The sequence below is a fragment of the Accipiter gentilis genome, chromosome 2 (assembly GCF_929443795.1).
Source record: "Accipiter gentilis chromosome 2, bAccGen1.1, whole genome shotgun sequence".
NCBI classification, from domain to species: domain Eukaryota; kingdom Metazoa; phylum Chordata; class Aves; order Accipitriformes; family Accipitridae; genus Astur; species Astur gentilis.
Window position 1 is genome coordinate 7192228 of NC_064881.1, and position 121573 is coordinate 7313800.

General features: G+C 42.3%; 1 protein-coding gene across 3 annotated transcripts; it reads right to left on the bottom strand.

The window, feature by feature from the left end:
* Nucleotides 1-10721: 10721 nt before the first annotated feature.
* GAREM1 (GRB2 associated regulator of MAPK1 subtype 1) lies at nucleotides 10722-115558 on the bottom strand. 3 transcript variants are annotated; one of them, XM_049825873.1, is made up of 6 exons: nucleotides 115148-115558; nucleotides 91181-91321; nucleotides 36577-36707; nucleotides 25631-26809; nucleotides 20161-20327; nucleotides 10722-16843 (listed from the first exon to the last, which is right to left on the bottom strand). In XM_049825873.1, the coding sequence occupies exons 1-6, from the start codon at nucleotides 115266-115268 to the stop codon at nucleotides 15934-15936; spliced, it is 2649 nt and encodes an 882-aa protein (XP_049681830.1). In that variant the 5' UTR covers nucleotides 115269-115558; the 3' UTR covers nucleotides 10722-15933. The 3 variants fall into 3 exon arrangements, with proteins under 3 accessions (XP_049681830.1, XP_049681822.1, XP_049681840.1); XM_049825865.1 differs by having other exon boundaries at nucleotides 10722-16846; XM_049825883.1 differs by lacking the exons at nucleotides 91181-91321; nucleotides 115148-115558 and adding an exon at nucleotides 49024-49134 and having other exon boundaries at nucleotides 10722-16846.
* Nucleotides 115559-121573: the final 6015 nt, after the last annotated feature.

Sequence of the window (121573 nt, forward strand, 5' to 3'; positions counted from 1 at the left end):
GGAAAAGTTTATATTACTATATTATTATTACATACCTAATACCCCTCCAGACATTACTGCAACACAGGTAGGTACTAAAGACATCCTCAGAAGTCCTACTGTTTCAATAAATCAGATAGAAATGCTCAAACTATGCTTTCGTTATTAAGAGTTGCTGCTTCAGAATCCTCCCAGAATAAATCTTTCTCTTTTTTAATTTAAGATCTCCTTCCAAATTTCAAAGGAGTATGCCTATCTTCAACCTAGCTTTGTGTTTTATCAAGGGACCAATTTTTGGTTTATTAAAGCTTTAATAGGTAGTCCTTCGGATTGCGAAGCACAGCGGCTCCATCAGCATGTCATTGAGTGCCATTATACAACTGCTTTGAATTTTTGTGGCTCCGCATGTGCTATAGTTGGACACACAGCAAGGTAATTCAGGTGCTGGGCAAGTGCTTTTGACAAGGGGTTGTTGGATAACAGATGCCATCTGCAGTGACATGGTTAAAATGCCATGGTAGTGCAGTGCCGATGAAGTGTTGTTTCAGTGCTGCCAGTAAGTTAAGTGTGCAAGTTGCTCTCTTCAGGAGAGAACAGACATACTCTAATGGAAAGATTTGAAAAGGATTATTGTTTTAGGTTGATCTATTTTTAAAGCAAGTTATCAAATATTTGATTGAAGCTTTGTAGAGAAATAAAGAGATTGATTTATGTAAGGAAGCTTGACACCTCTGCCAGGAGCTGTTATGTAGCAGCTTAGCATTGTCAGGCTAATGTAACTTAATTATGGGTACTGAAAACAAAGCATTTAGAAATGAAGTCACAACTGAACAGCCACTGTGCCTACAAGTGACAGAAGTAGAATAGTTCCATCAACTTGAGCGATAAACTGAAGCCCATTCGTGAAATCAGTGGGTGTCTCGCCCGAATGAGCAGTGCAGGATTAGACTCGATTGCGCATCATGCCGGCGCTAGTTAGAAACATAGAACAGATGTCAAGTAAATAGGGAAGTGTGGGACAAAACAGAAATAATTGTAAAAATGTGCCCAAGGATAAAATAAATTGATCCTAAGACACTAACAAACATTCTTGTATAAGACGAAATGAGTCTTTGTACTGGGTTGGCTTTTATTTTCTCGCTAATATTGCATAACAGAACTACACTGGCATGATGAGGAGGGGGGATAATAAAATAACTTATCAATGCACTATTAACTCTACATGCTCTTACCTAATAATAAGATATTGATGTCTCCTTTAATGCGTGTCCCATTGTTGAGAACTTTCTCATTACCCCGCAGTAGCATACACAAAATGGCTTTTTTAATATACTCGTGGCCATGAACGTTTGGTGCTAAAGACTTGCTTAAATGGTCAAAGATACCCTATTTAAGAAACAGCAAATACTTACATTGCACATTACCAACATTAGAATGGAATCTCATTATCCATTAGCCACTATTAGTGCAATTTATAACTTACTTTAGTTTGAGCTTTGCAGAATTTCTTGATCTTTGCCACATCATCAGCTGAGAATGTGGGTGCTATTTCTTTGCTCATCAGTTTGATATTATTAGCCAGCATTATTGTCCCGGGTATTTTGCTCCAGATGCAGAGAAATGTTATGAGATTAACTGTTGAATAGATGAACTATTAAATACAGACTGGACCACTGTTTTCACAACACAAAATGAATCAAATTCAAAGAAATTATTGGATTTATCCATTTTATTATGGCTTAGCAAGTGAAAGCCACAGTAAAAGAGGATTCAGTGAAGTTCCAACATCAGAATTCAAAAGAACTAGCAATACATCATACAGCTTTATAGCGCTGGGGATTTCATTTCTTCCTTACCCTGCAATACGAACGGGTGGGATATCTGCACGGTGTGGAGCAGTACGGTGTGACATCCTATCAAAGAACGTGCTCTGGCGTTAGGGCTACCCTCGAAGGAAAGAGAGAGGACAACTCATTTGTTGCTTTGTTTTCAATAGGCTTGTCAGACACGCGGGCTTCTTCTAAAGACCGATCAGACAAGCCTTGCAAACCTGTTGCAAGAGGGTGAGAAAAAACAATCATCTCAGAAACCTACAGTTTAAAGCAGAAAGCAGGGAAACACCACCTTAACTTCTACTTTATGAACCTATCAATCTTCTGTAAGTTTACAGGCTTTGTAGGGAAGCGCTGGTGAGACAGCTGATGCTTCAGAAGGGCCATCAGAAAATGCTTCGGGGAGGGGAGAGCGCAACTGATAGAAACCATCTAGAGCAAGAAGTGAACGCAGCCCAAGATCGGCGTGTGAGCAACACAAGCACCCCAGGGCACGGTTGTGTCCCCCAGGCAAGAGGACTTGAACGGAAACTAAATCGAAAACTAATCCAATCCCAGCTCGGACTGCCTCTGGAAGCTCCTAAGGAGCCCCTCTGCGTTGCTGAGCCCGTCTCCGCCACGGCGGTCAGGCAGAGCTCTCCCGGCGGCCCAGCCCGTCGCTGCCCAGGCGAGCGCTGAGCTGCCGACCCACGGCTGCCGCCCGCGCAGAGGGGTCGTGGAGGAGCAGGGAGACAGCTCGAGGCGTTCAGCTGCCCCTGGGGAGGGTCCGGGGCGGGCAGCGGGAGGAAATTTGGCAAAGAAGGGACAGAGAGAGGCGGAAACGGTTGTTCCCAGCACCCCAGGCGGCACGGCAGGCGTCCCCCGGGAAGCAGCGGGGGCAGCAGCCTCAGGCGAGGCCTGTTTCTGGCTCTGAACAAATGGGGCGATCCTCAGGGAAAAGCGACCGCCTTCTCTTTAATCGGCACAGAAGAAAATGACAATAGAATTCATGGCACTTGAAGCCATGCTGGCAAGAATTTTTTAACTGTTCAGTAAAACGCCAGTCCCTCCTATTCGACACCAAGTCCATCTCAAGCCAGTCCTGACAGGCACCCACCCTCCTTTGCTGCCATGCCCACCTGCAGGGCCAGCTGGCAGCGACCTGGGGGGGCTGTCTCCTTGATGGAAGGAGATTTTTAGGACCGCCGCACGTTCCTCCTGCGCACTATCCAAAATAAATTAATTTTTCTGTAAATACCTTCCACCTGGTGTGTGTAATACTGTAAGCAGGACTGTTTGCTCTTGGGATTTGCGGTGTTTGGCTATTTCCCCACCGCGGAGAAGGATGGATGGTAAGTCCAGCAGCTACGGTCACACAACGGTACGGCGAGGATGCGATGGCCCATACTTTGCCTGTATTACTGTTCCGGTGCCTGCGTTACCCTGAGCTGCAGCTAACGCCTTGCGGTAAATGAGGACACGGGGATCTGAAGAGACGTCCGCCCGGAGACGCCCGGCTCTGCGCTGCGGGGCGGCCGGCTCCCCACCACAGCCACGTGCCCGGGACCAGCCCAGGCAGCGGGCACCCAGCGAGACCAGTGCCACCGGCAGAGCAGGGGGAAAATGCTGTATTAATACTTGCCATTAATACTTACCGATAAAGAAAACCCAACCACCGGTGCGTATTGCCTTTTATACAGCTGAGAGACAAAACACAGACCAAGTCACAACAAAGCTTAAACCCAAAATAATTACATTTTGTCACAACTCCTTCCTCACAGCCCAAGCTACCAAGGAAGCGAGCCGCCAGCACCCGGGGAGAGACACGATTTGCTCCACAGCTCCCTTCAATCCCAGTGCGAAAATTTCTAAATGTTTGAAACAGGGAGCAACTAAATCTTTTAATGCTCTCTGAAAAGCAATCAGCTCACCAAAAGCATCATTCAGCAGCCTCCAATATAAAATAATTAAACCATGAAAAGCTGCTGCAGTAATCTTACTTTAAAATCCTAAATTCCTTTACATTTTGAGGATCTGATGGCATTGACTCCAGTCAGACACACAGAGGCAGGGCAGAGACCGCGGGAGCTTCTCACAGCTCAGCTGAACACACCTCTTCCACTCCTTGAGCAGAGGCAGCTTAACTTTATGAAGATTTGTTGTTGCAGCAAAACTATCCAGGAGATACAGCTAAATCCAAATTCATTTCATTTCCAGCCAAATTATATTTTGACGCAGGTCGCTAGAAGCTAATCTTTCATCTCTGTTTTTCATACATGAAAATGAAAATAAAGAATTTCAGATTAAGCAGCATTTATCATACTAAACAGAATTAAATCAAATGGAAAATTGCATAAAGAAACTCAGTTAAAACAATCAAATTAAAAAGCCCTTTACCTGTGTGAATGTAATCTTCAATTTTCTGAGAAGAGAAGAAAACCTTATTATTAAGCAAACTTAAAAGGGAGCCTGGATTACCCTTTTCCCATCTCCCTGCACTTGAACTGTCAGTCTGTCTTCATGAACAGATTTTGCTTCCTGTCTGTCAGGCAAGTTCACTTGCTTGTTCTCACATGCCAGAAAAACTCATGTTTTCAGGATTGCAGAAGCACTTCAGCTGTACAGTAAGCAGCAGACAAGTAGCAGATGATTTTTTATTCATGCATTTTTTGTTAGTTACATGCATATAATACACAGACACACAGGTGCATACACACACCTGCATTCAGTCATGTAACATAGCTTTAGCAAAAACCTGAGCTAACCAGAGACTAGCCTGCTTTTAATAACCTTTTATTGATGCTCTGACTTTTAAAGAGCTCCCATCTGAAATAGTTTACATTAAGTATTAAAAATGAAGTAGCAAAGCCTTCTGGAAGACACCTATTTAAAATTATCTCACAAATATTTCAGCATGATTGAAGGAATTATAGTCCTTTTTCCCCCCAAATTCCAAGTCTTCCATTACATCAATTGCATTTATGAGCTTGGCTTACAGCAAAATCAAGAGCAATAAGCAGTGACTGTCATGGAGAACAGCTCTCTGGGAAGAATTTTTCTGATATATAACACAGGCAGAAGAGGCTCAATAATGCCTTGGGTCAAATTTTGCTGATGAACATTATCTTAGTTTCCTGGCTGAAATCCTCTCTGGCTTCTAAAAATCCTATTTCATTTCAAGGTAAATTTTGTCTGAGAAATAAATACAGAAACCCATGCAGTAAGGTTGGTTTCGCACAGAACTTAAGAAACGCTGAGGTCTGGGGTCCAAGACAACGTTTACTTTGTTCTTTGGTATTTGGGCACATGTCCTTTAAATCCCCATGGATGGGTGGGTTCAAACTTCAGACCTTGAGAATTGGGAGAGTTTTTTTCTTTTACCTAGTCAGAAACAAGCATCCCCTAATTCAAGGTGCTCCACAGGTTACTGCATGAATCTCAAGCTCTCTGAGTACCAATGGAAAATTCTAACACCTCTGAAAAACATGCAAGAACAAAAATACCAGAGGCGGAGTCATGTCTGGTTTACAAACACAACATGCTGATATTGTTTTAGTGGTGGCGCTGGGGTCTTTAAATGCACCTGTTCCTAAAATCTTGATTTTCGCTCTAGCACTTCCGAGTAAAATCCAACACAATTTGCAGGTAAAAATTTGCATTTTAGCATGAAACTTTGAAACTCATTAGTGAAGACAGTGACTTTTAAATACAAAACACCACTTCTGTCTCTGAAAGCCCCCAAGATGTAAATCATTGGAGACGGGGAAAGCAGTCCCAAGAAATATCCTGATGTAACCTGTTCCCATTCCTTTGCCATGCTCTTTGCAAGGGAGATGATACCAGGCTGCAACCTCAGGCTGAGTGGCTGTGGCTCAGCTTACACTTGCTTTTTTTCCTGTATGTTGGTCCTTTGTGTTTGGAGATGAAAGGCGCAGTGCGACAGAGAGGCCTCTCCTCTCTCCTTTTGGAACTTCCTTCTCATCTCTAGTTTTCCACAGTTCAAACGTAAGACTTTTTGAAAAAGATTTCAAAGCTGCATTTTGTATATGGAAATTCATGGCTCCAGGCAGGTTCATGATCAGCCCTGAAATTTCAAGCTTAAGACTAAGAACCTGCAGCCTAAATAGAACTCCTCTTGCTCGTGCTTTGCCCTTCTCTGTTTTTTCTGTTTAAAGCCATCAATAGGAATAAGATGATGCCAATTTTCATGGATCATCTATATAGTTTTACTTCAGGTAGATATTTCAATTTTCTTGTAAAAACACTGGGTTAAGGAAATAGGAACACAAGCCATTTGGATAAGCTACAAAAATCGAATTCCAGCTGCTAGCTATCAAATATAAGTGACGTTATACGTGCTTAGGAAACTGAACTCTGTACACCTAGATGGTAGCTGAAGGTATCTCAGTAATCCCCAGAGCGGGGAAATATCCAAACCAATTTCAGGGCGGTTGGAGCAGAAATATCATGCCGTACCTTGGGCTTGGGGATGGGTTCATTTCACATGTGAAGAACTGGGGAAAAATAACAAAAGACACTCCACCAGCTGAAAGCGTTGTGGTCCTCAAAACAGTTCTCACTGCTCAACAGCAGTAGGGTATTTTATAAACATTAGCTACGTGCTTATATATGTAGATAACACCCTACCTGATTCCTTCAAGGTTTGCAGGCATGGTGGAAGCCAAGACCAAGTTTATCTGCAATGGAAGCTCAGAGGTTGAAGCTCACGGAGCAAGAGCGGTGCAGAGAGCAGGAGCAGGAGCAGGGCAGGGCAAGGATGGGCTGTTTTTCCTGGACACAGCAGCAGGACTCTGTGTGGGACCAGGGGCAGCCACCCACCCCCTGCAACTGCCCTGTCACCCATGGCAAGAGGCACCCAGTCAGTCCCTGGAGGCCAAAAGGTAGCAGAGGAGGGGGACACAATGAAAGGATACGCTGGGTTGGGTTTGTAGGTCAAGATGGGAAACCTGGGTTTGTACTGCTTGTTGCTTTTTTCATTAGTGCGCTTTTTATCCTTGGCCTGCCACACTCCTGCCAGAGGCTGTTTCCAAGTCCTAGTTTTTAGCATTGCACAAGCAGCTCAGATTGAATTCTATAAAGCAAAAAATGAACACTGGCGACCCTGTGAAATGGCACTTTATTTTTTCAGTAAATCAGCCGTAGCAGAGAAGAATCAAAGAAACAATGTGTGCCCTTAGATTTTTTTTTTTTTTTTTTTTTAAAGTCATGAAGGACAGGTTATTGGAAAGCTTACTAGACAGGTAAAGAGAAAACTGTTCAAATATCACAGCCTTTCATTACAGGAAGCAGAATAGAAAAATGTTTGAGAAATCAATAGTAAGGCAAGAGTAACCGCAGACCTATGTGGGACAGATAGAGACAGAGGGCTGTGCCTACCTCTGCTGCAGTTTCACTGATTTGTTAGTAAAAGGAGACATTTCAGGGCCATGAAAATGGATGGAGGTCTGGAACACCTCTCCTACGAAGAAAGGCTGAGATAGTTGGGGTTGTTCAGCCTGGAGAAGAGAAGGCTCCGGGGAGATTGTAATGCAACTTTTCTATATATAAAGGGGGTTTATAGTAAAGTCAGAGTGAGACTTTTTACCAAGGCCTGTAGTGACAAGGCAAGGGCCAGCAGTTTGAACCTGAAAGAGGGTAAGTTTTAGATTGGACATAAGGAAGAAATTTTTACCATGAGGGTGGTGGGACACTGGAACAGGTTGCCCAGAGAGGTTGTGGATGGCCCATCCCCAGATACGTTCAAGGTCAGGTTGGACAGGGCTTTGAGCAACCTGGTCTCGTGAAAGATGGACCTGCTCATTGGCAGGCAGGTTGGACTAGGTGATCTTTAAAGGTCCCTTCCAACCCAAACCATTCTATCATTCTATGAAATACTAATCCAGGGTGATTTTCCAGTCTTTCTGAGGGATAAAAATACCCGTGTTCTTCAGGAAGAAACTGGAGGGCTGGTTACCAGGATGGCCTATACTTCATTTGTCAGGAGCAGAGGCTATCTAGGACTAGTATTCCTATCTAGGAAACTATTTAGGATAGTTTCTAGCTGTCATACATTTCTCCCACTTGCAAGCTGCAGTTAAATAAATAAGATTAGCCAAGATATATGCAGTTCTTCAGGGCTCTGCCAGACCTGGTCTTACATTGTTGATCCATTAGAGAGTTTCCTCCTGCTTTCTGTTTGCACTAATCCACTGGAAACCCAGCCCTGGAGACCTGCCTCACTGACCCCCATATTCATTAAGAATAATTGTTGATACTGTATAATGGAATAGCAGCAGCGCAATTAAAACAGCCCCTTGTCGTGGCAGAGCTTTTATGGGATTGGCAGAGAGTCCTAATGAGATCCCTGAGCCCATTTATCAACCTCCACAACCCCTACAGCTGGTTTCATCTTTCGCCAGCTGTGTGCCAGTCTGACACTGTGTGGCATGTGTAAGTACTACAGCAGCCATTGCCACACAAAACAAGAGGACACGTCCCTCCGCTTCGTTGCCAGCTCCTTAGACTTGGCATCTTAAATGTTTCCTCCTTCCCCTCCGTTTTTTTTTCTTCTCCTTTTATTCTTCTTCCTCCTACTCCCAACTCCCTGTGAGGAATGGTTTTCATTTAATCCAAGCATGTTTGGCACCAGATTCCTTTTGTCCCGCCCAGAAGTCAAGGGCATTTTGAGGTCTCATTGAGCAATAAATAAAGTTTTAGGTCATATTTCTATGCTCACATTGTGGCGGCCTGGTTACCCATCTTGAGCTTTCCACCTTTGGAATCTGATGGCGAGAACGGGGAGAAGACACGTCCTTCTCAAAGCCCCTCTTTTACGTCAGTTCTTCGTTGTGCCGAGTGAAAATGAATAGCAATGCTTTATCCTGGGAAAGGAGAAACGCTGGATCGAGGCAACTGAATAAAAATATAAATACTGTCAACTTTCAACAAAAAATTGATCTTCACCGGGTATGACAGCCACAGACAAGAGAAGGGAAAAAACCCAACCCCTATATACAGAATATGATTAATCTTGAGTCTTTGAGCAACCACCAGAGCTGCCATTCCCACAGCCGCCCATGGGGCAGAGGCAGTAGTTAGCAAGGGGTGCCAAGGGAACCCCTAAAAATCATGCTGCCATGGGAGCAAGGCTGCTAGGGAGATGATCCAGCAGCACCGAGGGCCTGGGCAAAATCACCTGGGGCAACCGCCCAAGCAGCCCAGATTTTCTGTTCACTCTACAATGGCAAATCCCATCATCTGCTGATGGCACGGAGCAAAAGGAAAACAGGAGAGCTTCAGCCAGGTTTGCAGCGTTTGGTCACCCCGTGCACAGGGGAAAGTGGCTGCGTATGACGTGTGTACCTGGTGACATAAAGCATGTTTATAGCTGGGCAACAGAGCGTGGTGTAGAGTGCCCCAAGCTAGCGACGACCCGAGCTCGCACAGTCTACTGCAACGAAGGACTTCGGTGATTAGTCACCGGCGTCACGAGACAGCACGTCAGGCTCCCTCAATATCCTGAAACCCCTAGCAACCTGACTCAAGGACAGGAGCCCCAGCGAGAGGGAGAACAGGGTACACGCAGACTTAACAGATCTAGTGGAGCTCTAATTAGCGAAGTATCATACCAAGAGGAGTGGCACATCCATGAACCTTAAGCTCGCACTTCCTGAAGAGAAGAGAGCTGCATCTTCAGGTCCTTCCCCTGCCTGTATTTCTCTTTCTTTTTTATAGGTAGCCATGGTGACTGGAGTCAGACAGGAGATTTATGTCAGGCTTGATGACTACTATAATACACATAAACAGAAAATACCTGCCTTAGAGCAGCACTTTCCTGATAGGGACATGGCCACATTTTGACCAGATGCTTTCCCACAGTCCCTTTTGCCCAGCCTGGAGCCAACCAACTGGAACATTCAAAAAATTAAATATTTTCCTTTCCCCCCTCTTTGGAGAGGGGAGCAGAGATGTGCCCCAGACAGCCCTGCTCATGGTAAATGAGATTTTTGTCTTGAGAAAGCAGTTCTGCTTCTCTCTGTCATGTCCCGTCCTGTCCCGTCCTCCCCCTCACCCCCCAGCCGTGCACATCCTGCCTCCAGACACGCTTCTCCCTTCTCCTGGATGTGAGGGTTGGAGGAAAGCAAACCCCATCTGTCTCAAATGCAATGGCGACCACTGTGGCAGATTCTGCCCTGCTTTACTTCTCATGAACATGTATTAATGAGTCCCTCCAAAAACCCTCCACAACTACTGTTGTGCTGGAGTAAACTTTCTTTTGGCCTAGTGTCAGTGAACGAAGCTTCAGCCCAAGGGGAGTTTGGCACAACAGCACCTTATCTGCATGACATGCAGATGGCTGTAGACATGACATTTCCCCCTGTTGCCAACATCACAGGAAACGTGAACTGGCAACCTAGAGCACAACGTTGTTTTTCTCCCCACCCAATAAATGCTTCAGAGACTTTTTGCAAAGCAGAAATACTCGCACATGGTCCTACGCTTAAAAGCGTATCTGAATTATAATTGAATACATTTCTCTAAAACAAAGATAACAGGCTGAGGCCTTGGGAAAATAATGTTTTAGGTGAATGTCTGCTGGAGACAGGAAAGCTGTCTGGCAACAAATTCTTTGGGGAACACACTGCTCGATACTCTTGCTGAAGGGGATCAAGTGAAATTAGAAGACGGGGAAAAGTAATGTGTCTTGAGAGGTTAAATGCAAAAGCCTGATTGCTCCTCTCAATTATCCCAATCTTACTTTGTGAATTTACTATTTGAGAAGCGCTTATTTCTGAATTATACTGAGATGAGCAAGAGGGTAAGTCAGTGAAATTACTAAATGAAAACCAACCGTTTTATATAACACACGCCACCCAACCGATTTAGTACATCATATTCTGTACACATTGAAAATATCATGAAAATAGTGTCTTTAATATACAGTTTATATACTTACAATATGCAGTTTAAATTTGTTCATATACATTACAGGGATATTTATTTGCACCTGGTTTAAATAATAATCTGCCTTCAGCCTTTTACACAAAAGCCCCAAACAGCACAGAATTCCACAAAAACCATGCTTCGTTATAACGGAAATGTACTAAGCCAAAGTTTCAGGGCTTTCGCTTTTTTTTCCCAAGTGTTATTTTTTGACCTATCCAAAGTGAATCTAAAGAGCTAAGAACTAACAGATATTTTTAATATAATTCAGAAGACTGTCCAAGTCAAGAGAATCACTCTGCAGATTTTCACGCTGAAAATTTGGTTATCACGCACAGAAATGGTAAAGTCTGAACAACTCCTGGAGTACTAGGAGTTTAAGACATAACAAGTAAAGAGTCATTTATTGCTAGGTCTTAACAAGGGGCCTGCATTTCCCTACTGCCCTGCCGTCCCTAACACCACGAATGAAAAGGACGATCCCTCACTTTGATTAAGATTTCATTCCTACCTTCTAGCTTGCACACAGGAACGCTGCCATTTCAGAGCATCAAAAAGGGGAGCCCAGGAGAGCTGGGCTAAGCCCTAGTCCTTTCACACAGGGCTGGTGTTCGGCTTTTAAGTAGCATGGTGTACCCCCTGCCTGGCCCGCAGGCAGGACTTTGCTGACCTCCGTTGCAGGTAGGCACCCCGCTGGGCAGCACACAAGTAGCTGGTGCCAGCACACTTTATTTAGTGGGGAGACAATCAAGGAGTTGATTCAGGAAAACATAGGAGAAAACATTTCAAGTATTTATATTTGAAACACAGTGGGTTTTTAGACAGCATTGCTACTTACTCTGTTTCTCTTGAAGCTGTTGTTGCGGAATAAAGTCCATTAAAGTGGCAAATGAAACTGCTGTATTGGAAAAAACCCTGTGCAATACACAGTTACTTCAAACTCTTGCTTCTAGCTGCAAAGAACACTTCAAAATACATTTTCCTTTTAATTTTGGATGGACCAAATGTTTTCTGTCTCTAAGCTTCTAGCTGTAGGCAACTTTTACACTATGGCAAGAATAAGAATGCAGATGTGCACTTTGAGTTGATTTCAATACAGCTTTGGTTAGCCAGCCAGGCAGCAATACGAAGAATCTTAATCCTAGGCACAATGAGCCTTTAAAGTAAACCAGCATTTTCCCTCAAGTTTCCTCCCCACCCTGCCCCCGGCCAATTCTGTGCCCACCTCCAGAAAAGCCCCCATGCCAAAATTCACCTTTCACTCCTGAAGGCAGCCTCAGTCCTTGTGCCACCATGCAACTGTTGCATAGAAAGGATGCGTTTCCTGGTGCAGGACAACAAGACAGCTCCATACAGAATGACATACCAGATTTTTTGCTACCAAATGCCCCGGACAAACAAAAAACCCAAGGATAACACACAACTTCAGACACTGATAACTAAATAAGCACCAGAGGCCTTACATCTATTTAATCTGAGGAAAGAAATCCAAGGTTAGGAGTGGCCTATTTTAGTAGACTGCCTCCAAAAAGTACGAGATTTTAGGCCTGACACGTGTTGTCTGAACTCAATGGGTACATCTCTGCTAGTAGACAAAATGGGCCAGAGCCTTCTCTCAGGCCCCAAGGACAACCAACACAGCTCGCATCAACACGGTTGAACTCCATTAACCCCCAAAACCAGGCTGATCTCCCCCATTGCTAACCTCCGAGCTGTGCTTGGGAGTTGTGTGGGATCACCCATTGCACAGGCTGGTTGGGTTGCACCAAACCAGGCAAGAGCCCACATCAACTGTTCAGCAGCACGCGACTCCCACGAGAGAGCACCCGTGCCTCGGCGCTGCTCAGTTTGCTAGTATGGTTTGCAAGTCCTAGCAAACACTGAGTGCCATCTCCTCCTAGTCTCATCAGCCGGTAAAAAGTCCGTATCACAGGGATGTTCCCCAGAGCTTTCGCACACTTCCTAACCACAGTGGGAACGTTAAAGCAAACCTCCATCTCAAAGTACCATCAGCAGTGCAGCATTTTGTAACCTTTTACAGATTTAAGTCTCCAGGTCTTACACCCCATCCTTCTAAAGAGTCTGTGTGGTTCTCTGCTAAGGCCTGAAGCTCTCCTCTGCTCCTGCCCCATTTCAAAGGTGCCACCATCCCTTTATTGCCAGAGACTTCCCGCGAGACCAACGCATTCACATCGGTCTGCCCCGTTCAGACTACCTTTCTATAGCGCCAAGGACAGTCCTGACCCCCTAACACCACAGCAGCGAAGCTCAAGAGGAAAGCAAGTAAATTAGATCCCATGGGCATCAGCGCTGCCATAGCTTGGCTACCTACACAGCGGTGGAGAGGCCAAGCCACCACACTCCAGCTGCCTGGTTTCCTCAACGCTCTCCTGATTTTACCAGAGCAGACGCTTCAGTCCAGCCTGGGCATCACAGCAGGGAGCTCAATGCTGCAGTCATATAATTCACACAACACAAAGGTTAGGAACACCTAAATCACTAAAAAGGGCTTGGAAAATTAAGGTGATGGGCAGCTAAGGGCAAAAGAAAAGGTCAAATGCTAACATATTATGCATAAAAATAAGTAGGTAGTGCCAGGCCAGAACAAAACAACTGGAAGGACATCAATAGCAAGTTTGCAGTTAGAGGTTTCAGCTGTACTTTTGCACACAGGCTGTGCTTCTGAAATCATTGCACATTTCTCGGCCTTCCAACAGGCCAGCTGTATTTTGGTCTATGCATATGTGATGTTAATGCAGCACACTCACGAATGCAAATTCCACCAGGCTGCTTGCAAGAAAAACCATTCCAAGCAGGTAAGCAGAGATAACAGAACAGGTCTCCTTCCTTAGCTGAAGAACACTATTTTCTCAGGGATGTTAATATCCTGGAGGCATTAGCAATATTTAATGCTAATATTACCAAGAGTGCAATCTCCTCTCTTTTTGAGAGAGAGAGAGAGAGAGAGAGATTTTACCTTTTTTTACCTGGAATTAACAAGCCAAGCAAAACAAAGAGAAGTATCTGACATTTAAAACTTGTCCCTTTCCAATTTGAACACTCATTTGACATAGTGAGGGTTAAAATGCAATTGATTTCAACTTGCACGTGCCTATGAACACACATACATATCTGAACAGGACTTGAATTTGATTTAGTCTTACTTGCAGCTAAAATATTTTAGGACGCTAATTAAAAAGCATCCGGAGGAAGCTATTGATCTGTTGCTAAAAGTTGATACATTAAGAAAAAGAGTAGGATTATGAAGTCTTGGGGTTTTTTCTATTGGGATATTTTTTGGCTCCCTGCTTTCTAGTACCCACATCAATTGGGCTTTGCTCTCTGGTTGGGAACTGGTGGTTTGCATTATTGCAAGACAAATGATGCATCTTGGCTTTGGCATGGAGACATGACATGAAATTTGCCCAGGCAACAGAACACTCTATTTGCAAATAAATTGTTTTAAATGAGTCAATATGGTTGAGAAAACAGGCAAAATCAGCTTCCCATTTTGTATTTTCTCTTGATGCTCCCACTACGTGCCCTACAACAGAGAAAGAGACATTTTTTGTACTTCAAAAAGGTAAGAAAGGCAGGTGATGGTGTCACCCTGGCCAGGGCTCTGCTCAGCAGCAGGCGAAGGTGAAGCTGCTCCAGCATCCCTGGCTCTGACTACCTGAGGATCGTGGGCACGCACACTTGCTGAGGATGGACACCGCAGACTGCTTCTTGAGGACCTCCACAAATCCTTGCATTCAGTACTACAAAGGTAGGGGATCCTGGGGTTATTTAGACCCATTTCGGAGAGCTCTGCCAACTACAAGAAATCAGCAACAGACTAGCAAAAGTTAATCGTATTTCTAGCCTTCTGAGCAGTTAAATTCGAAAGGTCTCCAGGGGCAGACGAATGCCCCCTTCCCATCTCTGTGCTCCCTTTTGACCGCTACTTCCGTGCGACATCTATTGCAGCGACTTTTGCAGCTGGGCAACTGAATTAACACATCTTATGATGCTACAGTCCCTCGCACTTTGACACCCACATCCTCCTAGCCCACTGCAAACAAGACAGGTGAACTTAAAACATCACAAGCATTTCCCGTGGCGTGGCCCAAACCCTCACTCGGCCCCTTCTTACCAGCGTGCCATGTGCTGTTTCTGTTCCCTCCCTCGCTAATGCTTTATTTCAAAGGCATCCTACAGGAGTACTATCGCCTTCCCACACAGATCCGACCGCAGGAATAGGATAGCACATCGAGCGCGTTTTCAGATGATCGTAACAGCAGCAGAGGAAACATAAAGGGCTGCCTTTCGCCAGAGCAAGGCTATTGCGAGGGCTGTGCTAGCAGGCTACTGCGGCAGGCAGGATCTGCTGAGAGGAGTCTGTGCACTGAGCTGCCTTTCCCATGAGAAAGCTGCATGACCAGAAGTCATGCTCCTTACTCCAGCCATCTGACTACAAAAGCAACTTTTTAAATCTACAGGTCACAAACTTTTAATTGGTCAGGGCAGAGTGGCTCAGTAGGAAGATCCCCCTTCTCCCTCCCCTCTGGGCAGTGAGCTAAGCAAGACTCTTGTTTTAAAAACATTTAACTCTTTTTGCTCAAAGTAACATGGAAAATGTATCCACACTACAGGTAGTCAGGAAGATACTGTTAATGAAAATATGCTGCAAGAATAGTGTATTAGTGGCACTTCACAGCAATTCTTAACATTTTCAGATGTAATGTCAAAACAATGGTTTTGTATATCCGAACATGCTTTTTGTTAACAGAAATGGAAGAAGGTCGCAGCATGTTGCCAAATATTATTTGAACAGAAATAATCCTGTAAGAAATACATTTTTTTGCAGTTAACACAAAACTGTAAACTGGATCGGTGTGTGTCTTTCAGCATCAAATTGTTCAGTAATAAATACGACTAAGTCTTAAGAGACTACGGAGTAAAAGTTCCCTTAGTGTCCAGTTTTTAGCAGCTGTTGAACGTTCAGGGATGCACAAGGCACGCCTCTGCAGATTCTCTGTTTTATTATTGACATACAAAAAAAAAAATCCGTTCACCACTCAAAAATGTTTATCTGCATAGGAAGAATTTTTCTACTACTATTTACAGGAAGGGCTTTTAGTGCAAAAAACAGGAAGTGATGTATTAGCTGAAGTGCATTGAGCACATCTCATACAGTTTCACTAAGAACTAGTTGGCATCACATCTTGGGCCGCCAGCCATTAATGAACTGTAGTATTTTCTTAACCTGCAATTTGCTTAGCTTAAAGTCTTCTGACAGGATTTCTTCCGTAAGCTGAACCAGTAAATTGCCATCAATCTTCTCCGTAACAAAAAAAGATATGACATCTTCTGACAGACCAATAAACCTCAGCGATTTAGATACTTCCTCTATGGAAAGTCCAGAAAGGTCTGTGGGTGGCTGCCAGGGAGAGCCATCCCCACAAGATCTTGGTGCTAACTGGAGGTGGAGGGGAGATGAGAAGGGATAAGACAAAGAGAACGTATCCTGCATGCCCTTTTTAACGAGATACTGATCTTCCAAGAGGTCTGGAGAACCAGTTTTCGACTCCTCCTCAGCACCATCTATTTTCAGTGGCAAGGGACACATGTCTGTAACTGTTTTCTCTTCACTTGACTTCGGTGCCCGAGGAGGTAAGGCAGGACACGAATGGCTCTGCTTCGCGTTGCTGACTCCCAGAGTTTTCTCATCAGTGCAGTCTAGAGAGTAACTTGCCGACTTTGGACAGCTAGAGATGGTGTTTGTGAACTCTGCTGGGGTCAGCGGGGAGCACCCCACTGGGAGCTCACACCCATCGAAGTCAAAAGTCAAAGGTGCTGGACAGTTTCTCTTTGGCGTACCTGGAGTCTTCTGTCTGGGGTAACTGTAGCTCCTGCTTGGATCGAGCAGGAAATCACTCCTATTCAGGCTTTCAGCAGTTCCTGAAAAATGGTTTGGCCAAGATAACCTTGAAGGCAGAGCTTCAGTTGAGGTGCTTCCCAAAGGCATCGTGCTCTCAGGCTCTTTGGATTCAGTTTTCATCATGTTACAAGGGTAGCAGGAAACAGGTGTGCTCTCAGTTGGGTTGGTGTTGTCGCTCTCTGTGACACTGCTTAAGGAACAAAGCAGAAAGGATGTCGTTAGAACAAAAAAATTTGGCATCTGAATAAATTCATAAATCATTTGACAGAGTCAGAGGGTAGCTGTCACAAGGAAAGAATCTTCTTTCCTCCGGCAGAACTTTTCAGATTTGAATTAACAACACATTTGAATAATGCATTGACAATTCTTTTACTCCTTCTGCAAGCCTGACAAGATGCTGATATACCCAAAAGCCTCACATCTTGGCTTTTCAAGCTTGTAAAAAAGTAGATGTCTCAATTCAGTTCTGTGTCATCTCCCAAATACTCAGTTCTTCCACTGTCGAATTCCTGAGGGACACCACCTTGGAAAAGGAACAGCCTCACATATACTAGAAGATGTTCTAATCCTGTATTTTATATTTATATAACACAGATGTGACATGGTATGCAAAAGCTCATAATGGGGGCAGGTCACCACTGCATCCAAGCTTGACTGACATAAGAGATGACCAAAAGCCCTTTCGGAGCCAACATTTTCAGTTGTTACGGCACTTGCATGTGCACAGGATCTTTCCCCACAGGTCACTGCACCAAAAAATGCATCAGTGCACAGTACAATAACACAGAATAAGTGCACCAAAAAATGCATCAGTGCACAGTACAATAACACAGAATAAGTTACTGCTTACTGCCAAAGGAAGAGTTTTACCTGGAAGGGTAAGCAGACCTAGCTGTACGTCTTGAAGTATGAGGCTTAAGCTTACCCCACAGTAACTTGTTTGTGTGTCCATTTCCTTAAAAAGCTATGATGAGAAACACTTCTTTTCAAAGGCACCTAAAGAAAGTTACCTTGACCTACTTCCAGGTGGTAAACTAAGCTCAGCCTGTCCAAGGGAACCGGTGGTTTATATCCAAATGTTCCCGAGAGACAGAGATGCCAACAAAACCATGCAATCTATTATCAAAAGCAAATGTTGCCACTTTTATGCCACTTTCTAAAAGAAAGTTTGAAAGATTGGGTTGATCTTTGGAATTCTGGCCAATTAAGCCAGAACACCGGAAAACCAATTAGCAGGTTTATAAAATCCTTACTTAACACAACTGACGGAAATAAACAGTTGAAAAAATTGTTTTAATTACTCACCTCTCTCTCCTGGAAACTAACTACTCAAGAAAGAAACTCGGTGGTCATTCTGTGACTGCTCAGTGAAAACTGCTTGAAGAAGGCAGCAGCTTTCAAAAAACCAGCATAGTTTTGAATGGGTTGACATAAAATTCATTCCCTGTGCGCTTACAGTGAGTCAGAGAGGAAGCCAACCTGGACTTGCCCAGCTCAAACACAAAGCGCAGATGCATAAAAGCAGCTCTAATCTATATCACTGGAAAATTAGTTACAAAACTCAGCCCCAACGGATGCAGTTTCCCTCTGTCTAACCATCTCTTGGTCTCCACTCCATGCCCTCCAAACTTTTCTTTTTTTCCTGTTTGTGTCACTAATACAAGTCTGCCAGTTAAGCAGTTGGATGTTTACAATAGCAGAGATGTTTTTTTTTTTCTCCCCCTCACCACAGATACACTGTCAACTGGTCATTTCTGGCTGCTTAAAGACCAACTGGCATAAAGAACACAATGCAAAGCATTTTTCACAAACCAGGCCATCAGGCTGCTCAATTCAGAGAAGACAGTCACTGAGGCACTGTAAACAACTAACTGTACAGAGGAATTAAATGGATTGATCCTGTTTCTGTTCTCTAATTCAATATTAGAAATGGGAACATTTAATGATTTAAAAGATTAAGGGAACTACTGAAAACTGATAAAGTAACATTTTTAAAGTGCTTCATATTCGTCCTCCACCAAAATTAACTCACTGAGACTCAGTGCCAAAGGATGCAAGAGAAACCATACAGCTGAAGTCAGGCATCAGGCACTTTTATAGGCAGATAAGGACAAAACATATTGGTTTTGTTTATGTTTAAAATATTGGCTGCAACCCTTCATGATCCAGAAAATAAGATCATTGATAAAAATGGCAAGACCTGAAAAGCAACTTCACAAGCAATCTGGTTACTCCACATGTTGCCAATCCTCTAGCAGCTTCCTCTGCGGCACTAGGTCAATTCTACCAAAATGGAGATATATGGTCTGGACCCAAGATGGAGATGAATTTCATGCAAATATCATGAAGTTCAAGTTAAATAATACCACTTGCATTCCTGAGAAACTTCACTTCTCACTGTTTTCTTGGTTTCTTGGGAGGCAGATGTATTCTTGGCTACAAAGAGACAAAGCAGCATTTGGTGGGCCCTAAATGCTGGGAGGTCTTGTGCTCAGCCTCCTGTGGAGTAGACCTTGACAGAACTACCCAACAGGCTTTCATAAAAACAAATGAGCAGCCTTGATCCAGAATGATCATTGCCAGATACACTACACTAAGCTGCAAATGTGCAGTATAGCTTAGAAAGGCAATTCCAGCATAAGGTACTATACCCATTGCATCTAGGCTGAAACAATTTCAGTGGTGTTTCAGATCAATTTGTAATATCCAGACAGGTAGTATCTTGTCATTGAAAAGATACCAAAAACAATGGCAACAAGACATTCAAGGCAAAAAGGAGGGGAGACTTCAAAAGGTGTATGCACTTTCTAAAGCCAAAGGAAGAACACCACATTGCTAATAAAAGGTATGCAGCCACATAATTCAAAATTTCCTGTCAAGTTTTGACTAGCCTGAGTGAATTTTCCAGTTTGTAGGTTAGGTTTGTGCTGAAGTGGGTTTGATCTGGAAGCTGTCTGGCCCCCTTCTGCTACACCTCACTTTGCACTAAGTGGTGTCTGCTGGCCTCTCTGTTCTCCATCATGCCCACCCTGTAGGTTCCCATATAGTTGGCACAACACATTTCTGGATTACCAGGCCCCTTTTGTGCCCCCACTTATCAGAGCTGGCTGCACTGCATGCATGTAGCACTGAAATCCCACCTGAACACTAGCTTTGAGATGTTCTGGTTTGAAGATTTAAGCCTTTCAAGAATTATACAGAACTGTATGGGATTTTTCCGTTTAGACAGCTGGTGCCACCTTACAGTGAGACTACCTATAGCAATATGTGCACGTATTTAATATAAGTTGCTACGTCCTATCTAGTAAAACATAGTTTCTGCTGGATCTTTGCTTCCTCTTGAATCTTTAAAAATACCTTAACAGGTTAGCCCATTTCACAAAAAGTCAGCAACTCTGACACAGCACCATGCCTTTATAAACAAGTGCCTTGAAAAAAGAATACTGCTAAATTTAACTTTCTCAAAAAGTGCTAGCACAGGGCTCTCACAGCTCAAACACATACATGTTGTGCAGTCCTGAAGAGTAGTAGGACAGAGTAGGACTAGGAGAGCGGGTCTGCTGTCGTGCAGGTTTGACTGTACGAGGAGGGATGGAAGGGCTGGTGGACGATGGCTTTGAGCTCCGTGGTGGGACAGGGGGAGCATTCAGGAGCCTGCATTCCTCTTTTACCTGCACAAAAGAAGAACATCTAAGTAAGCAGTGAGAAAAGCTGGGCAACAGCACTCTCAACCAGATGAAACACATCTGGTTCTGCCTTATTCTATGCAAGGAAATAATTAAAAAGGGAGGAGAAGAGAAAAATGATGCTAAGTATATACATTTGCAACAGTATGTGGCTGTCACAAAGAAGTCCAAAAGAATGCCTTGCTACCAGTAGAGCTACTAGCAATCTTTTTTAGGGTGCTTTTCAGTAGTTTGATATCTACTCATTCAGAGAGTAGCAGTAACGAAACGATGTAAAAGAACCTTCCAGTAACATATAAAGTCAGACAGGCTGTTCCAGATATTTTACATTTTGTGAGGAGCAATAAATTAGGCTTAAACTTCATTAGTGTTGTTTATTTAGATGTAATAAACCAAGCTTACGTAATGAAAAGATCTCAACAGACTTTGATGTTTCCTGACTTACTTCACCAGTGATACTCAGTCATGCATCTCTAAGATAATTCCCAGCCTTCCTCCTCCAGGAATAGTACATGTATCTCATATTTACCAGATGCTGGGATTCAAACCTGGAGCTTCAGTCCTTCTGTAGCTGCCAAAGCAGCCCATGATAAGAATAACTACAAAACTTACAAGTTGAAAGGTGTGGGCAGAAGAGCCTGTTCAAATAACACACCCAGCCAATAGGTCTACTTTTTGCAGCCAACCAACTTTGCAGCTTAAAACACATGACTGTAGCACTGCTCATCTGAAATTAAGTTTGGTCTGCCTAGGTAGAAGCAAAATATCAGGATCCATCGCCACAGAAAAAATGATGGAATTAAGACCTTAATCTCATTAGTACATATTTGGGCGAGCAATTTCATTTAGTAGGGCTAGAGGTGAGCAAAGGTACTGAGAATTAGGCTGCCAGGCAGGATTTTTAAGGACTAAGCACCTTCCCCTGGGCAGGATGAGACCTCTATGTTCTTCTTGTCTGAAACAGTCTTAGATGCACCAGAAAAAGGAAATTCTCTTTGTGTTTGAAATTTATAGTTTATTTTTAAATTCAACACCACTGCAGAACTAGAAGTTATCTTAGCAGTTCTGCAACACATAATTAGCAATTAAAGTGATTTAATTTATTTAAAAACAAAATAAATGTGGAACCTTTTGCAATCCACTTCAGTACTTTCAAAATGCAACAATCCATTTAGTACTTTTGTGAAATGGAAAATTGGGGACTAGGACATTGTAGTACATTTTTTCCCTAATTCAAAACAAGTCAAAATTACAGGAAGTGCCCAACAGCATAAAACACTGAAATAAATCTTGCTCTAAGGGTTCTTACTTGCTCTTTCAAGAAAAAAAAAAAAAGAATCAATTTTATTCATGTTTGTTATTGAACTCGGGCATAAAACTCTTCAACCATTTTAGTGCTGTGCCCCAAGGATGCCTAAGGACTTCACTTCCCCCCCACCCCCTCCAAGTCAGACTAGGCAAAGTTAATACTGCATGCTATTGAATACATACCCATGGGGTTAGAGAGACCATTCAGGGGAGCTCTTGGAGCACAGCAGATGGTCAAGGGGTTAAAGGGATTCTTTCCTGGGAAGACTGCCGGCATTCAAAGGTGCTGGCATAACAAACTATGCCAAACTCCCTTGCTGACCTAGATTGCACATCAGAACAAGGCCGTAAATAATACCGGTTTGCAGTCCCATTTGGTCCCTGTCACAAGACCGGGATTACAGCTGCCAGACACAGCCCTCAGGAAACCCAGCAGAGGAATAAAAAGGAGGATTTTTGCAGGTTAAATTGACAAGAGCAAGGGGAAACTTCAGAGGAGAGCTACCCCTCACTAGGTCCAAGCAAAGAGCAATGAAATAAATGCAGAAGAGGAGGGGAACAGGCACGGCACGACATGACGATCACCTCGATGGCTGCTGCTATTACTAGGAAATACTCTTTTGCCCAGAAGCACTAGATGCTGTGCAGCTGCCACATATACATAAAGTGCACTTGCACTGCATGTCCTGGGACTTTTATTTGTCACCATCTGAGCCCTCCTATGCTCTAACACCCTTTCCCATGACCCGGGGATGGTGACCCCTTTCTGATGGCGTGAGCTGGATTTTAAGACATCTGTCCCTTCTCCTTGGTGCCAGCCCAAGCCCCGCCAGCACCCCCTGGGCCCTGGGGTGTCGCTCCTGAATCTGGGGGTCGCGGTGACCACTTCCGAGGCCGCCTGGATAAAACCCACCCCGTCGCCGGCATGACCGCCAGCGTAACACAAAGCCGTTCAACACTCCTTGCCGATGGGAGCCTGAACTTCCAGCACACTCCATCGGGGATGTGCTTTAAATCAATCAGGAAAACAGCCTCTGATTTTATGCAAATTAGTGTTTGGGGACTGAAGCAATTTCTAATTTACAGGCCTTAATTCAGAGATAATTTTTTTCCCCTCTCCTTCTGCCTTCATGCTACTTTGATTTTCTGAAAGGTATTTAGAAAATACACATGATATATCAGAATGCTTCATCCTGCCGGAGAGAAGAAAACCAGAACAGCTTCTGAAATACCCAAATGTCCTTTTCTCTCCTGCAAACAGCTCCTGTACACGCATTTTAAATTCAGTGCATGAAAAAAATACAATTGCCAGCCAACCTTTATACAGAAACGCTATGGAGTATCATTCTAGAGAGAGTGATGACTAAATCGCATGTTCATCAGCAGCTCCAGAGATCTGCTTATTCTATAAATACCCTACATGGAAACCATGCAAGCATCTCCTCGGCCCCAGCCCACTGATGAATTCAGTAGGTCACCGATACTCATTCCAAAGCTGTTCCAGGAAGCCACAAAACTGAGTTTAAATTTTTATCATCTATGGAGATGTAGGGTTTTTATTTTATTTTTTATGGGGTTACACCCCCTGCCCACCTCTAAATGCAGGCTAATACCTTTAGCAGAAATTTTTTCTCCTACATGGCTAGAAAGCAATGCCAAAATTGCCGACAGTTCTCCCACATTACCTCAGTAATGTAGGACACACACCGTACACTTTTCAAAACAACCTTAAAAGGGAACATACATATCTACCCCAAACGCCACCCTGCTGCCGCCAGAGGGGAGGTGCTATGCCACGAGGTTTCCCCAGGTGTGAGGGTCCACACTGATGCTCTGTATCACAGCAGGCTCTCCCAGAATCCCATCGCCCACTCCCCTGGCATGACCTGGGGGGAGGGCACCCCCCGCCAGGAGGGCTGCCCTCACCCTGCTGTGGAGGCAGCCTTCCTCCCCCACTGCCCCCTCGCCCGCTCCCCGGCATTGGTTCCGGCAGTCCTTTGACCCCATGCTGAAGGAGTTCAGCTCACAGAAATCAGCAGGAAACTAATCATTTTCCAGATCCAGACCTGGCTGCCTGCCCAGGTGCAGGAGTGCCAGAGCCAGCACAGAAGAGGAGCCAGGACCATGTGGCTGGGAAAGGAGGAGGAGGAAGAAGAAGAAGAGGAGGAGGAGGAGGAGGAGGAGGAAGAAGAAGAAGAAGAGGAGGAGGAGGAGGAGGAAGAAGAAGAAGAAGAGGAGGAGGAGGAGGAGGAAGAAGAAGAAGAAGAGGAGGAGGAGGAGGAGGAAGAAGAAGAAGAAGAGGAGGAGGAGGAGGAGGAAGAAGAAGAAGAAGAGGAGGAGGAGGAAGAGGGTAGGACCAGCCCCACATTGGTTTACATCAGCGTAGGCTGCCAGGGAACCTCATTCGGATATGGTGCTGCTGGGCACTTGTCCAAAGAGTCTGCACAAAGCATTGGTGCATACCTGAACTTGGAGGCAAGGAAGCGCTCTCAGGTTCCTGCACTTAGACATTACAGGTAAACACTCTTTGCTAAGAAGACATAATGTCTTGACTTTCCTGTCTTTGCTGAAGCTGCAGTGACTGCTCTTTGGGGAAGTTTTGGCGATACGGTCAAAGGGCTGCAGTCGTGCATTTTGTGCCTGTGCTGGCGTTCTGCCTTCTCCTCGCTGCACCTCCCCAGCAGCTGCACATCCTGGCCAGGGGGGTCCCCACGGCAATCCGCTACAGGCTAACCCAGCACAAATAAATACAACTTAGCTTTCAACCAGACTGTGACCTGGCTCATGATGGAAAGGCTATGGTTACGGCCAACACTGCAGATGGCTGTTAGATGGCAACAGGAAAGGGATGGGATCACCATGGTTTGCTGCAGTTTGGTCCTAGATTAGTCTCAGCTTACTGTGCAGCCATGCTCTTGAAATTATCATTGGACTTGCAAATGGAACAGTATTTTCTTTATTTAAATTCCAGCAAAACCCCTGCAAAACTAGTTTGTTAAATTAGAATATCTGTCAGGATTCATATGACATACGTATCTATCATTTAAATTTTGCTAAAGATTCCTAGACACTCTTTCCTGAGGGAAGTTTTCTTTTGTTCCTTCATGTTTTCAAAAAAATAATGTTTAGGACTATGTCAAGAGACCATGTAACGGTTGGATTTTCCATCCAGTCCACATAAGCTCCTGTTGGTGAAACATATTTGTATTTTTGCCTCTGAAGTCTCCATGACATTTCAGGTTTGGAGAAGTGATTTCTCCCATGAGTTTTCATTAGAAACCCTAGGAGAGAAACATGCTCTGTTTAAAATTGAGTCCTCTAGAAGGCTCATTTATCAGCTCTGCACAGTTCCTATTTAAACATGTTTGCTTTCAATAAGCAGTACAGAGCGATTAGTTCAGGTCTAGTTTGATAAAGTTTCCTTGAGGTCAATGACACTTAATATCCTTCAAAATCTGCCATAGACTCATAACAGAGAAGACAATCTCTCATTAACAAACACTTCAAATCCATAAAAATTCTAGCTGTTCTCATTATCGGGGCCTGTTAACTGAAGATACACACACTAAGGTGATCCAAGGCAGTTCCAAGTGGGGTCATGTCCCACAAACTTCGGCCACAGAAAATATGAGAAAATACGGAAGCCATGTGAAGAGATCATGTGGAAAGCCAGGGAAGGAAGTGTCCTAGCAATTCTTAGACCTTGTTTGTGGGAGCAAAACCCCCCAATAAATATCACCTTAAAGCATCAGGATTAAGCTGTTAGATCAGTTATATTAAATATACTCTGGTGGTTTTTAGGACATGACTTACGCTTTGTAGGAAACTAGTTGAAGTTGCGCATCTCACAAAGCCTCACCATTTCCTTGCTCTCCATGTGCTGCCCTGCCCTGCTCAGTCTTCCCTAAAAAAAATAATCCTCAAGCAAACTCTTCACCAGCTACAAAAGAAACAAACCAACAAAAATAACCCCGACTTACTGCTTCTGATTTGGGAGGCACTGGAGGTGGAGGTAGGGAAACATCTGAAGACTTTGTGGTTGCTCCGACAGTCGCAGGCACGGGAAGAGATGCAGTACCACACTTTGATCGGAAAGACCCTCTGTAGTTGTCACATTTGTTCTTCTCACTTAGCGAGTGAGTGAGAGGCTGATCGCCAGCCTTTCCAGACCCTTGGTCCAACCACAGCTCTTCGTAAGGAAGTTCTGGTTTTGTAGGTAGAAACATCGATTCTTCACTAACTTCAGGAAAAAGGTAATCGCTGCTACTGTCACCAGACTCCTGGTACTGAAGAGCATCGTGAGAGAACAGGGCCCACTCGTTACACAAGTCCCTGCAGCCGTGGAGGTTCACTTCACTATTCCCATGCAGGTTGTTTCCATAGACGCACACCGAAAGCCGGTGGAAGGACTGCGTAAGCTCGTCCCGCGCGTAGCTGAGGGAGTTCGGCATGTGGCTGTGCCCCGTGCATCGGCTCTTCTTTGGGCTCTTGCAGTCTTCGTTCCAGTCAGTTTTCACATCTCGCACGGCACGGGAATACTCATCTATGTCAAACTGTTCCTGGCATATATTAAACCAATGCTGGATGAGGGACTCGTGCCACAGCTCCCCCTTCACCAGACTGTCAGGTAGAGTAAATTTCGGAAGCGTCAAGTGCAAGGGAAAATGCATGGGAATAATTTTGTTGCCACGAAGCACACAACAAACCACCACAGTCTTGGTTTGAATGTTGACAAACTTGTACCTGTGCCCTTCACGGATAAAATGCAGGTCGTAAGGGTTTCTTGGTGTAGGACTCGGCACAGTCACGTTAACGGGCAGCCTGGTTTTTTCTACTATATTGCGAATTGTGTGCTCACCTTCTTGCATCTGCACCTCCAGCGGGCTGCGGGTGCTAAACTTGCCCTTACACTGGAAAGGGAGGCTGATGCTTTCGTTGGTCCTGTGGTTCATGCAGATGAGGCAGGGCATTTTGCCTCTACCTAGCTTACTAATTGAATTAAGTTTCCCAATTTTTTTGAAGATGGTGTTGAGTCGTGACTTCTCCTTAGAAGATTTTGCATAAAGGATTTCTGCTTGCCCCATTAAAGTGAGCTCATCCCCAGTACTAAGGGTAATGTTGTAAACCTCGGTGTCTTCATTGCATTCACCTGAAGCCACCTGCAAGATAATAATAAAAAATTTGGTTTTCCCCAACTGAAGATAATACTTCAAATCATATCAAATCTATTGAGACTGAACTTACAAGACTATATATTGGGAGAAACTAAACTAATTTTACTTGAACAGCTGAGTAGTCAAGTGCAAAGCGTTTAACCTGAAGCTTGGCCAAGTAACCAAGTAACCTTTTTTTATTGTTCTGCACATTCCTGCATCTTACTTGAGGGGAAACAGCCACCCGAAACTGCCAAAGAAGGCATGAGAACAAACATAACCAGTTTTTAAAGAAAGGCCAAATCCTCATATCCCAGCAATTCAAATAGCCACTTGTGTCATACAGCTATGACAGAGCATGTCTGGATTCTCTTGGGTATATTTTTCCCACCCCCTTGTTTTTGCTGTTTGCTAGAACTTATTTGCCAGGCTCGCAAGGGAAGCAAACTTCTTCTTTCACCATCTTCAGCTCCCAGAGGAGCAGAAAAGGTGATCTCATCATTATGGATGAAGCATATCCCTTTGATATAATCTCTTCCAGGCTAGGGGGAATGACAGATGACATCTATTCCCTGAAGGAGAAGTCAAGAATATCAGTCTGTCCTACATGCCTAACTCCCCCTCTGCTTTGCTCGCCTAGTCATAGACTTCCTTCCTCATTTTTTGATCATAATTGCAATTTAAGAGATTAAACAACATATGCACAGCCATGTGTGTGCTTTTTCTAGTATGGAAATTGTACTGGAAAGGAAAAAAAAAAAAAAAAAAAAAAAGGGCAAAAAACAGATGTCTAAGGCTCATTTATTCCTGAAGTTATTTCCTTAAGACTGGAATAACTCTTTACAGACAAGATTGCTCTGCTTCGTATTTGAGTGGTTTAACATGAAAAGCCTTTTTCAGGGACCTAACAGAACCCACCCAGCTCTTCCTCAGCAGCAGTGGATACCTATTTATAAAGGAAGGTGCATCAGATAAACCCTACTGGCCTATTATAGACCATTTCATTTGGAAATATTGAACACACTCAAAAATTGCAAATGAAAACATATGTTAAAATTGCACATCCCTTCCTCACCTCCGCCACCCCTAAAGACTCCATAGAGCTGTGTGATGTTCAAATTCCAGGCTTCAAACTCGGGTATCATCACAGAACAGCCACTGCACGAAATCAAGTGCTGTAATTCCAATTGGTTAATAACTGAGAAGTGCTGTGAATAACGCCTTCTCTTGTAGGACGTGATCTGCAACTCACCCGTATTTGTGAAGTTGTGATTATCTTCTGCAAGCCTTTCAGAGCACACACACAGAGGCAGCTCAGCCGAGGTGTGCCGCCTTAGCACTTCAGTCTCAGGGCTTCCGGAGAGGAAGTCATTCAAGCCCTGAATTATCTAAACGAACACTAACTGGTCTAATCCAGGAAACTACTGGGATTTATGGTACGTAATACTCATTCACAGTGCACGCCACTGGCCAGACCGTATTCTGAAACGTCACGACATGAAAGGAAAGCACTCGGGTTTTTTGCCGGTAACACCGGTGTGACGCTCATTGCTGGTTCCTCCTCCAAACCGCCACAGAGCGCTGCTTTTGAGCTGCAGCCATGCAGCCCTGCCTGTGGCGGAGCTGATAAGGGCTGAGGACGCCCAGGGCTCTGTGCATGTACCGTTCAATTCCCCCCTTCTCCTTCTGAGGGCATGTTCTGTAAGAATATCGGTTTCTAGCATTGTCAAGTCCCCGCAAATGGCTTCTTTGGACAACGTGAGCTACGCTGTCAGATATTTTAACTCGAGACGGTATGGTTACAGCTTTTTCTCACTTCCTGCAGGACACCGGCCGGAGCGAGGGAGGTGTCACAGCCTACGGCTGTGGGAGCTCCTGCTTGGCCGACTTGCAGTTCCCTGGTGATTTGCAAACAAACAAGCCACTGTAGAAGGAAACAGCGGGTCAGATGTGAAACCACAGAGGTAACTAACTGGCCAAACTTCACAACGAAGGTCTGGCGAAGCAGCTGCTTATTAATGGCATCCATTTCAACCAGCCAAATAGCAAATAGAGTTTTAGATTTGACAGGCATGTTTAAAAACAAAATATTCTCAGTTAAAAAATTTGGAAAATATTCTCTCTCTTTTTTTTTTTTTTTTTTTTTAACATAGTCATAGGATAATAATAGGCAAAATAAGGCTGAATTTCACTGTGCTGCAACAAAAGAAAAATCGCACCATGGTTCTAGTCTGGCACTCTGAGAAAAATACTGTTCTGCACTCTTCCCTCTGAACAAAAATATAAGATATCAGCTGCTGTCCAAAACTGTAATAAAAAACCCCAAAAAGTGAAATTGAAAGTCTAAGACTGCACATCTTTATCCCTATCCATTAAACCCTACTATGGTGAAGTTAAGGCTGCTGGTACACCTCAGCAGGCTAAGTATATTTTAAAATTTAAATTCTAAAAGTCAAGAAAGGTAACTCCCCTCTTCTCATGTTAGGTTAATTCATTCATCACCACATGGTAGTTAACATCTGTAAAGCATACATGGTGGGTAAATATGTGTTCCAGGACATTAGCAACAAATATATCTCTCATTCATCCCATAGGTAGCAATCACTCTAAAATAATCTAGAAACTCATGCACAGATATCTGTATGTTTTTGTTTCCCAGATTACATAGCTAAATGAACTTTACTTTGCCCCCGTAGCAATGACCTACAAAAATCAAACTTGCTGTCTTGTTCACTCAAACATTTCACTTTATCAATGGCCACAAAACTTATGAAAACATCGACAAATAGGGCTGTGGACTTTAGCACAGGACATCAGGTGAGGTCTGTAGAATCATCCAGGTTGGTCAGGACCCCCAGAGTAATCTAGTCCAATGTGGTCCTCAAAGCAGGTGTAGTTACAGCAGGGTGCTCAGGGTCACGTCCAGTTAAATTTTTAGTTTCTCTGAAGATGGACAATCCACATATTCTCTGGGCAACCTCTTTCTGTGTTCAACCACCCTCATTAATTTTTTTTTTTTCTTTTATTAGAGCAGAATTATCATGTTCCAACTCATGTCTGTTGCCTCTTGTCCTCCAACTGGGCACCTCAGATGAGTCTGCCGGTCTTCTTTATACCCTCCCACTAGGTCCCCTCAGCCCTCTCAAGGCTGGACAAACCCACTTCTCCCTGCCTCTCCTAACAGGTAGTTTGCTACAGCCCCCTGACCATCTCGGTGTACTGGACTTGCTCTCACATGTCAATGTCTGTCTTCCTTGTATTAGCGTGCCATTGGAAAAAAGCCGTTTCCCAAACTGGAAGCAATACCCCAGCTGCAGCATCACAAGCACCAAATGGTGGGAAATCATCACGAACCTCAACCAGCTGGCTACACTCTTGCTAATTCTGCCCGATATGTTGTTGGCCACCTTTGCCACACCACCACTACTGTCTACCAGGTACCCCTCAGACTTTTTCCGCAGAGCCGTCAGCTCGTTGCAGGGCTTATGGCATCCCAGGTGCTGGGCTTTGTGCTTCGCAGGGCTCCCATCAGCCCGGGAATCAGTCAAGGACAGCAGCTCCTCAGAACAGATTTCATTCACACAAAATAGTATGCTTAAAGACGACACGACCTGGGAGAAAGTACATATCAGAAATGATTCCTAAAAGGCAGAATGGGTAACACCACACCAGACTCAGCTCCCTCTACCCTCTAAGCTTCCAGCATTGACCCAACAGGATTTGCGCCTGTAAGCACCCCTACGTTCCTTCACACCCCTGCTGAGAGGATGCCCCATGCACCCCCAGCTTCCCACTACGAAATCACTAGTGGGGTGTAGCAGAGCCCTACGCTATTTCAGATGCTTGGAACTTCCAGTGGCACGTCCCAGCCCATGCATGTGACATGGCATATCACTGGTATAGGACGGAGAGAAGACAGCAGTGCACGATCTCAGGGCAGCAGAATTAAGGTAGTCCAGAACACAGACTGATGCAGAAATAATGATATATTTTTATGGCAAACTGTTAGAATCTCCTCATAATTCTGGAAAACAGGTAATGCCACAGAAGGCAGAAAGCACCCGAGAAGCCTTCACTCAGCTGCATAACCCACCCAGGAGGGCTGATTCCAGTCCCAGCAGGGTTCCACTTCATCCCACACTTTCAGCTCACTTTCCCCCTGCTGCTTTGCCCACACTGGAGCAATGCTCTTGCCTCCTTTGGGACTTCTGTCAGGTTCAGTTTTGAACCTTCAGGTGTGAAGGCCTTGCAACTGGTAGGAAGCCGAGACCAGCTGAAGGAAGCAGGAGAAGGAAGGTAGGACAATACATTTTCCTCGAACATCTCCATAGCGGGACTGTGCCCCCATGTTTTAATTTTTTGTGTGCCCCCTCCTCACATCTTTTATTTAAAACAGAAAGTATTCACTAGACAGTTCCAGTACAGCAACTTGCAGCAGTAACCACCAAACCTCCAGCTGCTGTCATTACCTGATAAGCACAAAGTCTCCTCCAGTTATTAAACTACTAGCCTTGGGAGCATTCTGAAATAACTCCTTCTCCAAACACATTTATCTTCATGGCTGCTCTCTCTCTATTTTACACATCATAACAACAATGCTTTACCCATTATAACAATGACTCCTGCAGTTTTACTTCCCCCTTGCCCCTCTTTTGCCCTTCGCAGCCAGTTTTCACTTTCTGTTAATAGGTGAGAATAATCAGTGCTCCCTGCTCTGTGGAAGAGGCAGTGCTTGTCACACTATATTCCAAAGCCATATAGAAACTGGAATTGAACAACTCCTAATGCAGAGAACCAGAACCTACTCCATGCTGTACTTGCCCTCCACCTCCCTACTGCCAGATGTTGATCCATATTAAGTCTTCACTATCGATGCCAGGATGCTGACCAGAAAGGTTACTGGCTTACAGACATCTATCTTATCAAACACATTGCAAAACAGCAGTGAGTTAAGTCACTATAATATTTTAAGAGTCCCACAATTCAATAACAATTCAGAAGCCAATTACACCTACTGCAGAAGACGGGCATCAGGACAGCGATGAATGATTATTTAGGAAACATGTTCTTCTGGGAAAGCTCAAGTACATTGTTTCTTTTGCTTAATGAAAGGTTAACTTAGAAAAATAGATTTTGATAACACCTGAGTCAATATCCTGTCTTGGACACCAACTGTTCTAATTTTTTATAGTTTGAAGTAGAAGTCTTTAATCACTTGGACACATATGAACTCCTTATAAAAATGATTTGTGGCCTCATATCGCTTGTTATACCTGCTAGATCTTATTAGAGTAATGCAAGCATTACATTCACAGTAAAAATTCACAGTTAGGATTTCTTTTGGTAGAGCTCTTTTTAACTCTGAGGTCTCTGATTCATAGTTACTGCATACAGTTTTTACTATTAAACCCAAGGGACCTATAAGAGCACTTTTTAAAAAAAAAATATTTTTTACAGGTGTCCCCAAACAAATAAAAGATTATTTTAATATAAAACAAACAGTCTTCAAAAGAGGTATTAGCAGGCCCCTCCCCCCCCTTTTTCAAAGAAGTCGACTTAATTCAGTGAGACAGCATCCCATTTTTATTTTATAAACCTGTCTCCCAAGACATAGAATCAGCAAGTGCAACTCTTCATGTTGGTATACACGCATTTCCCCCTCAGCTGAGAGGGACCTTGCCCTGATTGCTACATTAAAAGCCGTCTTCAATGCTGTTTATGGATGTCTCAAATAAATCAGTGTGTTCAAAAAATGACACAAAACGTGACAGGTAATATACCGCAGAGCTCCAACACGAAGCGCCTCTTCATGTGGCATGTCGGGAAGGCCAGCTCATGAGGCCACTGTGAGGCCATGGCGCTCACTATCCAGGCTCCTTTCAGAGCAGAAATCCTATAGCAGGTGCTCAGTGTAGGCACGAAGCAGCAGGTCTGCTTCTCTCTCACTCAAGCCGTGCACCAGACGCTGGAGGAAAAGAGGCAGCCACAGCAGTGCACTGCCAATGCGAGACACGGAGGTGCCACAGCCTGTGTGTACTGGGGACAGAGGGGGAAGAGAAGAAGAAAAACCTTCTTGGAGCCGAGGCTTGCAGCCTCGTAAGGCTGGCATCAAGCCACAAAGGTTAATGAGGGGACTAAAACACTAATTCTCAAAGTGAAGTACTATGAATTGCCTGGAAATTTGGAGCTAAAACCTACACATTAACTGATTTCAAGAAAGTTGCTATTGCAGCATTTAAAAATGCCAGTGTAGGTTATAACCCTCTATATAAGTGCTTTTTGGAAACTCAGGGCAAGTTTATCAGAGCCAGCAGAATTGCCATCAAATCACGAGATCAACTTTGCTTAACTGTACTACATTAACATTTGTCAAAAAAAAAAAAAAAAAAAAAAAAGGGGGCAAAGTTTTCACTATAGACTTATTTTTTCGAAAATGCACACCGTATGACCCAATACAGTTAAGCCACTGTGAAAAGAGGATTACATTAAAAAAAACCCCAACAATTCAGGTATCAAAAGTTCACACCAGTCAAACAATGTCTTTGATAGGAAAGAAAAGAATTATTATGGAGCTAGCTAACTAACTAGCCTCTCCATCCTGGAAAGGCTCTGCAAACAGCTTCGTAGCCTCTCCAGGGAGATCGAGTGGTATCGTCAGGACAAAAATGATATCCTGGAAGATGTGAAAGGTCCTGCAACACTAAGTGGGCTGGTTTTTAGAGTGCAGGAGTTCATGGCTTGTCTAATGTTGAATCTATCAGACAATACTGTTGCTTTTTAAGAGAACTTTTTGTGAATTGTCCTCAGTATGCCATGGGTTTTTTTGTTCCTGGTTTTGTTTTTAAGTCTTAATGCAAATAGCTTCCTGGGTATTTGTACAGACTGCCATCTGTATGGGACCAGAGCAGTTCACTGCAGAAATCTATTGCTGCTGCTTCAGCAGAAGCTAGGGCCCTGGGGTAGCTCAACTTCCTTAATATTTTTCTTCCTAGCATAGAGAATCAAAAACCCCCTAATCTTTGTAGTGTAATGCTGTTACATAAACAAAATTCTCTGCAATTATGCACTGAATATTAATACAAAAAAGGTTATCACCTATCTGGTCAGTGAAGAAAAGACAGAATGCCTCTAATTTTCAATTAGGAACAGCTTAAATACCTATTGACTGAGTGAAATTGGCTTATCCCCAGAACACTCTAAATTGCTGTGCCTGTAGATGCTGCTGGCCACTGGGTACCTGAGGTAACTGATAGGGTATCCAAGCACAGTACTGATATGTATGTACATCCAAAGAAGTTACCAGAAGTAGGTTTAGCCATTACAAAAGTTTGGTTTAATCTAAAATTTTTGTTTGCTATTCTCTGAACAGTGAGTCCACCTTCCACTCCCATGCTTGATGGCATGTGTTACAGCCCTCCTTCAAACACCCAGCAGGTCCCAAACCCCCTGCCTCAGTGCACTGCCCAGAAAGCCTGCCTAGCTGTGAAACCGTGGGGGAGAGAGGAAGGAAGGGACACCCATCTCCCCTGCCTCCCCCACGATAAGGTGGCTTATTTTTCCCTTTAACAACTAATACATGGAGTAAAAATGAAGTAACCCCCTTGGAGAAGATCCCACAGCCCATCACAGAGAGAAGGCAGTTCACTGAACAGCAGTGCTAGCTGTAAAATCCTGCTGGAGCAGCAAAGGATTTACGTGGAGGAGCAAGGTTCGCACCAGGTTGAACCATAACCATGGCATATTGGCACATGCAGGCAGACCTCCGTGAGCACAGACAAAACCATGCAGTGACTGTCTAGTGGCACCTTGTAACTCTACAGGTTCTTTCTTCAAAAATTATCCATGAAAGACTTGAGGGTTTGGAACAAGAAAGAATTCCCAGACTTCAAAGTTCTTCCTCATCTTAAATGCTTCATCAGTTATTTTAGGCAATTTTTTTTTTTTCTTTTTATATCAGATTAAATTCAGAAGAGAACATCAGGAGGTAGCTAAACAGGCACACTGCATTGGACAGAAATCAACCCTACTTAGTATTCCTCCCTTTCCTCTAATCAGTTTGACAGGATCTCCCCTATATTAAAATTTTAGCGTACATAATTCTCTTCCATGTAAAGGGTTATTAAGCACTTTAATAAATCCTGTTAAGTTCATTTATTTTTTGGAAGATGATAACCTTGGAATAGACTTCTATGAAACTGGAAAAACTGCCAAGAGAAATACTGTCAAGATAACTGTGTAACTAGGTTAAACCTGGATTATTATTACTGTTATTTACATTAAGGAGTATCACTATAATACCTTTTAAAAATGGATTTGATATCTAACAGTGAGCTATGCTTATTTCTCAGTTTGCTAAATACGACAGAGTTTTAAGAACACTCATATTAAACCCAAGATATAACATTTTACATTTAAACAACCCTGCAGACAAATATTTTCCTCCCTATAAAAATCAAAGCTGCACATTTTACTGTGCCACTCTCTTGATTTGGTCATTGATCAGCTGAGAAATAATGGCACAGCACTGGATAAGGTCAGCAGTCCCAAGGTAAGACTGATTTTCCTGGGTAGAAATGAAATTCTCTTGTTGCCTTGATTTGCCTAAGTAAGTCCTAAACATACAAAAGTGTTCCAACTTTCTCATGTAGCCTTCATTCACGAAAGGCTCTTTTATGGAGAGCGTAGACGAAAATAACCTACTGTCTTGAAAGGCACGAGTCTGTGTCCCTAAATGAATTAGCTGCTGAGCTTTCACACCTACAGCAGTCTGCAGCAATCCTGTTTCACACCTATAAAAATTGCAGACTGGCTGGTGTCCCGCAACTCTAACAGTGCAAGAAAGGGAATGGTTTCTTCACTTAAAGGTTGTTATACAAACCCCACCTCCCTATACATGGGACCAGGAAACTCTACACTGGTTTTGCACCAGCAGTATCAACCAGTTTCCCCGGTAGGGTACACAACGTGGATCCGCACCATTGCATCCCAGCTCTAGAATGCTCTTCTACCAGTCTTAGGAGGCGTATCAACTGAAGCAAACCAGACAAGCCCAAAGACCCCTCTGCTCTGTTGGCAGAGCTGACCTACCTTGTGTAGCATCACACATATAAGTAGGACAAGGAAGAACAAGTTCTGTCTTCACTGTTTCACGCCACTGCACTGCAGTGTGTTTGGTGATAGCAAGCCCTCTTACACTCATTGCTGACCCTTTGATGAGCCCAAGAAGCATGCACATGCAAACAAACACACACAGAGAACAAGTGTGTCTTTTTTGTTTTGTTTTGGTTTTTTTGTTTTATTCACAATGCTATTTAGCCGCAGTAATTTTGAGACAAGCAACCGCATCATTTCACCCTGCGTGCTCCCTGAGAATAAGGCTTTCTGGACAGGGATTTGAGCAGCTGCTGCTTAGAAGAGAATAAAATTCAGACTGCTGGAGGGGGAGGGGAAAGGGGGCAACAAACAACATTTGTTTAAAATCTGGCAGGAGCATCCTAATTAGACGAATTATTGGATGGATCATCAGGACTGCTCCCCAAAGTGACATCGGACAGGAGAGCCCTTAGAGGACATGTTGATTTAAGACTGCAAAAATGATCCTGAAGAGCACCATCACTGAATGCAGAACACTACAGGCTTTTTTTCTCAAAAAAAAAAAAAAAAAAAAAAAAAAAATCACACTTCCCACACAGCATCATTGCTCAATTGCCATGTATATAAAGGTTGTAACAGTTAATCACTTAAACAGGGATAAATATTTATTCAGGGTCTACCTTAACGTTGAATGTTATTTCCTCCATGACGTAAACTCGTTCAGGAAATGCTTTAGCCACCTCCTCCACACTGTTAAAATACTGCACTGGCTCCTTAATATCTCGGTCTTGTTCCAGCAGCTTAAACTGCCCTGAAAACAGATGATAAACAGAAGAGTTGTAAGATATTTATATTGGACAACTGTCACTGTGGCAACTGCTGGCTCGACTTATTCACCATTTTGCTCAGTCAATTTTTCCGGTTATTAGCAGCCAAACAAGAAGACGAAAGATTGCAGAGAGTCTTCTGAACCTGCTGTGAAAGATACCCCATTTCACCAGGTCAGAACAAAACGAACATGTGGGAGCTGAAGTTAAATTAAAAAAGATCCTTTTATCACATGCTCTCTAGAAATAGTAAATAACTATGGAGGCATTTGTGTTTGTGTACGTAATTCAGTATCTGTACAGATAGCATTTTTTGGCCCTTAATATTAGAAGTTTTACAGAAAGAAAACACACCCATTACTATAAAACCCCAAAACAACAAACATAAGGGTTTTTTTTTTTTTTTAGCATCATCAAACAGCTATTAAAAAATGCTAGGCTAAAACCCTTTTCCCCCTAGGCTTCCCTAAGAATGGCATAGCACCTAACTTTCCTTAATCATAAATTAAGCCCTTTGAGAACTTTAGCTAACATAAGAAATTAAACCATACACGTTTAAAACCTTTTTGAATGTGGTTGCCTTCAGAAGAGCGTTAGAAAGAAGTGTTTCTTGCTGACTTTACCTCCTTCCAGCATGAAAACCTTGGCTATTTTCTAAGTCTTGTAAAAGGCAAGAACTAACACGGAGGCAGCTGCCCCAGGCAGACCTGCCAGGGACAGCCACGTACATCAACCACCTCTCTGCACTACAAGCACAAAGTTTAAAAGCTTTCTTTTATAAACACAGTGATAATGAAAGCTTAGATGGGCACATTTGCTGCTTGTATGACTTAAACTTAAATCAGTAGAGCAATCTTCCTAAATTTAGAAACACTAACTACTACTAAGTTAAAGGCTGGTCTCAGCCAGAGAATAGCACGGCAAGACTCGATGTAAGAAGCCACTCCAGAAAACAAGAAAAAGGCTGAGTAAAATCAATGGTAAGTGCATCTCCTGTAAATCATATTTTAAAATTAGCAATGCACGCAGCCACTAGATTATTGTTCCCAAACAGTGCTCAACCTCATTAAAATACATCCAACACATCAGCCACCTACAGAAATATTTTCTCACTCCTTCAGCATTTTTGTGCACAACACCCTGCTGCCCCTATACATCCCATCAGACTTGAAACTTTTGTGACATGTTCGGAGAATTCACCCACACTAAACTATTTCAGGCCACCTAGCAGCAGAGGAGGAAAGGAATGCAAGCTCAGCAAGTCCTGACACCCCATGAAAAAGACCTGTCCCACCACCCTGCCAGGTGTGTGCACACACGTGTACACACACACACACCAAGAGAGGTGTGAGACCAAGAGGCTCAGCTCCTCCACCGAACCCCAACAACCCTGCTGGCAGAGGCACACTCTTCTTTTCATCAGTATGCTCGAGTGCTGTGGTTGTAAGCCTAAGTATCAACTTACAAGACAGAAGACTTCCCTTTATTCCCTTCCATACATTTTGTCTTTCTAAGCGACCTCAGTAACTGTGAAGTATTATCAGCAGGGTAACTAAAGATGCTGGTACTTCCCAGTGCAAGACCGTATTTTGCAAATGTTTAATAAGCTTCACCACACTTCAAAAATCAGTTGCCTTGGAGTTTTCCTAACTTCATGTCTGCTTCAGGACACGCTATTATTGGAAGTTCTGCCAAGACAATTCAGGTACTTCAAAGATCAACACTGGTGTAGAAGCAGCAGGACCTTCGGTCTGACCTCCTGAAGCCATTCCCACATATTACAGCAAAGCAGTTGACTACGGGAACGGCTTCTCCAGGTCAGACCAAAGGTCTGCCTCGTGCAGCATTCTGCCTTAGACAGGAGCAAACCACAGCTGTGTAAGGAGGACTTTAAGCACATTTAGCAATACCACCCAGACTCTCCTCCACACCTCTAGGAGGAACTCATGGCTCAAGGATGCCCAGAGAGGGGAAGAGGTATTTTTGGGCTTAGTAGCTCCAGAGGTTTTCTTCCCTGTAAATTTGTTTAATTGCTTACTGAAGGTATCTAAAACTTTCGTTGTAGACACACCCTCTATCTTGAAAAATTCTGGCAACCTCTTCTTCCACAGACTTTACAGTAGCTCCAGGATTAAGAGCAGAAATTTTAGGAGTGACTAAACTACGCCTGGCAGACACTATGGGTAGCTACAGGAAACCTGACAGCGGACAAGCATTTGGAAAAACATTTCACATACTCTATAGAAACATGCCAGCATCCTAAAGCTGAATTTGTCAGCCTGCCCACTCTGAGCGCCTTTCAGTGCAAAGTGATAGAGGGGCCAGGCAGCCGGCACCTGCAGGCTCAGGGAATCTGGACAATTAGCAGGGAGGTTGCTCACAGTTAACTGACACTGGAAAGCGTGTTGTGACTGATGCCCGAGGCTCAGACAGGGAGAGATGAAGAGAGAAGAACTGTGCTTTTTAATCCCCAGTCTGCCATACAGACCATGTAAGTCCTGGTTTCAGGATTTCCCTGTCAGCCACAGCCTAACCAAGAGGAAGGTTCATTTCCCAGCTCCGCAGGTCCTTTCCCCCTGTGAGCACCCCGCTTTCCTGCAAAGGAAATTCAGGAGCAGGGGGGAGCTGAGTCAAGTCAGACCTCCTCCTACGTGGAGTCAGGATGTGCCAGGACATCATGCAGCCGCAGAGACTGAGTTGCACCAGGGTGCATCTGACAGCACAGAAAAACTACTACTCTAGAGCGCAGAGCCAATGACCGTATTTCACAGATAGTCACCAAAGGCAAGATGTTCCTAAATTTTACAGGAGTTGTCACACAGTGTTGGTTCACCATGAGCTGACCTGAGGCTGTTCCTCTCTCCTGCCTACTTCTCAATCGCTGTCCTCTTTGACTACTGACACAGCCACCTGGATGCAACTCTAACTGATTGCCCAAATTGGGATCCGGGGGTCTGATTTGCAGCATTCCCAGCTGTGGTTACTATTAGAGGCAAGCTGTGATTACAATTTATAATGGCATTTCATACTTTTAAGTTCCACAAAGAAAAAAACCAAAACCACAGCAAGTTTGAGTCACTTCAGACAGATCTAAGTCCAGTGGGGTTACTTCTGATTTAACACTCCCCCCCTTATGTACAGAATGGAGTTGAATATGATCCTGCATGGAAGCTACATAGTGTTTTGAAACTGTGAGATACTGCAGTGATAAAATCTTGCTAGTTCAGAAAGAAGTTGAGAACTCTCACTTCAGAGCGGGAATTGAGTTGGGCACAGTAACAAAGCATGAATTCACATGAACAAGGAAGGAAAACAACATACTGAATAATAATACATTATATGAACAATACCCATCCAGCACTTTGAATGAGACAGTGGTCTTTAATTCTAGGTTCTCTAGTTACGCTTTTTGGAAGCATAATAATACTATTTTACTATGACTGCTACATATTTAACAATAGATAGTCTGGTAGCAAGAAAAAGCCAGTTACCCATTGCAATACAAACTTCTACAGAAAAGTCCCAAATTCCTCAGCACAGAACAAATGCTTTAGGCTGTGTGCAACTGGGATGGAGCTTTGCTTTGGTACAAAGAGATGCTCAGAACCGTCTATGTCGCTATCTGTGCCATCCTCCCCTTCCTTCAGCCGAGCCGTGCAAACACAAAGCCGTCTGTGCCTTCACTGCTAATAAGCAGCAGTTCACGAGGAGGTTGACTACAGAGGAGTACATACAGATCCCAAAGCATATAATAGAAGGGCAGCGTTAATCTCCTCCTGTTATGAACTCAAGAAGCATGCTGTGCATGGAAGCTGTCAGGGCTAGATGTTAAAATGCCTCTCCTTTGGAAAAGATGGTTTATAACTGGAGATTTTCTATAGATGGTTTTTAAAAATTTATTTCCTCATTGAAAAAGACAGACTTTTTTTACGGGAAGGGGAGAAAGAAGGGCTGAAGAGGGGCCTGCAATACACATTTGAGCCAGATGTCAACTAACTAACTAATGGGGAGGAAGGAGACAATTTCTTATTATGTTTCTCCCTGGTCTCTATTCAAGCTGCCATAAAAAAAGACAGCACGGCTGAAATACAAGTTAAATGGACGTAAGTCTGGCTTGACTGCAAGTTAAAGTGGAATTTTATTACACTTCACAAGAGGCACGACTTCATTGGGAGACTTTACAAAACTGACATCAAGCTTAAACAAATCACAAGGCAGTTTAACTGTGTGTTAATTAGGAGTTCAACAAAAAATTAAAGAAAATCTAAAGCTAAAACTATACTGTTATAGAAGTTCACCCCTCTCTTACTAGCAAAAGGAATAATGAAATGTTTCTCTAGTAAATCATTACAGGTTCAGAAAGATCAAAGATTTGTAATACCTACATGGTCCACTGAGCAGGTGTAGTTACTCCTTTGCAGCCAAATGCAAGGGAGTAATGAACAACTACTGCAAGCTTTAGATCTCTTTACCTTTCTGTTTGGCCTCTGGCAGGCACAGTATTGCAACACTTTCATTCTAGTATATATTATCTCTGCAGAATATGAATTCTTATTTCCCTGTGAAGGTACTCACAGCAAAGACAGTAAATCCACTACTGCTGGAAATGAGTCCAGAAAGATAAAAAGGCAGGGAAAGACCTAAACCAGGGCTTATCCTCCAGTTTATGGAGGCATTTATTAAAACCAAGTAGGAGCAGGAAGATCAGTTCATCTTCCTTCTTGCCAGAAGTTAGCCCTGCAATATCTGCAAGCAGGGACATCAACCAGCCCTTTCTGTTCCAGCCTTCATGTTGCTTCTCCTGCTTAGGCTCTTGCAGGCTTACATACGTTCACAACTCTAAGCCACCTCATATAGGTTATTTCTGTAATGTAGGATCCACTGGTCTTCACAGTGACTCGCACCTCACCACCAAATAGTGCAGCAATTTCCAACAGTCCAGAATGTCTCCAAGACAGAAACATTCCTTTTGTAATGTGTCTGTACTGTGCCTAGACCAAGGGAGTCCTTATCTAGGGAAAGGGTTCACAGGCTGAACAGTCAAGCCTTCATTGATATAAAAGGATGAGAGCACATGTATGCTCATATACCAAAAAGAAAATCTGAAAAAAACAAATCCTGTGGAAAGGAAAAGAAGGGAAGAGAAGACGGGAAGGGAAGAGAAAAGACGGGAAGAGAAAAGACGGGAAGAGAAAAGAAAACGTAGCTGCATGTCATCAGTAGGAAACATGGAAGGCCACTGAAACATCTGCTCAATTGCGTTAGCTGTTAAATGTTTCTCCAAGGAGGCAGGAGTTGTATTGTCTTTCACAGCAGCTTTGATTATTCAGTAAGTCTCTCATCTCTCTATGTGAGACTGTATGCAAAGCCCAGCATTTCTCAAGAATGCGCAGACAGCACAGCAGGGTAGCAAAAGTACTGCAGAGGTTTATGCTTCATATTATTTGTTGACTGCTGACTGCATTTCAGTATGTCAAAGAACAGCAGAGCTGACTTGAAAAGAAAAGGTTGTCTACCTGCCAGAATACCACCATTTTGGAAAAAGACAATTTTTGTCTACATTTTTCAGCATTCCTGTGCAACAAGCTGATAGGAAATAACTTTGTTTTCCTCCCCCAAAAGATGATCCTTGATATAACTCGGCAGAGTTGAAAAGCATAAACCTAAAGCATAAATAAGATGTAACAACAAAGAGTACAGAGAGGTGGCTTTCTAGATATCAGGGAGAATGCATTTGCATGAATTGGAAAGTACACTTCAGCATACCCAGTTCTTAGATGGACCTGTAATAGTCTTCAGCTGACAGTGTACACAACTGCCCCTCAACACCTGATGCAGAAATAAATTCATCTCAGTGGGGTACAATGGAAGGAAATCTTAATTTATGGTCTCACTTGTCACCCCATCAACTAGATCATACGGCAGAGCTATTTTGTCCCTATCTAATCCTTAGACAAAGCAGCCAGTCAAAAGCAAGCATGGCAAACCAAAGACTCCAAAATAATAGATTAAGACATAATCCTAACACTCCAGCCTACATGTAATTTTTTTTAAAAAATAAGTTTTTTATTTAAATTGACATTTGCCAATATGTCTTTGCATAGAACCTACATGTGGCATTTTAGTCTTGCAAGAAGTGTTGTCATGGCGGTGTCTAGACCTGAAAAAAGGCAGAACAAAAAAGAATCCATCACATCTTTGATACAGCTATTACATGACTAACTGGAACCAAGGTGTAAAGTTAATACTGCAGCTCTTTTGGGGACGTATCACTAAGTTAATGTGAAAAGGTTTGGCAGACATGCGGAATTAACAAGTGGGAAATAAATGCCTTGCTTCACTTTTGCCATCTTCCAGCTTGTTAAAACTTAGTGTTTGTTCACAGCTCTCCAGAGAAGAGAAGACCGCCTGCATACTCGGGTCCTCTGGAGCTGCAGTCCTGCTGGGTCCCAACTGCAGAGGGAAAAGACTCATCGGAGAGAGAAACTGCAAGTATAAATGGAATCACAGAATGCTGTTTTCAACAGCAGGAGCAGACAGTAGTCTACAAATGAACTAGTGCAGACAGGCTCACAGCCCTGCTGCCCACGGAGAGGACAGGGGAGCGAATCACTGCTCCATCACCTCTGGGTTCCCCATTGAAGGAGCTACTGATTTCACCTGAGGTTGGGACCTGGCAGCAAACTAAGATGGATGCATGCTATGGCAAGTTCATCCCCTCAGTCAAAGAATGGGCAAGACAGCCCAACAGTACAGGTTCATCCCTATCTGCCACACTGATAGCTTCTGAGAGCTATGCAGAAAAAGGTTTGAGAGGCAGAGGGAAGTTTTTCTGAGTTATTAATAAGAATTTCTTTGTTTATCTTCATATTTAACTTGCTGAAAGCATACAGGAAACTATAAAAGGGTGAAGAATACAGCAGGAAAATACACAAGAGTCTTAGGTACACAGCTTCCAAAGGATAACAACTGGGCCACAAACTAGAAAAGCTACAATTGATTCTTATATTATAATCACCATGAAACAGCTATTAAACAAATTTTGAAATACTGCTTCTGTTTTTTAAGAGCTGCCTGTCAGTACTTTTTCTTGAGGAGAGGGGAGAGGGGTGAAGAAGGGGAACTCCCGTGTCCCCATCTGTACCCAATCTTCTGGAAATTTTGGGAATGTATTAAAAAAAACAGATGAAACATGAACTAGAGACATATCTAAGTAAACATAATACAAGTAGAATTCATCGAGTGTACTGGAGTTAAACTTACAGCACTGCAAAGCAGAGGGCAAGGCACAAAGGCACATTCAGTCAGTACAGATTGCACAACACTTCATGGGGAAAGAGCCCTTCAGAATGAATAGTTTTATTTCTCGGAAGTATTATGAAGATTTTGAAGCCTTAAATGCCTTTATTCCTCTCTCTGTTATGTCTGCGGTGCAAATACCCATTCAACCAAGGCAGAATGAGTCAGGCATCACAACCTGGTGAGACATGTCGAAGCGGAGCATCAGCACGCTGACACATCACCTGTGCGTATGCATAGACACCGTTTGAGAGATCAAGGAAGGGAATCCAACCAAGTTTCCCACACAGCATCACAATGCTTGCTAATCAAAACCTCTAATCCTATGCTGGCAAAGCAAAGGGGATGGTATAGCCTAGCGTTCTCTTTTCTCTTATCTTACTTCTATGACTATTAAAGAGCGTAACAAAAAAAATTTTGATTCTGTTGGCAGCATAACAAAGAAAAATCAGTTCAAATGGTGACTGATGATAGCTTAAAGCAGATTTAACTCACAGCTACTGCGTGAGAGGGGATTTTAGGTTACAGATGATGTAAAAAGACAGACAGGGAAAACAAGCCTAACCTCTAACCTTTGTTTCACAAGTTATTATCATCACAAATACAAGACTACCACAATGAAATGTTCCATTTTATGGGGTCACATGTTTTAGTGTCTGGACTGTAAGTTAACTAGATTTAACTTACTCACTGGCTTATCATCAATCTAACTTGTAATTAACATGGTTCTATTCCTTTCCCATGTGTTGCCAACAGACACCAAGAATATTCCACAGACAGCGTGTTAGTTCACACACTCAAGTGACCGTGTAGAGGACTCTGATGACTACCGCACTGTGTTGACTTTCCAAATTACTATTAACAAAAGCTGTTGCTAGTTTTCTGTTGAACAGTAAGAGTATAAAGACATGCACATGAAGATGGCATGCTCTCTTGGTGAATATCAGAGCGTACCCGGATCACAGCACAAAAAGGCATCAAGAGAGAAAAGTTACAGAAAGCCGAAGTAAACCAACCCAGAGCTTTATGAAACAGTGTTGAGATAACTACATTTAACAGCAGCTGCCCTATGACAGAAGCTTTTCTTATGTGACTGCTAGCACTGTTCCTTTGGTACCAGAGTGGATACCCACTTAGACCTCAGTTATGAAAACCGTAAGAGTCACTGAAAGCTTATAGCTCTGACCTACTAGGGCGGCATCCAGGATCCTTACGAGAACGTCTGCTGGAACTGCCTGCCACCAGAGAGGAAGATTTGATAAGAAGGTAAAGCCAACTTATCCCTCACTTAACAGGAGCCTCTAGCAAAAACTGCTGTCCTCCGCATGAACAGCTGAAAATGAGGTAGAACTAAAGGAAAAAGTACACGGTTACCGTTCCTACTGTACTTTGAATCACTTGTCTTACTAAGCAAATACATTGCTTTCATTTATACATTAACACCGATTCAGGGCTAAAAATCAATCCTAAGGACTGGAGACCCAGCTTAGGTATGTCAACGCAAACTGAACATCAAACCTTGCACTGGATGGCAGCGAAGTCCCTTAACAGCACCTTAGATTTTTCTGCCCAAGTAGATTTTCCTATTTTAGTGAAAAACATCACATACATTTAAAATTAAGCAGCAGCACAGACTTCATCTGCCTTTGGTTCTATTCTTAACTAGGTGATCATCTCCCAAATCATTAGCATACAGTCGTCCCAAGACATACATACATTAAAAGAACAGGGTTGTCTACAATAGATTAACATTTAATTAAAGCACAAAATAAAGCTGAGATGAGAGTAACAGAATAAACTCCTGGTTAACATCTGAAATTAATATTACTAGTTTCAAGCAGGCTCAAACAGACCATATTAGAATACCTGTTGAAGGTTAGCCAAGCATGCTGGGATTTTATCACAGCTGCATCAAAAAATTCTGCCTTTACCCCATGCATTCCTTCACCTCATTAACACTGATTTCAGTAGAAATTATGAATGTGTAAGATTTCCTCTTGAATGCAGAAAGAGCAAAATCCCATTTTTTATCAAAACAAAATTTGACATCATTAGTTCGAAGAAAACACAGTAACACAACTTTGATCTGTTTGGACTGATGCCCCCACCAGCAACAGTGCAGTTGTAGTTCATAATCTGCTTGACTCCAAGTACCGAGTGAATACAGAAACCCAGCTCCATGCTTCCTCTGCTTCAGCGGATGCCTCCTCACGGGAAATCCAGAGGGGAAGAAGCCTTTCTTCCCTTTCACTCTTCCCATTTTGGTTGCTAAATAGTGAACTTTAGTTTCTTGTGCAACTGAAGTGTCAATAAAAGAAACTGGAGTGTTTTCTAAGGGCAGCAATTTTTCAGGACCTGAGATCAGTGCAGCTCTAGTTGAACAGATTCTTCCAATTCCAGTGTCTAAATTTGTTCCAAAATGTGAAGACAATTTTTGCACTGATAAAAAGTATTTTAAACATAGACTGTACTTACAGAGAGTAGTTCAATCTATCCCCTCATTACCTGTGGATTCAAGTAAATTATGATATTTATTTGAGGTTAAGATAAAAACCAGACAGAATTCAAAAAAGAAATCCTGTCCACCAGTGGCAACAGAGAAATCTTACACTGACAGATGAAAGAGGCTTCATTCTTAGAGGAGGAGCAGAGGTTGTAAAGAAGCCTAATCATTTTAGGGGACCAAAATCTGATTGCACTGAAGAAAGCAAACTTTTGCAATTTACAAACTACCAGGTCCCAACCCCTGCGTCAGGCCTGCTGTGATTTGTATTACTTCACTTTGTTGATTAAAAAAAAATTGAGAGAGTTGCAATTATAGGAAGGAATTTAAGATGTGAAGAAGCGTATTTTTGGTCATAACACAGACTGCAGAGATTCTAACCAGGAGTGACTTGTGGATTTACACCAGACACAACTTTTTGGATTTGGTAGCCATCTCTTAAAAAATAAACTTAACAGAATGAAAGTGGCTTTTGCAAACAACTTCATACACATTCTTCTATTTCTTGTCAAGTCAAAGCTTTTGCTAAAATAACAGCAGCAACTGCTGAGCTTAATCCTTAACTCTGCCTTACTGAGCAACAGCTTGTATTTATTTATTTTGCAAAAGCTTCCAAGTCCACACTCACCAAAACTCAAGCTCTTAGTGTTTCTGCCACAGTGCAAAGACACTTTCTTCAATCGTAAACCCACCACCCTTCATGCTTTCTGCTCTTTTGCTGACAGATCTTTTTCTTCCTGTTACTCCCACGTGAATATCCCCACTTCTATGGCCTGACTTTAGTGTCGTTCATGGCTTTCTTGCTCACTGAGTGGCCTTTTGAGCCTTTCAGGTTCTGACCCCATCCCATGCTCAATGGGTCCTGGCACAAGTGTAGGACGGTGTGTAGTGAAATATTCCACCCAAGAAGGACAGTCATGTCGACAGTATTGCCTCTGGCAGGCAGTTGCGCTGCAATAAACAAAGCTAAAGAAAAAGTGCATTCACGGAGCAGAAATCTTGAAAATGTACATAGATCAATTCTGTATAAAAAGTGCTTTTGTTTCCTGTTCAGGAACAGGTTTTTTAATTAACTGAACGGGAGGAGTTGTAAAAACCAGGAACAATGACTGAGTCAGCAGCTCAGTTCTTAGTAGCTTGCAGGGCTTTACATGAGACAGAATAAACATATTTCATTCAGAGTTCGTTAGACATTTTTATCAATGTGTAGAGAGACTTCAGAGCTTGGGCTTGGTATCCTGAAAGACCGTCTGTGCATTATAGAGCAGCTTATTGTTTCAAAGCTCGTATCTCATTTGCTTGCTGAATACACACGTAGTTTACAATCTCTAGCAGAGGCTGTATTTTACCTCCTCCTCTCTCTCCCTCAACATAAATCTACTGAAGTATTGCACTCAAATTACTGGAGAACCTGTCGCTCAAATAGCTCCCAACTTTTGTGTATCAGCAATGGAAAGGAAGGGTTGCTGTTCTTCTATGTGATTAAAAAGACAATTTTCTTGGGATAAGTACTATCACTTTGTATTGTCAATGGCTGGTGCAGACTGTAACTTGGCTTACGCATTTACAAAGTGTTTAAATTAGGAAGGAATTCAATTTATTATAGCTCTGACCACCAGCAATCATGAGCAAGTTTTGAAAAACAAGTTCACTTTACTTCTGGAACAAATTAGACAATGTATTTAAAACTGAAAGGAAGCCAATTTCCAAAGAAACTCCTTAATTACACAATAGGTCTGGTTCATTCAGCTAAAGTCTCCTGTAAAGGAGAGTATTGAGTGTTAAGTACATTTATGCTACAGCCAGAACTGTATTAAAGAGAATTTAAAACAAGTGTAGAGCCAAAATAATACATGATCTGAAAATCACCTTAATGAAATATATGTAGTAGCTTATGCTCCAAAAATTGTCATCCATAACATTGGAATATCTATCAAGCACGCAAAGTAACTTGCAGCAAGCAAACATTTCTAATTTTTTTGGTTTAGGATCAGCAGCCACGTTTATATCATCGCCTCAGTTGAGAAGCAGAAGGTGTTTTGATACCCGTATTCTGCATGAGGTAAGCCATCTCTTCACTCACTGTGTACAAATGCAACAGAGTTTCTCTCAGAATCATTTGTCTGGTTTCCAGTATAAGAGGACATTGATTCAGCACTGTGCAATTCATCTATGAAACAGACAAAGCTCTTGATAACAGCTCAAGATGAATGAAGGAAGCTCTTAAGAATGTAAGAGTGAGCATTTTGGCATATGTTCACAGCACGTGCTCAACTGTCACAAAAAAAAAAAATAAGGAGAAGAGATGAGCTGAAAAGGTGGGTGAATAGAGATGGTGGGTAAAAGCATGCTGCTTCAGCACTGCCACTTAATTTGATTTTCACTGCTACTCAAGAAGGCAACAAAGATGACAAATCTAAAATTCAGATCTAAGCAAGATACGCATCTTGCCTCAGTTCTCTTGAACGCATTCTGTCACACATACTTTGTTTCATTACCTTAAATAAGGTGGGTACCATCTAAACTCCTCTCTGGCAGTTCAGATTATCATAGCTGAATCCAAAAGGTATGAAGAAACAGAATGCCCAGCCAATTTTTCCCTCTTGCAAGATGTCTGCCAGCTTGATGAGAGCCAAACAAAGCCAGTTAGTAGAGGCAGCGTAACCTAAAACAGCTCAACAGAAAATAAATGCTACTGACTACACATGGGGTGGTTTTATTTCAAAAGTGTTTTTAGAAGACCATTTAGGGGATTTTGTTTTCTCCATGTAAATGATAATTCATGGATTTAAAGAGTTGTACTATGCCTCACTAATGCTTTCTGAAATGCTACTGAATATTTTATCCTACATGTGTTTCTGGTGAAACCTTCTCGCTAATATTGGTTTGGGGCATCTCCGGTTGAAAGCCATTTTTGGACCAATTCCATTTTGTAGCCTTTCACAGAAAGGGCTGTGAAGTGGTAATTATCAGAGTGGCTGGCCACCTATTTGTCTTTGAATGCACATGGACTTCCCCAGCTGCTAGATTATTATGAGATATGTTAGTACATACTGATTTCTAAGTACACAAGCTAACATTAGCAGCTGCAAATGCTCCAGAGAAATTCTGTGCTTTAAGTTTCTGCCAAAGAACTTTAGTTTTAAAACAAGGTGATCTTAAATCTACCTCTGGGACTAATAGAAATGCTATTAATATTTTTGGTTCAAAAAAAGAAAAGTTTTTCCTTGAATAATATAACTAAATCAATACTAGGCAGCTTGTGTTAGCACACAGAACGAAGGATGTCAGGATGCCATGGATGGAAAAAATGGATATTAGGGTTTCAGACACTTAAAATTGGTTACTGTAGGTATTTAGAGAGACAGATGATGCTTACAGACCAGAAAAACAGGGACATCCCAAGCTAAAAGCAACTTGAAAGCAAAAAGCCATCAAAAGATTAGTCTCTACTAGAATTATCACCACGTATTGAAAAAGTTTTCCCAACAGCTGAATGCTCCTTTCAGGAAAATGATTATTTAAATCACTAGAAAGACTGGGACCAGCTAAGCCAAGCCAGATACAATCCGGTTTACAATCTGTGTCATTTTATCTGCTGGGAGGTCTCTGACTGAGGGATGTCAAAGCGGTCAATTCCAGGGTCCTCACTTTTCTTCCTTGCAATCTACTCCGCTTGCTTTCAGCAAAACATGCAGGCGCCCCTAGCCACTCCTCAGTCCGAATTGCCCAAGTCGCCGGCAGTCTAAATACCTTTAACAGTTACTTAATGTCTTACCTACAGGTTACTCTTCACCATACCCTAGTGTTGCACTCCTGCCTGCTACAGGCTGCTCATGGCTGACCAGGCAGCTCAGTGGCCAGCTCCAGGAAGACTCAGCTGAGCCAACACTCAGAAAGCTGTATGCCAGCTGACCCAAGATGTTTCTTGGAAAGGTGTCAGAAAACCACTCTGCACACTTTCCATCTGATTCACATTAAATGAGCCTTATGATAGCCAAACACCATGAAGCAACGAACGTCTGCAATAGGATAAGAAGGTAGCTGTTTTTCATTTTCCACAGGAGAGAAGACAAGTGCTACATCCAAACAGAACAAAGGCATACAAGCGTCACGTGCGCTACCGCACACACGTGCTTCCTTGAACCAGCACGCCTGACAGCAGTAAGGCAGGTACGGCAGCGCCGGGTTTCATCCTCAGCAGCGCAGGATGACTGCCAGGGACTCCCGGCACGCGGACCTGGGTTGCTGTCACACGCTGGGCTGCCGCTCCTTCCCCGCTACTGTTAAACAGGCAAGGCGGTACACGCTGTGATCTTACACGTCCGTGGTGCTGTGCACCCACGCGCCTCGCTTCCAGGGTTTGTGGGGAAAGTCTAAGGCCGTGGCAGACAGCTGATCCGTGAAGCCTGCGCACATCCTCGTGCAAAGCTGAAGGCTTAGCGTGGCCCTTTGTATTTTAGTTACTCGCTCCTTCCTTCCCTAGCAAACATCACGTGTGCCAATTCTTCCCTGCTCCTCTTCTCACTTGCTCAGAATTATTTTCCTCTGAAGAAAAGGAAAAGCAAGCAAACAAGTATGTTAAAAATACCTTCTGTGATTCTCCTCTAGGAAGTAGTATAGCCAGGAATCAGTATGACCCAAATTTCATAGTAAATGTACAGCAAAGAAATCTATGCTACTCAAAACTTTTTTTTTCTTCTACCATTTAAAAAAGCTTTAGAATTAGTATTGGGAGAAATGAAAGTTAAAAAGCATTCTTCCCAGAGTAATAACAGAGGATGAGATTATCTATGACCACATAGCGCACCCCTCTAATGATCAGCAAAAAAAAGAAAGGTTAATTAGTAAATAAATTGAGCCAGATACCAATCCTTCAGAACAGAAAAGCTACAATATTAGCAGCTTACGAACACCAGAAATACCAAAACCACACACTTAAGATTTTTGTGCAAGATTATAGCATGAAGCACTATGGGCTAATCCAGGAATGCCAGACAATTTAATTACATTTTCTACTGAAAAATTAAACCATATGTATAGCTCATCAGATCAAGCTTTCTAACATGTTTCTGCTTTTGATATCCAACATCTGTCTGAAAATGAGATTTTCGTTTCCCTTATGAAATTTGATTCCATCTCCATGGCCAAACTCAAGCAGCATTGATGGAAAGAGGTGCAGGAAAAAGAGCAAGCGTTTCATCATCTGACTTAGCTTTATATCAGACTTCAACCGTTAAATCGTGAAAATGTTAAAATATGACAATTCTTTCTTTACAGGTGAAGGCAATAGGGCAATGTAAGAATAATTATATTGTTCCCCCCCCCCCCCCCCTCCAATATATCCTAAATTTGCTTCAATTTCTCCCTTCAGGTCCACAATTAGTCAGGGTCTCACCCCTCATGAAGCAATTCCTCCGACCCTGTAGTGCTATCTCACTAGTTTTGGCTGTCTGCTTGAGAAATACATATAGAAGGACTACACATATGCAATGAAAAGACAAATGACACAATGCTTCTGCTGGATCAGCTCATCTGCCATCAACACCTGCTGCCTGCTGTCACTGAGCAACGTGAAGCATGGTGATCTTTACAAACCTACCCATCACGAGGATCTGGGCAATGCACAGTGTTCCAGCTCCTATCAGCTGAACAACATCTATACTAAGGAGAACCATATGAGAGGGAATTTAACCCCAAAAATGCTTGCTGTAAGTGTTATGTTAGAAAGTTACTACACCAATAAAATGTGCTTTTCTGAAGGAAGAATGCAAGCCTGCATATTCCATCTGTATTTTACCTTATGCTAGCAATTTGCTTGCCCATTTTTTCAGCAGCCTCTTTCCAAAGGGTCTTAAACTTTCTATGAAAACTTTATTTCATTGAGTGTACGGAATAGTTCTGTATTCAGAAACTTGGTTAAACTTTCCCGCCCCTCATAGAGATCTGAAGTTTTAGAGTTCTTTCTTTTCTGCAGCAGAACTTTCCCAGCGCTTTGATGCCCACAGAAGGGATGCCTGCATGCATACTCCCTCAGTGTCACCAACTGGGGCTGGACAACCCTACATCTTGGTGAGCAACTTGAGTTCACGCTACACCTCTTCTGTTTCATTTGAACTAGCAATTTGAATCCAGGCTCTCACATCCCTGCTATAAAATCAATCTTCCTGCTGCAGTCAGAACTGTATATACATTAAAAAAATGAACTGTTCCAAATATAATCCTTGGGGCAGAGCAGCTGATTATATGGTCAGGGAACCGTGAATGTGGGAAGCAAATTTCAAGCCAGCGCTTCAAATGCAGCAGGGCAAGAAATGCATGAGCATACGCACCTTATATGTTATATGATAAAGTTTTAAATAACCAGTTATTGTATAGTACACTTTTCTATTTCCATGGTGGATCTGAGAAGCCTTTCAATAAAAAAAAAAAAAAAACCAACCCAACCTTCAGACTGAACTCAATGTGGTCCTGCAATAGTTTCAACAGGTCAGCATTCCCAAGGAAAAATGGTGTAGCTGAAAATTCTGCCAACTCTAATTTCAAACTGCTATGAAGAGATCATTATGAATGTTCATTCGCAACATTCACCCACACTTACCCTAATAGCCTGTATTTGACTACAAATTTCCTGGTGATGGAAATGCAATACAAAGCAACAGCAAAATGTCTTGGCCACACTGCTGTCAGTTCAGCAGGAAAAAATTAACCTGCATCCCTCTGGTTCAAAGAAAAGTATCACCAATACACATCAGACAGCAGGATCAGGAGCTGTGTATATGTTCTTTTAATGATTTCCAAGTAGTGTTTGCTCATTACACTAGTTAAAATAACAGCTCAATCCTTTCAAGGTCGACAGTTTTCTAAAAATTAAACTGCTTTATTTCAGCTTCATCCATCACCAAGAGTAGGAAATCATTCTTACACCAGAAGGGGGTTCCTTTTCACCAGGCAGTTTACAGGATAATCCTAGATGCTGCAGCGTTCTGAGAAGGCAGCCAGCACAAGGGGTGCTTTGTTAGAAGCCCCCTGCCTTGCAGGGGCACCCTGGCTCCCCTTAGGGCAAGGGTTCAAAGGCTTTACACAAAGCAGTGGAAGGGGCAAGCTGCAATTCATCCTCTTCCCTGCTTTTTCTCCTTGCCTGGGGTGCCAGAGCTGATGCCTCAGAGACAGGTTTCAAGGATCAGGTCTCCAGCTTGACTTTCTGCATCCTTCTGACTTGACAACAAAGTCTCCTGAAGGCTGGTGGCAGGGAGAGGCTTGGGGCTGCCTTTCCTGCCCTGTCAGGACCAGTCCCACAGGAGCAGAGACGCAGTTAAGCTACTACACAGAAGGGAGTTTTGTTTTCTTTTGGCATCAGAACTGATACAGAGAATCAAAGGGAGGATCAGCACTGAAGATTCATTTGTGTATCAAGGGGAAATCCAGAAGCCATTGAAATTGTTTACAGCAGGTTGAAAGAATAATACAAAGAACAAACATTGCACTGACAGATATCCAGATGGCGTTTATAGGCAAACCTCAAAGCCTTTAGCCCTGCTAAGTTTCATTATAATTTACTTATCATTTCAGGATTTTTTTTCTAATATTTAAAAAGCACCAAATTATGATGGTTTCAGAGAAATGGGAGTCATCATGCCTCCTCCCTCACCTTTGCTTTGTCACTGAATTGAATTTACCTGGCAGAGCAAAACAGTTCAAGCAGCTGGTGCAGATGACAAAGAAAGGAATGGAGGAAAAGGTGTAACACACTGGGGAACTAAAGGATGCTGCTTGTGCATCCGCAGTGCTTTTCTGTGACAGTTTCATGGAGTTCCTGCAAAGTTACTCACTGCCAGAACAGGCTAACCAGAAGTTTGGAAAAGGTAAAACACACATTCAGGAGAAAGCAGGTCTACCACCTTGTATCCAAAAACCTAATTCTTCCTACATAGACTCACCCTGGCAAATTCTACTGTCATTTGAAATCCCTGTGCCTAGGAGGAGGATGGCACACCACAGCAAGGGATGTTTCCCTACCAGATACAAGAGCAAGTCAAGGACTTGCAGTATCCTGTGGAGGCCACTCTCTCCTCAGTGGTAATCAGGGCACAAGTATTCAGACTTGTTTTAAGACAAAGTGCCACGAAAGTTGAAAATATCCTCCATGATTTGTATGAATTAAAGTTTACCAGGCAAACCCTTCCTTTCTACAGCCCCACTTTGTGATACCAAAATTTCTTTACTTCTGTACGAATGTATTACTGGCCAAACCGCTGACAGCGTTTTCATGCAGTGGGTATGGACACAGTAGAAACACTTAATGTTTTTCAGACTATCCGGCTAAATCTGGTTGAAAAAAAGGGTCAAAAAGTAGAACTGAATCCTTTGCTTCTGTATAACGGCACTGAAGTTAAAAATAGATTTATAAAATATTTGTAATCCTTAATCTCTCTTCAAATCAAAGCAATGGCTAGATTCGCTAGTGATTAGAGAGCCCAAGAGATTTATTTGTAAATGGCTGGCTCAGACTCTGCTAAATCCTCCTTTTTATTTAGCCAGTTTGCTGACCTGGTAACTATTCAAAACATAAATTTTAATGAGAAAAATATCTGACCACCTCCAGCACATTAAACCTCTGGAACAGACATTACAAAGGGGAAAAAAATAAGGTGTTGGTTCACACAACACTGGGGAGGAAGGGAGACCTTTACAGCAGCGGATTAATTCAATGTTGAGAAGAGACCTAAATCTTCCACATAGGCAATGTGTTTTGTGGTTCCCTGCACAACTAATCTGTTGTTACTTACTCTTTTTCCTTCAGTATAGATGGACCCTGTGTAGCAGGGAACGGGGTTTTGGAGAACAGCCCTTATTTTGTTCAGTACAATACAGCCTTCTCAACCCTTACACTGCCACTTGAACCCTCAAGTCGTACACAGGCGAGAGAAGGACAATTTTGAAATGAATAAAGCAAATAACTGATTTTAGTCTCCTGTGGGTGTAATGCCACATCCCGACTTAAGGGCCAGTAAAAACTTTTATGTAATATTTTGCACGCCTGGTAGTTTATACAAGTACCTCCTATGGGTATTTCTTGGCTTTCCAGGAAAAGAGACAGTTGCTAATGTACTGAAGAGATTTCCAATCAGATGTTCGGTGAAGGTCAGAAAGGAAGGCATTACATGTCTGCTTGCACATGACTAATTAGCATCCACTGCAGACTAGTGGATAGCTGCATTTGTCTAAGAAAAAGGCTTTAGGCTTTATCAGTGACATTTTAGATCATAGCCAAGGAAGGCTTGCTGATCTACCATGACTCACCCAGACTAATATTTCCCATGGCAAGTTTAGTAATACAGAAAGAAGTATAAAAGTGCCCACAATAACCCAGAAAAAAATAATTTCCCATTTTTGGTGAATGCTGATATTTTTATATTGCAACACCCAAGAATGCAATTCACATACTAAATGCGTTCCACTTAGACAAAGTTTTAGCAGATTTTTATCCGTCAAGGCTCAGAGAAATGCAAGTGCAATTCCCAAAAGACGAAGGAATTCCCATTCTCATAGTTAGAAGTGAAAGGAGTGGGCTGGAGAGGGAAGTGACTATAGTTAAAACTGTCAAGGAGTCTCAAGGAATGAATATGCATTGCCTGACCTGAATCTATTCCAGTTTCACATGGTATGAGAACAGAACATTTGTTTCCAGCTGAAGAACAAAAAAATAAACAGGTTTCCATGGCTTTCCTGGGTAAAGCTATATTTGAGTTTGTTTTCAGATAGCACTTTTTGTAAAATAGTTTGGGTAATATTAAATAGTTCAGAGCACTCCAGGCTGGTAAAGGATAAAGTAGTTGGATTGTCGGCTCACTAAAAAAACCACTGCTTTCAAGTACTATACAATAAACAGAAAACCCCACAATTTCAAGCAAAGAAAACCATGATCAGCAGGAGATCTCTGTTCATACTTCATTAAACAGGATGGAATTTATTGCTCAATACAGTTCAGGATGTCAGATTTTTGCCATTTGCTGTGAAGCTGGACATTGGTATGAGAAGCAGGTGTGACGGAGCAAAGAGTTGTTCAAGCATACTAAAGCAAGCAAGTCCCACGAACTCCTCCAGACCACTAAGATTTCATTTAAGAAGTTTGTCCTCTTAAAGCGGTACTTGTCAGCTTTGAGTTTCTGAACCCAAATGTGCCCAAGCACAGCATCGGCACTTCACGTACTCACCCCGAGGAGAACATATGACTAATCTACCTTTTAAGAACACCTATGTTGAGCTATGAGACATAGGTCAGGACTTCAGGATTCATTCTTGTGGGAAATTTTGCACTGAAAGGGATTCTGTTTTATTTTTTATAAGCGATTTTTGGCAAGTGTTATTACCAGCACTGCAACAAAGAAATTGTGGAAGATGGAAAAGGGAATGAAAAAAAAAGAAAAAAAAAAAGACTGGTAATATTAATAGTTATATCTAGCAAGGAACTAAATTCACCTAAAATTATAAACTTACGAAGCTTAGAAATTATGGTACTTTAGGTACAAAAGGAAACTACCCTAGTTAGCACAGTGACAGTGTATCTATTGTACCCCATGGGATGGGGGGAAAAGAGGTGAGGATTCAGAGGAAGCTATTTGGCATCTATCCGAGATAGCCGCTAAGCCCTCTCCTTCCATCCCTGCCTGAAGCCCCGATACACCAGATCGCAAAGATGGGCTTCCAAGGAACGAACTTATGCCCTGGGTTAAGAGAAATCTGGAACTGCAAATATGGGAAAGGAAACAGGCTCAAGTATATCAGGGTCATTACATCTAATGGTAAGAAAGTTTCAGCACACAGATAATTTTGGGGAGATGATATGAAAAACAGGCAAAAGGCTGTTTATTCTAAAAAAAAAATAAAATAAAAAAATAAGAAAATCCTAAAATGCAGAGCTTGGTTTCTGCTCCTACCTGGTCACCTCTTGAAAAACTGTGTAGATGTTTGACGAGCCTAAGAGGCAACCTGGAGGGGTGGGGAAAACTTCCTGGAAAGAAGAAAACAAGGAGGTTGAAAAGGGAGGAAAACTGTGCATCAGGACAACTGCTCAGATGAGCATGAGTATTCCCAACTTGGATGCATGAAGGGCTTCAACCAGTAGGATCCAGTTTTCACAAGTTAACAGCCATGAGCGCTGAGACCTTCTCTCTCAAGAGAAGGGAAGAGAGGGGGAGGAGAACCAGCAAGTTAGCCAAGGAAGGCCATCTGTTAAGTGAGCCTCAGCTATGAACTCAAGACCTGCCCTTACTAGGCTCAAACGTTAATAGAAGTGTCCAGAAAACACCAACAGCTAAGCAGAAAAATTCCCTTGAATCAATGAAAATGAAAAAAATTGAGGTGTCTTATTTCAAAATAGTGTTACCATATGCTATAGCCAGTTAGCCACAAATTAGATACAAAATAAACCTTACATCAAACTGCAAAATGAGAATATTCTTAGTATTTTTGAAGGCATATTCTTGTCAATTAGGAGTAAATAGTTAAATTATATGCATATGCCAAATTTTCTCCTGGCAGTATTTGTAAAGTTTAGAAAGAACTATTTTGGAGAGATACAAGGAAGAAAAGGGAGGGGGAGAAAAAACCTCCCACACATCCCCAGCTCCTAGCAGAAAGGGAGAAAAAAGTGAATCTGAACATCACTTCCAAATTTCATATTGTAATTCAGAAGGCAGGCAACCAGAGAAGCATGAGAAACTAGATGGTTATAACCCTTACCACCACACCTTGTAGAACTCCATACAGTTCCTTTCCAAGGAAAGGAAAAGAAATTTCACCAGTGTACTGCAGGTGATAAAGACAGGTTTATTCCTTTTCTTGTCTTGCTGCCCGACTCTTTACAGCATCTCATAAAACAAGATATGTGTCAGAATAAAATTGTCCACTTTAAACTAAGGTTTCAGTACTACAGATTCAGCTTTTAGTAATAAGCAGGAACTAAAGGGAAGGAATTTCTACCCTTACAGGACAAATCTGTAATATCCTTAACAAATCAAACAATTTAATTTGGAAGGGACCTCTGGAGGTCATGAAGTCTCATCTCCTGCTCAAAGGTAGACTAACCTGAAAGGTGGATTCCAGCACCCCATTCCATCAAGGTTTGAAGGTGTCCAGTGATGGATACTCCACAGCACCTCTAGGTGATCCCTTCCCAGCCTTAACCACAATTGTGGTGACAAAGCTTTTCCTTACATCCAAACCGGATTTTCCCTATTGGACATTGTATACATTGCCTTTTCATTGTGCACTTCTGAGAAGAGTCTCACTTCTCTTCTCTACAAACCCCCTCTGGCTGGTGGAAGATTGCCACCCCATGTTTCTCTTCTCCAGACCAAAGAAGCCTAACTTCCTCCAGCTCTCCTCATACACCACGTGCTACAGCCCCCAACTACCCCAGTGACTTTTTGCAATTGATTACTAATTCCAGATACACTAAAATTTGCGGAGAGCTCTTCATGACTAAATAAGCTTGCCAACAAGATCATTTTGAAGTCAGTAATCTTTCTTCTTTGACATGACCTACTTCCCTTTATATAGCATGTTGTTGCCATTTCCCTCAACAGGAAGTATGTGTAGCTTCATAATTCAATCTATAAAGGGTTAACAAATACTGGAAATGTAAGCCAAGCCTCCTCTACCCCAAAATAAATTCATCATATATTTAACATGAAAAATATCCACACCACCAACTGCTTGGTTCCACTTTTTCCTCAGATCTAGCAGCTTTCAGGATACATTTGTATAGTAGTTTCTAGCCTTTCTTTACTAAGAATAAAAAAAAACTTGCGTCAGTAATTACGTGACACCAGAAACTGTGGTGTTAGACAGAATAACAAATGAAACAATTATTGAAGTAAAAAAAAAAAAAATAAAAAAAATTCAAGAGTTGAGAGGAATTCCCTTGATGGTAACTAAGCAGTCCCCTCCCTGCTATGAGAAGAAAAAAGTCTAAAAGATACTCACTCCTCTGACATCAAAATCAACAGAAATATTAATGACCTAAAAAGAACAGGCACAAAGACTGAAAAAGACACTTTCAGAGAGAGATTACAAAATGCCAGTCATGGGAAAACCCTCCTCCGGCTCCCATGAGAGCTGCTAATCTCTCATTTACTCCCCCCCCCCCCACCCCCCATTTTGCAAAATAAATTATAAAGCCAGAAGGAGCCAATGTAATCATCTAAGTCTTATCTCTTTGATAGCACAAGCCAGAGGACTGCAATGAATTATTTCTTTTGGGTTAAGGCTTACAGGTTTTTGCTTTTTCCAAAGGGGAGGAAAAAATTCCTCTGTCAATCTTGATTGAAATGTTTCCGGGGAAGGAAGTTCTACCCTCAAATTTGTATTTTTTCTTTAAGCCCATTGCTATCATTTTGTTTACTTTCGATTCCAGTTCTGCTGTGACTTGGTCTGTCAGGCTCTTTCAGCTTTAACATTACATAGCTTAATTTCACTGCTTTGATAAGGAAAAGCTCTTGGAGACTACAGCAGAATAAAACTAATTTCCCTTCCAAACCCCCAGAGCTTGCGAGCAATATTCTTTTCCAGCCTATCATGTTTATGCCTCTTCTAGGAACTCTGCTTTTCTCCCAATTTCTGTTCCACTGTGAAAACCAGCCATAAGTTGTATCCCAGCTGCAGTCACATCAGTCCCAAAGGGAAAAAGAGATTTGTATATGCCTCTGTTTTATATACCCATTGATTACATTAGGCCCATTTACCACAGAGTCAGACAAAAATCTCAAAGTATATAACCAAGTCCTTTTCAGAAATGGTGCTTCTTAAAATAGAATTCCACTATCATGTAAATGTAGCTTCTTCCTTTGCTCCTACATATATAATTTTTATATGTCTGCACTGAAATACTGTTTTAACATAGATCAATATGTAACCTGCTTTCATTTACTACTTATGGTTGACCTTCTGTTTCCCAGCCCTTTAATTAATTAATAAAAATACTAAAAAACACACAGATGAGAAAGAATGGATATGAACGCAGCTTTATACAATGCCAGTTCTTAATTCACAGAAAATAAAAGCAGACGTTCAAAGGTTCCCTCTTTCCTCCCTTCTCTCACTTCCAGTGTGGAATTTGTCATCTCTAAACCATTTTTGGAAAATATCTGACCTGTTCTTAACAACTTCAAAAATGAGAGATTTCTCAAAATGTCTAGGCAATTCATGCCAATATATAGCAACTTCACATCTGGAAAAGTTTTTTCGGGTACTTGGAATAACTCGTTTAAATTTCCCTTCCTAGAACAGTTTCCTTCAGAGGTTGTGTTTTCTAGATCTTGATTATTCTTGTTGCTGTAATCTGGATTTTCAGTTCTCTTCATTTTTCCTGAAGTTCAGTGGCGAATCTGAACATGCTGTTCAGTTGATGCCTTACCAACAGCTGAGAGAACAGAATCATATCATCCTACAAACTAAAAATTTAATCTCAGACACTTCATCCTTCCCCTTTCCTTGAGGCAACATCATGACACTGTTGACTTATGTTCAGATCTATAAACAGAAGTAAACTATTACTAAATTTGTTTTCTGTATCTAAATATCCATCTGAAAATAAGGTCTTTGATGTCTGTTGCCAGCAACGTGCTTGATGCCTGCCTTTTAACTTTTTTTCATGGTCTCATTCTAAAGTGGATTCCCTTTCAGCTGTCAACAATTTTCAAAATGCAACCATCAGTAGCTTGGATGGTTGATTTTCAGACATATCAGAAGCCCACTTTCTTCATAAATAAATAAAAGCATAGCAGAGTGGAAGATGCAGACCACAAATACTACTTGCTTGAATGTCAATTTATGCGTGGAAAGGGAATGCTTTCATTTTGGTTACCCCCAACCACCCTCCAATGTATCAATTCAGCATGGACAGTATCTTTGATATTTCTTCAGGAAAAAGAAAAATCTATCATAAAACCCCCCTAAACAATCAAAGAACAGGGAAAAAGAGCTACTGATGGCAAATACAGAATTTTAAAAATATAAACTCAAGTGCCACATGGAAAAGAAAGAAGTTCTTCGTTTGCCCTATACTTTAAAGTTTCAGTGAGGCAGAACATCTTAGAGAACTGGACCACAATTAGGAAAACCAGACACCTGCAATGATCACTAAGATAAACAAGCAAGATGTTCAGCTGCACACAGATATTTCTGTCTCTGTAGCAATACACAAACAGACTATAAAAACCTAGCAAGGGAGCACTCAGGCTACAACCCTCTAAAAATTCCTCAGTTTAGACAGCTTCTGTTCCTTATGAATAAAACCAACTGTTTTCATCACACATATACTACCCATGTTTTAGAAATGCTTGTAAAAAACATGCACTCCAAAACTATACTGGGTTAGAAAATTCGATAGAATAGATGATGTTTGTATTGAATATCACAATAGTTTTCCAAATGGGATGCTGATATGCAAAAGCAGTGAGGGCAGTGCAAAATGGGCAGTGAGTTGAGTAAGAGTCAAAAGAAGCATTTTAAGTATGTGAAGTAATGGGTAAGAGTGAGATTATGCATATATAAGGGCAAGTGTCTTCAGTTCCAATAGATCCTAATTAACCGAGATGAACAAACACTATGGAACAACTGTAGAACTCTTAATTTTAATAAAAAAGATTCTGATTTTTTCTAAATGCTGTTGGGCACACAGACTGGTAGTAAATGAAAATCTCCTGCTTGAAGCAATTAAATTCATGTCTTTACTTGTTACTTTTCAAGATATGCTTAAAAGTTCTGACATGGGCTTTGAATTCCTCAAAGTCAATTAGTCCAAGAAACCAAGAAAACAAAGAAGCTTCTGTTGAATATCCTCCTTCTGAAAGGTGTCAGGCAAACATATTTTTTTTCCCCTCCTAAGGAAAGAAATCAGAAGCAGCATTAAGAATATGTAAGAGTTTACAGAAATAAACAGTGAAGTAATACCATAAAAGGCAGAAATGAGCCATAAAATTAAGAACTACAAAATGTGACCTCTCGATGATGCCTCCCAAGTAATGATTAATATCTGCCTTGCTTCCTATATCTTTACAAGTTCTGGAAGCTGCTATATGCCAGGCTAGAGCCTTCTTTCCAGAAAGAAATAAAAATCCCTGGATTTTTCTTTCAAAAGCTGTAAACCAGAGTAGCATTAAGTAGTTTAAGAGAGCCAACTCCTGTATTTTGTACACGGAGTGCAGAGGCTATCCTTAAACCAGCTTGAATCTTGAAAGCTGCTTTCAAGTATTACCAGTTACATACTGCTAGTCCTCTGGATTCTAGAAAGGGCAATCATTTAAGATACAGTTCTGCCTGGTTGATTTCTGAATCCCTAAGTTAGATTTTACTGAATATCTCAAAATACAGCATCTCATAACAACATTCAGATCTGATAGGGGAGGGAAGTACTTTTAAACAGTAGTAAATACCATTAAAACCATCCTCATTCATAATGAAAGATGCTACTGTCTTACACAAGGCCAACAGACATGAATTGCATTTTCTGTCAATGAACACAGTTTATACTTTTCTTGAAATATATTTTTCCACATTTTACCAAACAGTGTTTTGTACTACAAACATAATTTTTCCAGTTTGCCTGGTGTCCTCCCATTCTCAGCTGTAGGATCAAAGTGACCTAACTTTAGCCAAGATTTGAAAGTAATTTATGGAAGCAATGTTATTTTACTAAGTACACCAGGATAAACACTATATAAATTTCAACAACAGTCTTGTCTGGTAACAGCATATGAAAGTGTTCTGAGTTCTAGAAATATTTCTAGCTGACCAGCCAATATTCTTTTAAATCAAGTGATTAGCCCCCACTACCCACTAACCATCAACAAGAAGCATCTTTTAAGAACCTCTTGGCTCGTCTGATTTTTTAGTATGCTGCCTAAGCTTAAATACTACTAAACCCACTACTCCCAATAAAGACTAATGAAAGAAATCTAGAAAGGTCAATCATTTGCTTTCTTACATAGATACTCTGCTGTAGTTTTCACTATATAGACATATTAAGCAACTCTATAGGCATGTAAGGTATCTTTACACACTGATCTTCTACTACATGCCTAGTATATCATATTTGCCTTAATTGCCACCCACCTGATGCTTATAGTGACTATAACATTTAGGATCTGAATTACATCAGAAGTAAAACAGTGCTAGGATGTTATTTAGAAAATCAAAATTTTCTTATAGCAGCTTTGAGTTCAGATCTATTAGAAGACATCAACAGGGTGGTTAAAGTGCCTAAATTAAATTCTTGCATTTGTGGCCTCTTTAATCCAGATTCATCACAGATGGTGAACGCATGCAATATAAGATCATGCACCCAGCTTACTCTGTGAACCCTTCGTCTACTGGTAGCTAGTAAATGAATGCTCTTGAGAAGGACTTGCATAACAAAATTCCTCTTTAACCTATTGTCAATTAGGTAAGTGTAAAATTACATAGTAAACAACCATCTTCAATTTTCTGAAGGAGAACTGGTTGAGATTAAACTTTAGGAAGGTACATCCAGTTAGACAGTGACATTACAGTACAGGGATACATTAGTGGTTTTCTGTGTTGTTTTTTTAAAAATACTATTAGAATTCACTAAAAAAAATAAAAATCTCTATTTTAATTGTATAAATCAAAAAATAATGGTTATTTCTAAGAAATCTTCACTGGATTTTAGATCCTACAACATCCTTCCTCAGAGATCACTTCTTAGATTTGGGACTACAGACAGCCTCAAAAACTAGGCAGTCAGCAGGCTCACCTGCAACACAAGAGGTCCAGCTTTCCAGTCTGTTAGACCAGGGACTGAAGTGGAGATGACTCGTGTTCAGGTGAGCACTGCTGGCTACTCTGTAAGAAGGTCTTTAACATGGCTTTTTTCTCCTCCCTGTGTAACAAGAAAGCCTCCTCTCCTCACTTGCTCCTTCCCACAGAAGACAGATTTCCCAGGTGTTGAAGCACCAGGAATCAGAAGCGGTCTTAGCCGAATGCACCACTCCAAAAACAACACAGTGCCCACAGAGCACTAAACCAGGCGCTTTCCACACTGCGATCCGTCGGGTAACAACAATGCCCAGTCACACAGAAAACAAAGTGTAAAGTCCCACCCTGTAAGGCTGAGATCATTTTCTGCTGTATGTCAAATTGCGTTTTGCCCTCCTACTTCAATACTCACGTCCTCCATTTTTTTCTTCCCACCAAGGACTATGTGTCTCATCCCTCCCATGCAGCGCAAAAATAGCTGTTCCTCCCTAAGGACCATGTGCCCAAAAGTCTGCCTGCCTTTTCCAACTGTATCTTGTGAAATTCCAGCTGGTCTAACAAAAATATTATGTCTCCCTATATAACTTGTTGTCTCAGAGAAACAACATACCTACAAACACGACAGCTACTAGTCCCTCTCTGCCTGCATTTTTCCTTCTTCCTCAGTTTTTCCACAGACAAAGAAGAAATAAGCCATTCCACGGTACCCAGGTTTTAAATCTCTAGTTAAGATTTAAAGTCAGGGCTCAGACTGCTACCCCAAAAGCTGTCATTTATTTGCTTTACAGAGAAAGGACCAAAACTGCTCACAGTGCTAGCCAAAGGCCTTCTGCTCCCTGATACCTCAAACATCCACCGGCATTTTGGCACCAGCTCGATGTAGCATCCACAGAAACATGGGACTGGAAAGAGTCACCTGGGCCATTAAGTTCAGTTTTTCATCAACCACAGACCATCACAGTGACAGCTCTCTAGTTCACCAAGATCTCTGGGATCACCAACTCCCACCGATTGTCTCATTTTGCACACAGGCACCACAGGATTTTGCATTGGCCTCCCTTGTGACCAGCAAAGGAGGACTACCCTATAGCTACAGAACGGCCACAGTGATTCCTCTACAAAAGGGTTCATTTAATTGGAAAGCATTACCAACCTCTGTTTTCCATAGACACAAGGGGAGGACGTTGCTCTCCAAGGGTCTCAGCAGGGAAGTGGCTCAGGTTTACGCACCCAGATTTTAAAAGTGTAGGCCCCCATCTTCTCCCAAGCAATCCTTTCGCTTCCTAGAGAGGAGAGCACCCTCCCTGCAGAGCCAGGCTGGCTTCTTACCCCCCTGTACCACCCTTTGGAAAATCAGTACCTGTAGCTGAGTAGGGTCTTTACCGCTGCTACCAGGCAAGATTCACTCCAAAAGATTTTCATCCTGAACTCCCTCCCCATCTACAATTAGGTCAAGTACTAGTAATCCGTCACCATCTGGAAGTCTCAGCCCTGTGCCTAGGGCTGGAGTGTCTGCTGTGATCACAGAGGGTCAAAAATGCCTCACCTCTTCCAAGCAGGCAGCGGCCACCCATCAAAAGCTAGTTTTCCTGATAATACACACTATGGGGCATATTCCTCCATTTGGCTCATCTGTGCAGGATTTCCAGCCTCAGAACATGAACTGATGCATCACATAAGCCATGAGCTTCTAGTTTCAATTCAGACAGAGAGCACAAGCAGTGAGTTTAAGCTTCTTTTTGATCCCTTAACAAGTCAACTTACATTTATCCACCCATGCAAAATTGTCAGGCATCTTTCTCATCCGCTGCAGGACAGTCATAATTATCTATAAACCTTTGGTCCTCATACAGATTTTAATTAAATGTGTTTATAAACTAATTTATAAGATTACAAACAGCATCTGAATCTCCAGGTAAGCCCTTAGGAAGCATTTAAGAGAATTAAGAGAATTTAAAGTAAGGGAATTCACAAACAAAAACACACCTGGAAAAAGCTAGGTAACTAACTGAATGTTTTGGCAGGCCCCCAAGAATTCCGTTTACTGGTAGCGATCAACATCCACCACAGGCTCTGATTTGTCATCTACTACTTTTAAAATCATGAGGCCAAACCATTAGCCCTAAATACCACCTTAAGCAAAAACTCCATTCAAATCAAGTTTCCAGAAAAACCGACCTATGAAATGTACCCTTCTCCTTTCTCGTTAAGTAAAAGGTAACACACAGACTACAGAAAGTTTATGCTTCAGAGTAATGACATGACAAAATCAAGCACTTGGTAGTTATAGCTATTCTTGATTAGTCCGGAAGTAATATGCAAATTAATGCACTTTAATTCAGTACAGCGTCATCTCAATCAGCTAGGCATAACTGAGTCAATATGCAATCAAGAATCCTCATAAACAGAAGTTTCATCATCTAAGTTAGGCCAGTGTAGTCCTTTGCTTGACGTAAGCATACTTCAGCCTGCACAGCAGCTACAGTTTTTATATATAAAATAACCTAAAGAGGAGCGAACCCTGTACGTACTACTCACCCACTAGGGAAGAATCAGACTAGTAGAGAACTGACAACAATCGACATATGTAGTAACCAAAACCCGGTTCTGTCCTCCTATTCTGCCATGCTTCCTATTCTCACGATGACACGAAAGATGTCAACATTAGTATTGCCAGGTTTGTTTCATCTCCATCACTATTTCAATCTATTTTCGTTTAAGTTCTTACTTCAGTACAGCACCTAAGTGAAAATGTACCCAATGGTACAATCTCCCCCTTTGGGGAAGATTTTCAGGACCGACTAGCACCAAGTAGCTCACACCTGCAACAGCAGAACAGGGTGAGACGTACCACACCTATGTCTTCTAATTGGCTTGAGAATGGGCTGATGATCATCATATTACTTAAAGAGAAAGTACTTGTTTCAAGTATGTTTAATCAGTGAGGCGTGACCCTTAATTTTTGCTTTGCATTTCATTTTCTACCAATTACCTTACATTGTCCTGCAGGGGCTTAGAGGAGATATGTTAAGAGTACGCACAGTTCAGTACACAAGAGAGTTTTGAGGGAAAAGGAAGGTGTCCAAGTTTGTTCCCTCTGCAGGGGGGGCTTTTAATGGTCCATCGCTACACTTAATGCAACTGTGAAAAGCAAGATTTTTTTTTTGTTATTAGGCTTACACTGGCCACAGAACTATCAGGATCTCCACTGAAAAAAAATATTCAGATGGGTCAAAGACATAACATTAAAAGGAGAACCCTGTCCAACTTCAACAGCAGGTATGTGGTCCAACCACTTCAGTGAAGTTACAATGACCATCTCCAAACTCCGTAAGTCTGTCCACCAACATAACCGAGTTTGCTGTACTGAGACAGCCTCCAGGGTAGTCCTGATTTTTAACTTTCAACTGTTAGGTAAAAGTTGGAAACAAGAAGCAGCAGTGTCACCACCATGCTAGTACTCTGAAGACCAAGTAGTAGGTGATCCCACAAGCCATAACCTAAAAGTTTCTGCTTTAGAATTAAACTGCTCTACGAACTAGTTAACTTGGCAGGATTTGTGAAGAGCAGCAATGAATGAATGAAGTCTAAGATGCTCAGTTCCACATAAGCATAATTAATGTATCCAACTATCAAGCATAAGACTGACATTATCTTGGAAAAACTCCAAGGGTCACAGGCACGATACAGGAAAGGAAGCTACAGAAGGAGCTACTGTATTTGCTTAATAAATCTACTGCACAGACTGCTGTCAGTGGATTTTGTTCCAAGAAACTATACAAACGAAAGTCTTTACAGACAGAAGAGAGAGAAGAGTGTGGGGGAGAGGCGAGAAGGATTTGATCTCATGTCTAACAAAGTTGAACAGCTGAAACGTTCACGGACAATGTCTGTGGAACTCATGAATTTTCTGAATTATTGTGACAAACTTCAATTTCACAGCCTGAAGGAGATGAAGACCACTTCTTTAAGAAACCAAGAAAGTGCCACAGTTTGTCATTTAAACAGGAGGCTGGTAATTAAACAGACGACTTGTTTTTTGTTGAGCTATTTGCATTCTTTGATAAATTTTCCATCTTTTTCCAACTTGGGAGTCATTCACACACTGTCTATAATAGCTTTTCTAGTAGAATAAATGGATCAATTTTTATAAAATCACCTTTCCTATCAGTTCACTGGAGAACCCTAAATATATGCTACAGTATGATTTTTCACATTACCTTCTTAAATCACTGTAGTTTAACTAGTAGGCTTCAACTGTGCTCTCTCTGCATGGAAACATAAATGTTAAGCATAAAAGAAAAGATGTCTTTATCACAAATTCTCCTAAATTTAAGACTATATACAATGCAAATCTAAAGATGCTTTAAGATTACACAAAAATAATCTTTCTTCATGCAGCTTTAGGAACAGAAAAAATGTCAAAGGGTAATCAGTTCTTCTTATATCCTTCAGCTATGCTGCCTTTCAGCTAAATTTCATTAATATACCCCAAAAGGTGTTTACTTTCACATCAGACTGTCTGTGGAGTAATCACTGAAACAGAGCAATAAGTAAAATAATTGTATACAAATAGGGTAAGCGCTACTGGCTCTCTCAAAGTTGTCCCGAGGAAGCATTTTAGACAGGACTCTCAGATGACCTAGTAGATGGCAAAATTCACTGTACTGCTATTTATTAATTAAGGCTTATTTTAGAGAATTAAGCTCACATACAAGCGTCTCTTGTAACTCAGAAACTCCTTGCAACTAGGCCTTGGCATGTGATTCTGGTGCTCATTACCTTCCAAAGAGGCTTAATTGTTCTGCAGAAATATTTTTTTCCTTGACTTGTTACTGTTAAGGAAGCTTGGTATTACTACCCCATTATTTTTCTGTTCTCAGTAACAAGAAATTGGCCTTCAGGAACAGCATCGTGCAACTCTGAATTGCTAACAGTCACTAAAAGAGGTGGCAGTAATTAGTAATCATAATTTCATACATACATATAGGGGTGGGTGCGTATATAGACGTGTGTATACATTTTTATATATGTGCATGTATATACACATATATACATATCAATTTTAAAAAGGTGGACCTTATCTTTCAACCCCTGCAAAGAAACAAACAAAACCAAAATTCCCACTTCATAAACTCTTAAAGAATTTCCCCCGCCCCCGCCACATCTACCACGATACACTTAAAGCATCTGTAGATGTTGGAATAGCATACCCCTCCCTCCTTCAGCACATAACCCTGACCCACTTCACTGCGGAACGCTAGTGAAACAGGCTCCAAATATTTCATTCTGCAGCTGGTTTTCAAGCCCTAATAACCAAGGGAGGTTGAAGTCACTCTCTAATCTCCTAATGTGTAAGAATCAACAGAGCTCCCCTTTGAGCAGCCAGCCTACGCCGGAGCACAGAACAGATTGTGTCAAGTGACAGCTGCTTTCTGGCAGAACACGCAGGCTCCCTACCAAGAAAGGGAGGCAGGAAGCATCACTCAGTTGCGGAAGAGGTTGCCAGCTTAAAAAAAATAAAAATAATAATAAAAAAAAAATCATACAGCCATTTGAATAAGATCCATGCAGCTCTAAAGAGTTGCCTAGATAACATACCCTAAATGTATATATTCCTAAATGTGTATATATATTCTATTGCCACCTCCTCTTCCCCTCTCCTCTGTTGCTTGCCTTTAATAGGATGAAAGTTTCCCACCGCAAGGAGTATTTGCCTATGTATGTGAATGGTGCTTAAGATATTATGGCTGCTCTACAAATAGAAAAGGATTGTCAAGCTCTCTAACTAGTTACACCAAGTTTGAAATCAAATGTCATACAGATACTCACTTTTCTTTAATAAGAATTAGACGTAAGAAAATGAGCTGTAGTCTGCTGATTGATCACAGGTTTATCACTGTGTGCGTATACGCACAAACATGTGGAAGCACGTTTCTTGCAATCATGTCAGCCATTATAAACTAGGCACGTAATAATAAATGGTTTCATAGCGCCATGTTCTTCCCAGCTTCAGCAAGTATTATTTTAATTTGGAAGTAGCCACCAAATACAGCTTAAGACCAGTTGCGTCGCAATTCAAGTAAGAGGTTTCTGAAGTTACATAAGCATTTTTTCTGGGTGTCTATAACATTCTGTAGCACAAGGTCAGAATTTTTTTTAAATGCTACATTTTTGAAGACAAGTGCTGGAATTACACTTTTGTACTTCTGGGTGTATTAGGTTCCAAGATGAGGGAAAAGAAATCCAGCTTAAGCACCTTTCCCACCTCTGTTAAAGAAATAGAAACAAAAAACTCCCCAAGAACATCTTGGCAACAAGTCAGCAGCTGATTTTTTTTGAAGGACCGTTTAGATACTATGGCTGCAACGCTTAAATTTGCATTCATATCCTTTAGCTGTATGATTTAAGCCCTTGTTAGCTAGATTTCAGTCCTGCTTAAAACCTTTGTCAGTACGTTAGACACAAAGCAGGCTGCAACTAACTGCTTTGTCAAGTCCACATTTATGTGCCAGCAGTCAACATACAGACCAAATGAAAGGATTTTTACCAGTTAGCTTGAGCAGGATGAAGAAAGGACTGGAAAAAGGTATGGAATTAAGCATTTTTAGAGGAAACGGACTATCCAGGTTGGTTGTTCTTTTGAAAGAAGAAGGTCATGTAAATCAGACACAAATCAGTTCTAATACTATATGGTCAGTGGAGAATGTTAAACTGCAGACTGGAATCTTTCAAGAACTCAAAAATGGCAAAATGGGTGTAACGTAAATACGCCAGACATTAACAGTTCAATTTGTGGATGAAAGAAAAGCCCAACCCCTAAGAATAAACACACCTACAAACAGATCCGGTAATAGGAAGAGTTTTGCAATACAAGATAATACTAATAAAACAGGAAAGACGGTTACAAAATCCCCTCTTGTAAGCGTCCTGATTACATCATGAATTGAAGATTATAAATTATTGTCTTTACTACTTCCTCTAGTGCTTTACATTCTGTTTACCAAACCGAAATAGCATGCAAGGAGTTTGTAGCAGGTGTCCCGCTTTGCTCTGCGGCAGCAGCGTCCCACTCAGCCACCGCCAGCCACATGCCAGTGGTGGGGACCTCCGTGGAGCCGATGCTCCAGCCCACAGGAACAAATCCGGAGCTGAGGCACAGCTGGGGCACATGAACTGAACTCAGGTTCATACCCTGGCGCTACGGAACCAAAAGCTGCTGCTGCTACTTGTGAGATGTTAGTGGTTGGACAGACATTTTCCATTGCAACTACATGATGCTCTTCCAGTTTTGCATCTGTGTTCATGAATACACTGCAACTCAGTGCAAAGTTACAACTGCTGGCACAAATACTGCTCTCTAGCCAGATACCGAGTATTTCTAAAGCTGGTCTCTGCTCAGGATCAGGCTAGTTTAGTTACTGTCTTTAATTTAGGGTCTCTCTAGCACAAGCCCACAGGAATACTTCAGTCCAGAGTCAGGAATTCCTCCTCATCTTCCATTATCTCAGCCTGCACCATCTGGTATTCAAAAATACAGGCTCTCATCTTAGAGGAGCAGCTTATATAGACATAGGTTATGATTCTCTCTTGCTGCACGTCCAGCCTGGGGAACTTCGGTCTCATCCACCTTTCTCCTTCACCTGGGAAGTTCTCATTTTTCTCCTGGCTGGGCCTAATCGATTAGATGCATCCAGAACAAGACCTTCAACAGCATGTTCATAGTTAGGAAAGCAATTTTTCTCACAAAGAACAACCAGGATGACCCTACTGTCTTGTCCTTGCAAGACTACAACAGTAAGTACTTTCTTACTAGAAAGTTTTACAGAACTGAACAAACCATAGAAAACCTATGGCCAACATTTTGGACATGCATGTTTTGCTTTTTGAGCAAGATTTATTCTAACACAAAGCAGCCTTTAAGACCATATACCAGTAACTTTTTAGAAAAGTAAGAATGACTTTTGCCAAATAATATATAGTCTTGCTAATTGCACAATGAAAGAGGGAAGTGTTCAGTTTTTTAAAATGGTCTAAAATCTACTTTCACAGTTAACAGCTATTCAAAAAATCATTAAAAATTTCTGCTAGTCAATTACAGCATAAAGATATTTTTTAAAATACTACTTTTCACAGTTCCCAAGATCAGAAAGCTTTTACTCAAAACCTAAACACTAAGGTACTGAACTTGCAGGATAGTGGTGCTTAACAGCTCACAGAAGAACATGCATCTCTGCACGATTGCAAAACAAGAGAGAGAGAACAGTCTAAAAGTGACTTTGCTATATTTAGGAATAGCACAATCAATACAATACAGACATCAACTCCACAAATATAACTCGGGTCAGTCGCCAGTGCCTGAAGCCAGTACATCTGCAGGGAAAAAAGAAGTAAATAAATAAATAGATAGATCAGTCTGATAGCATAAGGGGAAAAAATTCCAATAAAAGGATTTGCCAAGCATAGAAGAAATGCTTGCTTACTTTCTTTTGGGGGCATTTACCAAATACTCTATACAAGTTTAGCAATCTCCTAGCTGTTCTTCACACGTTTACTTAAGTTCTCTGTAGTTAACATGAGATTGTTGAGCAGTCCAAAACATTAAGGTGATACCACACACAGGCTCAAAATGACAGCAAAAAAAAAAAAGTGGCAACCTAACAACCTCTACTGAAAAAATAACTCTAACTTTGCAGCTCAGAGGGAAATGTTGCATTATAATCTGGATGCAATCAAGTCTCTGGTGGGTTTGTAAATCATTGCTAAGAATAATCTGTCTGGTTGTTTACACTATTTGAAAGAATACTGGTGTCGACACCCAACGTTTGATTTCCATGTTGGGCTGAACTCTTGCATCTGTAACTGTTTGCAGAAAAAGTTTTGTCGTCTCTCTTAGTTGCACATTCTGGAATAGTCAAACAATGTAGTTATTAGGTCTCCACAAATTGTAAGTGGTAATTCCCATGTAAAAAAGTTTGTAAAAGAAATTGAACAGATAAAACCAAAAACTCCACCAAAACATCTACCACCAGACTGAAAGACATCCATGGAAACAGTACTGTGTTATTTTACGTTTACTGTGTTATTGACTTCTGCATTGTATATGTTCCATTCACAATGAAAAAAATCTACAAATTTACATGGCCATGAAAACAAGTAGATTTGACTACTTATAGAAAACAAGAGTTTGGATTTGGTTTCCTTTTTTTTTTTTTTTTTTGCTAAAAAGTTATTATATAGAATTAATCTTTATGAGCTAGTTTTAATATGTGCAATTGTATCTGCTGGAAGGGAGGAGAAGAGAAACAACAGTCAAGCACATCTGTTTCCAAATATCTGATGGGATGTGGTTCACACAGTCTGCAGCACAACTCTTACAAGAAGAGGTGCTCTTACTAAAGTCCTTTGTATATGGTCATGCACCTGCTCTTTTCAGTGGAAACCACATTTATACTGTTCTTCACTCCTATGATGTTTCTGAGCCATAGCAGCTAAGAGTAAGGAACATAGATTTGGTGCTCCAAGACACACCTATAAATCCATTGCTGTGGGTGGTTGGGAGTGACTAATTCAGTGTGCTTAAAATTAATAATTGTACTTACATGCTCCGAGTTTGTAAGTACACATTTTTGTTGTCACTGCCATTACAACCAAGCTACATTTAATATGGAATCATATTTTTGTTGTTGTTGCCACCATTACATCTGAACTACATTTAATATGGCATCAGCCAAACAAATATAAGCATCCTCATATCTGCATTAGCTCCATCCACCCTTGGGCATTAAACTGATTTTGCTATAGTTAATTTCTATACAGATCTAGATGGACATTCTTTTATAGCTGCTAGATTAAGCTTCAAAGTTTAAGGCAACATGCTTTTGAATTTTAGTTGTTTCTAAATAAGATTTGAAAATCTTGCTACCTGTAGCCTCCACCTTCTCTCATGGAACTCAGCCCTTGGATCCAGGGCATTGTGTCAAATAACTTGAAGTCACCCACATTGCTTCCTTGTATTTCTCACCTTTTGAACCATGGTAGTACCAGCAGAATACAGAGAATACAAGTATTTTCAAACACTCAGAAGTAGGCTCTTCTCAAAATCCCTCATCAGTAATCTAGCTCTGCTCCCATTGAAATTAGTGGGAATTTTACTACTCGGAGATAAAAAAAAAATTAAAAAAAAAAAAAATATCCATGGTTCAACTCAGGAAACGTTATGTACTTCTGCAAGATTACTTGTAACAGAGAGAGTATAGAGTCTTCCTCTGACCCGAGAGGCCAGTTAAGAAGAGCTTCATCTAATGCCTCCCTGATGCTGTTTGTTTTTTCATTTACTCCAAATGTTACCCAAAAGTTGTGACATCACCCATGTGCCATAACCACTCTCCTCCTATGGCAGAGAAAGATTTTTTTCCTCCAGTGAGGAATTACCGAGATGAATGACTGATGAGCTTTTCAAATAAGACTATACTTAGTGAAGAATTACCTGATGATGATTACTAAGCCCTGGAACTACAAAACCGACCATTCAAGACAAATTTCTGAGTTATAGCATTTGTTGATTTTAAGCATAATTGACTTGTGAAACTCATCCGGCCCAAGAAGCCATGGTATGACATGCTCTAGCATGCAATAACACGGAGTTGTGGCTGCATACCACAAACAGACCCCAAACATAAGAAAACAACACACAAAGTTTTTAAATCCATTTCAGAGAAACTGTTTGAGGGCATAGGTAAGAGGGTGTTTGTATTCATTTTAATGGTTCCTCACATAAAAGGACAAAGTTTTAAAACAGTTTTGTTTGTTTATTTGTTTAGTACAGAGAATTGCTGGAGGGGAGACTAATATTTATAGCAATGCTAGTCAAAGTATTCTGTCCCTGTTCCCAAGATCATCCCTCCAACTAAGGAAAGCAAGAAACAAAAAGCCTCATCTGCCAAAACCAGCCCAAGTCATTTCCATTGTTGATTTCTTTTGAAGACAATGAGGGCAAATGCTAACCAACCAGGTCCCACATTTTAGTTTTCCAAATAGCTATCCACGCAAGGTTTTGAGCTTTACGTAGAAGTAAGTCAGCCTTTAAAAAGAGTTTGTTTTAAACCAGTTCAACTCAACTACGAACATGATTGAGTATTACTCAAGTGCCGCCTTTCAGACTGCAACAGTTGAAACTTCTGATTCACATTTGGAAGAGCAAGACTTACTGTTGCTCAAGGTGAGGCCCCAGGCAGTAATGCTTATTTTCTCCTCCACTTTATTTTATAAATGCATCTAAAGATCGCTGTGACTGGACCAGTAACTATGAACAATGAAGAACAATCAATACAAACAATACAAAGCACACATATGGTTCCTATGATATAGACCTTCAAAGTGAGGGTCTCTATTTATATGCACTACAGCTCCTATCCATCATAGCAGCTTATGAGCACAACAGGCACTTAAAGCTGAAAATGTTCTTACCCCAAAAAAGTAGCCTTGTACTAAACAAGGCAGCAGATACTTTGTGCTATTGACTTGGGCAGAGCAGTTCTCTCAGAAAGCATTCACATAGCGTTTTTGTTTTCAAAACTTGAAGAGAATTTGATTTTCATAGGCCTTAAATACTTACTGGGTTTCTAATTCTAGGACTCAATCCCCTTCCCTGCTCCCTTTAAAGCTTTTTCAAAATGGAAAGGACCGGCTGCAACCTTCTTTTGCAGAAACTTTCTAATGGAAACACCAGCTTCCTTGCACACCCACTCAGATGTATACAAGCTGTGGCAATTTGTCATACAGGAATTTCACAGCATCCCAGGCTTCTTTCCCCATCTTCCTCGAGCACGCTAGTTAACTTTACTCTTTGTTCTTAAAATTTGTGAAACTAATGTATTTTGATATTTCATGTAGGTCCAAGTGTCTAAAGCACATAGTTTTGTTGAAAACTGCACATGAAAGAATTTTTTTGGCTATTTTTGATTAAGCAGAGAGACATAAAATTCAAAAGTCTGCTTTTGGGTTGCATGAAGTTTACTCTACCCTTTTTGAGACAAATTTAAGACAATAGAAATAAAATAGTTAACTTACTAGTTTATTCCTGGATAGGAAGGGATCAGACACTGCAAAAACTTTCTACCACTTACTGTATAGTTGGCAGGACCTACCAACTCCTGATCAATCCTATTTAGTTCACCATGCTATAAAAGTGTATACTCCCTTTATGCTTTAAAATGGAAGAAACCTATATTTTTTTAAAAAATAATATTAAAAAAATCCCCCTACATGCATCCCCACAGCAAAGAACACAGTTTAGCTGAGCCACATCAGTAAAATTAGGTAGACAGTTTTGCTGCATTGCTTTTTTAGTTACTTGCCTATCACAGCATAACTTCGCTAAAATATATTTACATTTCCCCCCTGCAAAAGTTCAACCCACTGACACTTAATGTTTTTTACTGCTCACACACAAAGGAAAGGTATCTGGAAGTAGTCTGCTTTCTGGCATACAAATACCTTGGAAATCAAATCGAAGTGGGATCTGGCATTTGTGCATATATATAGAGTGGCTATTACTCACACCTTGCTATGATAATATGACTTGGCAAATACAGAGAGTCAAATGCCCTCCCCCTCCTCCCCTCCATATTGTACTGCTATAATTGGTCACCAGCAATTTGACATAGAAAAAGTTTGTATGTATGTGCTCAGCTGGCGTGTGTCCAGACAAGGCCTGGAGAGGGAGAACTTTGCAAGTCATTGCTAGATGCACACAGTTGGAAGAAAGCCTGCGAGACTGCAGATTAACATTCTACGGAAAAAACAAAAACACAAAAAAATCCCACCAACAACCCACCCAGACTCTGTTGGCCAGCTGAAAAGCTAGTCCCCAGATTTCGAACCAGTTTGTCAGACACTAGACCTGGCAGCGTCTAAGCTAGCGGCACTGCTCTGTTTCCAGGCTGCTTAGATAACAACTGCGCAGCTAACAGGATGGACTGGGAGAAGTTATTTTAAGTTGCAATTACTAGTTCGTATCTTATCAAAAGAGCTGGATGTGCACAATCATTGTTGCTAATAGCTTCCCTTCCTCTTCTGAAAGAGCAACAAGAATTTTACTCATGGCAACTGAAGATAGAGTAAATAGTACCAGGTGAAGGGTTAGGCACACTCTGCCACTGCAACCACCCCAGTGAACTCCAGTACCTCCCACTTCTCTTGCAGGCTGTCCTGCTGAAACAGGTTTGAACCACACCTCTCGTTTTCCTGTAGCAATACTTAACCAGCCTCTTTCTTACAGTGACAAAGGATCCAACTAAACCACCATGTGGTGGCAGTGCTCAAAGCCGAAGTCTGCGCAAGCAGCCCTCTCTCTTTAGCTGAAGGCTGGGTAGTCCCAACTGCACACAGAGGGTGGTAAAGTACTTTGCACTTTCCAAGCAATCACTGAGCAGCCAGGAGAAGTGCTAGAAATCACAGCAAGATGGAAAAGTGGCACTACTGCACATCAGATGAGGCAGAGCTTCAGAGGGCGTCAGTAGCAGGATGATGGAGAGCAAGGTATTCTCCATTTGCTATACACAAACCAACTCCAATATGAGAACAAACACTGACGTCAGATCCAATATTAAAAGTCATTGCCATAGCACAGAATATTCTTCAGCAGGCAAGGTTAAGTGTTGAAGGACAGCCTGACCTTGCTACAAGTTCATCTGAAGTCATAAGGCTGAATGAGGAAGTTGGGCATAAATAAGTATGTTTTTACTTGCATGACTCCTTACACAGATACACCTCTCCAATGGATTTCTTAGATCCGTCACACAGCTGTTACTAATAGCAGAGACTGGTCATCATAAATTTTATGCTCCCATACTGGTGGCACCTACAGTTAAGGAACAATGGACCCATCAATCCTCCAGACCCACTACTGGCTACCAAATACAGTATTTTCCATTGGGTATTTAATAAAATTAATTTTAATAGGATTTTATAGACCAGCTGCAATCACTTACTGCCGCCTTTTAGACTACTGTGGCTTTCAGAAGTCAGGTATTATGTTACTTATTTTATTTATCATTAGAAACCCCCACATGCTGTAAAAAGGTACATATGGTAGGCAACCACCATTGAGAGATAAAGAACTGGGTGCTTTCCAGCTTTCTAAACTAGGTTCTGGAACATCTTCTTATAGTTTTGGTAACAAAACTAGGTGAAGAAGCTAACACGGGGCTTTGTCTTTCTCTAATACTTACATTATGATCTGATCCTCCCCTCCTCGAAAACCCACCAAAAGGTTGCAGGATTTTTTTTCTTCTTCTGGCAGTAAGATGCTGCTCTAAGACTGTGCCACACACAAACTGGATGAGCAGCCAACTGCCGAGTAGGAGGCTCATTAAAAAGGGCCATTTGCTTGCCATATGTCTCTTTCTTCTAGACAGACTAATTCTAGTCATTAGAGTTTTAACCAGAAATGCAGATTAGCAAAGCAACTTTCTGTTAAAAATGGTACCAGAAATTTTCCTAAGCAGAGTATTGAGAACCACTCAGAGCTCAGAGTGAGTTACCGGCCCGAAACAAGAGCCCTGATCCCAAAGTGGGATTGGCAAGAGCGCCTCATCCTTGCAAGGCCGGCATTTCCCGAACTCCCATGGGGAGCCCCAGTCCCACCACCTCTTCCTGCTCCTGCCCTCCACCGCCACCCAGGCTGCTGCTGCTATTGTCTCCTGCTTCCCCCCTCCACTACCATCTCCCCCTCATTCCTCTCCCTCCCTACTACTGCCGTACTATTTCCCCCGCTCATTCCCACACTCAGTGGGATGACTACAGGAGTATAAGCTGACAAGACCGGCGAAGCTTGTCTGCCACTGAGAAGTCTGCACACTGGTCTCCCGGCTTGGCAAGGCAGCACAAGCACATCTGCTCCCAGCCATCTACCCAGAACAGCTCTTGCAGACCTTTGGGTCCATGCTGTCTATCTTTAGCAGTGTGGGTACTACCACATCAGTAGACAAACACAGGTAACCCACAGGCATCCACAGGCTTCCTGCAGTGGGGTAGTGGTCAGTCAGGAGGAATCACATTGACAAAAAGGAGAACAACCAGACAACCAAAAAACCCCAACCTCTTAGGATTTCAAGTGCATCCCTCAGCCACCTTTTCAGAATCAGATAAAGCAGTTTTTCGGATAGGAACGTACGCATACAAGGTATTATTATAAATGTCAGTCTCTCTTCTATTTACAGAATGGTTTAAGACACTCAGTCTGAAGACAAACTCAGGTTCTCCATTAATTTCAGTTAGAAAGTTTGTCTAAAAATTCACATTATATTTTTATAGCAACTGTCCTCCTGGAAGATCTGAAAGCACTTCACAGGAAAAAACTGATACCATGAACAGTTACAGGTAATGACCATTTCCCCCATCCAACATCCCAACAGCTAGAGAAGGCTAAAGCTGATTTACTATCACACTGCAACTCTCACTCCTACTCACATTATTTCTCATCCTACACCCCAGGATATGCTGTAGCCCTTCCCCTGTACCGACTCCAAGGGATGCATCCTTCCCAGCAGCTGGTTCTGGGTTTCCAAGTCACACTCGTAAGAATCTCTCAACTCAGATGCATGAATCTTAAACACGGCACTACTTCATATTTTTTTTTTGGTGATAGCATTTGTGTAGCAAATGTCTTAATTCCCCTGATACACTTCGAACCCTAGTAATTAAATTAGCAGGGACACAGTAGCTAAAGAACCAGATTATGCAAGCCACCCTGTCCATCCATCTCACCAAGGTTTCACTTTTCCCATCAAGCTGCACAATAGTCCCACTTTGCCTACACAGCCTTTATTTTTTGAGCTTGGAAATGCAGAGGCCCATGCAGCATTTTATCAGAGACAGCTTTCCACACAACCAGTACTTCCCACTGAACACTCTTTCTCCTCCATAGATACACATCTCTCACTTGCCTATGTTCAAAAGGTTATTAATGGTAAAAAAAACCAATCCGCCCCCCTTTCTTCTAGCAGAAGACCACAAATGCACATCCCATCATTTTGATGAAGACCTTCAGATGTGATTGTGCATCCTAATCACATATGTCCCTCTTCCTTTTTCATGCATGCATGCAGCCATCATGACAAAAACAGGACCTTTCACATGATGAGCTGCTCCACAGACACACTAAAAGAGGCATCAGGTGAGCACCATGGAACAAGGCAACAAAGAACAGACACAGCCAGCTTGAATTATTTCAGCCACCCAAATGCAGCCAGCCAGCCTTAGCTGGCTATTCCCAGTCTACTGCAATATAGAATTCATGTGAGATGAACCGGAAAAGGTTGAACTGGTGACAAATATTTAAAGAGTGTGCTGTGAAGGTGACTCCCCTGAAAAACATAACTTTCTTAGCATTTAGATTTAAAAGGTCCTTCTTACTCTACATAGGCTATCAACCATCCAAGATGACAGTAGCATCTGTCAATGTTGTAGATTTTGTAACAGGTGGCTCACCAGCCAGGCGTTCCTAGTTTGAGAACACTCATGAAAGCCCCCATACAGTATAGACATACACACTGTATTTCCTTCTTTGCCCCTGCTCTGCCTGCCTTTGGGATCAAACTGCGCATTCTGGTTCAAAAGAAGAGTTGAGTCTCACCTGCAGTAAAGGGAACAAGTGGAAGAGAGAGAGCTTCACATCTGTACATAAAGCTGTGAGTACAGGCTTCAGTTTCCCCTCTAATGCTTAGGTCCTTCAGAATGAGAAGTTAAATACCCATGTTTCTCCTACCCAGTTAGTAATGGTCACCTTTGCTATTAGTGTTAATAGCTTCTCCCCCACACACACTGCAACAAGTTAATCTCTGCCAACTGAGAACAGAAAATCTCTGCACAACAGCTCATGACAGAGAAAAAAGCCAGTTTTTCCACTCCTCAAAGTTTCAAAGCTCACAGAAGTGCCTTTCCCTGACACAGCAGAATTACTGTCTTAGATCACAGGCTAAATTAAACACACAAATTATTTTCTCCATATAAACAGTTATACATGGCTTAAATAGCATGGGTTTATTTTCCTATTGGCACCAATTGGTACAGTAGTTCAATCAAAGCTTAAGACATCTGTGATGTCAGTTGCTTTAATAGGCAGCACTGACGTGACTGGCTCTCGTTCCCAGACGTGAAGTGTGCTGGTTTCCATGGGGAGGATGCTGACTGAAGAATTCCTACCGTACTTCCTATCAGTTGTTTTGAACAGCAAACACTGACTCCGGGGGGTGGGGGGAATAAAAATCTGTTTGGGTATCCAGAAATTCACAAGATGACATCATCCTGTGCGACAGATTCATCTGCAGCTCCCTCCTCAAATACACATGACCTGTCAAAAACCCTGCTCTACATTCCTGCCAGCTGGGTTCTGTATTTACAGAAGTGAAAGACATTCATAATTTTTGCCTTGCTTGTTTGCCATGTTAGTTCAGTTATAACAGCTCCCCCGCCAGCCCCAAGAAGCAAAAGGGACAGTCAGTCTAAAAGAGATTTCTTAGACTAATCATAGGAAGCTCATGGCAATTTCAGTAAAACATACCCAAATCCCTTAAGCATTAACAATTGTACTTCTCTGCAAAAGTCTGTATCTGTAGCATGCACTACATTCCAGGTAAGAATAAGAGTCATGGCATAGTTGCATCGGTGACTGCATCATGCTTTGTAAAGATTTCATAGCAGTGACATCTGCTTGCTTTCTTTTGCACCTGCTAGTCTGTTCATATGAAAAAACAACTCCCAATTTCATGCACCAGAGTTAAGGAAGAGATTAACAAAAGGCATCATTATGTATATGAACTATCAACTCAAAACATACCACTCTTCAGTTCAAACAAATTTTGTAAAAATTCTTCCTCAAAGTTTGCAGAGAAGGAAAAGCATGTATGTTTTTACTGGTTAAACAGTGACCATGGCCTTTACAACTGCCTTGTTATTCTCTTCTCCCATCAAGGGTCAACTTCAAGGCCTGATAGGTGGCATTAAATCGGTAAAATTCTACCTTAGGAAAACAGGTGTGAAGTTCCAGGCTTGCAATTACAAACTACAGGCTAACAGACCCTCCTTGAGCTTCTAACTACCCTTAAAGCTTTTTAACTGTACCGTTCTTCTACGTGCCTGAACATCTGCTTCAGGGTAGGAAAGGGTGAAGCAGCTTCACACTTAATTCATGCCTTGTTCAGTGCCTAGAAACAGGCACCTTATGCCTACTCCAACCTCAATGGCAGGAGGCTTATCAACTAGGCAGGCTGTAGTGTTCATGCATCTCCTTCCTTTCAAATCCTTAAGTTGTACGTCATGAAAGAGGAGAACAGCTTCCTCTTGGGAATTCAGGAGCCACATTCCCAATTTCCTTGCAGCTAGCTAGTACTTAAGGCAGCCTCAAGTGGTCGGAAACATGGGATCAACCTGGAACCTCAAGTGCAGCCCTAAATACACCTCAAATTCCCAGTGGGGATCAGCCTTTTCCTCTCAGCTTCCTAGTGGTTAAGTTAGGCAGCTTTTAAGACCCTTCTCCCCTTCTCCCAAGCACTTAAGTCTTTCTAGCATCATGCAAATGAGCCCAGCGCTCCACTGTACCAGCCAAGAGCTAAGGCAAAGTAATTCAAGCAATGCCAAGCAAATCCTATGTGATTTAGCCCATCTCCCAGTCTTCTGGGAACCAGTTTCCTGGCTGCTATTCTACTGTTCCCTCAATTGCAATCTTTCAAAAAGTCATCCTCCCCAGTTAATTTCTTTTGTACAAGCCTCTAGAGTTCTTTCCTAATTGATGCAACTCCGATCAGCTTCTTTGCTGCCTGCAGAGGTCTGAAACAAGCAAACAAAAAAACCCCCCACTTTACAGTGACAGCTTATAAGGTCACAGCTGAACTTCACCAAGTTGCAAGTTTGCAGATTTAGAGTAACAGCCAAGAACTGTGGAAGTCTGAGGGGAACGTGATACTTCAAATCATCAGTTGGAAAAGCTGCAAGTTTTCCCTCTCTCCTCCTACTCCCTTTCCCTTCTCACAAATAAAACACAGAAAGTTCACTGCCGAGGCAAATCTTAGTTTTTTTTAAACAAGGGTAAGATGATACTCGCGCTGAAGTCTTGCTCTGCTCTACTTTGACAGCTCTATCTAAAAGCATACACCTCTTTCCACCTAGTACCTCACTGAGATAGACGAGTACCTCACTGATGATAGATCACTATCATCACATGCTTTTGTTTCCTTTAAGGCACCAAGCAAATCCCATGAAACCAAACAAATTTTATAGTACAAAGTGGTGTCTACAAATTACAAACTCTTATTCCAGGTTGGAAAGCAAGAGAGAAAATACAGGTATTTTCTTTCCATGCATTTCTGGGACATAATCAGACTCTTCCTCCATTATTTAGAATAATACTACCCTGTAAACGAACCCTACTGTTCTCATTACATCAAAGAGCAGCAGCCTTTGAAAGCTGCAGACTCTACAGCAGTTTCAGACATTTCAGACAGTCCAGGCAGCAAAACTGGAAGGAGGATAGAAACTAAACCAGAGTTGAATGGGGTTTCATCAGCAGGCTGAATACAAGCTTCGATATATCCAGCCACTAACTTGAATGTCAAGCAAATTCTACGCATTCTGTAGGTGACTGCAGAAATCTCATAAACAGAAGTTTGTATATATACAAAGAGAGAAGCAGTCTCGCAGTCTGCCACTTTTCATTTATGAGGATGATAGCTTTAAGGAAACTAGACACTGCAAAAAAGTCTGGCTGACTCCAGAGAGATGAAGTTGAGAGCGAAAGATTCTTAGCAGTGCAACCTGATGAAGAATTGCACAATGCTGTTTCACTAGAAGCTAAATTTGAACCACCTCCCCACATCAAAAAGGTATTTTTGATCCATAGCTTGCATTCTGGGAAGCTGCTGGTGTACAATACTAGAAAGCAAGTACCATATACACCCCAAACACACTGCTTGGGCTCAGGACAAAGTGCTCAATCAAAAATCAAGTAAGGAAGCAAGCAAGCGGGGGGGGGGGGGAGGGAGGAAGACCTATGTATACATTCCTTAATAGTTACAAACCAAAATGCATAGTAGAAGAGATTCTGCAAAACAGGTGGCCAGAGAAAAGGGGAATATTTCATTAGTTAAAGCTGCTACTAAACCAGACTGGCTAATGGGGGGAGATGAAGGAACAGGAAGAACATGTGAACCCCCAAGTGCAAAAGTAGTAAGCAATTTTTGGCAGCAACTTCAGTACCTGCATTTTGATCCTGTGATTTGATATTGCACTGTAGATTAATGGAGAGGCATTTGCCAAAATTTAAATAGGTAAAGAAAAGTGGAATAACAAAGAGATAGGACCATGGGGAAGTCTGACAGCAACTAAACTTGTTGAAGATAACTCTCTGGACAAGAAAAAAAAATTAAGAATATAGATATTTGTTCATGTATGGAAGAACAGTTTATCCATTATTTCAAGATGACAGGTTTGAAAAATCCAGAAATACAAAGACAGTTTCCAGACTACAAAGCCGTGATTGCCTAGAATAGAAAAACTCAGCCTTAGTGGGAAAAAGGAGGTAGCAATTAAATGAAGTAGATAAATATATTTTAAGGCATAATAATTTCCCTAACAGAAAAGCATGGAATGATGCTATATGGACAATTACAAGTGTTTCAGACATGATTGAGCTCAGACTTACAGCTGAAGAGGCTGCACCACTCATGAAAACGAGTGCCCTCTCACTCTGCAATACCCAGGCACTACTCTACAATCAGACTTTTAAATGAATACTGAATAGACTTTCTTCTATTTGTCTATGGGAGAAAAGGGCTGCAATTCTCAGGAGACCTCACACAATCAAGTATTCAGAGCTACAGAAGTCATATTTCTCTTTTAAAAGCATGAAGACTTTATGCTGGTGGCAACATTTTATTAGCAGTACCTGTGAAGAAAAGCTTTCAAACATCCGACTGCTTTTCAGATCATACAAGCTTTTTCAAGAAAAAACCCAAACAAAATTTGGGTACCAGGGGGTTAAACGTGTGGGTTGGGCTTTTTTCTTGGTTTTCTTCTGAGAACATACATTCATTAATCGTTTACCAGCCCACAGACACATGGCAGCCTGCCTCTCTCAGAAGCACAGCATTCGGGCCCTGTTCTCCAGAATTTATATTTAGTTGTACAGCAGAAAAGCCCCAGGAGAACTATGTGATAGTTGGGTGCCAGGTTAAGTTCAAAGCAAAACACAAATTAAAATGCAAAATGCACTTCATATCAGGGAGTGGTGTACCTGCTGGCTGGGAAGGACTCACCTAAGTTCCATACTCCAGAGCAGTGTCCCTCCCTGTCTTAGATCTCACCCACCTCTTTGAACTTAAAAAAACCCCGTCAGAGCTGTACTGCTCCATTTACGCAGAAGAACAGGCGCAGCTCTCCCTGACGCTACCCGCTGTTCACAGGGAGGCAAAGCCCTGGGACAAAGGGCTCTTTGTCTACCACCACCTTCCCTGACCAGCAGACAGCATTAAATTGCACTTGAGGGAGTGAAGAATCTAAATTGAATGTAAGACAAGGAAGCACCCTCTCTGTCCCCAAAGTAACACAACTTGGCAGCAGATACTATAAAGCTGTTGAGCAAAGAATGTCTGCCAGTCTGATGTTTGCTCTTCTCTCCAGGGCCATGAAGAGAGCCATAAAGCACACTTACAGAAGACCCAACATACTGTAAACATCTAAGAGTGCTCAGTATCACTAGAGTAAAGATCCAAGCTCTTCCACGTGTTGGATGCATCAGGTTCAGGGTGGGAACTGAGCAACAGCAGCTGCTGTCACCATCTCAAGACAACTAGGAGATGCCTAACTCACACCATAATTCAGCGCTCTCCTCCCTCAGTGTCCAAGGTCTGACTATTCCAGATGGGTACCAGTAAGCCTGCTGGGACTGCAAAATTGTGTCTTAGAGGCAGGCATGCCTTTGGACATGGGAGAGAAACTTCTGCAGCTGCTTGTTGCAAAATCTCAGGAAGCTCTCCTGCTCCACCGCCGCATAGGCAAGTTCACTCTTGAGAAGACCTGCAGAGAGCGTCTTCCTCCGTGTTAGCAGGACGCAGTGAGGAACAGGCCCATCAGGCACTGCTCCACGATTAACACATCAAACCAGTAGGAACAGGTTTCAGTAGCACATTCGTGGTACACCAGTTCTAACACCAGAGAAGGGACTTCTGACTCATTTCCCACCCGGCACCCCACCTGGGGAAGGTTCACATGACAAGGTTTTATATTTCCTCATTTAAAAGACATTAAGAAAGCTATCAGCACACTTAAGTAAGCAATTGGACAGGGCACCAGCAATTACTCTGTATTAGCAGCTGCACACCTTCTCTATGTGGTGGGGAGCTGTGTGTTCACAGGAAGAGTATTTCCAACACCCCTGACGTGTTACAGTGTGGCACACCCTGAAATAGGCTGTTACTTTCCAGTGTCTTCATAAACGTATTTTCTTGTATTTTCTTTATTAGTTGCCTCCCATGAGCACATAGACAGCAGCAGTGACACAAGTGGTGTCCCCTCCAAACCCTAGGCAAAGCTGAGTAGAAACTTAAGAAAAAAAAAAAAAAAAAAGTAGGGGTTTGGATTTTTTTTTTTTTTTTAAACATAATCTCAAAGGAACAGCTTTACTCTGAGAATGGAAAAAGCCCTCAATCAGACAGGAGAACAAACCAACCATCAGTTGCAACAACAGAGATAAGGCCCTAAAAAACAACAGTAAAGGTCCTGTTATGATTTGCTTAAATGTGGGAGTGAGTATTTGGGGCAAAATAAGCTAGATGCTGCCAACCCACCCCAAAGTACTACTTCTTTCACTGCATGCACTCACACCAATACTAGCATGGCCTTTGAAAGAAAAGACTGTGCTGTGTAGGTGGGGGTATGCACACACATGTGGGTTACTCCACACCCCTCTGCGGCTTTTCCTGTACAGCAAGTTTTAAAAGGAACCACATCCAACTCCATCAACTTTCAAATCAGTAATCCGCACACATAAGGAATTGTGGCCACGTAGGACAGGCATTTACAACAGACTGAACATGGGCTGTTTACAGTCAGAGCAGAAGACCTCTGCAGCTTGAGCTGATGAATCCTCAAAAATGTTTTTGATAGTTTTGAGCTATATAGTTCTGGAAGGTAACACAACAAGAGTCACCCAACACCCAGAGGCCACAGCACTCAAATCCCCAGACAGTGTCTTCAGTGCCTTTCGGTTATCACAGAATACGTTTGAGATGAGGCCATCAGCACCCCTCGGACACATCTTCCCATGGAGGTACCTCTGCAGAGGAATGAGAGGTGTTCATTCCTCTGGACGAGCAGCAGGACAGTGAAGTATAATTCCGCCAGATACCAATATGCCCTGTATCTTCCAAATTCAGGTCATAAACCACTATTTTCCAGAGGCTACTAAGGGAGACATTTATCAAGGTAAAGATTACAGTGCTGCCTAAGCCAAAACTAGCAGTAACATTTGACATCAGCTGGAGGGTATGGGTGATACACACTCACTTTTAGAGTAGAAATTTAGTATTAAGGATATCATAGTACCAGGAACAATATAAAACTAGTGCAGACAGAAAGCTGGTAAGACCTTCCTGGAAGTATCAAGTGTGAATTGTGTACCTGAGGAAAGCAAAGGACACGAAACCAAGGTCCATCTGTTGTGATGGTTTACCTTGGACTCTTGTGAAGTTCACTCTCTCATGCCAAAACAGGGTACTATCAGGACAGTAATTTTGATCTGCTCTCCATTCTACATGCACATGAAGACCTCTTCTGTTTTAGAAGCCAGAAACACATTAGCCATTTGGTTTTAATTACATGAAAATTGAACTCAATGCTACATTAACTCTAACTTTAAAGAGAAGCAAACTGGAAAGACTATTCAAGAGAGAATGGTTAGACTATTCTTTGACAGCAACAGCAAAAATTAACCATCTCAGCCATCGCCAACTGAAACAACCAGGGTAGCAATTTCCCAGTAGGGAAAGGACCATTAGCAGGACTGCAGAACTCAGGTTCTGTTAATGAGATTTCACTTAAATGTAAAATACAGCATTTTCCTTCTTTAATAAGGCTTTATTGTATTTAGGTTTAATAAGTGTATCAAAACCTGATTTAGCAAGTAGCAAAATCAGATTTACTTTATACTCATATTTATATACGCGAGTGATGACTTTGTAGTACTTAAACCCATAATCTCAGGAGAATAACATCAGTTTCAACTTCCCTTCCTGTTCAAGTGTTGCAGCCAAAATCATGCTGCAATTTGCTACGTTAAATTTCTGCTAGGTGTTAAAAAAAATAAATAAAAAATTATGCCATTAAAGCTGAAACAAACCTAGAAAGTCATTTTCATGAACTCTTACGTTCCATCTCTAAGGGTCATTCTGGTAGTCAGTACACCTTACTTGATGGAAGTTTAAAGTTAAAGCATGCAAAAAGTCAGTCCTATAATCCAAAATTTATACAGCAATAGGGTTTACAAACATTTGCCTATGAGGACATAAAACCCATCCTCTAAAACCAAAAACTAATGCCTGAGCCCCATATAAGCATTCTTCCAACTGCTCTAGTTGTGCTTTCTGCAAAGATGGAAAGTTCTCGCATGCAAGTGGAGGGCTATGCCAGCCAGCTCACGCAGCAATCGCCACCAGACAGCACTACTTTTCGGTAGCAGAACGTCCTCCCCAGAAAGGTGATGATTCTGGAGCACTCCCACTACCCAGCCTTCCCAGAGCTCGCTGAAGAACAGACGCCCCAGCTAGCTCCAGAGCTAGCAGCATAACTGTGTCAGTTCAGTACCCAGCCCAGCAAGTCTTCTGAGGTAGCTACATTAAACTTTGCCTCTTTAGCGCAGGATTCTGGATCCCAAAAGCAGTAAACGCGAGGCAGTGCACAATGCAGTACTGAAAGCGCACTCAGTGTTAACCTGTAGATCTCTGTATGGTACTCCACGGCAGCATAAATTAATCTTTAGGGTATGGAAGACTTCTCTAAATGCATTTAGATGTTAGCACCCAAGCACCAATTGCAGCGCTTTGCTAACTAAACCTTCACGTGCTTAGACTCGTCTCTCCTTTCTTGTAGGCAAGCCCATGAGACATGCTGTGGTACTGCAAGTTAGCACTGACCATTTTCATGAAGTTCCTTTGGCAGCATTGAAGCCCATCACATATTCAGTAAGTGCCCTCACTACGTGACAGTTTCTGAGCTTTCATATATTTTCATCTCATTAATGAGGAATTTATGGCAGGGAACTTTCTGGAGATTGTTTGACAGAAAAACGTATTCTGCTAACTAAACGCACACTCTTTTCTTGCATTAACACAAGCCAGGAAGAAAAGCACATTGATACTATAGCAGTATGTTAGGGGACAGACTTTGATTTTTCTAGTATCTATGTAAATTTAGGCTATGAATGAATGGAATTATGAAGAGTCATGAAAATCCGCTTAGCGGATCTTTGTTAATTTTTGAAAAATTAAGAATCAAGCTTTAGTAAACCCCTTAAGGTCCAATCTTCTTTCATGCCAATAACCATTTTATTTTCTGTTCCCCTTCCTCCAGGAATCACAGTGAGGATTTTAAAATGTGGCATTCAGTTTGAAGGAAGTGAAGTGTTTATCTGGCCACAGCACTGAAACTTATGTAGCCAGGAGATGTTAAAAAAAAAAAAGAAAAAGAATAAAAAAAAAAAATAAAAATCGATGTTACTAAGCATAAGCACTAGAAACTTTATACTAAGAAAGTTAAATTCAGAGAGTTTTAAAGCCACATGTATTATGACACTATATGCCATCAGACCAAAGCTTTTAAATGTATCTTAAATAAATTAACCTTCCAGAGGTGAATTCCAAGGAGAATCAGTACATAAGAAGGCAACTGGTGTAAGTTTCATCACTGAAATAGGGTGCATCACTGCAGTTGCAGCACTGGTGTGACTGAAATAAAACATTTCAGTCAGCTCTCGCACAACTCAGCACACCCTCATTGCACCAACATTTTAAAGGACACCATAAGAGAGCTGAGCAGATTACTCAACTGACAACTGGCCATACAGAAGACCAAGTAAGACACTAAGCCCAAGTCTTTGATTTGTAGCCACGGCTCTTTCAGTTCACACTTTCCAGCTCTTTAAATTTTTTTATCCACTGCAGCAAGATAAGCACTTCCCACTCACATAGTATTGTTCTATTCAGCTTGTGAATAAGGACATTAAGCAGTAGGAAACTGTATTAAAAATAATTTCCTAGAAAAGTAAAAATAATTTGAAATCGTAAAATAAACATGGATTAGTTGCATCATATCTACTCGGAACAACAGTATTACTGCATCATCCACAAAGGCAGACAGTGACAAGGAACTACTAAGGAGCATTATTGTAAAACTGAATTATTATTGTGAAGGGTCCCTGGGTTTTAACATGGAAATATTAAAAAAATCCCCTCCAGTTTGAATATGCAATGAAGTGTAAAACCCATTCCATCTTTGACCGAACATTTCAAGGCATTTTCAAACTTTCACATTTTTCTCACCACATTCACAGATGAGAAGTGCTGGCGACACATTATATTCAAATTGAAACCAATTCTTCTACATAGCTAATGTTCTGTCCATGTGTTACCCAATGAAATACATCTATATAGTAGCCCTGGGAGTAAGTCAGTATCTCTTGTGCTCTGTAACATTATCAAAAAGTTAAGTGACAGACACTGGCATCAGAGACTTAGCTTCACTCTGTCAAATAAAGTGATCAGTGTTAAGTGGTAGGCAATTCATTCTCTTTGAATTTTTATTTCAGGTCAACAATAGCTTTACCTGCATAATGTACAGGGATTTCTATCTTTGGCCCTATGACGTAGTGACCCTCCTCCAGACTGTGAGCTGTAATTGTTGTCCACTGCCGACATGAATGAATCAGAAGATAATCGCTCTCTCGAAGGCCTTCTACAGTTTCTCCTGCAAAACAGATGTAGGGGGTTTTTTTAAAAAAAATAAAAAAATAATAATAAAAAAATCACACTTACTGCATGAAGAATTAGGAAAACTTCACAACAAGCATTTATTCTCATTGCTGTTTATTTTTTTCAGACTTTTGGTATTTAAAAATCCAATTAAGTAAATTTCAATTCTACACAGTGTTCATTTTTGCAACGTAAGCACTTTACAGAAAACAAACATAAAGCAAAACAACTCAGTGCGTGAATACAATAGCACAGAGATGTAATCCAGATTACTCAGCAGTGGCTCTGGGGCTCCTTTTTCAGCTTTCGGTATAAACAGACTTTTCATATCTCTATTTATGTCTGCCTATCTCACTTAATACAAATACTTGAGAGCTCTTTTAATTTTTAAAGAAACCAAAAAAAAAGTAGTTTTGTATGTTGAAAGATCAGCATCACACTACCCTACAGCCACCTGAAGCCAAATCTTGTTCATCACTATGAAGTAATTGGCTATCACACTTGCAGATACAGAGATTTCAGCTTTGTCTTCTATCCCTTTGCAAGTCACTGCTTAATTAGCCATTCCTATGTCCGTAAACATAATCCTGCCACATAATGAGGATAAATAAATAAAATTGAACGCACACCAAAGTCCTCTCTCAGAGATAAATTCAACCAGAAGCCCCCCCCCCCCCAGGTAATGTCCAGCTCATCTTTGTAACGCCCCCTCTGTGAAATCCATCCCAAACACAGCCAGAGACCCAGCTCTTCTTTCTTCCCCTGTCCCTACCAAATCATCTGCATTTCTGCCAAGTACTCTCCCCTACTCTACCAGTTGCAGTGCCCAATCAGGACTAGAGTGCTTTGCTTGGCTTTCCAGCAATTGGAAGAGCCACATTAGATAGACTACTCATTGCGCCAACTATACATCTCAAGCATGATATATGAACAAAATTTCACAGAGCAGCGTGTATCATGGCAGACTGCTCTTACATACCTGCAGTCCTGCTCAGTACACTTCTGCATTAAACACACAGAAAACAGCGTTTCTCAAAGTGCCTTTAAAGCAGCCACGTGAAATTTCAGGAACGCTTAGTAGACACTAAACATGGGCCAATAATAATGAAGCTTTAAATTTCATTTTCCTTTTCTCCCACCAGCCCTCTGCAGTTACAGCCAAAAATAAAGCAAGTAGTTTAGCTCTGGAATCAAGTTTGGACAAAACCCATCCCCTTCAGCTACTACAACAAACTGCACTTTCTCTTCACTGTCCTCTGATATTCTTTAAAGTCAGTAGAAGAATGAGACTTTCCTCAGCCTGGGGCAGCAGACATTTCCCCTGTTCAATCTCTGAAGAGGAGAGATACTTCCCATTGCGGTTTTTTTTTTTTGCCCGCACCAGGCAATCTTTTCCACCGTAGGCAATGGCTACTACACACCCTGTTCCTGCCTAATTTCATGCTCCCATTCTATCAGAAAGTGCCCTCCTACACAATTCAAAATGCAGCAACTGGTGTGTGTGAGAACTGTTAGATTTTAAATCAGACAAGACCATTATGACCATCTGCTCCGACACTCTCCAGCCACAGGATTCTGCTTGTTTCCTCCAGAAACTTGGGTTGGGCTAAACAGGGGAGAGACCCTCTCCAAGCCATAGGGTCCGAGAGATGGACTTTCCTGGGTCTGCTGTCCCACGGCCTGTTAAAACTTTAAAAAGTTCCCATTTTGTACATTTGGGGCTTTAACTTATAACTGTAAATAAATTGCTGTTATGTGGGTGTAGAAGCGGAACAAAAACCAAACCAAAACAAGGTATACAGAGCTCCTTAGTACTAGCTCTTCTTGCTCCTATGAAGGTGCCATTTCCACGTTTGCTTCTTTTTCAGAGCACAGAAAGTACTTCCAGGTAAGCAGGACATTTCAAGAACTGGCTTCCATGCGCTCCTTGGACCACATCCCTTCGCAACCCAGCCAGGCAGACAGGCTGCTTAACACCAGGTCCTGCTCCCTGGGAAGCATCACCCCTCCGCCCACATCACGCTGGGAGGAGAGACCTCGGAAAGCCTAGGGATGAGTGGCAAAACTGCCATGTGGCACCAGAGAACTCTTTGGTCCCATCCGTATCTTGAAGAAAATTCAGATACATTTGCTAGAGGAGTCAGCCACACACCCACTACATTTTACCAAATCATCTGACCTTGAGCACCTCCTGTTTTCTGCTCACAGGGTAACTCCTAATACATATAACAATTATCTTCAGCTTGCTGCAACAGAGTTTTACAATTTGGGGTGAAAACATATAATAATAATAATAAATGGTTTTATTTGAAACTCATGTTTCAATTTAGAGTTACACTTACGCTTTCTATAATCCATGGCAACAAGTAATTATTCTATCCCACAACAAAATAAAACTGGCAACACCTAAGGGAAGAACCAGTATTTTACTAGTTTCACTGACAGTGGTAAACAAATTTTGAAGGAAATACAAAGCATCTCCGGTATGCTTTTTCTCTGACTTAAAATCTGTAGCTATAATTTCAGAACGTTGCCTAAAGGAAGGCTGGATTCTACATCCAGGATCGCAGGGAAATAATTACAGTATGGGTCACCCTCGAAGAGTCTGAGAAAGACATTCTCAGGAAAATAAAGACACCCATTATGAAAAGGTGCTTCCAGTCGTGGCTCACATGCCATGATCTGTTTAAGTGGTTACTCCACTAGAACTGGGTGGGACAGGTGAGTGTAAGAAGAGATTACTAAGGCAGGCCCAAGAGTGACTACGTAATTAAGTCTGCAGCTGGAAGTAGCTGTATTTTTTAAACAGAACCTTGGAAACCACAATTCTTGTTACACCAATTATTTGCTCCAACCGATTACATCGGGAACGAATTTCATGCCTTGCTGTGGGAGAGCGAGCCGAGGAGAGAAGGTGGAGCGGAGGCAGCGGGGAGTTCACCACGGGCTCTCCGGCTCCCTCACAAGGGGCAGGCCTGCCCTTACCCAGCCCTGCTCTTTCCGAACCGTGGGCGTAGACGGATTGCCGGGGCAGCTTTATAGGAAGAGGCTCCTTGTCACCAAAGGCATTAATGGACTCGCAGAACCACCCGGCTAATGACGGCCTCCGTGCTATGGGAGGGAATACAAGGAAGAGTCAAACGTGACTGAGGACAGCAGAATATTGCAATACATACTCTCTTCTTTCCTCCATTTTCTTTCTAGGCTGTCTCCCCCTGGAAGACTTGCTCGCTGCCTTTAAAGTGGTCTCCTCCGGGAGAGGAGGACCTTTCAGGCAGGAGACACCTCTGACCCGAGCTACATGACTCAGCTCCCAGCCCAAGCACGGCCCTACAGACTTAGTTCTTTACACTTTTCCCAGACACCTGTACCTTGCAAAACAGCCACACATACCCAATCTGGTTTTTCCCCTGACTCAGTAACACAGGTTATGCAAGCCTTTCATTTTAACTATGTGGGAGAGAATTCGGCAGTCCTCGCATCCACCAACTATGCAACTCGGTTCTCACCTATTCAACATATACTCCTACACTGCTGCTTACACAAAAATCAGACGCCATGAGAAAACAGAGAACACAGGCCACTAATCTTTAGTAACAGTTTTGTCTCTTATGATCAAATATGGATTAGCTTTATCTTCTCACCCTCTCCTCCCTGCCCCACACGCCTGCAATATAATTAAACCACTACAAAGAATCTACAGGCAGATACTTGTGTTGTTTTTTTCCCCCCAAATAAAAGTCAGAGAAGCAATGAACTATCACATGCAATTCCCCACCCTTCCCCAAGTTGCCTACATCTTTCCAAAATATGAGTCAAGTTTATTCATAATAATGCCCAAGACTAAGAAACCCATGACTCGCCAACAGGGCCTAAACCCTAAATAAAGTGTTAACACCCATTCCTGTGTGACAATAAAAGCCTCACACCTCTGAACTTAAAAGTTCGCCAGTATGTTCCTACGCAAGCTGTCCTCCTATAAGCACTCTGACCATGACCAGTATCTGGGCTACTTCATCATGCATCACAAGCAACACTAACAGCTATTCATCTGTTCATTAAAAATAAGATGTATTATCATTTTTTAATTATATGATCCATTTCCATGCAATTCCTAAAACCTACAAATATTGTAAAGCCCACCCTCGTTGAAGGGCAATTGCAAAGGGAACACTGACCACACAAGGAAAATTGTTCACATGTTGATCCAGTAAAAAAAAAAAAAAAAAGTAATTGCTTAATCAAGAGTCCCATGCTTATTAAATACCACCTACATTAAATGCCAATACTTCTTTAATAATTCTTTCCAGTTCCAAAACTGGATTATCCACATTTGGCAAATCTTGGCTTTATCATTGTAAACACTCCAATCTCAAATTAACAGTTAACAACTGTAGCAAGACTGGAAGCAGGATACCTCTATCTACAAGTTTGGAGATGAATTTTTGTTTTCACCTGCAGTTTTTAAGAACCAGGTGAGAAAACAGAGGCTGGCTATGCACAGAGACCAAGCTTATATATCACAATGCTGCAGCACAGAAGAAAGCTCATCGCTTTTGAAGCAAGCACTGACCTCCCTGCAGGTTGTTGCCACCGCTTACTTTCTCAAGACACATACTTCTATTTAGTTCAGCATTTCACATTTCCAAGTATCTGGGGTAAAGCCTCAAGAGTAGAACTGAAGACCCCTCCAGTTTTGAAGGGTCTGAGCACTCCCACCTCCTCTTCACTTCCTTCTGGATCAACAATTAAAGCTTGGCCCATTACAGTCCATAAAAGAAAATTCACACAGATTCCACATACTCTCGTTCGCCAAAGACAGCAATGGCCTTTCAACAACAACCACTACAGAAAAATCATGAAACAAATGGAATAAAAAAAAACCCAGAACCAAACAACTTATAAGGTTCTCCTCCTAGTATTGAGAAACTAACATTCAAGTCACTCCAAAATGTGCAGACCAACATGACTCATTCACTCATAGAATCTACATTGCCAAAAATAAGCAGCAATCTACAGGAATATAAATGCTTTATAATGCCACACACTTTGTCATCTTGGCTAAGAGTTTGCATCACTGCCTTAAAGCATAAGCTTTGCGTCTGGAGACATTAAAATAGTAGGTAACGAGCAATTCAGAGAAAGAGAAGAAGTCGCATGCAAGGTTCCAGCAACGTAACAGATACCATTTACACACGCCAGATGAACTAGATACCATCTCCTCCTGCCAGGAAGATCGTTACGGAGACATTCCTCTCATCTCATTCATCACAGAAGACTGTAAAGTGAGCTTAATGCTGTCCCTTGCACATCAGTTCAAGCATGCAGAATTTGCTCTTCCTGGAACAAAAAGGCTTACAGAAAAGAGCTTGGAGCTCATGAGAAACTTACGATGACTTTATGAAATAGCTGGTGAAGAGGATGCCTGCAAAACCCCCAGGGAAAACTCATCAAGACTTTGGGCCATGTGTTTTCATTAAGCCTGAACACCATCTGCATGCAAGGTAACAGATGCCGTACAATTAAGTGCATCACCCAGCCTGCCTTGGTCAGTTAAGTAGGTGGTGAGTTTAATTATTCCATCTAATGTTCTACAATCGCATAACATGTCATTACACAGAAAAATCTCAGCAACATTAAAAAAAATAAATCATTTCAGTGGGTGCTCAGCCAGGTACCTACAAAACCACACGAATTTTCAACTTCACCCCCACTGGAGCTTGCCCTAACATTTGCTAGGAATGAAGGGTTAATTTGTGGAACAGCAAAAAGAAGCGGCTGGCTGGTCAGGTGAGCACATCTGCTGCGAAAAAACTATGAAGAACTGCCAGCACGTGGCTAGTATTACAAGGGACAACTAACAACCAAGGTTTATTTTGCAACAACTGGAAGCTAAGAGAAAGCAGAATGATTAGAAGCCAGAAAAAAAAGAAAGAAGTGAGGTTCTTACTTATTTATCATGCTATCATTGCACTGAGAAGCCTTACTTACACAGCATCTGCTGCACTGGGCATGCAGCTTCACTGGGCTTTCCCTGGCTGAGGACCAACAAGCCATGCATTAAGATACACCTTAACATCCTACCGCATCAGGAAAGACAAAGCACAGTCCCAGCCGGTACGAAATGAAGTTATAATCTATTGCTTTAAAAAAAAAAATAATAACAAGACAGTATTATGGACTTTGTGGCTCTGTGCAAAGAGATGTTTCAGGTCAGAGGGAGGTCACACTGCCAGCACTGCTTTTCTACCCCAAAAGAAGGAACCTACAACACCGTACACCAGTCAACTAATAAAAGCTGTCTTGTTTTTGGAAACGGAAACTTGTGTTTCTGCAAACATGTGCTAGTCACATAGCTCCCACAGAGGTAACACCTTAAGACAAATCCGATTTCTTTTCATCTTACTGTAAGAATCACAGCAGCTAAAAGCTGAAGCCAAGGCCTCTTCTCGGCACAAAAGCTCAGGGGTCCCCCATCTAAAAGCGGGGAGCCCAGGGCCTAGCACGGATGAGCCAGCACACCTGAAGGTCAGAAACACCAAGCTGTGCACAGCAAGCACCTACTAACTGTGGGCACTGCGCACACGAACTTCAGCCTCCTTGGCAGTGAGGGCTTCTGAGCATCACGGGCACCGGCAGCCTCTCCAAGGCAGGCCTTGTGGTATTGTCGGGTGTTAAAACCAGGCTGGGCACCACAGCATCCTTTTGCCTTTAAAAAAAACGTCAGTCGTAACTCAGGGCCATTCTCACCTGGGAATCTGTGTTTCCTTTCACTGGCAGGCTCATCCTTTACACAATCTTCAAACAGCTCCCAGCGCTTTGGTTCTTGTTCAACCGGTTGGTTGTTTGGGCTTATGATCTCTTGAAATACAAGACAACAAAAACCAAGGCATAGCCGTCCACAAAAAAACAGCAGACAGCAATTCCTCGTTGCATACAAAACAAGTAGGCCAAAAAGATCAAGGGGTACGTCAGGCTGCATCACAACGATTTTTCACTGTTAACTTCAATTTGGTCTCATTTGACACAGGGACACACGGAAGCATCACTAGCGCTCAAGAACCACTGCACTGAGCGTGTTGCTTTTATGTTAGTGAGAGTACAAGGTCTTTGAAAAACGCATACAAAAAGCCCCAAACCGTTAGCATGGGCAATAGGCTACGGGAAGACAACTCCAAGTAGTCAATTTTCCAATATCTTTGAGGCTTAGCATCTATTTTTATTGGAGTCCAAATTCAAAGAGCAGTATGAATTCTTTCACTTAGGGGACAAGACTGCACTCTGAAATAACCCTCTCTGGTTTTAATACACGCAATGGATGAGAACCAAAAGAAATGAGTATGTGACAACGCAGTAGAAGACGAACCTATTGTATTCTATTTTTTAATCAAATACCTGCAGCACTGTCATACATGACCATCTGACGGCAGTTGTCATCAAGGGGAAGAAGGAACAAGTGAACAAATGCCCTTTTCCCCTTATAAGCACAGACATCGTCTAAAGTCACCAAGTGGTTTTGTTGTTTCACGCAGACTGAAACTGCAACAGCGCATGGGACAGCTTCCATCCGACTTCCCATTTACCAGAATGCTGTCAACATATAATCCTTCACCTCCGGCACTCAGTTGCACTGCCAGTGAGATGTTGCTGTGGTAGAACAGGTGCCTCTCCTCCTACAGATCATTTCACTAATATTTAAAGCTTTCTTCTTTTCTAATGCTGAGTTTGGAGTTTACATTTTGAGGGAAGAAACACAAAGTTCTTGTTAAGTCTGAATATTCAAATTAGGACAATTAATTTTATTTTATTATTATTTAGCAGGTCATGCAACCTCTCCTCATGACAAATAACTTCTGTGTAAACTCTGAGGGAGGGAGGAGGGAGAAAGTCAAAGCTTTTGTTTTCTGCAGGCTGCATCATACTCCAGAGTATCTGTTAGGTATTTATCTATGGAGACATACCTCAATGAATGTCAAAGACTAATACATATTAAATTAGGGTGGTTTGCTTGCTTAAGCTTTGGCACTGTACTTGGTTACTGAGTCAAATCTCAATGAGCTGTTCAGCCTGCCAGTGCCATTTCTTCCACAAAAATAAAACTTGCACTGGTCTGTGATGTAGGTCAGAGGAAAAAGTTCATTAGGAGAAGAACACCATCTGAATTTTCCAGTTTGAAGTAGCAACGGGAATTTGTACGGAAAAAAAAAAAAAAAATCACATCCTTGTAATGTTCCTTAACAAAGGAAGGAAAGAAAACCCCAGAAGTGTTTTGTCACAGGAAGAACCCCACTTGTAGCAACATTAATGAACACTGGATCTACAAGGACTGAAAATTTTATGGGTTTTTTTTGTCACTTTGACTGAACAAATAAATGCTTGGAAGAGTTACTCTTGCATAAAATGCCCAATAGGAGAGAAGTAAAAAGAGCACCTAACTGTAGAAAACATTACTACTACTGAAGAAACACCTGCTCTGAAAGCCTCTCCGTGTTATCAGTCTCATTTTGTCATTCCATACAGACACAAAAAAAGGTTGATAATGTTTTTTATCTAGCTGATCAGACAAACTTCCTTGTTTAAAGAAAAGCAAAACAACTTGCATGGGGGTGTATCATGCAAAGTCTAAATACAGACTGCCAGCGAGTTACAAGGGTAAATACTGTAATTTCTAGAAGCAAATATTGTAGTTTCTAGGAGCAAGATAGAAAAAAAACCCCAACAAACCACCAACCCAAACAAACCCAACCCACGTTAAAATTTAAACATCTCAGGGCTATAAAATGCAGTGTACTAAATTTTTAATTCAAAGTGGGCAGATTCATTAGGAGATCCTGACAGTGGTTGCATCTGACTGTCTGGGACTGAACATAGTGGAAAAGATGAAAGCAGATGGCTCTGTCCCCAGCTACACAACCTTTTGAGCTTGCAACACAAGGATGTGGAATAAAAATTGCACTTATATCTAGGACTGTTGATTAAGAACCTCAATTTTCAGTTTCCCTTCTTCCTTCTCAATTTCCCACGTAGTTTTAAATATGTACTTCTGTTTAATTGTTCCATTCCTGCAGCACATTCATTTGTGCAGGTTCCTGTTATCTGGATCAACCAGTATTTCTGTCATGATTCAAACTGCAATCAAATACCCCTCCCTCCAAAGGAACACAAAGTAATATTGACTTCACCTTCCATCAACTGCATAGACTCCACATCTATCAGTGGATGAAAGGCTTCCCCTGACAGCATAAGGATTCATACTCATTTTGATTTTAATATGACTTACATTCTTCCTTCCTTTGCCAAAAGCAAGAAAACGGAAAAAAATTGCAACTAGAGCCGGGAAGATTAGGCAAAGTTAGTTGACAATCTTACGTGCTGTCTCTCAAATTAATATTCAACCAGTTGGTCTTTAGAGTTGCTTTTCATATTACAAAAGTGTTTAAAAAAGGTAAAAAAAAAAAAAAAAAAAAAAAAGTGTGTGCTTTTGGGTTTGTGGTTTTTATTGTTGGGTTTTTTTGTTTGTTTAAATATTTTTATTTGAGCCACAGGAGAGCCCAGGCATCAAAACCAGCTCAGGTTGTGCCTCACAAGCTCACCAAGATTTTTGGACTGCCTCTCTGGTACTTTGCTGCACACTCAGGAGAATCATCCAACCCCATCCAGGCTAGACAGAGACACTCAGCTGCCCAAAACTGCTCGTCTGCAGCAAGGTCCATTACCAGCAATTACACTTGTCTCAGCTTTGGGTGGTGGAGGGAGAGACACTGAATCTTCTCACAGCTTCAGGAAGAGCTGGTCAAGATACATCTACCCAAGAAATAGTTTGTCCACAACTAAGCCTCTTCCCACCGTACACCTTTTTCCTTGGATGAAACACAACTGTTGCTGGCTATGGTTGGCCACATTGCAACAATTTTCAGTCATGTCTGAACAAGAGGGCACCCAGTTTGATTCCACCCCTGCTTAGTGAGGAAGGGGCAAGGACAGCATGACCCTCAGACCACCTAATATCACTGCTTGCGGTACTTTGTGCATTGATGCACTTCAGCCTCACAGTACTGTGATCAAACTTTGCTCTGGGTGACCATTAAATATTTCACAATCAAGAGAAAGATGATAAGGCTTTATTTCTGCAATTTCCAATTCCTCTGCAAAAGCCTGATACAATCAAATTGCTTCAATCCAACTGATGCTGAACTCAAGCTATCACCCACTAATACCTAACAAGAGCAGAGATTCTCAGCCCCCCTATTCTTTTTATGCCTGCCAGCAAGAAGACAGATTTATTTCTTTAGGATTAGCATTTTGCTATTGGAATGACTGGATATACCAGTACTGTTGCAACAAATCAGCATAAACCATAATCTTGTTACAAGGCTATGGGACAGATTAATCCACTGAAAAATCCATTTTGTTCCAAGACAAGCTTTTCTCTAGCTCTTCTCTAGCTGCAAATATATAGAGACTCAGTGAGTCTTCAAAAAACCCCAGAAAAACCCCAACCAAAACCAAAAACCCCAAAACCTGTTTGACCTACTGCAGAGAAAAGGAGCGCAAGTATTTTAAATAAACACTAAGTGAAACTCTGATTGCCACTGCCACTGATGGTAAATGCTCTGCTGACTTCAGCAATCTCACAGTTTGAACTTTGGCATCTTGCTTTCTTTGCGTTCATAAGAAAACGGGGGGTGGGGGGTGGGGGGTGTGGTAGAAAAAGAAGAGTAACAACACAGATTTCATTGAGCTTTGTTTGTGTTTGTTTCGAGCCTTCAGAACAAACATCCCAGAATGAGAAACCTTACTTTTTATGAACTCAAGCCAAACAAGCCAAAACACATCTTTCAACACAGACTGCTCTCCACCCCCACACTGGGGGAAAAAAAAAAAAACCCAACCCACTCAGTACAACAACATCTTAACATTTGCATTCCAAAACACAGTAACTTTCTGCTGCTATCATAATTACTCTTATTAATGCTGAGCATCATCAGATGTAACAGCAGATTTACTGTATCCTCACGACAGATTTCACCGTAAGATTGATCCAACAGAACAGTCAATCACCATGGTTACTTACAAACCACCCTAGAAAGTCTCAGCAATTCTTTAAACTACTCCAATACCCTCCAACATGTTGAATAGTGCCAACTATTTATCATGGTATCTTTTATTTGAAGGAAAAAAAATTAATCTTAGAATCACTCAATTGAAAACTGAAATTCTTACCGATGAAGGTTTTCTGGTTTTGAAGTCACCTAAGATCACAAATCTGAAGTGTTAAGAATAGAGCAAAGAACACCAAGTTTAACTACACTTAAAATGATCACAGGTTAGAAATATTGAGAAGGAGAAAGCTAAATAACTTTTCATTGGATGCAAGAAAGGTTTCAGCCTAGTTTAGTGTTACCACAGAGGGGGAAAGAAAGGAATTTTTACATCAGCCTCATGTTTAGACTATGTTCCATTTTGAATTCTCATGGCCAAAGTCAGTGGGGGGAAAAAAAAACATTTAAAATATTTATTTGCCCTTTGCAATCAAAGCACCAGGTTTGGAAACGAGGAATCCAAAGAGTAGCTTTCATAAGCACTCTGATAGGTATGGATAAAGAGAATGACAGTGCTACCTGACCAAAAGAAAAACCCCGCAGTAATGAGACTTACAAGCAGCCTGCTGCCATCCAAATCAGCTCCTTTAAATACTTCATTAAAAGAGACAAGGTTTTCTTTCATTAGAGGCAAGCATTCCTCATGCTAGAAAGCTCCTGCTCAGATGCATCTATAAACATCGTGAGGTCCACTGGAGGATACACTTCCACGTGCCTGTTTAGCATCAGGTGCATAGTTGGAGAAGCTTAATACTTAAGAGGTGGGAGGTCAGCTTTTATCATTGCACTACATGCTTTTACTGGCTTCCTATTTTATTTCCAAGCACAGATACAGAATGATTGCTTTAATTGATAAAAATGAAGGCAGCTGCACACCTCAGCTGCTGCAGAAGTCATCTCTCCCCACGTGCAATGGTTGGGACTCTGGTCAGGGAAGTCTGGCTAAAGCTCCTCAGATTCAGGATGGCAAGGAAGAAAATTTTAACCCTAGCAACCTCATGGATTTAAGACCTAGAATTTGATTCTAGATTGCCCTGGCAGACAGAAAACCAGCCTATTCATTCAGACTTTTCTTGGGCACAGCATGAGAGCTGGGGAGCTCTCATTGACAGTTATTTATAATTCGATGATATTTTAAAATAGTATCCAAGTAAACATGCTCAGTCCTCTCATTATATATCCCAAGTACTAAAGAGACACTACGCTGCTTTGTGTTGCACAGCAGTCATCCCTGTTTGAACTTGGGGCATCTTGGACAAGCTCCCAATTAAAAATAGAAGTAGCCCAAATGCAGGAGCTGCTCAAGCATAGTTTTCTTTGGCTTTGAAAGAACTCATCATTACATTTTAATTTGTCTCCGATTTCTTTGCAGCCTGGGTTAAGGACAGAATAAAAACAGCTGGAAGCAAGCAAAAGTTCAGCTCTGCTCTGAAATCGGGTTGCCACCTGGCTGCTTGCCCAGTGGCCCGACCATCTCCCCATACCCTTGGAGACCACGCAGGCACTAATTGATTGCGTGCGCATGGCACCTGCTTGTTGGGGCTATCGTTGCCTTTGCATTTTAGCAATGTCCATCCTGCCCCTGCTGCTCGACCTAGAAAAATTCAAATATCACTAATAAGAGTAATGCCTCTTCAAACACGGACTGACCGCATACACACACAGAAATTTGGATGTTCAACTGTAACTAGGCACGTGTTTGGTTTGGTTATGTCCTGGTACAGTAAGAGCATCTGAGCAATATGGGAATACTAACAAGAGGAATGCAATCAAAGCTGCACCTAATTCTTTTCTGAATTAGTCCTGAATGCAATTTATTTCCATTGTCTCAGAAAAATCTACACTTAAACTGTAAGGTATAAAAAGAATGGCTTTGTTTTTAATAAAACCTAAGGGATAAGTGAATAACATCCCTTTGATAATATTTTTATAATCTTAAGAAGGCACAAAAATTACAAAATAAACCCCCTCCTGTGAGAAGGAAGGCTTCTACTTTTGGCGAGCAGCATACAGAACAGAATGAAGAAAAGCCCTCCATGCCTCACTTTCCCCTTGAGGGCACATTTATCTTTGCCCACAGGCCATTTGGTCTTAAGATATTTTGTTATATATTGACAGCAACCCAAATTATATTTGACAATGCAATCCATAAAACATGCAACAGAAATGATCTTTTCCTCCAGCTTGCCCTACATTCAGCTGCAGCGGTGTTGCAGCTTAGCTATTTGTCTACAGCCACATCCTGGGTTTGGTGAATGCAGTAACAAGCATGTGTAACTAGTCACATTTTGTATTTTCATATGGAACCCTATCATCTCTGTGAGTCGCATATGCACTGATGCTTTCTATATTCTCCTGCCATGAGTATAACATAGCTTTATATCCAGAGACTAAAGACAGAAAAAAAAGTCTGACCATAGTGAAATTACATAAATGCAACTCAAGTAAGATCTTAGATACTACCCCAGTGTGTGTGGTTATGGCCCCCATCAAAGAAGAAAAGGGGCATTTCAACCTTGTAATAAATAGAAGCTTGAATGAAACTGTTAAGAAAGAAGCAGGAATAATTTAATATTTTGGAAACCAGTCTTCCAACATGGATACACACATAAGATTCTCCTTCTGGCTAATCACATCATATAACAAGTGGACAAGGATTACTATTATTCTTAAAAATACACAGCATCTCCATTCACCTTCTGTAAGTCAAGCAAGCAGTCAGTGCTGGCTGACAAAAGGAAGCATTACATCCAAAGCCTACCAATTCATGTTTGAGTCCTGCCAGCAAAACTCCCTTTACTGAAGTTAAACCAAACAGCAAGTCAACAGCAAAGTGTAAGACTCCACAGAGGGAGATCCCATGTAATCTGCACTGATATAAACCACCTCTCTGCAGCAAAGCCCAGAACACCCATATCCTTCCAACACCAATGAGATGCAACTCCAATTTCTGGTCTCAGTGACCAGAAACTTTCAAGTCTCTGGAAGCGTATGAAATAACTTTCCCTGCTTGCTTTCTCACCGCTGGTAGCACATACACAGCTATCACTCCTAGTATGTGCACAGCCAAACATCATGGTGCTGTCTGGTCCAAGAAACATCTTTATCTCCTCCAAGTTGAGGGAAAGAAGAGGCCATGGAGAGATGAAGCAGCAGTGTGCACAGGAGTTCTAAGCAGCTGGAGGACAGGACAAGAACACAACAGCAATGTGCCAGTAATGCTGGAAGAGGTGAATGGAAGGACTATCCTATCTAAAGGCAAGAAAGGATAACAGAAAAAATGGTAGAAGCTCCTTGCACTACTCCATTCTGGTACTGCTAGACAGTACTGGGTGCTTTACCTTACAGCCACCTTGGAAATGACTGTAAATAAGTTGCAACACCTACTGGAAGCCCACAAGTGAAGGACAGTAGCCTGGGGAATGGACTGAATGATGCAGACTGGAGCCAAGGGCTCCTTGAATCCAACCATGCCCCAAAGGGACCCACTGAAAGAGGCAAGAAGAAAGCTGGAGAAGAAGAAAAGATCTGTGCACATGTGCCTTCCCCCCACTTAGATAAAAAGTTTCCTTCATCTTCCCACCCCAATCTTCCCTCTTTCATCTCCAAAATGGTGAGGTGCCAGGAAGCAACAAGAATAGTCAGTGCTTGCTTTTACTGGGGCAAGTAAGTAAAATCGCCAGTTGGAACAACAACAAAAAAAAAAGCTGCAAACAGAAACACAAACACACGGGAGGGGGAATCCAAGAATTTGTGGATTACTTTGAAATAGTTCCTGGAAGCATTTTAGTAACTGAGTATGCAGACTGTATGACTCTTACAAACCCAGCTGCGAGGCGAGTGTGCTCCCTTTCAGTCCGGCAGCCCAGCTCGCTTCAGCGCTCAGCAGCAGCCACGGTAGCACGACGAGGGAGGGGGCCGCTCGCATAAGGCCAGCAGGCACAATTTCGGAATGACTGCTGAAGGTGCACAGAGGGACCTTCCTCCACTCGAACCCTCGGGTCGGACTTGGGCACACAGTCTCTCCCTTCAGGACAGAGTCAATAAGCAGTTGAGGGTGGTTAGGCTCTAGACTCTCTCCAACTAGCCCATGTCCTCCTTGCAGAGGGGAACCGCGTCCCCACGCAGCCTCACACACAACACCCTGCTTTCGGAGGGCACGTGCCCCTGCCTTGCATCCCAGTCGGTGGCCGCTATTCCCGCAGCCGGCGGCCACAGACCCCCAGCCTTTCCCTGGAAACCTGCCTCCCACCAAGCTACGTCCTCACCCACGGGTGACGTACACGTTTTGGCACGAAGGTGCAAAGACAGCAAGCAGAGCAGTGCGTGGTGGGCACTTTCAGCCCCTTACTCAGCTTCTCTTCCCGCTCCCCCAGCTCTGACTGTAAGGAGAAACTCCCCAACTTTCTTGCTGCCACCACTTTGCCAGAAAGGTTTCCCCTGCTCGTTGCACAAATAGGATTGCAGCATGTTGTGTTTTAGATAATATTTACATTTGAGTCACTAAGGTTCAGCCCTGGCATGAGGCAATAACAGTATCAACTTCATCAGCTTTAGTTCTCAGGCATCTTCCAGCCTCCGAGACCATGTTTAAAACTTTATCCTTGGTTCTCTTTTGGAGCCCAGTGACATCCTCACAGGCCAAGGAAACATGCACGAGTCTGAGTTTTCCGTGATTACAACTTGCACCAGTTATAACACCAGAAAAGAAAAAGCCAACGAGCAAAAAGGGCACTTTTAAAACAATTTTGCATTTCCTGAAGGTTTGCACCTCTAAGAACCTCCAAGTGAACTTCCCCGCCATAACAAGATTTGCTACTTTTCCTGGTAAAATCACCGCCCCCTCCGCTGCTGAGAGCACACCAGCTCTTGCCTGGGCGCGCACACGCTGCGGCCCCTGGCACGGGGTTCCCCGAGCCCCCTGAACCCACGGCTCCAGCAGCTCTCGCTGGTCACTTGGGGTCTGCATCACGGCTTGATCCAGACAGTCGGTGTGTGTTTTGCAGGCTCAGGAGCATCTCCGTCCACAAAACAGACTTGGCCTGCGAACGTCTGTAGGATTTGGCAATTCTTGCTCCCCATCAGCAACCTCTACAACATCTCTAGGTTCGTTTCTCCCACATAGTCAGCCACTGCAGTAGCTGTTGGTGTCGATGCCTTGTATGAGCTAAAGTTACCTCCTCCCCACCTCCCAGACGCTCCACTGACCTCTTTCCGAAAGCCAAGCTTCTGATCGCTCCCTTGCACAAACTGAAAGCCAAATCAAACCACGGGACGAGGAGGCTAGACTCCAAACCCTCCCCACCCCCAGAAAGACATTTCTACCCGCCAGCACACAGCAACAAGCCCGACGGGGCGATACACCGTCCAGCAGCAGTACAGGAGATATTGAGACAGAGCAGCTATTCTTGCTGGTGCAATGCCTCAGCCAAGCATGCAGGTGCCCCGGCAAAGCTGTGATATTAACAGTTTTATGCCGACACGCACACCGCTACAGAGACTGCAAAGCGGACATGGCCCCCATCCTCAGCAAAGACTCACTCTTCAATCTGCTTATACACCTCAATTTTATATTTCTGTGCTAGGTCTTCAGATTAGCAGATTTGGCTTAAAAGTGGAGGTGCAGTGAAGTTAGCACCACAAGCTTTTCATACTGTAAATAGTATGAAAATCACAGACCTCAAATGCTACCCAATACTCGCTCCAAAGGGGAGCACCATTAAAAGCAAAAATTTCAGACTTTAAATATTGGCTCCCTGGGTTTTATGAAGGTTGGTTTTGAGTCATATGCAATCCACATTAAGATGATGAATATTTTCCTATAGGGGAGAGACTTAAGCTTCCCTAATCCAACCAACTTGTTACTCCTAATGCCAAAAGGAAATACAGCAACACCCATGCCCTTCACTGCTGACAAACCACTGCTGGAATGACTGGAACATGCTGTAGCTCTTCCCACAACTTCCACTGAATCCTGGAGCACCAGACCACGCTGGCCAATATCCTCCAGCACTTCATCTTGGCACACTCCCTGGAGTTGCCTTTACTGGGCTATTACAGGGAGTGCCAATTCACGTAATCACCGAAGCCAGGAACACCTAGTTCCAGAACAGTGCTTACAGACAAAGCATAAAACAACAAAACCTTTCTCTTCTATGCTAGACTTGTACCATTCCTTACTACCATATCCTGCAACAGCAGCACATGATTCACCACACCACATTTATTTTAAGATTAAGGGGTTTACTAACTGTTCAAGACACCTTAATTCCTTTGATTTTATGTATATCTAATGGTGTTTCACCTTCCAATACCTGAACTACAGAATTATCCAGATAGAGTTTGTCCAGGTATGTACGCAAAGGCTTCACCTAACAGAGTCAAAAATTAGAACCATAGAATGGCTTGGGTTGGAAGGAGCCTTCAAAGATCATCTAGTTCCAACCTCCCTGCTGTGGGCAGGGACACCTTCCACTAGACCAGGTTGCTCAAAGCCCCATCCAACCTGGCCTGGAACACTTCCAGGGATGGGGCATCCACAACCTCTCTGGGCAACCTGTTCCAGTGCCTCGCCACCCTCACAGTGAAGAACTTCTTCCTTACCTCTAACATAAATCTATCCTTGCTCAGTTTAAAGCCATTACCCCTTATCCTATCGCCACATGCCCTTGTAAAAAAAACCAAAAAAACGACATTTTTTTAGAAATTAAAACAAAAAATTTTACAGAGTTTTAAGTTTCACACCTTGTATGGCAGAGAAGAATATGAACATTTATTAAGTTTATAAGAAATAAGAGCAAGGCAACTATTTTGCATCTTAGCAGCACTACCACACTACCCATGGTCCAGTGTAGTGCAAATAGCATACCAGTTAAAGAACATGCAGTACCCTCTATTGTACATTAAATCATTGCCAAACATGAAAGCGGCTTAAAGAAATCATGGATTTTTAGGTGTAAAATGGCTATGCTGCTGAACTCTTTCTGTGCCTCACTAAAAGCCTGTGGTACACCTGGGAATAGGTGTTGCCAAGTTACTGTCCTTCATCTCCAGGAGGGCACTATAATCTTCACAGACACCATTCGGTACGATGCAGATTTTAAATGAATTAAAAGCTTTTTCACTAAAATGTTTCTGGAACACATCTCTGCCAGCAGGGGAAAAGGAAAAAAACAACTGAAACAAAACCCCAGGAGCAGTGGTTAGTGGCAACCTGTCAATTGTTTTTTCATTCAATTGTCTCGATGGAAACACCAGACCACAAGGTAAAGGAGGAAAGCAGCAGCAGCAAGGAGGAGATGCTTCCAAGATTATACTTTAATGGCAGAACACACAGTATAAACAGTTAGAGTTTCAAAGCTGCTCAGCAGGTAAGGAAGAAATCAAGCCATGTGGATACAGTGTATCTTGAGGATTTTTACCTTTGAATCAGAGCTGCTCGTCTGTCTGCCCAATATATGAGAACTGTCACCTAGCACACCACAGTACACAGCAGAGACGCTCACCTGTCTGCCCAATATATGAGAACCGTCACCTAGCACACCACAGTACACAGCAGATGGCCACACCTGGAGTGGGAAATCAGATCACGGCCATTGCCCAGGGTCTGAGCATATCTGAAACCTCTTTCTTGGTCCACATGAAAGCTTTGCCCTACTCCCACACGATTCCTTTAAAAGAATTATTCAATAGCAGACTACCGAGACACCCTGCACTAGCTTCTCGAAAGAAGGAGGTCATTCAAGACAATTAAAGCATGGATAGCAGCATTTAGACCTTAAAAGAATAAGTCTCTTTGTAGTTTCAAAGTATTGTTCAGCTGCACAGATAACCCGTATTTGTAGAGTGACACAATACAGAATTTTCATTATGTACACGGCCTCATTGTTCTATTGAGTACGATGTTCTTTGATAAACTGCAAGGGTGCTCAGTTTCCAGATATTGGAACCGAAATAAGCCCTACAGTAACATGCTGCAGGGAACAATAGTCCCCTGAATGTGACTGGGGTAGACAGATGTCACCACGAAAAAGTTTTGAAATGGGACAGAAGAAAGAGAACCTGAAATAAAATAAGTAAAAAAAAAAAAAAAAATCTCTTCATCCCCAGGAACAACAGCAGCACAAACTCACTACTCACCTACTGCTGATATTCACAAGAGTTCACACAGGGCTAAGAAAGAAGTCGTCACCCTTTAAATTTGTTACCTATTTTATAAATTTTTCCTTTCTTTATAGCCAGTAATTCTGTCATTTCATCTTACAGCAACCACACATTTACAACACACAGAGAAGAATTTCCTTTGGAGTCTCAGCGGCTCATCGCAATCCATGGTCTCCCTTCTAGAAAAGTTCAGTGTGGTTTCCTCACCATGCCCAGTAGGGAATTGTCCTCTGTGAGTTGAGGACAAGTGCCACTATGTTTGATCCCAAGAGCACCAGTTTACATAACATATTTTTTTTTTTTTAGAGCATGTATGAATATGTTTATCCCTTGTGAAAAAAAACAAATAAAATCAGAGGACCACATGCCCTCTTGATCCCAGAAACTTTAGTCTTTGTACACAAGCTGTGAATTTCTGTGAACTCTTCCAGTTCATACCCAATCTGTGGGTGAAAACTACATACTAGCAAGGGCTGCTCTTTACCTGTGGAAACACAGCAACAGTGGCTGGGGTAAAGGGAGTTCCACTATGAAAAAGAATGGAGTCCAAAGGGAGCAGTGAGCTTACAAATAAAACCCCAAAAGCTCAGCCTGAAGCTCAGCTCTATGCAAAGCAGTAGTTTCCAGATCTTAACCTTCACAGCATTTCTCTTTTACCCTCCAAAATTATCCTTAGAAAAAAATTTACCAGAAATGTAAAGCCCCGAGATAACCATGCACAATACCACTTCAGCATTAGCAACAAGATACAGTCACAGCTTCGCTGTTAGCCTTTTCTGCCGATGATCTGAAGACAGCCAACCCAAGCCTCACGTGCACCCGTGTTTTCTCAGAGACCAGCGACGCTCACCTTTTGCCCTGTTGCAACAACCACGCTCCGATAAGATCTCTTTCTGCTTCGGGTTCCCAGAGCGCAATCTTTTCCCCACTGCACCCACTCACAAGCTTCTCGGTGTCACTGGGGTGGGATTCAGCTGCGACAATGCAGATCAGGATTGGGGGGGGGGGCAAAGACAGGAAAAAACACAGCACAAAGCTCGCTCCTCTCTTGCTCTTTGAGTCTTGCTTCTTCTCGTCTGAAACAGCCCACTCAGTGAATTCCACAGCGTGAGATAAAGTCCATTCATTTTCTTTGGTATGGTGTTTAGCGCTCTTTTAGCAGTTTTGTATTTGAGTTACCCTCTAGAAATATTTAAGCCGTTGCATATGTTGGAAAAAAACTCATAGAAAAAACATTTGCTTCCTCTCACAAGTGACAGGTTTGGTTTTTTTCCAGTCTATTTGTTCAATTAGTACAACAATATTCACCAGCAAAATATTAACACACATGAACAGATTAAAACAAACAAAACTTGACTTATGACTTAACAGCATCCAAAAGCATAACCTGGAACACAACTAAACAGTCTTAAAATTTCATCCAAAAATACAGAAGTTGACATATTTATCATTTCTAGACGGATAAGGTAGGCACTGATGCCTAACTACTTCCAGCTATATCTTGATGTAACAACAAACTACATCCTCCCATTCCTTCTTCACCCCATATCATCAAGAAAAACCCTCCCTTCTTAGCAGAGGACCAAATTTAGTACACATAAATATTTCATAACTTCATCCTGTCAAGAAATCAAACTGAACTACTTAAGGGCATTCTTCCAGGAGCTGCACACTCAAACTGGAAGAATAAAACTGCATTCATCATACCCATTCTCCCCCTTCAAACTGAAAGGCCTGAAGGTGAAGCAACAGTGAAAAACTGGAGATATTGTGTAGCTATCATCTAAGAACATCATCCACTGAGTGCTAAGCTCCATTAAGAAATGTAGCAACAACACAGTAAGGCTGGCATCTTCTGAAGAAAATACATCTCCAGCTTTTCAGTCCTCTTCAACATCCTGGTCCTCTAGAAGAAATGAATTCTGGCCTTCACAAAGCCTCATGATGACTGAAACAACCAGCCTAGAAACAACTCACTGCTACAGTCAGAAGCCAACCATGAAATCAAAAGGTGACTGAAGACAGACATCTACAGGTGGTTTGGTTTCCAACAGCACGGAACGCATGCAGCTTCCACTGATCTGGAGAGGCCTTCAGCACCTAAAGAAGGGAGGAGGCCATTCCTGTGCAACCGAACCCTGACCCGCCGATGCGTATCTGCAGGCTGTGCAGAGGAGACAAGAGGAGACAAGAGCTGCATCCAGATAAAACTGCCACAAGACACTACTTTGTTAACAGAGGTAGCCTTAAACTTCCTGAGCATTGGATGACACACATTTGGATTGGACTCTGCATTGATTTTCTGCAGTATTGCACCAAGAAATTCTCTGATAGAGCTCCACTTGTTAGCTTTGCCAGACAATGACAGGGATGCAGAGAAACCATCCCGGGACAGCAGGTGCTCCAGTCACTTCCACAAGCATTGCACGTTCCCAACTTTCCTCCTTTAGGAGGGAGGCTACACGCTGATTCATGGTTGCTTTCTCTTATTGCAAGACAACCTCCTTTGGAAATAGAAAAAGTGTTCTGTTTGTACCACCAAGACCATGGCGTCTGTGTTCTTTATAAAAATATTGATTCGTCTGCCATCTGTAGTCCCAGAAGTTAAAAGGTACAAGTAGGTAAAAGCAGACCCAAGAGCCTCTGCCTGCACGCTGAACCGGCCAGACCTCAAACCAGCTCCAACCCAAAGCCCTTACTTAGCACAGTGCTATACCTAAGCCTGCCTCCTAGCAGGGTTTAGCGTGGGGTTGAACCATTACTCACAGGACACCTACACCAACAGCTGCCTCATGTCTGGCCATCTCAGGGCGCAGGCAAAAGAGCTCAGGTCTGTTTACATCCACTTGCCTGTGCATCTGCTTTAAGTGTGGCACATGGGACAAAAAAGCCTTTGCACAAAATCCACAACATCATCTTCTCCCTGACAATTATGGGATGTTCCCTTCACCAGGTCTGACACAAGACCAAAAAAAAAAAAAAAAAAACCGAAACAAAAAACCCAAACCAAAAAAAAAACCCCAACCTACTTGCTTCAAACCCCGTAAACTTTCTCTACCCACGGAGCTCTTTCAGGTCGCTTCCAATGAAGCAAGACAAGAGGAGCAGGGAGATTGGGAAATATAACACGCAGAGAGGGAAATTAGTAAGTCATCAATACATGCATCCCTGTTAAAGCCTGAATCACTGCCAGGAATCTCAAGTAAATTGACAACCTTAAGTGCAGTGACTGGAGGCCATCTTAGCTGTTTCTAGTGACAGAAGGTATTACCACGAGGAACTCCTTAACATACCAGCTTTGCCATTCTCACAGGACAACGTACATTCGACCGTATGAAAACCAGCCAGCTGCAGTTAAAGAGGCAAAGAAGCTTTTACTTAATCTGCTCCTGGGTGCCAGTTCTGAGGAAGCACTACAAAGGGTAGGAAAAGTACTGCATAATCAAGGGACAAAGTCAAAAAAACCCCAGCTTGAATCATCACTGGATTATGGGAACTGCAGTTAAGTAATAAACCAATCCTGGTCTTGACCTGCACACCAGGGACTAACAGAGGACAATGCCTGTGCTCATTTTTAACTTTTCAAATCAATACAAAAGTTTGTAAGAGAACTGTTCTATTACATCGTGCAAGTACAAAGTGACTTCATATGCTAACGAATTAAAAACCCTGGAAATTTTTCTTGATTTGTGAGTTATCTGCATTCCCTTAGAGACAGGAGAGCTGGACAGTCTTCAAGGAGCTACCACGCAATGCACGCACACACTATTATTCTAAAGCAGCTGTCAGAGCCTTTATAAAAAATTTCCCGTATCTCCCCAGCTCTCTGTGCTGACACATTGTTTTCCAAGACACGTATCTAGGAAAGGTAAAACACTGCTGTCATAGCTATTCTGTCAGACTCGTTTCTTATTTCCTGGAGTAAACAAAAAGCTGCAGACTTGGAAACTGCAGGTGAGCACCCAAGTGAAGAGTAGTGAAAAGTTATCTGGAGACTGTAGAGGCTTCTTACGTTACTCCTTGCTTTAGAGGTCCGTGGCCTTTTTTAGTGAAGTGTAACATTTGAGATTTAGCCCACTTGGCTATTTAATTAACATCCCTTCTTATTTGGCCTCGGTGTAAGCATCGCTTCGTCACAACACTGGGTCTCCAGTACTGAAACTGCCCTTCCACGCTTTAATTTGAGACTGCGAGGACCTTTCTCGGGGGCAGGCGGCTGACAGCGAACAGGCTTCACCGAGCTCCCTGGACACACACGGTACGGGGGCGGGTGGGAATACTACCCAGATATTTTGATGCAAACCAACGCACGGACTCCGACGCGAGTCGAAGCCCTGCACCGACTCCCGGTGACGGCGGGCGACGGTGTACGGACCGCACGGCTCTCCGGCTGCCTCCAGCCGCGGGAGGAAAGGGGGTGCACCCGGGGGCCCGGCAGCCCGCCCCAGGAGCGGCCCCCGCCGCTCGCCGCCCGCCCCGCAGCCCGGCGCCCGTCCGCCCCGCGCTCCCCGCCCGCCGCCGGGCAGAGCCTCCCGCCCGCCCGCCGCCCCACGCACCGCTGTCCAGCCGGGCGATCTGGGGGAGCCGGTAGGTGCTGACGAGCAGGTCCAGGGGGACGGACACCGCGCTCCACTTCACGTCCTTGAGGCTGCAGCCCAGCGGCGGGCCGGGGTCCATCTTCCCGGCCCGGGGAGGGAGGGAAGGAAGGCAGGGAGGGAGGGGAGCCAGACAGGCAGCGCCGGCGGGGTGCTCCCACCCGGCGGGGCTGCAGCCAGCGGGGAAGGGGAACGGAGGCAGCCTCGCTCAGCGCCGGCCGCCCCGGGACATGCCGGGCTAGGCAGAAGGGGAGGCCCGCCGGGCGGCTACCGCGGCTACTGCTGCAGCGGCTGCTGCTCCCGCCACCCCCCGGGACCGGCTGGGGCCGCCCGCCGCCGCCGCCGCCGCCGCGCCTGGCCCAGGAAGCGCCATCCCAGCACTGACTAATCAACAGGGTGCGAGCAACGCCTGCGCAGCTGCCGCTCCTCCCCGCGCCGAAAAGGAAAGTGCCGGGCTGCCCGCCCGCCCGCCCGCCCGGCGGGGAGCGCCGCCGCCGCCGCCGCCGCCAAGCCTGTCCCTCTCACTCCACCCTCCGACCGCTCGCCCGACGTGCAGCCCGGCCGCCCCACCGACCGGCCGCCGTCGGGCGGCCCCGCAGGGTCCCGTCCGTCCCCGCCCCGCGAACCGCCGGGGCTGGGAAAGCGCGGGGAGACCCCGGCAGGGCAGACCCAGCGTGAGGCGGGCTGCGCGGCTGTAGGGGGGGGGGGGGGCCCGTCGGTGGGTGGGTGCGGGGGCTGGGGCCCGGCGCCTCCTCCAGCACGTGGATTTTTTTAACTTGTGCTGCTTCCCTGCAGGAGGGGACGGGGGTCCGCGGCCACGCGTGGGTACGTTTACAGTGGGCAGGTACGACGTCCCTCTTCGTTTATCAAAGCGATTTTGAGCGAGCGGGTTGCGTTGCATCTTCTTGCCATCTAATTTAGCATAGGGACTTCGCCTGTGAATTTCACCCTACGTTAAAAAAATAATCCAATTAGATGGCAACTTTGATTATATAGCTTTTCGTTTTCACCTGTGAACTGTGGATGGGTATTTAAAGCATGAAGAGTAGTGCACAGAAGTTAAGAGGAAAATCTTTGACTTATTTCTGTCGTTACTGCACATGCCAGTATCATGTGTATTGCGTATCCGAGGGCCTTCAGACCGCAGGAAAATTTAAAATCGGCTACTAGTTCTCTTTGAGAAATGGCTTACGTGATGAAGTCTTACATGGTCTTCGTAAGGTATTTAATGTTACCACTTTTAATGCATTTTTATTTCCAGACTGCTAGACTGCAGAAACTCTGGAAATTAAACCAGAAAAACTAACTCTTGGGTGGTTGCGTTGTACTGTGCTTGTTTTGTTCACTTCTGTGTCAAAACTGTTTATTTTATTGCAGTAAACTTGGCTACGTTTAAGGCTGTACTGTTGACGAGAAACATAAAAGTACCTTCGAGTGATTTGTGAAACGACTGAGAACACCCACGGCTAACATCTCTCTCCAGGCTCCCTCTTCCGCAGTATCCATCTTTGAGAACGCTGGGCATGGCCGAGCTTGGGGAAGAGCTGTTGCACGGAGAGCTCTCCTGCCGCTCGCCCTTCCTCGCCCGCCTGGTGCAGGGTCGGCCGCCGCCGCGTGCCTTTGTAACCGCTGGTGCCAGCGAGCACGAGGAGGGCCGAGACAGACGCGCTCTTGTTCTGCTCTGCTGCAAATGGAGACTGGGACTTGATCCGTGCTCTCCAAGACGAGACAAAGACCCTGGAACCCAGTCGGCGCAGAGGATTACAGAAAACCCAAATCATCTTGCTTTAAATGGATCTGGATCGGTTTGCACCTCATCCTGATGTGGGTCCATACTTCAGCCACGCAGTTTGGCACCGGGATTTCCCAGCACTATGAAAAACCTTCGTTCTCTACACTTGAGTCATGCTGCTGTTAGATCCTACCTCCCAGAACAGTCAGCTTTAAAAATGCAACATTGGGTGGTTTTTTTCAAGGTAGCTTCCCTTTTACAAAGTTCACCGAGTGCTTTGAACAGCTCAAGTGAATTAAGCTATTGAAGTGCTAAGTAGTATAATAGCTAAGAGCATTATTGTTGAAATACGGAAAGCAAAAGCAAGGTTTTAACTCATTCAGGTTTGACGAGGCTATTTGGTGCAGTGTGTAAGGCAAAGCGCGTCAGCTCAGACTGGGATTCACCAGGACTTGAAGCACTAGTCTGTCAAGAACTGTTTTTAAACGCTATCTTGAGTACCATTAATTCCAGGATAGATACCATCTCACAGCATACACTTCTCTCAGACATCATGCACTTCCGCTGTCTGGGAAGAAATGCATCTTTCACACAGAAATAGTTACTGCTGATTATTCTTTAGTGATTTTTTCATTCTTCAGATGGTTTTAGATGTCCTGTGGCTTTTACGTCTGTCTTCATATAACTGTGTTTGTGTTCTCTCCAACCAGTGGAAACCCAACCCACTCTTACCCATCCCACTGGAACAAAATGTGTTTTTTTAAAAATGTAACTTCTAGATACTATCTAAATTTCATTCAGTTATTTCCAGGCAAAGAGACATCACAAAACTTACTAGTATTTAAATGTCCCACTGGAGCTCTGAGAGTGACTTTGTTATGTGTCCTAACTGTACTATAGCTTAACCTCCTTGAAATACATTCTAATACTACATACACCGTATTCAAATCACCAGCACGTATGAATCTCAAGACGATTTCTTGTTTTAATGGCATGTTATGTATAATTAACACTTTAGATATAATAATTTCTCTGATGTCTAGCAATGCCTTAATCCCTTAGTGTGATCTCTTACCAGAGTCTCCTCCTGGTGCAAATGCTAACGAAGCCATCAGACCTCAAGAGGAATCCCTGTGAGCAGATCCACCTCAGGACCAGGGCCTCACTTACACAGCAACTTAGTTTTTGTGTACGTGCAGTTCAGGCGGCGTTCAGAGACAGTCTTTATGTATCGAGAGCAAACTATCTCCATAAAACCATAAGCAGTGGCAGGGGGACTCAGAATAATTCCTGAAATTATTCTTAAATGCATTTTGAATTGACTTACTTTCATGTTGATTTCGCAACACATTTATGCAGCAGGCTGTAAAATCTCTAGTATATATTTATTCCACTGCCAGTAAAATGATTTTTAAAGTATTTTGGATCATCGTCAGTTTGTATCTATGCTAACATTTGAAACAGAGCTGTTCACAACAAACTGATTTTGGTATGAATCTGGTTGCTTTATGCTGTAGTATGCATACACCAAATAAGACCCTGAGCCTTATACAGTAAGTTTCATGTGAAGCCATCATAGTCAGTATTTCTTTACAAACCCTCATGAATTTGCATTCTTCCTTCCTGCATATGATTTGCCTTTATATCAAAGGCCTGATTTTCATAATAAATACTTACAAGTCCAACAGGAAACAACAGGAGAGGCAGTGATAATTTCAGAATCAGATCCTAAATACCTACCTTTCTCTGGGGTGAGGGGGAAAGGGGAGAGAGAGCAATGCATGTGATATAGCTGATGTCTGTGCATCTCATGTTTTCAAAGAGAATACTATTCCTGTCTTACTGGCAAAATCCAAGCAATCTTTGCTCATGCAAGGTGTTCCAAAGAGATCTGAGGGTCTGGTGTGAACATTCGCCTTTCATCTTCTATTTCACTGTAGGAGGCGTGCTCCCTTTTCCAGTCAAATCCCTTATTTAACCTTTATTTATTCTAAAAATTCCATCTGTGGGAATTTGTGTGACACTATCATTCAGCCATCTTTGGAGAGAACTAAATGAAGATGATGCTCTCAACTTACAGCCCATTTTCTAGCTGGGAAAATGCCTCCAAACACACAATGTTTCAGTTTGGTGGGAGGTTTTTTGGTCCTTTCTAGTGCTATAGGTGGTTTTTCCCCAGCAGCACACTCCTGTGAAAGTAGTCCACAATGCATATGCTTAGAAAAAGGCAGTTGTTTTGCGGAGAGCAAAAGATGTGAAGAGGAGAGCACTCACACTACCTGGAGTGTTAGGCGAAGCATGTTGCATCAGCTAGCTGGGGTGAGACATCCTGCAAACATTGCATGGGAACCTAGATATTTGCATCTCCCTAAGGTGGGCCAGGGACTGGATCATACCTAAGCCACAAGTAGTAGAAAACACTGCGAGAAGGAAAATTTATAGAAGGAATTCCTGTATTTGAAATTCTGATTAGCGATACAGAAAAGAAATGAAAAATACGAATCAATCTGACCCTCTTTTACCTATTTTCATTGTTAGGAAGTGGAGGTGGAACTAAATGGAGGCTTAAACTCAGAGAACTGGTAGTTAAACTTCTGTGAGTTCAGGACAGCTTGAAGTTCATCGGACATCCACTGCTAAAGGCAAAACTGCAGAATTTGATCTACACAGAGGAAGGAAAGGAAGTGAAATAAAGACTAACTTGGCTGAATCGTAAGAGCTTCAATGACCTGGAAGAAAGTGGAAAGTAGGTCAAATTACTAAATTATGAATAAATGTATAGACTATGTATGGACAAAACCAGAAAGATAAGGCCCCAGTATCTTAGAAAATTGGTTTTAAAAGACAGGAAGAATGCTGGAAAGATGCATAGTGAGAAGACCAAGGAAAAAATTGGTCTGTTATTCCGTAGAGGGGGAAATCTATTTAATCATCACCTAAAGACTGGTGAGGCTGAGATGCCAGTATCTTTAATGACTTTTTTTTAAGCTCAGTCTTCACTTGAAGAAGGCAGATGTGATTTCACTACTAGCACCACTAACAAAAGCCTAAGAGCTTAGGCTAAAAAAATGAAGAAATAGACTGGAAAATACTTACTGAAGTTAAAGATTTTTGGATAGACTGAACCTGAGGAAACTCCCTTAGGGTTCAAGCAATGTTAGAGCTGCTAGTGATGAGCTCCAAGAATCAACAGAGAATTGGTGAGGTTCCAGATTAACTCAAAAAGGATTGAATACCTCTCGAAGTGTGGAAGGAAAGAGCTCTACAAACTGGTTAGCTGAATTTCTACTCAAAAAAAAAAAATTTTCAGCAGGTAATCCAACCATTTGCAAGAATCTAGAAAGTAAAGGTAAGAGAAGTAATAGCCTTGGTCTGTCAGTAACAAATAATATCATATCAATCTACTCCACTTCTATCAGTAGTTAACAGGCTTCATGGATAGGGTAGAAAAAGAGAGGATCACAGGGCTTCATATAATATGCTCTTAACCGAAAAAAAATAATGGTCTAGACAAGTATATAAAATGAGTGCAAAATTATTTGGAAATAAGTAGTACTCCCAAGCTGAAAGGATAGATTGAACAGGATTTCACTGAGATTTGTCTTGGATCCATAACTATTAAGTGCTTTCATGAACATCTTTGGTGACTGAACAGAGTACACTTCCTCACATTTGGAGACCAAATCTACAGGAAGATGCTCCAACTATGCCAGAGCACAGCATTACGATTCAGAAGGATCTTGGCAGATTGGAGAAACTGAAATGCCACCAAATAAGGAGAAACAGAAAGTTCTACACATACAAAGGAATAATCAACTGCACAAGTACATACCAGGATAAAAAAGCAGTTCTTCAGGAAAGAAACAACGGATCATGAGCAGTGCTAGGCTATCTTGCATTATGCTGATGCTGGACTGCATAAATAGGAGTATCATAAATAAGATAACAAATAAATCATTTTAGTCTGTCCAGAAGTTATAATTTAAACTGGAATAGTCTGCTCAGTTTTCAGGTCTACACTCCAGGATAGTTGAGAACCAACTCAAAAATATCAGGAGGAGAGAGACAAAAATGGCAAAAGATTCCGAAAACCCAAACTACAAGGTATAAGGGACAGGAGACATCTGGCCTAAAGAGAAGAGAGGGGGCAGGCAGAGGTATTTACCTACATCAAAAGAAAAGGGAGAACCTGCTTTCCATGTGTACCAGTTAGGTTAGGTATTAGGAAACCTTCTGCTTGCCAAACCAGTTAAGTGAGGACTGTACACCACTCAGAGAGACCCTGAGATCTCCATCACTGCAGGTCTGTAAACATCTTCTTGCAGTACAGCAGGGACAGCCGATCTGATGCTGAGATAGGACGAGGACCTAGACAGCCTCTCAAAATCCCTTCCAGCACTATTTTCTTCCTCTGCTACGGTTTTAACTAAGGCAGGGATTATCCTTAGTTCCTTGTTTTCAGTTTTTTCGCTAAACACTAGTTTAAGTGACTGACCATGATGAGTAGTCGGGAGCGGCTGTAAACACGTAGCCCTTCCCATCCTTTTGCACCCCTTCTGCAAGTACACTACATGGCCTAGTAGCACAGTAACCTGGCAGTATGCTCAGGCACATTAGGTCCCATATGCTTCAGAAAGCATTTTCCAGTTGGGCTC

Bases quoted from the DNA above. Each gene is read 5' to 3' on its own strand.
- GAREM1 (XM_049825865.1), bottom strand. From the start codon at position 115,268: ATGGACCCCGGCCCGCCGCTGGGCTGCAGCCTCAAGGACGTGAAGTGG. The intron at 36,708-91,180 runs GTAAAGCTATTG...ATCTGTTTTCAG, and splicing joins AATCCCTGTACATTATGCAG to GGCAGTTTAAGCTGCTGGAA. The intron at 20,328-25,630 runs GTAAGTCGGGGT...TCTTTTGTGCAG, and splicing joins TGCCTCCCAAATCAGAAGCA to GTAAAAGAGGAATGCAGGCT.